This window comes from Thunnus albacares, chromosome 10 (assembly GCF_914725855.1).
Source record: "Thunnus albacares chromosome 10, fThuAlb1.1, whole genome shotgun sequence".
Lineage (NCBI taxonomy): Eukaryota > Metazoa > Chordata > Actinopteri > Scombriformes > Scombridae > Thunnus > Thunnus albacares.
This window is the reverse complement of record NC_058115.1, coordinates 2,832,132-2,976,310: the sequence shown is the minus strand read 5'-3', so window position 1 is coordinate 2,976,310 and position 144,179 is coordinate 2,832,132. Positions and strand designations below refer to the sequence as shown.

The window sequence follows — 144,179 nt, the reverse complement described above, 5'->3', positions numbered from 1 at the left end:
TTTCAGTTCCCATTATGTCCCTAAGACAATCCATAATCACTTCAGCCCTCCAGAAATGCATCACTGCTCAAAACATGTACAGCCACATTCGTGGTGAGTGTTGCGTGCGAGTCAGCCCGCACGCAACAGAGCAGAGCAACCGAGAGCTGCTGCTGCATCTGAAGGTGAAGTCAGAGCTTCTCTGAATAAAGATGAAACCAAATCAGTAATAACTACTGTATGTTAACCCTCCTGTTGTCCTCAGGTCAAATTTGACCCATTTTTAAATGTTTTTATATCACAAATACGGATTTCTCCCATCTAATTTCCTGAAAATCACATGGATGGTTCCATACCACACACTTTGCAAGTAAAAGTAATGATCACTACTTTCATTGAATTTTGGGTGTTTTACTAAAATTTATAGCATCTGTGGACTTTTGTCCTCCCAAGCCAAAATTGACCCGGGAGGACAAAAGTTGCATGGTCGATGGGAAGACAACAGAAGGGTTAAACTAGATTAAATATTCAATAACAAAACGTGTTGATTAACAGAAAGTTATGTTGGTCACTGATGGTACAATAACTTAACACACTTTATTCAAACATGTATGTACGATAGTCTCCTGTCTCATGCCTGCCCGCAAACCACTGCTCTTTTTTTACTGCGATGGAGGAGGACAAATAAAAGTGAATGGTGCAACACAGCTAATAGCTAATACGACAGCTTTCTCCATTTTTGATTCTCAAAGGTCAGCACTGTCAAGACGGCCTTCTATTGGTCAATGGTGCGAATTTGTGAATCAAATTTTACCAAAATTTAACTTGATGTGAAAAATGTGTACAGATTTACTTCTCAGTGACAACACTAACTTGCCTATAGTTTGCAGGCTTTAAAAAGCACTTTATATCAAAATGTGTGTCCAAAAACAACAAACATCAAAACTTAAAAAAGCTGAAGGCAACAGTATGCTAAATGACTGTGTGTTGAACCGATAAAGTGAATGATCCAGTCTGGTAAAATGGCTGCAGACTCAGTCAGCACACTCAGGAAACAAACACACACTGCACTCCATCTGCAGTTTATTGTTTATGGTTCACACTCACACACACTCAATGCCATATGCACACATTTACGTACTATAGTTTATATTCACACGCACACACACATAGATGTCTATCTATCTCTGTCATGCTGTCACAACATCGTCTCTATCTCATGCTCATATTTGCAGACTCTCTGTCTATAAATTACAGGAAGCCTTTTATGCAGTACTGTCTATTGTGCACACTGGCAATTTAATATGAACCACGGCATGTATTATACTGTATAGAAAATAAGTGTATATATCATAAAAAATCCGAAAAAAACAACTAATGTACCAAATTACAACATATAGAATACACACAAACATAGTGAACAAAGGAGAGAAATATATGCAGTGTTTATGGATCTGATATTGTTCAATCGACTTTTATTAAAGATGGGATGGTCTGAAAAGCCACCTTTAATTTGATGCCTAAGATGTATTTTTGATTGATTATAAAAGTGATCAATACTACTGTAGTTATCTAATCAACAATCTAAGTGTGTCAGATTACACACATGCCATGATTAATACATTTTATTGTAGATTTGGTTATTTTCCTTCTGGTTTCTGTGGACAGTTTTAGAATAGTAAACTGTCTCATTATAATGAGAAAATCTTTTCATTATTTATTCTTCGTCATATCGAGAAACTGAGCGAATATTTTTTTTGGCCTGGTGGCAGCACTAGCAGATGTTGTAGAGAAAATACATGAATTACATTGTCAGATATGAACATTTTGCATTTTTGCAGATCCATTCATTTCAAAATATCTCCTCATTATAGTGACAAAAAAGCATCATCATATTTCTTTCATATTTGTATCTGTTGCAGATTAGTAGTATATAAATGTCATTTTTAGGAGAAGGGGTTGCATGTTTGAGTTGACCTGTCATAAACAATTTTCATTCATTCTGGAGTGCTTCTTTGAAATATGTTACACTTGCTAAAATGTTGAACAGTAGAACAAACAGCTTCAATCTAGATATCAGTGTGTTTATCGGCTGTGGAGGCTCGTATCGGTGGGGGCCTGCATTGCAAGCTCAGAGAGCAGGATGGGAGTGTACTTGTGTGTTCATGCATGCGTGAGTGGACTGTCAGTAGTCACAGCAGTGCCAGTACTTCATATTCATGTCTCTCTCTCTCTCTGTCTCTTCGTCCCTCGTTCTTTCTTTCTCCCTGCGTCTCTCTCACCTGTTCATTTGTCGCTGCTTGACAGTTCTCATTATTGCCTTGGCACTAGCTCAGCATGTCCTGCCAAAGCAAGACACTGAAATGGAATTTGAGAAAGAGGGAGTGTGTGGGAGATTGTAAATGAAGAAAGGGAGGAAGATGCTGACAGAGAGAGAGAGAGAGGATGAGAGAGAGAGAGAGAGAGAGAGAGAGAGAGAGAGAGAGAGAGAGAAATGAGAATCGGGAGGAAAAAGGAATCAAACGAGAGAAAAGGGAAAAAGACAAAGAAACAGGCAGCAATGCTCGAGAGCGAGGGATGCTGCAGCATAATTAAAAGTACTTAACTCTTGCCAGAATGACAATGAAGCAGCACAAACAACACTGACAAAGGTATTAACATGGACACGTATACCTCTACACAGACAAACACCCACACTGACAGCACAGACACCAAACCAACACCATTGAGCGATGAGAGGGCCACGATGTACACATTCAAACATGAACACAGCAGCAGCACAGGGCTTTGTACTAACTAAAGGTGACTTCTCAGAAACTGTCAGACATCCAGGTTACAGCCACTGAAGGCACTGACTCTCGTTTTACTTATTTATTTATGATGACATACTTTTCCTGGGATTTTCTCTTGCTGTGCTTAAAGTTTTTGTAGGTGGTGCTGAAGAAAAGAAAAAAAAAGTGCCCCATGGACTTAATAATGACATAAGGTTAAAAAAACATTATACACTGTTATTTTAATTAATACAGCTGTCTACATGGACGCGTAATGGTTCAAGTTTGACTTGCACTATATACATGTAAATGTCTATTTTCCTCCTTTTTATGCGTATATTCTGGCAGGCTATGCCTCCCATTAGTTTATAATATTTTGTCTCCTCTTTTTTGTCAATGAAAATAAAGAGAGATTTTGGTAGTTTTTATTTTTTAAACTACATTTTAGTCTCATCTTTTTTGTCAACAATATTGCATGTGATATAGTCACAGTTAGTGTTTAATGATGTCAGGGCCATCTGGGAAAAAAGGTTGTTGACGAGCATATTTAGTCATAGTTTTGACTATTGAAATTAACAGCAGTAGGCTTTATCTTCTGGGGACCATGAATCTCTGTACAACATTTTCTGCTGATCCATCCAATACTTGCTGAGATATTCCAGTCTGGCACAAAGTGGTGGACCTATTAACATTCATATCATTTAACATGGCAAACTGACCAGTAGTTGATACCTTGCACTGTACCAGTGTGTTGAATGGACAAACCAAACAATGTTGCTGTCCTTTGGATCTGAACATGGAACATGGCAACAGTGACTAAGTATAACAGGGAACAGAAATTATTAAAATAAAAAACACAGAAAATTCCAATAGAGGAGGATGTATGAATGAAAATGTGTTGTGGACTCCAGCGCTAATAGCAGCACTAATAGCAGCGCCAGCAGAGACACAATGACAATGCAAGACAAAAAAAAAAGACTCAAACAAAAGATTTCTATTGTAGCACCACGCTCATACAGCTGGGACCAGACCAAGTATTCACTTTGTGCGTGTGGGTTCGCGGGTGTGTGTGTGTGTGTGTGTGCGTGTATTTGCAAAGTAACACTGAACAAAGCAGAGGCTAGCTGTCAAAGACTGAAAGCTGTCAGTTTCCTCTGTGAGAACACACCATATTCTCACTCTACACACACACACACACACACAAGCACATATACATACACGTATATATATATGGAGTTTGCATTTACAAGGAGCTTAACTGTATTCTCAGGTCTCTCTCTCTATACATACACACACACACACACACACACACACAAAGAGGCTGTATCGATTATGATGAGTCTTTCATCCTTTCAGGTTATTAAATTATTGATCAGAGTCAAAGACTTTTAATGGAATCCAAATGTCATGGTGTGTGCGTGAGTGTGTAAATCTGTAGCTGTGTTTTTTGCGTATGTGTGCATGTATGAGTCTAAGTTTCTGGTGTGTGTGTGTGTTTGTATGTGTGTGTGTGCACAGACAGAGCTGAGAACACAGTTAAGCTCCCTTCTCCATCTCTGTGTTTACACTGCCTTTACTCCATCATCTCTATCTTGACTGATGACGCACACACACACAAAGTCACTTCAGGGGACATTACACTGACTTATTTTCATTTCCTGGAGTCTTATCCTAATCGTAACCATAACCACCACATGCCTAACCCTAACCTTTACCCTAAAATGTAATGATTTACATTAAGGGGACTTGCTTTTTGTCCCATAAGGTAGGTGAGTGCCCACAACATGAGGAATACCTGGTAGACACACACACACACACACACACACACACTTATACATGAGTACACACAGAGCTGTTCGGAAATATGACAGGATTGAACAGCAGGGAAGCTGATCATTAACCCTTTTTTTTCTCCGTTCTTTGTCAATGTTCCTGTCTTTGAGTTTGTCTCTTCTTCTTGCACTCTCTCTCTCTCTCTCTCTCTCACACACACACACACACACACACACACACACTTATTGTCCCTCTGCCTTATCTCTTGCTGAGCTTCTCTTCTTGTTTCGTCTGTTGTCCTGCTGGTTTCCCTATTGGCCAGGCCTCTCACTATCACATCAAAACAACACAGAGATGCGGATGCCAGTTCTCAGGCAGAAAAAATAAATCACATATCAGACCAGTGGACAGAATGTAACAATATGAAAGATGTGGGAACTTTCATCTCATGCGAAACAAAAAAATGGAGACTGTAGGATTCCCCAATTTAAAAAAGGTCTACATAGTAAGAGCATGATCATTAATTCACAGCAGACTTTTCATAATATTTACCATAATTTTCCTCAGGCATCCAACCAAGTTAGTTCAGGTGTAGAGGAGGAAGGGGGCCTCAGGCTATTCTTAGATCAGGCAAGAGGCAAGACGGCTACACGCTGCTTAATTTGCTAGCTGGGTGGACTCACTTTCCTTTGAGGGGGTGAAAACTGAATCAAATGTGCAATGAAAAACTCCAAACACTGCATTTCACTGCATTGGTAATTTTTCATAGGTACAATGCACTTAATTACATTCTCTTTTTGTATTCTGTCAAATTTTGGTTTCAGCCTTCAGGTCTAATTGTATCAATTATATGACAAAATGCATTAGAGGCTCGGCCATTATTGTATGCAACATGTTCACTTTAAAGGTTCCTAATTGCTAGTTATCTAAAGGAACGGTCAGACTTTTTGGAAATATAATTGTTTGTCTATTAGTCAGAAGGGAAGGTTGATATTTAATCTCTCTGCATCGACACTGTAGGTGCTAAATATTGTTAGCAGAGAGACTGGGGAGAGGGGAACTACTAAAGTTCTAAGTACAGACTCCAGAAATTCCAAAGCTATTTTAGATGAATGCTTTATCTTTAGGTTAACAAGATAGTCACCAAATTATCCCATTCCTGGACTCAGTAAATATTATAGTATGATAGTTTTAAAATCTAGCAATCCTGTTAGTACAGGACTGGAGATTCTGTGTGCAATCCATCAAGAGAACTGGATACCGTGTTCCAAGAAACCTGCTCATTCATTCCAATTCAAATTACTCACCAAGTGCATGCCAATATGTCTTTTCACAGCCTTTCTTTGAATAAATTGTCTTGTTGTGCGTTGTCCAAGGGTATTGCTGCCTAAGTAGAACTGTTGGAAATTTTGGAAATGGGTTGGAAACCAGATTTTATGGCAAACTGCCCGTGAGATTTTGATATGAATATGAAGCCTTGTGGTGGAACTAGATGAAAGTTCAGAGTCAAAACATACCTTATGATTCACCCTTTGGGGGTCACGAATGCCCTACTGCATGTAGGGTCAGAAGGTCAACTTAATCATATTCATAGAATTGCAAAGTTGATGGAGCAGCCACTTCCAGATTTTTTACCACAGTGAATCCCAATTCTAATATTTTTCTTTTAATGATATTCTCAACATAGAATTACAGGAGTTTCATGGATAAGTTAATTATGCTATATTATGTTACAACAAGTTTTACTTAAGGTCTGTCAACATTTTGTTAGTCAGTTTGGTATGGCCGATGATTGGTTGGTGGTTTCACAGTTCTCTTGAGCCTCAGCTTCTGATGAAGGATGAAGAAACAGCCAGTCAAAGGCAGGAATCTGAGCTGTACAAATTCAAAGTGCTTCATTGTTGCAGTTGGGAATGAAACAGTGTACCATAGTTGGTGAATTCATCCAAAATTAACCCAGAATCCAGAACTAAATGTTGAATGTTTTTATCAGGTTTCTACAAGTCTTGAGCTTCCCCTAGACATAGTAGCGAACACAACAGAACACTAGACTCTATGTGGTCTTCTCCCTTCGACACATGTGTCGGCGTCTGTGTTTGTCCACCAGTGCCTCTGTCAGAAATAGACTTTTTATCCAGTTTTGGGTCACATTTTTGTCATACACTTTTTGGATTTTGTTTTTAGCTATATCATTTAACTGGATAAAGGATTTTTGTCATTGGACATGGATTTTAAGTTGTTTTCAAGGACTGTTCATAGCAGTGACAACAGCCACTTCTGGTCGTCATCTGTCCACCGAACAGCGTCAGAGAAACACTGATCCGATTGTCTTGGAGAGCAGTAGACCTCTGTGGATAATTCAGCTCCCTGTGAAAAACCTCCTGAACGATGAATACTGAAGGAATCCTAACCAAGAGAAACTGACTGCGGAACACCATCTGTCTAAAAGAAACCATACACCTGTGAGCAGTGTGGGAAGAAAATCAGCTGTATTACACTGTGCCTACTGCCTCCAGCTACTTACTTGGCCAGGCTCATTTTTAGCCTGATGGCTAAACTGACTCAACTACGCCAACTATGCCCTGTGAGGACTATGTGCTACTCAAGAAAGCAAACAAAAAGATTCCTGACCTTAAGGAGGATATTCGACGGCTTTTTGATAAACTGCAGAAGAAAGTCTCTCTTTTGTCCAGCTTTGTGGCTTCTGGGCAGTGCAAATGGATTTCCTCTCTCAGTGCAACCACCAAGGACACAGCTCTGTGGGACCTCCCCACCTGCCCATGGCTTTCCTTCTGCTCAAAATCTAACCATCAGTTGTCCTGATCCAAAGTTGTGGCCTAACCACCTTACCTAAGCCTCTCCAACTGCTACGTAACACTGTCTGACAGCACTGCAGTACACCCAGCTGATGGTCCTGCAGTTCTGACTCATCCTGATCTGAAAATGGCATGGTGTGGAAACAGATCGTGCACTCTCCTGCCATGAGAACTCACAGTTGTCATCTCCTCGTCCCCTCTTCTCCCCAACCACATTAATAGCTGGGGATTCCATAATCAGGAGTGTCTGAGTGATAATTCATGTGGGGACAAATGGTGCAGCTCATCAGCAGTCTGAGTTGACCAAAAATGATTGTAACAACCTTTTTCACTGAAGGTTGTTAAAACCTCCATCTCTATGTATGTCTATGGTGGCACCCCAGAGTACTGTCCCCCTCGCTAGCTCCCCCCAATGGACTCATGTGTCATTAACCCTCTCCCCGGGCTTTCCCCATACAGACCATTACTGGTGACAGGGCCTCCCGTCCACACTGTACATCTAAAGGTGGAAACAAAAACAACCTCACTTATCACTGTGGTGTGTGCATTGGGACCCCCCACCAGCCTCCGCCTGCTCTGTTGCTGTTCTGCTTTCGCCAGTCAAGATGGCTCTGATCAATGCTTGGTCTATTGCAAATAAGTCATTTGTCCTTAATGATTTCTTTTGCAAGGAAAGTATGAACTTTATGTTCCTAACTGAAACATGGTAGCGGAATATGGACTATTCCCATCTAATTGAACTTTGTCCTACAGACTGCTATTTTATCAGCACACCCCGGCTGACAAGTCATGGTGATGGACTTGCTGTAATTTCTAGGAACAAGCTTATGTACAGTCTTACTGCCCTTTTGAATTACAAATGTCTAGAGTCGGTCAGCTAAACCCTATTTATTGTATTTGAATTTACCGTCGAGCAGGCCCAATCGGCTCCTTCTTATCAGATTTCTCAATCTCACTGAGTCCTTCGATTTTATGCAAGATGTATCTGGCTCTACACACATGGGAGGGCACACTCTGGACCTCATTTTTACATATGGAATGGCTATTGAACTTCTTGGCTCTAAGGATATATTTGTCAGTGACCACAAATGTATTTTATTTGATATTTGTTTTAAATTAAAGTCTCAGCCTCCTTTACATATGAGAAGCACCTGTTTCATAATGGGGCTATGGCTGTTAACGTCTCTATGATCTTTGACAGCAATATTATTTTAAAGGATGGCAAGGTGGAGACCTTAGTTCAATGATTTAACAATCACTACTACTCAGTGCTAGATAAAGTAGCTCCTCTCAGACTCAGAAAGATCCCATTCACAAATTCATCCCCATGAATAAATGAAACTATCCAGAGTTTTAGGCGCAAATGTCAGATGACCAAGCACTTGCGGAAAGCCATGAAACTTGAAGTACACAGGTTGCATCTCATAGAACTTATGGGTATCCTCAATGACATGGTGAAGAGAGATCTTCTTATTTCTCTAACCTAATATCTTCCAGCAAGAGAAACCATAAAGTCCTGCTTGATACAGTAAACAATACTGTCTCTCCAGGCACTCCAAATTTACCAATTTTCTCTAACAGTGTAGTAACTTTCTTAAATATTTTATAGATAGGGTTGTAAATGTCAGGGCAAACATCTCACCCTCATCCAGTCCACTCACTAGTGGTTCCTTTAATCCATCCATCTTGGATTCCTTTTGTCCAGTCACTATATACAATATCACAGCCTTGTTAAGAAAAATGAAACCCTCTTCAAACCCACTGCATCTCCTACCAACCTCTCTGTTCTCAAAGGTTTTTAAATTCATTGGCCCCCGCTTAGTTAATATTATAAACTGCTCTCTTTTATCAGGTTGTGTCCCCTGTTGTTTTAAGCAGGCTATTGTTCAACCTTTGTTGAAGAAATCTAACCTGGACCCCTCCCTGTCAGGGAACAACGGGCCTATTTCTAAACTCCCTTTCATCTACAAAATTTTAGAAAAGGTTGTTGAAAAGAATTTGTTCAAACACTGGATTTGCACAGGGAGTATGACAAATCAATCTGGTTTTCGTACAACATCTTCTATCATTTGTACACTGGTGACTACCAGTTATACTTTTCCTTCAAACCTGATGAGCTTGATAGACTGTCTGTATTGAACAACTGTTTAAATGCAATTAGGAACTGGATGGGAAATAATTTCCTGCAGTTAAATGTAGATAAAACTGAAGTCTTGATTACTGCTCTTGATAATCTTCGCTCAGTGATCAGGCAGAACCTTGGGGCTCTACCCTAGACTTCTCGGTCTAGTCTGTGTAATCTTGGTGTGATTTTTGACCAATCCATAAGTTTTGATGCTTATATGAGGACGCTGACTCAATCATGTTTCTCTGCACTGGCTTCCTGTCAATTTTAGAATTCATTTTAAAATCTTGGGGCTCTCAGGTCCTCTCCCCAGGGTCCCTTAGACACATTTTAAGACTCGGGGAGATTGTGCATTCCAGTCGGCAGCACCTAAACTTTGGAATAGTCTCCCAATAAGTTTGAGATCTCTGGACTCTGTGGACTCTTTTAAAAAGCAGTAAAAATCCTGTTCAGACAAGCACTTAGGTAGCATGTGGTATTTTATGTTTTAACTTGTTTTTTATGCCTGTTTTTCCCCTGTGTGTTTAATCTGTTGTTTATCTTTGTTTGATTTATTTTGACTGTGAAGCGCTTTGTGACTGATGTCTGTGAATGTTGCTTTATAAATAAACTTTACTTACTTACTTCATTACTTAAGATTGGTGATTTGATATTTCTTTCTGAAAAGCACTTCAGGAGTCGTAGTTTACTTCAGTCACCTTCAGTTTTCATGTACACAGGTTTGTGACTTGATTTTAATCAAGGAATCAGTTATTTTCTTACATATTGCTCTGAAAAATTAACACTGGTTTATAAATAAAATAAAAGTTGTAATATTTACAAGATAGCAGCACTGTACAGTACAATCTAACAATGTTCATCTTTTACACTGATGATTAAACTAGGAGATTTAAATGTCTGTCCAAGCCTTCATAGTACTCAAACTGTCAGTCATCTAACATCATCTATGCAGAAAATATACCCTGTATTTTACTTTGGAGTTCAGGACACCAACTTTTGCTGCTGCTCCAACTTCACAACTGCGCTGAATGACATGTGTCCTCACCATGCTGGCCCTGATTGGTTGTCAACAGCAGCTCCTCTGATTGAAATGATGTAAATTTTGTGACTGGAGGTGTTCCAGTTCCACTGCTGAAAACAGGCCTGATTGAGAGGATTTCTGTAATTCTGCTGTCAGGTATCCAATCAGGAGCATGTCCAATTGAATTGCTGGAGTTCTCATGAAACTGCTTGGGGGAAAATGGATGAAATATTGAAAATATAAAACCAATCTAACCACTCAAACACAATTCATGCAGACAATGTTTTCATTACATTGATGATATGATATGATATCCAGCGACAGGACATGTATTGACCTTGGCTTAAACAAAGCTGTTAAATTTTGCATGTTAATACAGGTTTGTGGCACGATAGGCTAAGCTGTATGGTTGCAGTGATTCTGGTGCGGATACAAGCCTGATGAAATAAAGTCTGTTGTTGAAGACAAACTGTTGTCATCGTTTATTGTTGCAGCTATCTCCATGGACACTGCTGTCTGTCTGTCTGTCTGTCTGTCTGTCTGTCATGCTTTAGCCAATCCTCCACTCTGCTGCTCTTTTTCATCTCTCTGTCTGTTTGGTGCTTTTTTGTGATGTCAGAGCTTGCCATGCCTCCTAGTGTGTAGGGTTTGATTTTGAGACGGAAAATGATGCAAGTGAAAGCAAGTAAATAAACCGGTTATATACATTATCTGCTCTCTATTTCACTTCCCTCTCTGTCCCCTCTGTTTTGATTGCATACACACACTGGAACAAAGCACGCTGAGACATAAACCGTATGCCTCAGCTTTCCACATAGCATAGTAAAATGAAATACAGAGAGGAGGAGGTGGGAGAGTTTGAAAGATAGAGGCTCTTAGGTGAATTGTTTTTGTTGGATTAATGTTGAGGATAAATAAAGAGAAATCCAAGGTGTCGGTGAGCTGTGATGAGCTCCATCACTCCACCGCCTTAATGAAATCACCCAGCTCTTCATATTTCACTCAGCTACACAATCTGATTAAGACTGCTTCCAAATATGGACACATACACACACTCATATGTGCAAGCAAGCACAACTGTGTTGATGCATACGCACACATTCACACATCAAATATAGAGACATATGGCCTGGAAAGAGGAATGAAGGAGAGGGAGGAGGGACGGAGGAGAGGAACTGAGTGATGGGCTGATCTCTGAGGAAAACACATATGGACCTATCATGCAAACACAACCACCAATCCAGTTCCCTTGTGATGTGTCTACCGTGCCTGCATGATGTTACAACTGTGTGAGAGCGATCACATTACAATAAATATTCCTACTTCTCCCAGAGAAAAGCAGGGTAACTAATTTCAGTTTGAGTGCTACAATTAGTTTAAGTTACTACAAGGAACTTTTAACTGGTTATGAAATAGTCTTATGATGCCTCGGACGCCTCTATATGACCTGCATAATCAAACAAAATCATCAGCGAGAAGAATGGCTATTTCTATATAGTTATTCTCAATGCCTGCCACTAGGTCTGAAATCAGACTAAATGACTTACGGCACATAGAGTGGAAGAGTCTATGTTTACATTACATGTAGCAATGTGGCATGAGAGAGTACAAAGATGTTAGTATGACAAGGGGAGGACATTTCTCTTCGTATGATAATGTTAAAAGTAAAGTTAGGCTTGTTGTTGGTTTCCCGACTCATTTTAAAATGACAAGAGAAAAAGACAGAGAGAGAGTGCGTTTGAGCTGAGAGTACGAGACAGAGGGCAGCGGGGTAGAACAAGCTAGAGAGTGAATGAAGAGAGCGAGTGGTGGTGTAGTGAGAAAAAAGGAGTGAATCTGACAAAATAAAACATTATTTTCTCATTTCACAGCAGTTACACAAATAAATAAAGGACAAATAAACATGCCCACACCTCTATACAACCCTGTAGGAAGGTGCCACATTGCTGGATCTGGTGTGAACGCAGCCTTACATGTGACCTAAGTGTTTGAACGGTACTAAAACAAAGTTTACTTTAACGACTATAAGTAACTTCTTTCTTTCACTCATTCACTTTCAAAACACAAGGCACACCTTGTGTTGCTTTCACATTATGTCTTGATGCCTTTTATGTTTTATGTAAGGCTATTAGAATTGCCTTGTTGTTGAAATTTGCTATACAAATAATATAATATGTATAGAAATGTGCTATACAAATAAACTTGCCTGGCTTGCCTTACCTTGCCAAGATCCTTACGACATGAGGCAGTGGTGCTTATGGGAAATGCAGTCCTCTTTCCTGGAAAAAACTACCGCATTTGTCCACAGGGGCCACTAAAAGTTCTTTGTAGTAACTTTAAGAGTCAAGCAGAAAATAAGTATTTTCTTTTGTTTCTATGATTTCTCAACCTACAGTATTCTCAGATTTTCATCACTTTCTTATGGAGAAACATTGTCTTTCTCTTGTTCATGCAGACAGTGGGTCCCTGGGTACAGACAAATACAAAAATCTAAAAATACACCAACAAAACAAACAAACAAACAAAAAATAGCTTATTACAAGAGTCTACAGTTGCACTAGCATTTACCACTTAGTTTAGCATCTTAGTATGGGAGCTGGTAGTATGGGAGGTTGAGGAGCTCAGACATCCAAAAAGAAACCAGGAGTACAACTGCTCCTTTGCATCAAAAACAGACAGTTAAGATCTGATCAAGATGCGTCCTGGACACCTCCTTGTTGAGGTATTACAAGCAAGTCCAACTGGGGGAGCACCCTGTGGTAGACCTAGAACACGCTGGAGGAATTACACATCCTGAACAGCCTGGGAACATCTTCGGATCTTCCAGGCAGAGCTGAGGACATGGCTGGAGAGAAAGATTTCTGGGCTACCTTGATTAAATTGCTGCCACTGCAACACAGACCTGGATAAGATGCAGGAAATGGATGGGTGGATGAATCTAGTATCAAATCCACTGAATCATTTAGAATCCCTTATTGATGCTGGTAAGGTTTGGCTTTCAGTGTTTGCAAGTAACCAACTTTGCACACCTTATTTGTCGAAAGCTACTTTCTCTAAATGCCGAAGGTCCCAATCTTCAATTGATAAACTTAAAATATTGTATGTTTATGCATACAGGTTTAACTGGGAGATTCTATTGCACCTCTTGAGTTCTTCACTGCATTTATTGTTGAAAATCTTTATTTTGACAATTATTCTGCTTGAGTCTCAATATCACAACTTCAACTGGTTCAGTTTTGTGATTCTTACATGCATGGCACAATGGTCTCATACTTCCCGTCTCAGTCCAGTCATCCTTAAATGTGTGTTTTTCACTGTCAACTTTTCTTTTTCTGTATCAGCTAGTTTTGAACAAGACATTTTACTTTATAACCGGAGTTCCTATATTTCACAACAACCTTACCTTTGGCTACTAGCGGGTGGCTGAATGATGAAAGCTGATGCGATAGTGATGCATCACTCAAAAGTGATCCAGATCAGGTTGCAGTTAAATTTTGTTCCCAGTCCGGATTAAATTGTTATTCAGTCCAGATCTGGCCCAGAGTCCGCCTGTTGAGTATTTATGAAATAGACTGTCTTTACAAGAGAGGACGCAGCACTCATCTATTGGTCTTGTTGGACTGCAAAAACACAAAGAGTGGCCAAGTACAGACACACATTAACTAGACAACAGCTCAAATTCAATTTTGGCTGTTTCTCAAGTTACTTACAGAATTAACTAGCTAATAACTAGCTAATAATGAAAGGTGCTACCTAAACTATTTTAGCGAGGGGAGATAAAAAGGATCCCGTGTTTTGACTGAGCCCTTTGACTGTCCAACAAGAGATGATTTTTATAGTCATTTCAAACAAAGGCTCTGGCCTCGGGGCTCCCTGACTCTTTGGGCCCATGCCTGGTGCCTGGAAGGCCTGTTTGATAATCCATCCTTGCTTGGTGGAAATATTATCAATACTTGGATGAGAAATGGCAGAAAAGGTCAAATCTAGGGTTGTCCTTAACCAAGGATAATCACTCCTGCCAATCGATTGGTCAGAGAGGAGAAAAAGAAAAGTCATTTTTCTGTTCATATTCAATACTGGAGGAACTGCAGGGACTTATGATATTTCTATCGCACATAATTCTACTTGGTTAGGCCAGTCTGTGACTTTTCTTAAATGTTCAGCCTTTTCAATCACAGTTTCAAAGCTACGGTGCGAAAAAAGACAGTATAACAGAAAACAGTTCTGTCTAAGAACGCTGACCAATTAAAAGCCCATGTTATCTGTCTGTCTGAGTCTAACATATCTTACACCTTACTCCTAGATGCCAAACATGTTTTTTTTAAATCAAATGATTTTCAATGCCTTTGTCTCCATTGAATTTATTTCTGAAATGATAATTAATCAACAAGAATATATATATATATATTTTTCTTTTTTCTTTTTACTAATTGAAGTCATTTATTCAAGTAAAAATGTAAACATTCAGTGGTTCCTCCTCCTGCACCTTTTATCTGTATACATGGGATTAACTGAACAGACAAAATAAGCAAAATATGGACATAACCTTGAAAACTTTTCTGTTAATCTACAAATAATCGACAGACTACTCAATTGCTGTTATATTCTGCAGCGGGAGAGTTCAGATTTGTTGACATAAAATGGTATGGGTTACTCACTGGTAATGATATTGATGGAGGTGGCAGCTTGTCTGGGAGAAATGAACAGAAGACATCATCTGTAGTGTGTCCTCAGTGCTGGATTCTCTTCTCATACCTTTACCAATCATAGAACTATTCAACAAACAGAGTGAGAGGTTAAGTGTGTGTTTGAGTTTGGAGAACCTCAATCCACACACATCCTGGAAAATGATGTTAGTGAACTGCAGATGGCATGTTCATGACCTGTTTTGATGTTTGATGTCTTCATAGCAAGGGACCAAAGAGGAAAAGGATGCTTGTAAAACATTCTTGTCCAATTTTATTTGTCTCTTCCTGCATTTTAAATATAGATTTTGTGCGTCTCAATTAGAGGTTTTTTTGTTGTTGTTGCAGCCCCACTTTGTGATTAAGACTGAAAGAGCAGATACATTTTCAAATTAATACCTGCATAATGCAGCTCTAAGATCGAGACAAGTGCTTTCCTGGTGATATTGTTAATTTGTGAGTCTTGGCTGGGCCAGCAAGAAACTCATTACCTGTTTTCAAGTTTAATCCATCCAGTCCAGTCTAGCTGCACTGCAGATTCCACAATGCCATTAAAACAACAATAAAACTCATCAAAGAGCAGGAGAGAGAGTGAGAGAAAGAGAAACAGAGAGACAGAGAGAGAGAGAGAGAGAGAGAGAAGGTGGGGGTGGGGGTGGGGGGGGGTTCCAGGGAGCCAGGGAGAAAGAAATGAAGAGCAAGAAATAGTGGAAGAGAACGGAGCATGAGATTTGAAATACAGTACATAATTTAGACTTAAGCTCAATTTTTTTTAAAAATTGAATTACATTGGCCATCAGTTCCAGTGGCTGTTTTAAAAAGACAATTGGAAAAAAAAATTAGATATTCACATCCTGCAAGCTACCAACATCAAAATTAGTCCCCCAGACTCGAGATGAAGCAGCTGCAGACTGACTGACTGTCCTATCGCAGTCTGCTTAATGAGATGCTGTGGGACAGAATAAGACTCAAGATCCATTTTTTAAGAGTGCTATCTTCTACGAACAGATGAAGCTCTTACCTAAATTCTAGTGATTTCACTTTAAAAAAAGAATCAGGCTCCCTTATTTTAATACACATCTCATCCACAAACCTATTGAGAACCTTCATGGTTACAATCATAAAACATTTTGTCTTATTATTAATTTGTATGATGATGACATTTTTGACTGACTAGTGCTAGCCCCGGCAGGCCAGCTAGCAGGTTAGCGGTTAGCTCACCAGCTCGACTTGCAAATATCACTTTCTGGTGTGACCAGGCCTTAAAACTTACCATAGGTATTGCCTGTGATTGTGAATGTCAATGATATCAAAGGTATCAAATTTAAATTTTAAACAAATGAATAAATAATAATACTTTTGAGATAAAAAAGATTTGAATTTGCAAGAAACATTTGTCAGTGCTATCAAAAATGACCCTTACAACTATTAGCCTTTCCTCATCAGCCGCCACATGGGTTAAGATTTGGTTAAGTTTAAATTAAATTCAATAAACTTTATTTGTCACAGAGGTGGTTTGTTGGGGACACAAACTGCCTCAGGAATAAATGTCTTTCTCCTTCGGACTGTTGAGCATTTAAAGCTCCAAAGACATCTTCAGAGGGAAGCCATTTAAGGGTAGAGTTGAGAAGTGTGAGTCTAGAATAACATTCTTACAGTCAGGGAAAGATTGTGGACATACTTTTAAGAAACCAGTATTAATGGATAGTTGGCAATTTGATCTGTGCACTTTTTACAGACATCCATCCACCTCGACCTCCTCCCTATGCTTTGCCGAAAATGCATATAACCGTCTCTGAAAGAGTTTTACGGGTAACTGTCGGTTGCACATGGTGGCAGAGGAATGACAACCACATTTTGCAAATCTCAACAACACATCTTGAGGACTTCAGCGTCCAGCGAGCTTATTGGTTGATCAAACACCAGTCTCGAGGAAGGCTCTGGAAAAAATATGAACACATTATACTTAAAATCCCTACAACTAAAAGAAACTGCCACACAAAGTCTGAGACGGACCCCTGTGCACTCTCGCTTACATGCAGTCGAAAGAAGCATGTTACAGACTTAGGAGGTATTTTATGGCACTATAGCCAAATTAGACTACATCCACCATTGCTTCTGAAAGACAACAGTCAGTATTCACATGGCCATTAGAGATTGTTTGTCATTGTTTGTTTTGAGTGTTTGAACAAACAGACAGTGATGTACTTTTTCTGGTGAGTACAGCCTCAAATAATCCCCATTCAAAAGGTTTTTATTGGAATCATTAGTACTTTTTGTTTGTAAAAATTTTTTAGCATATTCATGATCTCCTAAGGATAAATCCGTATGAATTTCATGATCCGATGTTTCAATAATTGCCATCGTCAGGCCAGAGTTTCCTCTCGACCAACACTTTGGCCCATGACAAGGGTGCCAGACTTCTTGTTAAATCCCTGTAGATGTTCATGCTCCCTTGAAGACGAACTCTTTGGATTTTGACCCCATGCGCATTCTTCTAGCACCACCTTGTCAACAAATCTAATAAGCAGAGTGCAGTGAAATCTGCATCAGTACATTCATCTACCTATGGGCATGAACTGTTGCTATACTTTTCAAAACTTTTTGTATTTTAAGACTGAGGAAAACCATAAATCATCATCTTGTTCCCTCTGTCCAATACTTTTGTATTATGGGCTGTAATGAAGTTTACATCCTCTAGGGGCTGCTAGTGGGGCTTTAGACTTTAGTCTTGTTTATTTATTATTATTGATATCCTATTATGAACTGTAATGCACTTTGTGGGTATCAGTCAATTCCATTTCATTGCTTTTTGCAGAGTCGGACTGAAGTAGAATTGGGGAAAGATAGACGTGAGAGGTTGGGGGGATGAGTAGGGACGATGGGGGTGTACAGCTCCATTAAGACAACAGTTAAAGTAGTGGTGACTACAGAGCCGAGAGGAGACAGCTCTGACCAAGAGTTATTAGTCAGCAGCACACTAATCAGCACTGAGGACAGGGCCAGGGTCTTTTTGTACTACGCTCCAGTACGCGTGACAACGTGCTTCGTCCCTGTGCCAAAAACACCACTGTAGTTGTTATTGGCCATCACGCCTCTACCTGTGGTGATGGCGTTTTTCCAGCCCGGCTGATGATGATGACTTGTTTCAGCTGCTGTGATAAAGATTCCACCTGCAGTGACGACACCTATGCACAGGATGGAAAGGAAACACACTGAGAGAATTGCATTTCCACCTGACTGGCTCTGGCAGATTCCATCACAATACGTGCTGTGTGCATTTATAGCTCGCATTAATGGGCTTTTCCTTATCCAGATGAGATATTCCGTTACATGGATTACATATTAATAGCAGGTTAAAAACATAACCTTGCAACTTTTCCTTAGTTTCCTCCTCATATCACTTTTCTTTGTTTCTCTCCAGGCTCAAACACAGTGGGCCATCAGCTCTTAATGATGAAAGACAAAACCTACTGCTTTGCACTTCAGCTACTGCTATATTGGTCTGATACTGTAATGAGACTGAACGAGCAGTGTGTGTGTTTGTGTGTGTTGTGTTATCATTGTCTAATGCTTAGACTTAAGGGCTCAGATGAAGATTCAATTACTGTGGCCTGTTGTTCACAGCCCATGGCTACATACACACACACACATGCAATCACGTGCACACAAACTCACACGAAAGCACGGATCTATACACTGTCACAAGATTGCCCACACACACTTCATATAATACCCATAGTTCATTGACTCAATGAAATTTGAATGCCCTCAACACGCAGATAAACAAGCACGCACGCACACACTCACAACACACTCGACAACAAAGTCATTTGAGAACCCTGAAGGAGCAATATCCAAATCTGCCAAAGAGAAAAGAATGATAATTCTATTGAGAGTCAATCTCGGGGCGTTTTGTGATTATGGTTATTTATTTGGAGCCGCGCAGTACAGTCAGCGTCAGAATGAACGCAAATATCGATCTCTTTTAGGATATGAAAACACCTGCAGGCCTCAAATCATTCCTCGCAGTCTCTCTCCACAACACTCATTCATTGGCTCCCCCCTCCTCCACCTCCACCTTAGTTTCACTTGCTCTTTTACCACCTTCTCATCTTCTTTCGAGATGGGTCATATGAGGAAAAAAAGAATATTTGCCACTTTGTTTTAACAGTTGTGTGTGTTGTTTTCCACACTATCACTTTTGGAACTTGTTTTCTCTCCCACAACAGCAACAAAATACAAATACCAGTTAAAAAAAACGAACTATAATGTTTTTTCTTAGTGAATACAGCAGCAGCAAGGCCTAAGGGCAGAGATCTGAGTCTGAGAGGTCTGTCTGTCCAACACTTTGATTCAGATAACTCTGTCCAGCTTGTCATGAAATTTGCAGTAAATATTCACAGTACCCTGAGGAAAATTCCCAATATTCACAAAATGAACACCATCATCAAGCAAATCTTCCCCTTTATCTATGACGTATGTGGAAAACATGAAATGTACATGTGTCCATTTGTTTTCCACTAATAGACAAATGTACAATACATTTTATGTTGATATGTAGATAGTTCTAGGTTCCAGAAGATGAACTCCACTTATTGTGTTGAGGTGCTCTGGCACCACCCTCAAGACATATTTTCCACTTTTTGATGCCATTATTATTTAAAGTTCTACTAATCAATGATTTTATATTCACAATGATTTAAATGTCTACCTGTGATGTGAAAGGAGAGGCTTGTAGCATCAAACCCACACAGAGTTACCACCCAGCTCTATTGGGCGTAGCTTCCAAGGCCTTTTTAGCTCATTGTTGTGGTTTTACAGCACATTTGGTTTGGTTTTTGTCCTCTGTATTTTACATGTTGTGTTTTGTTAGCTGTTTCCATTCCTGGGATCTATTTCACCAAATTTGCAACATGCCAGCTGCAATTTGTAACACAGGATTATGTTCTTCATTTTGACACGCTTGACTAATCAAGACAAATGCCATTCTTACGACGTGCATGACCATACAAGAGCCTGGCAGTACTCACAAATTTATCTGCAAATTGTGAGCAACAATCAGTTATGAAACACAACGCTGCATGTTGTAAGCAGTACTCACACTTTTTTGAATTGATTCATAGGTTGGCAAAATACCCAGTTTTGCTAAGGTACAAAGCTAATAAATCTCAAGTCTCTTATTTCTCCACTCCTGTATTTATTAGTAAAGAGCAATGTGAAAAACATGCAGCAGACTTCTCAGCAGGCAAAGTTAGCAATTTTCTTATGAAAAAGCTGAAACATTTAGCAGCTAAAAGCCAGACATTTTCTCTCAGCAGCCTGGAGACTAAGGCCCAGTCCCAATTCCCTTTCCTTGGCCCTACCACTCGTTTTGGAGTGCCCTCCATTGGTAGTGGTCCCTCAAAACGGAGCCACAAGGGGTAGAGGTTGAAAAACCCTCCAAACTCTGTTTGGAGGATCATATCGATCCCCAAAAGAAACGGGATGCCCTACCCTACACAGGTGCGTGCAAAACGGAGGGGTAGGGCTAAGTGGTAGGGCTAAGGGGGGGAATTTGGACTGAACCTAAAACAAAGCTACAAAGAGAGAGAATATTTGACTTTTTTTGTGTCTGTTGGATGTGTAAATAGGCCACCATTGCTGACACATTTGCTCATAGTGGAGTTCCTCTGCCCTAAGTGTCCACAAAAAATAGTTATTGCCACTTTACCATTATGTCACAATCATGCAGGCAGATTGACAGTGAAATCTCTGCCCATTTTGGTTAGATGTATGACCTTCCCTTTAGTTATAATTCCAAATGATCATGTATGTGCACAAGATAACTAATGACTGAATTGCCATTGAGTCTGCTGTGGATATTCATGCTCCCCAGAGGATGAACCTCATTCATTTTGGTGATCCCATTTCATTTCCTTTAGCACCATCTTTGCACAAATATTTCTACATGCACACAAAATATTGCAATGTAATACCCTGATTGCCATGGAATTTTCTGAGCACAAATATGCTCCCCTGAGGCTGAACCCTCATGAATTTGGTTTATCCAGGATCTGTCTTATAGTGCCAGTCTAACATCACACTTAAAAATGTTGAGCCCCATAGCAGCAAGGCCACAAGAATAGCAAAAACATCAATATGCACAAGAACACTATCCACACCACTGTGATGAGAAGCACCTTGATATTCCATTCTTGACTGTGCAGGGAAACACATACAAATTTAGTTGTGAATGTGGTGCATAAATGGTACATAAATCGGTGGGTGAACTCATAGCCGTGGGAACATGACTTCAGTTGGGGGTGCAGGGGATGCACGGGTGTGGGGGTGCTGACTATTAAACACTCCCCTCCCCCTAAAATGTTTGAGTTTATTAAATACTTGCAGTAATCCCACTACAGCAGAAACAATAAGTGTGTCTCCCCATTCAGAGAGACACTGTGCGCATTTACGCATGAGGCACAGCAGTGTAACTTCATTGATTATTTAAATTTCCCGACCCACCGACAGGATCAGCCAGGATTTAATGTTAATGCTAATGCTAATGTTCTTCTACACATCCTAAAGGTAACACACACAGTCCAGGCTCATACAGCTTTCTGAAAAAATATTTCAGAAGCTAAACGTTTAATTTGGTTTCCTCTGCAGAGTTTACAGTTTTAGTAGTTGGGCTGCCGGAGACTTTTCTAACCGGCATGTGTCAACCGGGTCTGTTAGCCACACGTCTCACACCTGGTTCTCCATTCCACCATCTTTACACACAGGGTCTATTTTTGCTGGAAAAAAAAATATTGCAACAACACAGCCTGTAGACTGCCAGCCACTTGGAGGATGCAGCACCCGCAGCACCCCTGCTTCCCACAGCTAAACCCGCATCAGGCTGACCGGGAGAAAGCGCTGTACCTCCAGGGAGCAAGTGGCCAGGCTGACCTCTCTGTGGGCTGATGAGTCTGGTGCACTCAGTCGATGGAGGAGGTGGCATGTCTTCTTCCTCAACTTTATCAAAACACATTAAAAACTTTGTTTAGCCATTGTTGTAGTGTTAATATTACATTGCCTGAAAAGCCAGCTAGATGGCTGAAGGCAGCTCAGGAAGCTCTGTGTGTCAGAACCAGAGGAACCAATTACATTCCAGAGACTTCCACAGTTTCAACAGTTCTGTTTTAATCAGACAACAAGTTCAACAGACACAACAAGTCAAAAATAAATCAAGTTTGTATTTTTATATTTTTTTATATTTATTGTTACAAAATGTATATTGATCAAACTTGGATGGGTGGGCCAGTGTGTAATGTGGGTGGGCCAGTGCTGGCCAGGCCTATTACTGGCTACAAGCCTGGTTCTATCAGGTTTTTACATCAGTTATTTAGTTCAGTCTCCAATTCACCCCTGTCCAACCCAGTCTGGTCCAGTCCAGCATCAATTCAGTTATGTTCAGTCTTGTTGAGCCTAAAACAACAGAAATCCAAAGAGTCAAAAGAAAAGCAGGGGAATTAAGATCAATAAAGCAATAGCAATAAAGTGAGAGCAATAAAGAGAGACAGAACTGACAAAGAGGACAGGGTGGTGGTGTGTGGAGGAGCAGGAAGATGCTTGATGAACAAAAGTGTCTTTGTACTATACAAGGTCCAGCAGTCAAGTAGACGATGTGTAGTGGACGTGAGTGATAAAATAAAAGCAATCATCAGCATGGAAAGAAGTGTTTATGAATTATTTACAGGTCGGAGGGATTTACAGTATATGCCAGCTGACTTAGCTAAGGACCCGCTTCCTCCCCTCTCCATCTCATTATTTACTCATCCCATCTTCCACTCTGTTTGACCCACACCCCTTGACACACACTCTCCCTGTCCAGTAGATATACGCATATAACATCGCTTTCATCTTTTTATGTTCTCTTTATGCCTTCCCCAATAATTTTTGTCCGTCTCCTCTTCATATCCAACTCATCTTTCATCCATCTGTTTGTCCTGGATTTTTTCCTCTAATCTTTTCCCTCCTCCTGTCTTTCTTCCTTTTTCTCAATCACCTCTCTCTTCTTTTTTTCTTCTGGTTCATCCTTTTTCTTCTGTTTCATCTTTGCTTTTCTCCATTTCTTCCCTACAGTCTTTATTTTTGGTAGCATTAGACAGTTATTCATTAAAAAAGCAGTTTTCCAGAAACTTAAACCACCCATTTAATTAAAATTGCATTGAATGGAGCCTACAGTAGCAGTAGTTCAGACAGGCACAGAAATCTATTGTTTATACTCACATGTTCATCCTCCAATCATGTCCACAGCGTATCTACTGTATATCAATAGGCTTAACATAAACATTTGGCATTCTTTCAGTCTGCATACAATAATGCTGAGCTCTGTATCCTTGCTGCCTGCTTTCAGAAACTTAAAGGAAAGTTCAGGTTAATTCAAACTTTTCCCATAAATGTGGCCATTGCCACAAATTCATTTGTAATACTTACACAGCTGGGATCACTCACATCTGTGGACACTTCTAGATATTCTGAGTCTGGCAGTAAAAAGATGTCCCACTCATTTCCCCGAATCTCTATAACACAGCTGGAGAGAGCAAAGTGACACATTGAGTCACAATGGCCACATTTATGAGAAATACATCAGGTTGAAATGAACCAATGCTTAAAACCTTGACATGTGTGTCCTGATATGCTCTGATATTTTGGGCCATTTTGGGGGAGGCATAACAAGCTGTAAACAACACTGACATGTTATTACCTAATACTGTTATGGCAAACACATTAGCAATCAGTTATCTATTTACAGTAACACTTCATTTTACAGGTCTGCCGATTTCATGGTAATTAGGTGATAATTAGCAAGTAACCTCTATGAAATTTCTTTGAAATTACTCCAAAATTTACCCTCAATTTCATGGTAAGTAGATATGATAAGTAAGTAACTTATTTGAAATTTTGTTGAAATTGTCCCCAAATTACCCCAGCATTTACCTCGAATTTCATGGTAAGTAAGTGAGTTGTTGCAGCTTAATTTCCAAGTAGTTTCTGTCTTAATTTCTACTGAGCAGATCCCTAAGTTGAAGTGAGTTGTTGCAGCTTAATTTCCAAGTAATTTCTGGTTAACTTCTGTGGAACATAGAAATTAAATTTATACAAGGTTTCTGACATGAAAACACAGTGTTGTCGTGTTGTGTTACTTTTACACCTCAAATAACACTCTGATGTCTTTAAATTTTGTAATTTCAAAGAAATTTCAAAGAGGTTACTAGCTAATTATCACCTAATTACCATGAAATTTGAGGTAAATTTTGGGGTAATTTCAAAGAAATTTCAAAGAAGTTACTTACTAATTACCACCTAATTACCATGAAATTTGCAGACCGTAAAATGAAGTGTTACCCAATCTTCACTATCCTTATAGCTCTGTTTTGGTCTCCACCAACTCCAGAGAAAAATATCTGGCTCTTTAGCTGATAAATGCTTCACTATGTTCACTAGCTAGTCTCTAACTGTGTCTGTCTGCTGTTTGGCGCTGAGCAGGTAGTGTACAGTGGGTTTTTAGAGCTTTTTCACTGCCTGCTGCTGCTGGAAATGAGGTTGTTGAGAGCTGAACCAAAACAGTAAAGCTGCAAACTGAAAACTGACTGAAAGCAATAAACTGAAAGATCCTAAAATGCTCCATAGAGCTGAGGGGATGATAATTATCTGTGGATTCACCACTATGAGCGATGCCCTTTCACATTTACACATAGTCATTTGATCCATTGGTAATATTACATTTGAAAAATTGATTAGTGCAGCTTTAATGCATTCATTATGGTGTTCAATGACACCCTCAGATCTGCAAATTTCTCCAAGCTCACCGCTGTTATGTTGAAACCCAGCATGATTCATAGTTGTGTTTCAAAATAGCATTTTTTTTCTATTTGGGGGGCATAGTTGGGTGCCACAACAAAACCAAGTTCTTCTCTAAAATGGACAACTTGCATCCCAGCAAGCAAACAAAGATAATAAAGTGCCAGAGTATGTCGTCTGCTCTAAGCCCCCTGCCACAATGATCCTTTCACACTGCCTCATGATTTAAGACTGGGAGATAACACACCAGATGCTCTCCTGTGGGGAAAAACTCTGCCATGAGAAAGGAATGGCATCAAAGGAATCAGCAAAGTTTGGATTAAATAATGCATTCTGCATGTAACTTTAAATATCTGCAGTATGGTAGTCATTCAGATTCAGAAAAACTTTATTGTCCATCACAATGTATGAGAAGTTAGTCTTTGATGTGACACAAAGTACACATCTTTTATCAAAAGACTAGCAGATATAAAATAAAAACACACACACTTTGTTCACGTGCACTGTAGACCTGTTTACAATGTTAATGGAAGTTGGAATGATGGATTTTTTTACACTGCTTTTTTTAGCCTTGGTTCTTGATATGCCTAATTACTCTTGTTAATTATTTTTGTTACCAGGCAACAAATTAAAGTATGCCCACTGAGTTAGCATTTGAGTGCACAGCCTTCAGACAATTCTTGTATGCTAAATTTGTAAAATAGTTTTCACAGCCTGAGGTACCAGACTTTGTTCACAAATGTGGCTAGTTAAAGGCAAATCTATGCAGTCTAACCAGTGTTGTTCTGACATCTGTCATCTGCTCAACAACAGCCATTTTGCCAGACAAATCTCGATGTGAAGACAACTGAGAGAGGTCAAGAGTTGAAACATTTTCAACACAACTGCTTGCTCAAGATAAATTTAGCTAAAAGCAAAACAAACCTGCTTTCACAAATTAGTGCCAAATCAGTGGCTTATACGTGAGACGTGTCCCATCTGAAATGTTAATATTTAAAAGTGTTGCCAACTGTGCTAAGACATGCCCAGGTTTCTGAGTAGAAACTCTATAATAGCATTTGAATCCACCAAAATAAGACTGGTAACAACAAAAGTAAGAATCTGTTCAAATTACACTGGGACCTGTCAGCACAGAAAGAATTTTTCATTCTCAGGTCACCTTCTAGTCTCATTTGCCATCCAATGCATGTCTGAGCTAACCTTTGAGTTTAAAGATGGCAGTATGCTTCTAACAAAGTGCTTGTTGGATCGTCAAACAGTGTTTGAAATCAGCTCCACTGAGGGTCCAGCCTGAAAGAAACTAGAGAATCCATATATGAAGAACTCATTATTTTTGTCAGATAGATCTAAATTTTTGATTCAGTTTTTTCTTTTGTATTGTGTCCAAAGGAACTGTTGTGTAACTCTAATTGTCAGTCATATTATTAGCGTATACATTAACCTGTATTTTCAATTAAACCGTTTCATTTATATTTGTAGTTACTTCAAAATCATTATACTATGTCCCAGGTACCTTTGTACTAACCTTGTGCCCTTTTTTTTCTTTTTATCTGTCCTATTTCCCCCTTTCTATGGTAGTACTATTTAGAAGTGCTACTGATAGAGCATTATAATGTACCATAAGCACATTGTGAGTGCCTGATAAGGATTATAATGACAATACATAATGGGACTAGTACAGTTAATGATGTGATACCAAATTAAATATAATTTTCTTATCTTCTCCTGATAATTATTTTGCAACAAAAGTCTGCCTGTTTGTAATGGGTCCTTAAGCTGCTGTCATTGCGTCACAGTGCGCTTGAGTAAAAGTACTATTAATTCCTCCTTTGAGAAAGCAGGAGATCTGAGAGGTCCAGCAAGGGTACATGCAGCTGCTGATGTGTGGTTCCCGGTTATATACCAGATGAAAAGAATGAAGAATTACAGTAGCCATTTCTTTTGTTTTACTCCAGGCTAATAAAGCTCAGCACTCCTTACACTTGGAAGAGCTTGTAAGAGCACAGCTTGTTTTAAAGGTTTTTTTTTTTTTTTTAGACAGCTTTGGAGATGTTGGAAGGCATATTTTTCCCCTTTTAACTTAGCTAGGCAAGCTTTGCTAGGCTAATCATGTCTGTTATGAACAGGCTGAGATAAAATTGATGTTTATCTTCTCATCTGACTCTGAGGAAGGCTACATTCAAGGCAAGGCAAGTTTATTTGTATAGGACATTTCAACAACAAGGCAATTCAAAGTGCTTTACATAAATGCATTAAGACAAAGAGCAAAAGAAAGACACTTTTTAGGGAGACCTGTAAAGACACTGTCACAGGAGTCGAGTCTTCTGAAGGTAAATGCATGGACAAGTTTTTCCAAATCCTGCTGAGACATAAGTCCTTTAATCCTATAATAAATAGGGAGACAAAATGGGAGAAGGGCGAGGTGTAAGTTTGCTCCCAGCAGTGAAGAGCTCTTTCATCAACAGGGCCCCCCTTTATAACTTGTATTAAATGCATTTTGGGTGATTGGATTGCAATTGGATAGTGCTTGATCACATGAAATTACAGGTGTAAATGCACCCAAGATGTATTGAGGACGGATTGTGATCTGATCGTCCAAACCACCTCCAGTGGTCGTCAGGGATGCATTGTGACCACATTGAACAGTGTAAATGTGTAAATGCAAGTGTAAATGCAATTACGATGTCAGTTCATATACAACAATTACATGGGCCAAAATACGTAATCGAATGTGACTGTTCCAAACCAGCGAGGTAGCAGCCACTAGCCAGTTAGCAAGCTAAGCTATTTCTTCCCCCACTTCAAAGAGCAAGCAAAAACCCATACAATAGCACAGCTTCATAGATGGCTTCCATCGTTTTGTTTTTGTGCTTTTGGTGACGTTTGGTTGTTAGAGCGGGACAAAGCGATCTGATCGCAAATGGATCTCAATGTGGACACTCAAGACACATATTAAAACCAGGTGTAAATGTAATCAGGTTAAATAATATCTATATACAATCTCGATACAAGACACATTTTAATGTAAGGTGTAAAGGGACTCAGTGTGAATGCAATGTGTCCTGGACCACTTTAAAGGACCGCCTACTCAACTGACGTCCTCTCTATTTTCCAGCAGACTAGGCACGGGAAGTGCATTGCTGCCTCCTGGTCCGTGTACCCTTTGTTGAATGCTGTGTTCAACTTGTCCCAACAATATTTGCTGCAGTGACATTACTGTGCGCATAAAAATGTTTACTGAAACAACAATTACTGAAAGCAGCCTCTAATTTTTGAAGTAAATCATTAAAGAAAACGTACATCAATACAATAAAGAAATCACCTGGGAAGCTTGCCCTGCTAGACATTTTGATATTTAATTTGTCTGATTTGTGTGACCCAGAAATTACTGACTTCTCTGTGTGTTGCACTTGATAGGCTTGCAGCAAATTCACCTACAGTTCAGTGTTAAAGAGGCCTGAAAAACCAGAATCACACCGTGGTTGTATGTCAATGAATTGGTATTTTTTTGAGTATTTTAGTACCAACACCATGGCTGCACAGGAACCATATGCATATTTAATTCAAGACTCATTTGGAACTGGCAAGACGCATGCAGAGATTTCCACCTCACTGCAGCAGATGGGTATCCAGTGATACTCTGAAATAAGAGTTAGAAGATTCTGTGTTCAGCACACCCTTAAGCAAAAAAGACATATTGGACAAAGAACTGGAGAGGGCTGTGATTGGATCAATACATGAGATAAGTTTTCATTTTGGTTTTCACATTTTATATCCTGCCTATCTTTCAAACGTTAGCAAATGGCTATATTTTTCTTAACAGATGGGCCCATCTTATGGCTGTAGGTTCATGAGGAATGCGTGCACGAGAATGTCAAGTTGGATAAATCCTAAGAGTGATTCATCAGCCATACCATGAATTCCGATGCCAGGTAAGTATTATGCTAAGAATTCAGTGAAACAATAAGTATATTGTTATGTAGGCTAATAATAATAATAACAATAACCATGTTGATGTACATCACCTTTAGAAATAGCTTAAATATACTGTATTTAGTGGAACTTAAAGCAACAAGAATATTATAACCAGCCCATGTATTTAGGAATTCCCTTCTTGTAAACACGTTTTGTGAGTATTGTGGGCTAATGTGACAAAGATAGAAGCCTGCATTGATCATAATATTTCAATTTTCTTCAGTGTGCTTGTAATCTAGATCCAGGCCCTTATCATGTTGAATATATGGGCCATAAACTTCATATTGATCAAAATGAGAAGCTTGGGATGTTCAGAGTGACACATGTCTTGGAAGTTGATGGCTATGGCAGCAAAACTGATGCCAATGCCAGTGAAAAAGAACCTTGTGATTTATGAGGAAGTTTAAAGGTGACCAATGTTATCATAATCTTGTCATAATCTTTTCTGTGCTATGCATATTGTCTTTTCATTGAATATAATGCCTTTTTCTTATTGGATCAGTTAAGTTCCGTGCAGCCATATGCACATGTACACATTTTATTCCAAATCTACAGTTGTCAACCATGGGACACGGGACCAACTGAAGGTCAACCAGGGACTTTTAAATGTGCCTGTACATGCAATAGAAACTGTCAAGACACATAAACAACCTTAGCAGGCCACCATACCTCCAAACAACATCAACAAGGGTTAGGTTTTTGTAATACTGAAAAACTGTACAACTAATATAATCAAACATAAAGAAAGAAAGAAAGAAAGAGAGAGAGAAAGAAAGACTCTGACCAATTATTTCTTCTGAAACATAAGGACTGAAAGCATTTTAAATGGGAAATCATTTTCCTTGCATAAGAAACTGCTCTATAATTTACTATTACATTTTCTGCAGTTGTATTTTCATACCATCTGAAAACATGTTTTGTGGTCAACAGAATCTTCGAGTGGTTAACAATCTAGCAAACTACCCATTGAAACAGGCCCTGGTACATCTGTTGGATCAAGAAGTCATCAACATGGAGGAAAATATGACTTAATTTTGTATCTCAAACCTGACATGTCAAGTAAGCCAAATTGGACTAGGCAGAGAGGTGCAATAATGGAATGTGCACAGGATCCCAAGTATGTTAAACTGAATATGTACAACACTTAAGAAGCAATGGTTATTTTTTTACATTCTAGCCACATACAACATAAATGGCATTGCTTTGTCAATTATTCATTACCATGATTCCTTCTCTTAGGCCGTGGGATACTATCATTGAACTCGCAGCAGGTGGCTGTCCAGCTAAAATCTTGGAGGAGCTGCCGCCCAGTGCCTCTGTTATGACAAACATGTATGAGCAAGATCTGGGATCCTTGTTGACTTGGGTGTCAGTTAATGGAACTGACCCCTTTTCATCTGATGAGGATAGATGTCACGCAGAACAGGATTTTGCAGAGAACTACCCTGACATCTCTCTTCTTTTTAATTATGTGGTAAACAATTACTATTCTCCTTTCCAAGATGCCTTGTTGTTCATCATGAGTGTAACCCAATGATATGTCTGAAAAAAGTAACTGATACGCTGAGGTGTTTTTTCCCAATCAGTTGTGTTGTTGAGTAGCTAGGTAAACAGACTGCTATGTGCTCTGCGATAGCAGTCTTAAAAAACCTGTGAACTGTTGCTCTGCAGGTTGGAATTTGGAAACTCATAAACTAGTATTTCAAATCCAGACAGTTTTATGCACAATGTTACCTACTGTTACCTCCATTGATCCGGTAATCTCTAATGTGTTATTCAGAATTATTTTTGATTAACACATTAATCAAAATCAAAATCCATAAATAATTTTAATCTCAGCGACTCCAACTCTCATGCAAAGCCCATACAATAGATAACATCCCAGAAACTGGACAGAGAATTCATTGCACCTACACCAAAATGAAGGTTGTGAATCAGTCAAGTCAATGTTGTGTCTGAGATTCTCTATAAAGTCTTTAACTGGAACAATATGTGACTATTTGTACTGGGGCCTGTATTGTCAAAACATCGTACAGATAAAAGTTACTACTCACTTCAATCAATCAGCATCAATTTAGGAAAACATCCATTCAAATATGCAACCATAATAATGTGCAAAAAATGCAAATCCAGTTTAAGTACCTCAGTCTCCTCTTTTTACTTGCTTGTAACTGCAGGAAGTCTTCTTTCTTCACAGCAAATACTTTCCTTGCATTTTGCTTCCAAAATGCTGATCCTGTGTAGAAGATAGTTGTGCAAATGGTGTAACACGTCTCTGGAGATGGGGTGGTTTCCTTGAAATCAGAAAGTTTCAAGGGGTTCAAGGGTGACATAATGTTGAAACCTTAAGGTCTCAAGAGACCACTGGGCAATTACTCCTTATACAATTGTAGTACCTCTATTCTGAATTAGAAAGGATAGATATCCCTCAGTTACCTAGGCTCTGAGCATTACAGTTGACAAGACTCACAAGGATACATTGCTTTTAAAACAAAACACTTGGCAGGTTTATTGCACAATCTCTGCAACACATTCACAAAAATGTAGAACTCTTTTGTTTTAGGAAAAATAGAAAAACTAAATAAATATTCTTTTGGTTTGTCTTTGGAAAAAATAAAGAGAGTCAATCTATAAAATAAAACACCTCTAAGCATTCCTTTTCTGGAATCCAGTATCTGAAATCCTGCAAATGCAAATGAGTTCAGTCACTCTGCAGAATGGAGTCTGTTTGACTAGAGACAATGGTTTGCATTGAGAAAACCAAATGATGGTAAAAGCTTAAACAATGGCATTTTCACATTTCTTTTCTTGTAATAAGTGATATTCCTTAAATGGTTAATTAGCTTTTATCTTAAACATATGATGAACTGTAGGTTATTCCTTCAACAACATGGAATGAATGCATTATTTTTCTATTAGTACTTCAGTAAAACACATTAAGAACACAGTAACTTAGCTAAATGCTCTGTAGCACACAGAATGAGCCAAATGCAATACGTAAACATTTCACAGTACTCTCACATTACTCCGATTGGTTTTGGTAATAGTATGTGAACTTTACACCTAATATTGTTCACTGATAATATCCCACTCATTGTAGCTAACAAGATGGCAAGCTAATGGGCTTGTTCAGACAAAGGAAACCCACCGGAGTTCTCAGCGGGAAAAAAACACAAAAAAAACCCAACACAGAATCCGGGCTCTCACAATGCAGTACTTGAGTTACTAATAAAAGTCTATCTTATCAACAACTCAAGATAAGAATTGACCAAATATCTTGATCAAGCGGGTAGCTCCAGGTCTGAAAAGTAAAGCCAATGTGGAAGTGTCTTAAATCTACATTCTTTCTAATGGCCATCAGGGGGCGACTCCACTGGCTCCGAAAAGAAGACTGATTGTATAGAGGTCTATGAGAAAATGAGTCTACTTCTCACTTGATTTATTTCCTCAATAAACACTTTCCTGATGAATGTATGGTCTCAATCGCTAGTTTCAAGTGTTCTCCAACACAGCATGATGTTCATTTTGTAAATTGTGGTCCCATTTAATTTAAATTTTACGATAAAACATGGTATGCTTTAGGATGTGGCTATGTTGTGATTGACAAGTCACTACTATGGCAACAACGTTGGTTAGGTAACATCAACATGGCGTAACCCCAGATTCACAGAGTATAGGTGTAGCCGTAGCCATCGGTATTTTAGTGTGTTTTCAGTTCATGAAAGTTAATTGTAACATTTTGGTTGCCTAAAAAAGTCTTGTTCAGCGTTTGGTTGTACTAAAAGACCTTCTAAAGAGTCGGTGTTGAGTTTTTCCAGTAAGTATATTTTGTTTTAATAGTTTTAAGCCTGTTTTTCATTATCAAATTAAGTCTGTTTTTCATTATCAAAGTTAACCATAAACAATAAATGCAACATGCTAACCAAGCTAGCAGCCAGCGTTAGGCTCAGCTCCACCCTCTCATCCAAATATGGTCACTTCTCATCACTTCTGGCTCCAAAAGCCAAGATGTCAATGGTGAAAATGTCAAACTCGAGGCTTCAAAATAACAGTTGCATATGAGGAGTGAAAGGTTTATTTGGTCTCCTTTATTTTTGCCATGGTGGCTCTTGGAATTGTAGAACCTCTTGGAGCAGAACCAGCAGCAGCGCTGAGTGGGTGGTGGAAAGAAAAGCAGATAGGGTTGTGTGCTACTGGCACACTAGATGAGTCCTCCACGCTGATATTCTTGCTGTGCACTTCGTAATGCCCCCTTACTATGAGGTCTAAAGGGCTAAAATCACAGTCAGTCCCAAGAAATAAAGCTACATTGCTTTCATCGTTGATGTAGAGAATGGGGCCATGTACCTTTACAAATATGAACAGTGAGAGAAGGAGTAAACTAAAAAGTTAGAGGTCATAAAATAACATATGGCTGTGCAATTTTACAGAATAAATATGACGTATTTTTAGACAAAACTATAATACCTGGAAGATCCTACCATTTATTTCATTTGTCATATTGTCTCCCTTGAGAGTTAAGTGTTTAGTTCCTCTGAACAAGATAAAACTCTCCATGTTAGTTTGTTAAGGCTAGCAAAACTGAATCAAACTTATGAGACAGTTTTCAAGTCACACAAATCAGACAAATTAAATATAAGAATGAAGTTGGGCCCATGGTCCCTTTTTTTAATTTCCTATTTTTGGTCTGAGCATGAAATTATTTTATTTTTCGGTATCGAACTCATAAATAAAAAGCAAAATAACAAATCATTTTTTCATTTCCCAATTTTGGAACCTCAGTTGAATATGAAAAGAACAAATGATACCAGGATTGTTTTGGTTTAATTTCTATTCCAATTGCTGATTTGAAGACATAAATGGGAAAAGCATGAGGATTTACATTTTTTTAAATTCACACAAAAAATGTAAAAACAAAATAATGCAATGTATATATGTTTATCCTGTTATCAAACAAATTGAATACAGCTTTGGATGGAGGGTACACGGACTGTTCCCACCCATTAAACATGGAAATGGGGTACAAGTTTAGTTACATATAGAGGGGGAAGTGGTCACTCAAGATGCATATGGAGATGTATTGTGATGTCAACTGTGAACTGACGTACTTAGAGCTGTCCTTTTATGATTGTATCATCCAAGATGCATGTTAATGCCAGGTGTAAACCAAGCCTTCATCCAGGCTCTGATGTCTCTCATGATTAAAGCTCTCTTTAGGCGGGGGCTTAAGTGGCTCTCTTTCAAGGTTTCTGCCGTGCTGTGTCATGCCTTCCTCTTGTTTTGATTCCTCTCGTCTCTTGTCCTTGGCAAAGGGAACAGATGGGTGACGCAGGAAGTAAAATAGGTTAGAGATGAACAATTTTACTCCTGACTTGTTAAGGCAAAGTCCATCTGCCTTAAAAAGATGTCTGCAGCCTCAGAAAAAGTTTTGTCAATAAAGTACACTGAATGGATGGTACATACATTTGAGAACCACATGTTCAGTGCCAACAATCTGCTGAATCTCTCAGCTCCTCTTCTGACTGGTGGTAGAGGGCCACTGATACACACCTCACCATTTAAAGAGCTGACTGTGATCAACAGATCAATTAAGTTTCATTTCAGTACTTCAGACTGTTGTCTCACAACATCATTGGTCCTTCTGTGCACTGTGATATTTTTCACAGTTGGATGTGCAGCCATGATAGGCAGGATTCTCTCAGTCATTTCAGAGACCATATCCTTGGGATACTTGGGAGTATTTTGGTGTTTTTACTGCACATGATTCCTACATCTCTTACAGCAAAGTCACCCACAATCAGAGTTTGAAGCCCAGTCGTTTTCCCTGTAGCCTTTTACTTTCTGAGTTACTCTCAGTTCTTACCCTGCTGTGTGAAGATGAGAGGTTATCCAGGTCATCAGACGGATATCCAGGGTCCTACAACAATGTAGCAAATCTGTTCTCCAGTTGCACACTTGGTTGTCGGGGAGGTTTGTTGTTAGTTCTCCCTTTCGCAGCTGTCCACAGCTGTGTCCTACTAAGAACAGAGGTTGAAGGATGATAATGCAGGCCAGCTGGTCGCATCACAAATCTCAGGACACTGGGCTCTGCCTGTTACTCTGAGTTTACTCTTAGGCTTTGCGCCAAGAGAGATTGAGGGAGGACTACCACTTGTACCAGTACACAGCCCTACTGTTTCTTGGTAGCCTTGTTTCAGACAGATATTAGTGTTGCATCAAAAAACGTCACCTCCATATTCATTTTTGAATTGTCTATGTCGGTAAAGCAGAGGTTCCCAGGTAGGGGGCTCCGGAAAAGATTGCAGAATCATCCCAACAAAAATGTTGAACCTGGATAAACACAATTTAACATGATTCGCCTGTCCTGATAGATGACTTTGTAACTTGAACAACATAATTCTGCTGTTTATCTCACAATTACAGAGATGAACAATCAACTGATTGTTGCTATGATAGCTTTCACAAGTTGTAAATTTCTCTCCTGTCTCATAGATTTATAAGCAGCTGTGTAGTGTTTTGTGCATCTAGTAAGCATTCAACTCATGGATGTAATATTCTAGTTGGACTTCCTGGATTATATTTCATTCTTCAGAATCTGTTCCAATGTGCCCACACCAATACAGGCCCTTGCATTTTTAGCCTGGCAAGCAACAAACTGAAATATCTGGACAGCTATCAGATGGATTGGCACAAAATTTTGAACACGCATTCATTGTTCCCAGACTATACTGATTTTGGTGATCACCTGACTTTTACTCCAGCACCACCATGATTTTGAAATTTTTGGTTTTAGGCGAATCATGTAAACAACTATTGGATGGATTGACATGAAATTTCATGAAGAAAGTCCAGTTCTCCACCTGATGAACCATAATGACTTGGTGACTTTTCAGCTAGGGCCACCAGCAGGCTGATACTTGGATGGATTGCAATGAAATTTGGTATAGACATTCATGTTCCCCACAAGATGATAACTTTGCTCATCCCCTGCCTTTTCATTTAGAGCCAAAATTAGGTAAAATGTAAGTTTTGGTTTATGATCACATATCTGCAAAACCAATGGCATCAGCATCAGCTATACTTAACATTTTATATTTATTGCTATTATCAATTGTTGCTTACATGCTTTTAACCATGGTAAACATTATACCTGCTAAACAGTAGCATGTTACTGTAACATTGTCACTGTTAGCAGGAAGACATTAACGTCCGGCTTAAAGCACCACTGTGCCTAAATACAGTCTCATAGAGTCACTAGCGTGGCTGTAGACTCTTGTTTTAACACAGTGCTGTTTTTGAGTTGAACAGAGATTTGTTCCCAAACTGTTGGATTGTTCCTTTAAGGCAGATTCAGCAGCAGGCGAGGATGCAGAGACAAAGCAGAGGAGAGAATGAAACTAATTAAAAGTCTCTGAACCTGATTCCATGGAAGGCGTGCATTTTAAAGTACAAAAGAACCTAAAATGTTCTTAAGGCAAAATAATATGAAACAAATCCAGCGGTGGCACCAACCAATAACTATCGACTGCCGTAACTGCCCACAGAGGGGTCTATTCACCATCATTTCATCCATTCTGAGCAATCACATTATTATTTCTGAGAAAAAGATAAAAGGCATTGGCTGTTTTAAGTCTTCATCCATTGGCATCACAGAAATTAAAGTTGTGTCACAGCTGCATTTTCACTCTGAATTTGCTTCACTTGTTTTAGGGGGAAAATGAAAAAAGATTTTGAGATTGAATACAAGTAGTTCAATCAGAATTTTTTTTTTTTTTTTTGCCATGCAGCTAAGATGTCAGGCACGTAGCCAGTCAGTCAGCCAAACAGTGTTATTAAGTTTTCTGCAATGCTTCAGTTCTTCATAAAACCATAATAAAGGATCTGCTTTATGAATTCTCGTCGGATGCAAAGCCATATCCATATTACAGTTACAATTCAGCTCATTAATTTTTGGGCATTATAATAGTTGCTGCCGGTGTGTGTGTGAGTGAATGTGTGAGTGAATGTGTGTGTGTGTATGTGTGTGTGTGTGTGTGCGCGCGCGTATGTGTGTGTGTCAGTCTATCCAGTTTTCTTTCAGTGTACAGCTTTAGTTCTGTTCATTTATGATCAGCTTGCAGAGACTAGCTTTGTGTTGTTTGCTGTATCAATATGTAATTAGAAGCTAGGAGCCACTGCAGTCTGGACCGGCTGTGTGCGTGTGTGTGTGTGTGTGTGTGTATGTGTGTGTGTGTGTGTGTAATGCCATGAAGTTCCTTTATGTGCCATCATTATACTTATGAGGTACAGACAACAGCCCTGCAGCCACTGTAGTGCGCAAACACACACACATCAGATGAACATTCACGTGCACGCACATGCTCACACACACAGACACACACACAGACGGTTTGCTGGTTAATGGAGCTCTTCTCTTCTTTAATGAGCGTTGTAGTCGTTCTTCTCTTTGCTGTCCCCCTCATTACCTCTCTGTCTTCACTCTCTTCCCGTTCCTCCCCTTCTCTGGCCTTTTGTACCTGCGCCTCCCTTTCTTCTTTTCTTCCCTCTCTTCTTTATTCCATGTCATCTCTCTCTTTCCTCCTTTCCTACTTTGTCTTCATTCTTTCATGTTTGTCCTACCTTTTGCAGCCTTCTTCTTGCCCTCTTGTCTTCCTTTTCTGCCTTCTTCTCTTCTCCTTCTCTCTCTGTACGCCTTATCCTAATTTTTTCACAATCTTCCTTTTCTTCACTCCTTTCCTTCCCTCCTTCTTCTCATCCCTTTCCTCAACAGAGAAGATGTCTTTCACCATATTTCAAACATCACTGCAATTCCAATGGTGTTTAATTCTAAAAATTTAATGGCTCTTTAGCATTTCTTTCTTGACTGACAAAATTCTGTCTCGTGCTCTCATTAAGCTTTCACTATCATTCTCTCCACCAACATAAAGTACTCACAATGATAACTTCAGCAGGCTATGCTCCAGGCAACATTTAGCTTGAGGTAGTTCAGTTTAGCTCTTGTATCTTTGAAAGGACTAATTGACTGGAGCACTCTGATTAATGTACAAGCCTTTATTGTGATAAAACATTAACATTTCAACAGTCTCATTATCAGCGTAGTACACATACTTAGTGTACTGGCAGTATGATTCTGGTTTGATTGGATAATAGATACAGCAGGTGGGTGATCTCATTGGACAGTTGTTCCAAGTTTGGGAATTTACCCACCAATGTCCACTAATCCACTATTAAGGAAAAACAGTGGGGTAATATTTTAAGATGACAGTAAATTAGTGAATTAGAGGAAACATCATTAGTTTGTTGTAGTTTGTTTAAAACACGCATTATCATCTTACTGCTTTTGTTTCTTGCCATGTTGGACTTTTTTTAACAGCAACACTAGGCAGCTACAGTGTGCGGACTTTCTTTTTCCTTTGTACATTGTTTATTTGGTCCAGCACCTCTCTGCTCATGGATGTATAAAGAGAACATGTCTGTGTCTGTTTGACCGAGGGCGGAGTTGAGCTACACACACACAGAGCAGAGAGGCCACAACAGACAGGATGAAGCTCTGCATTCACACAAAATCTGCCAATGCTGCACTTTCCCACAGGGTTGTGTTAGGTGTGGGCGTATTTATTTGTGCTTTAGAATGTAATCACTGAGAAACAATCAGAAAATAAAGTTTTATTTATCTGACTCACAGCTTTGTTCTCACCAACGCCGATCCTTCTCTTCATTCACTCTCTACCACCGCTGCTCTCTCTCTCTCTCTCTCTGATCACTCTGGTGAGCAGCCAGGGAGGAGGGACCAATTTTGCATGTTGTATTTACAAACACTAACTGACAAATCCTGCACAGTATGCCTTTAAGTTCTTCATTAAGGCCAAAAAAGCTCCACTTTATCAGAATTAGAATCATCTTTATTGGCCAAGTATGTTTACACATACAAAGAATTTAACATCAGCTTAGTGGCTCTCAGCATACTTACACAGAATAACAACACAGCAATATTCAGACATACACAAGGAATGACTGAATACAGGTGAAACGGTTCTGTGAACTGTAAACAGGATACAAATAGTGCAAAGAAGTGAAGAGTGCAAGAAGTGATGAGATAAATATTAAATGGTAAAAAAAAAAAAGATGTTACTTTATGTACATATAGTAGGTGGTTATGTACAGTGTACACAGTCTGTTCAGATATACAGTGGTGAGTGAAATGTATTGCACATTTTTGTATTTAGACACAGTGACTTAACTGTTCATAAGTGTGACGGCAAGGGGGCAGAAACTGTTCCAGTGTCTGGTGGTTTGGTGTACAGTGCTCTATAGTGCCTACTAGAGTGAAGTTGGAAGTTGGAACATGTTATGTTCAGGGTGTGAGGGGTCTGCAGTGATTTTCTGCCTGTTTCCTGACTCTGGAAGCGTACAAGTCCTGGATGGTGGGCAGGTTGGCACAGATAAACTTTTCTACAGACAGAATATGACACAGTGTGTTAGTTTACATTTGTTACTTAGCACTTAAAAGATTTGGCTGGCGATTTTCTATATTTTTCTCTTTGTCAACAAATATCAAGTGCGGATCCAAATCCACAGTGAACTGCTCTACTAACAAGTATGGGGGGTATCCTAAGCCTGATTATATCTTATTTCTCTGTGCCGTAGACCTCCACTGTTGTCCAAAAACTATTGAAAATTCAACTGCTGCACAGGGTGACATGTTCCTTCATCCATAAAGACAATGGTTACTGTACCTTTAGAAATGACTCCAAAGAGTAAAAATAGCGGTAAGATAGTAACCCACCACTGCACATGCGCGGTTCTGTTTACAGACTTTCACTAGCTTGTACTACATATCACAACCTCTTGACTTTGTACAGAGGTTCTTTGAGAAATTTATTATGTAGAACAAAGTCAAGAGACTGTGATATGTGTATGTTCAGTGGCAGGTTACTATATTAACACTACTCTTTCTAACCACTGTCTTCATGGACAAAGGAACACCGCTGCGCTGGGTGCAGTAGTTTTTTTTCAATAGTTTTTGGACAACAATAGAGGTCTGTGGCACAGAATAGTAAGATATATCAGGCTTTGGATAAATACACAATAATTGTAAGTAGGATGAGATCATTGTTAGTTTGGATCTGCACATGAGATTTGTTGACAATAAGAAAAATATAGAAAATCACCAGCTTTATCCTTTAATACAAAGTACAGCTGAGGCGAGAGGGAGTGCCATAATTAAAATAATATACAGTATAAGTAAACCAAACACATCCTGTTTTTGATTTATGTTTTTGATTTTTTTTTTAATGTTATAAATAAAAGAAAACAGAGCATGTACAATTATTAACCATATAAGACACAAACCATGCCATAAGTCATCACGCTGTTACTCTGCTGTGTATTTACAGTCTTTTTCACTGTTTGACAGTCAGTTCTGTTTGATTTTCGAGAGCAACCCACCGGGGATCATAATCTAATCATCTCCTCGTTTGTGCCTTCGTTTACATATTAAGAAATGCTTGCCTGTGGTTTCTGAGCCTCTGTGAGGCAAATAAAGACATATCAAGTTTGTGCTATTGTGCTCATAGCAGTAAATGCATCTTCAAACAGACAAAAGAATAGGCTCATTGAATGGATCCACATTGAATACACTGGTCTGAACACAACACACATGTTAGTTTTATATTGACTACACCTGAGGATAAAAGTAATATTGCGGACAGCAGCTGGAATGTATGTGCTGCTTAGTGCTTGCAATGGTTACCATGGCAGTGCACCTGCATCTGTCCATCTTTACTCGACAAATATAGCTGCAAGGCACCAAGCAAAAGCTCCTCAAGCCATGTACACTGCACACATTTACAATTACGACTTGTCGTCCACTTAGCAATTTTGAGATGTAGCCAACTTCCTGTTTGTGTCTGTACTGTCAACTGTTTCATAGCCAAAATGGTTTCACCTGAGTCTGACAGCCAAAATACACCAAGCAGAGACGCAGCGCGATCAACTGAAGCTGACCACGCACAGCTACACGGCCCTCCGACAGGTAAAAACTACATGTCACTGTGTAAAAAACGAGTCTGTTTAAAGATGATTCAAATAAATATACCTCATGGTACCAGAGGCAATGTGATGCAGCAGTGCAACCTTGTGGGTTTTTTAAAAAAATAAATCAATCAAATCAATGTGTATCCACGATCTTGTAGTTAAAACAATATAGTTAATTAATTCAATACCAGTTAATATAGCCTAGGCTTCCAAACTCTGCATAACCAACTGCACTATCACTTGGCAAAACTCAATGGCTGGTACACAACCACATGCAACAAATACAAAGTCTGTGCAGCAAGTACGTACCTACGTGATACGTGCCTGATATATTTCAACTGTGACATAACTGCAGGGATATTCAAATAATTTATTCACCACAATAAGAAACTGAAACATATGCATGCAGTTTCAAATCATGCCTTTCACGAAACATTTCCTGCTCACCTAAAGCTGAGAAACTGTGTCCTGTTGTCTTCATATCACTCCACAAAACATGAATGGGTTTGAATTTTCTGATGTTAAATGGGATGGATGCAAAAGCAAATTATGCCAATTTAATTTGCACAGAGGATCACTGTGGAATTTGGATTATGTGGTAGCATTCTTAATCAAATAAACTAGGGTTTGGATCAATATAATCTAACTGAAGACAAATAGTTTGGAGTATCAAAATCTCAAATGACTTGACAATGATGATTCTGTGAAGGACATGATTTCGTCAACAGCATTGTTAAAGTTTCAATGCAAACATTTTTAGCTATGCTAACTGCAATGATGGTCGACCTTGGTCTTTGGAAATATCTTTTTTATTTTCAGATATCATTGATCATTCGTAGTCAAGGGAAACATTCTATATAGTCTTAATGGTGTATGATAGTATAAATGTAATATTTTGTGTATTTGTATTGTGTATTGTAAATTTCCCCTTTGCCCCCTTTATAAATTTCCCACATTCTTCCAGAATTTTTAACCACCTTCCCGGTTCTATTTCTTCTCTTAGATGAGCAGTTTAATATTGGAGCAATTACAGTTTATAGTATGTTGACACATTTATAAAATTGTGTGGCAACTTAAAATACACAATAAGATTATTATCAATACTGAGGTCTTAAGTTTCATTAGATTTTTATGAATGACTCCTCTTTTGTTTACTTTAGATTCAATTGATTTAAGTAGTTGGGGGACAGGATACAGTTTCCGTGTGGTTTTGGGTGGGTAACTGCTACTTCATTCCCTCCTGAACATATTTGAAGTTGAACTTGCATGACCGTGCGTGGTAGCCCCCGTACCCATTCAGCGTATGAATGTGTGTGAATGGGTGAATGTGATTCGTAGTGTAAAAAGCGCTTTGAGTGGTCGGAAGACTAGAAAGGTGCTATACAAGTACAGTCCATTTACCATTCCTAAATATCTCACGATAAACCCCCTGTACAACTGGGGCAAGAATATCTACAGTATGTATTTCTTGTAATACTCTATGTGAAGTCCGTCATAACCAGGTGATTTCCCGTTTTTTAGAAGTGACACAGCCACTGCCTCAGATACAGATGACTCTAAGCTCTTTACCAGATTGGAGAGAAGCTTAGGCACATTTATTTTGGAGAAAAATAAGCCAAAATCATCTTGAGTAGAACCAGAAGTAACTGTTGATGTATACAGACTCTTATAGTAATCATGTTTAATCCTGTTTATATCTTTTTCTGATGAGGTTAACTTATTCCCCCTTTTAATCGCTACTATCATATCATATATCATATCATAACAGTCATTATATTGACTGAAATTGATCATACTATATTTTCTGGTCTAATCTTGACCTGAATCATGATGGTAAAGGTTTCTTGTGATACATAAAATAAGGCAAAAGTAGGCCAAAGGTAACCGTAATTTAAGCCTGATAGTGGTTCTACAGGGACAGGTAGATTAAGGACTTCTGTTTCTGCAGAGTAATTGTTATCTTGATCAGGCAGAACAATTCAGCAATACGGCTCATTTCCTCTCTTGCCAAATTCACTGACATGCCAGGGCTGAGCAGTTTGAGCGTCCAAAGATGCTTTCTTTTACATATGGTGAAAACTGGATCACATATGTGGGAGAAGAAGCAAAACATTTGTTTTTGGCTGAATTTAAGAATGCCAGCTGAATTAATTGGCTGAAATTGACAATGTTGGACTCATCTTGACGCAACTTTAGGGAAAAAGAGCTTTATTGCTACATGAAAAGTTTTAGGAAAAATGATTGAACATTGTTGAGTGTGGAGAGTTTAGTCTGATGGTGACGATTACTTGAGAGTTTAGACTCCATTCGGCATTATTCTTGATTAATTTCTCTGTATAAAGGTGTAGGTTTCAGCCAAACTTAAAACCAACAAACCTACGTCATCATCAGCCAATTACTTTTTAACTGGCTTTACTAAATTCACATTTATGTTTCAATAAAATATATAATGTTCACAGCACCACTGACACAACATATCATCTGTTCTCTTCTTCTGTAACGTCTTATTTCCTTCTTCTGCACTTTCAAATCATCTTCAGTTACAGTTCCACACACTGTGTACACCAATCTGTCCAGTCTTCCTGCCATTTTGGCTTTTGTAGCTGCTTTCTACTTCCATCCATCTCCATCTTTACACAGATTTCCCACCATCCTGTCTTTCCTTCCTCTGTTTCTCACTTTCCTTACATTTTCTTTTTCTCTTTGAAGCCGCATGTAAAACCACCTCAAAGGTTCAAAAGTTAAATTGATTCACCCATAAAAACATGTAAGTTACAGTGCTTCCATCCTAATCATCCAACACTGATTGCCAAAATGCAGGAAATAAATACAATGCAAGTTAGAAAAAACTTCTGCTATGTCGAAACACACACTGGTTGTTAGTAGCAGTAGCAGCATTACCTAAGCTTGGTTTCTCAGGTTGGTTTGTCCGTCCTTCCAACACTTTGGTCCAGAGTTTCCAATGACTGTCCAGATATTATGATATCTGTCTGGAGATATTCATACATTCAGACATTCATAACAAGCTATAGAGTCACTGTTGATACTTATAATAACCAGAGGATACGACTTTTTAGCACTTGCACAAAACAAACTAAAGTAACAGTTTGGCAGTCCCCAGGTGATGAACAACTTCTGTTTTGTATAGTCCATGAGTTCTGCAGCACACCTCCCTGGACAAAAATGTCAGATTTCCACACAACATACAGTATTGCATCATCAAAAAGGTGTAACGTGTACTGAGTACATTCATGCTCCCAATGGATATACCCTATTGAATTTTCCGACCTCAGTACCTATCCTCTGGAACCCCCCTCAAGACAACTGGAACAATTTGATATTAGTGGACTCACTACTGCTAAGGCTCTGACGGGGTCTGGTGGAGGGTAAAGCATGTAAACTATGTTTATCCACAGTCCACTTCTACAGATTTAAAATAGATTATGCAGATCCTCTGGGGTGTTTGCAGCAGTAAGTATGCTCTTGTTTGTTTTTGTTGCTGTTGATCTTGGGATTTCTCATTTAATTTCCATTTAATCATTTCAGTTCAATTTCAAAAAGAACACATAAAAACAATTTGGTAAGAAAAAAACAATTCAGTGTAGGAAACAGAAAGAATAGAAAAACATTTCTTAAAGGAAATAAAAGACTATTCAAAGAAAATAAAAAGTAAAATCAGGAGCGTCTCTCTGATAAAAGTATGTTTTAAGAAGAGACTTAAAAGAAATCACTGACTCAGCCGACCTGATTTCCTCGGGCAGATCGTTCCAGAGCCTCGGGGCTCTGACTGCAAACACTGTGTCCTCTGTAGTTCTCAGCCGGGCCTCTGGAACAGATAAAAGACCTCTGCCTGAGGATCTCAAAGTACACACCAGCTCGTATAGTACTAAGAGGTCAGAGATAAAGCAGGGAGACAGGCCATGAAGAGCCTTAAAAGAAATCAGTAAGATCTTAAAGTCTATTCTAAAACATACTGGGAGCCAGTGTAAGGAGGCTAAAACAGGAGTGATGTGATCACATCTCCTGGTTCTGGTTAAAAGCCTGGCAGCTGAGTTTTGTACAGTCTGGAGTCGATCAATAGATTCTTGGTTCAGGCAAGTGAAAAGGTGGTTGCAATAATGAAATAAAGGTAAAATTTTCTCTGTGTCTTTAAAAGTTAAATGATCATATTTTTATAATATTTCTAAGATGGGAAAAACATGATCGCACAACCTTTGTGGTGTGCTGCTCAAAACTTAAATTACTATCAAACCAGACACCAAGATTCCTTGCAACTGACCTATACGGTAAGGTAGCACCATCCATGCAATAAATAAAGAAGTGCCATTCTTGTTGTTGTAATGGAATCAGGGTTTACGCTAAATAAATAGATAAAAGATACCTAAAGGACAATACTGTATACTGAATATTGTAATGCCACTTGTTTGTATTTTTAGGTCAGTGTGTAATAAGTGACAAAGTTTCTTGTTGGGAGCCAAATGTTGTCAGTGTTCTGGTACAAGGGATGATCTTGATCTGAGCTGAAGACAGCTGTGTGAACAGATGTGAAAAAGTGAACTCAGTATAGAAAAATGTCTGATTGGCAATTGTAAATAACTGTCAAGTGTTATGTCAAAGCTGTGCATGGACAGATTAACCTGTTTGGGGGCCCTGGTGCAGAAATTGGTAAAAAATACAACACTATAAATGGCAGAGACCAAACCAGTACTCCTATATTGGAATACTGGCCCCAGGTTTTCTGCACTGTAACTTTGTGGTGCTTACATTAAACACAACTTCTTTTTTTTAAATTAAGGCCATATTCAGACTGACATTAGCTCAGCATGAAAAAACACAGCCCTCTCATTTATTTGAATGAGGGCAGTGAGATGATGCAGCGGGGGTGCAAATGCAGGGTTGTCCAGCAATAAATTTGAACCTGGTTAAACTTTTGCTGCAACGCAGCGTGACATCATATCACTGTCATATTTCACTGTCTCACCAGTACCTAAACAACACAGCACCCTGCGCTGTTTTAACATAAGTCTGTTTTCATTCTATAACTAGATTTTGACAAAGGGCCCTTCTACAAGATAAAATAATAATGCAGAACCCACATAAGCTTCCAAGTAAACAAATGACCAATTGACACACAGTGACCACGGGGCCTTTATTGTTGATTCTGTTGCATGTTTCCCACGGGAAAAACAAGATCACATTATTATTATCTAAGAAGCATATGGTGCATACACAGAATTGCATACAGTTACTTCAGTTAAAAAAACACATGGATTGCAACATGTGACTTCCTTTGGATCAACACAGTCATTCATATATGTGTTGAGTCATGAACAGTGGAATCTATTGCTGCTCTGCACACCTGAAATGATTTTCCCTCTGCATTGTGCAGGTAAGGTCTATGTTTATCTGACTACAGCAATATACAAGATTTATACATTTGTTGAGATGGAGTGTGTTTGCCGTGCAGCAGACAGTCATCCAGGAGATGTTATTAAGCTTTCTGCATTGCCTCAGCTTATCGTAAAACAATAATAAAGGACTGACTTTATAGATTACATTCCAGATGCAGACCTCATATCCATATTATATTTGCAGTTCAGTTCCTTGGTTGGCTGGTTGGTTGAATGATTGGCTAGTTGGCTGGTTGGCTGTAATAAGCTGCAGATCAGCAGTATTGAGTTAGTTGAATCTGGTAGAATCTATTAGTTCTGGAGAATTTCAAGTGAATGTGCAAATAGAGCCGACACTATCAGCTGGCTGCACACCTGGAGAGAGAGAAAGAGAGCGGGAGAGAGAGAACAGTGAGAAAGAAGGAGAGAGAGCAGTGAGATGATGCCTAATGTGGTGTGTAATGCTGTTTTTCTGTCTGTGATTGGCTCCATTTAACCCCAAGTAACCCCCCCCCCCCCCCCCCCCCCCCCCCCCCCACCCCGTCCCCTCCTCTGCCAGCCAGCTGGATGACTGAGCTGCTGGCAACCTATAGGCTGTACAGATCGTATATGAGGAAGTGTACTTTTGCTGCTATCTCCACCAGCTTTTGGAGGAAAATTCATCTTTATCTGTCCTGACCCACTCGCTGTTACCTGGCCATGCTGTCTCAGCCACATCTACTGTGAATCAGCACAAACCAAAACTCATCCCCTTGTCACACGGAGGGAGATTTGGATAACAGGAGAGAAGTGGAGGAAGTGGAGAGAGAGAATGAGGAGAGGCCAATACAGAGAGAGAGAGAAATTAAGAAATGCTTCCAAACTAAGATCATCACACAGATCCATCATGTGGAGAAAGTGACTTCTATTCTGATACATTCATACCGTACGGAATATCTCCCAGCATCCACGTCTGATATCATAAACATATCACATCCAGTCTACAAAAAGAAGTGAAATACTAGAGAGAGATTGTTGTGGTGCCACTGCAGATCCATTCTGTAGAGCCACGAGCAAAAAATAAGTGCGATAAGATGTTTTTTTTTTTTTTTTTCCTAAATGTAGGGGAGCCTACACTGTCAGCTGTCGTATTCAGACGGGATTAATATCCAGGGGAATGTGGGTGATTAAACATTAGTCATGCTGAACTGATCATTCATAACCAAATTTTAACCGGTCTCAGAAAAGAGAGGGATTCCATTTCACAATCTATCCAGGATTTGCACACAACCGGAGGGCAGAAAACACATTGGTATAATTTCATGATAGCATTTAGGTACAGCGCTACATGTAGGAAAAACAATAAGATTATTTTTCTGGAAGTACATTTCTATGAGACACTTATTCCTCAGCCTTCCACACATTGATAGACATGTGACAGCTGGTGGTGGCTGCTGTGATGGGCCGCAGTACACAATCTACACACACTACCAAAGCATCAAGTCCTCATACCTAAAAGACAAAACAGGTCATTTGTCAATGCCTTCAAAACTACTCATATGCCTTGAGCTTGATATTTCATTATTGACTTTGCAAACAGTGGATGTACAAAAAATTCTAGAGCTGTATCTCATGGCACTTTAGCAGTGGGGGACATGGTAACCCCTGTCTCTGATCAAAGATGGTCTCTGATGTCAGATTTGAATGTCCTTGTTAGTCCTGCAACCAAGGCAATACATTACCGAAACATATTCATCACCTCTCCTACGGTGTACTTACAAACAGTATCTACTATTTATCGATATCTTTGGAGATTACTAGTGACATGTTAGCCTTCATAGCATCATGCTTGCCAAAGCTAGCTATCATTACTTGCTATATGCTATATCATTCCCAGCTCCAAATTTAATAATGTCACCTGCTAGTAGTGGTCACTTCGGCCACATGCTTGCCACGGCTTCTGATGTTATGACAGTCTCATCCTCTTGATCATTTTTCTTCTTTCTCTACTTTGTGTCTCAGCTCTGGAGGAATAAAATAATGTGCTGAAAGACAAGTTTCTCTCTTCGTATACTGAACATTTTCCACCTTTTGTACAGTTTGCAGCACAACAGCTCCCTTCCACAGTTGTCTGGTACACTGTTTATTTATAATGGTAACCAGTGTCCTCATTTATAGCTGGCAAAAATGTGAAATAAATAAACACTTCTGCTAGAAGTAAATCTGGTATTATTAAAAATGGACAATACTATTTTACAATTGCACTTATGCTTTTTACTGTTATTCAGTTATACTGTTTACAAATAAGTATTACAAGGGCCAATGTGCTTACAAATGACAAACTCAAGGTTTACTTACTAGCCTTTTGACCATATCACACAGTCATCCTTCAGTAAATTCGCTTGGATGCCATGATGTGAGTATGAAACTTAGTCATGTGTATGGTGTATTGTTGTATATTCCATGTACAGGTATGTGACACCTGAGCAAGCTCCATTCGCTGCAGTAGGTCATGAAATGTGTCGAAAGCTCCAGAAAAATTGAACCTTGAGTTTAAAATATTGTATCATAGGTATGTGTTCCCAAGGTCAAGAATGAACCTCCACACTCTAGCACTTTTTTTTTTTAATTATAATGACAGAATTTCTTCTTAATTGCCTGCAAGTCTTCATCAATCACATGACAGAAGCTGGGCACAATACTAACTTCACTGCAAAATAGATATTGGGAGAATGAAATAAAAAGTAAACAAAATGCATGTACTGATAATGTAACCTTCCACAGTTTTACAGAGTTCTTAATCTGCATAATACTTGTAAAACAAAAGTTAAGAAAGACATTTTTTTTTAAAAATCCATAATTTTACAGATCATACCCTGAAGTTATCACAATCCACAAAGTCAGCTGGTGAAGGGTAAAAATGGAAGCCTTCAGACTTTCTGTCTATCATGGCACATGATTGAACACCACTGCTCTGACACTATCATATTAGAACCTTACCACAAGATATAACAGTATAAAACTTACCACAGGGTATTATCTAACTTAATAGCTATCTCAAAACCTTAGCTTGTAAAATCCTACTATTTTCAACTGTTAAAGTAACGAGTCATGAATTTCAGTGAACACACTCTGTAAAATGAATATATGATGTTTTGGGAGATGTGTTTAGGGAGAGCATAATACACACTGTGTTATATTCTCCTTGACAGCAACACGCAGCAGTTTATTTGCACATTGCAAGATGACTTTTTTTAAGAGCTAATATATTTTTCTTTGTCTTCTTCCCTTTCTGTCTCTATTTCTCACACTGTCACTCTGTGTTCTCTCCTTAATTCCCAGCCTCTTCCCCTCTGTCTCACTCTCCCCACCTCCCTCCCTCTTCCGAGTACAGCCCTATAACCAGCAGTGATTTGATTACTCTGCGTGGCTACAGTCTTTCTTTGTTATCAGCCTTCATAAATGTTTAAGGAGCATTAAGGAGACGCAAACAGAGCAGATGGACAGAGGGGATATCTTAATGCTTAAATGACCATTACCCTTCTCCATTTACAGATTAAAAGCTTTACTTTGTTTCCTCCACCTACTACTCATCCTCCCCTCGCTCACCATCATCCCTCTCTCTGCATTTGTCCATCGGGGCTCTGGAGAATCATTTTTGTTTAGGCAGATGATGGCAACGAAGAAAGGATTAGACAGAAGAGGAGGCTGAGAAGGAGGGAAAAAATAGAAAAGTACGAGTGTACAAATAAAAGATTTGTTCATACATGAGTCTGATGTAGTTATTTTATTGAAGGTCAGACCTGAATCTATTGATTCATGCCTGATACAATGCAACAGTACCTGTTGTTTGATGGGAGGCTGCTAACTGATTTGTAAATGATAAATTGAACAAATTCCAGACAAGTATGAATAGCCTGAAGTCTCCTTCCAGTTGGATTTGTCCAGAATGCCAACACAGGAATGTGTCCTGGGGCCATCCTGATCAGATGTCCTAACCACTTCAACTCATTCCTGTCAAAGTGGTTCAGTGGTTCAACTGGTCCTAACTGCATACCTTTCTGACATTAAATGGGAGTGCATCAGACAGTCTTTGGAACCTTTAGAAACCAACAATCTGACAAACATGCCCTGTTTGAGCAGTGATTGGCCAGGTGTGCAAAGGTGTGAAAGTAAGCAAGGTCAGAGCATCTCTCTTAAAGGTGCAGTGTGTAAGATTTAGTGGCATCTAGCAGTGAGGTTGCAGATTGCAACAAACTGAATACTCTCCCTCCCACTCCCCTTCCAGGCATGTAGGAGAACCTACGGTGGCTGCAAAACTCTCTATGTGGCTATAAAGGGCTCATTTGAAGGTGACAAAAACACAACAATTCTTATTTTCGGGTGACCATACACTAATGACAACATACTTATGAATATTGTATTCCATTTCTGCCAAGTCTGTTCCACTAGATGCCACTAAATTCTACACACTGCACCTTTAAGCTCTCTCATTCTTCACTCAGTTATGTCTGTCATTATTAGTATATACAACAGAGTGCAACACCATGAATACCTTCTAGGAGAGATTGCCTTTACCCCTTTTGGTACGATTCACCATGTGGAGACTACTAAGACATGTAAAAACCACAGAATTCTTGAAAAGAGCTCAAGGAGGCAGTGTGATGAAATTAGGGGAAGGCTAGGACAGCAGGCATTTTGTTCCACCTTCCAGTGTGGCCAATCATAAAAGATATAAACACTAAGAAAAGTCTATATAAAGTTATGGTTGAACAATATGTTGAACAATCTTGCTCTTTCTCCCCAACCAATAAGTGACTCCCACTGTTTTCAGGCACAGTACTGTGGCATCAGGCTTGGAGTTGCTCACTCTTATTGCAGCCAGATCACTCTAAATTGTAAATATCCTGGTCCACACTTGAGGTCACACTTTATGCTCATTTCCAGCTCTATATTTTTATTCTGGGACTTCACTAGAGTAGCTTTGTATGATTCACAATTTATCTTATACTGGCCCTTTATGTAGCCCCTCAGTTCAGCCTCTGTGTCTAACAGGCAGTTTTAGCTTCTGTCTCTTTAAGCCGTCCCCTCCTGATGAGCCCAATCTGTTGAGATTGACCAGCTTTCAGAAGCCTGCAAGGGGCAGCTGTATCAGAGTCATGTTAAGTTACCTACGATGAAAACCCAACATTTACTGCTTTACTGTTTCATATTAAAAGCTTTTAAGTGACTGAATATCTGGAGACTTTTACTTTGAAGAATTTACAGGAAATGAAATATGTTCCTCACTGAATTAACAGAGCTTTGTTAGCAGGGCTAAAAACTGGTTGACACAAAAAGATATGGAGATATTTGGAGCTGTTTGTTCAGCAGATCAGTCAGAAGTAATGTAGGGAAGAATAATACCAGCAGAAACAGCTCCAGTGATGATGATGTTTGATGAAGAGCTGCAGATGAGCAGCACACCTCAAACATGTAAACATATTTTAGTTTGCCCTACTCTGTAATGGACTCCAGTCATGGCTCAGTTTGACAACCCCTAAAATAATGGAAAAATGCTATGATATGTGGAGCGGAGCAGTAAACTTGCATGCTGTGTGTGGAGCAGATGACCATATAAAGAAATCTGTCACAAGCTGACGTCAGCTCAGGCTGAAAGTAGAAAAAAATGTTGGAAACCAAGTCTTCAGAGCAGTATGAAGCCATTGCTTTTTGGATCACAGAGATTACTTCTACATACGTTTACCTCATTATTTGATACTATTACTGAAAAAAGGAAAAGCATAAAAGGTCCCCTTTAATGAAGCCAACATGACTACATCTGCAAAAAGTTAGAGTTAGACTCTTGCCATTCCTCAGCTGCGCTCAGAGATTCAGTCTATGAAAACATTAACAGAATTTGTGAAAAGGCCCAGCCTTTATGTAAACCAACACCCCCTGGGAATGTGCTTGAGTAGATAGGACACAGCTCTAACTCAGACTGAATAATTTGGAGAACTTCATATTCTTGTAGTAACCCTACAAGACACCCTAAAAAACATGGTCATCAGCCTTCTCCAAGTTCATGAACCCCTGCAGTATCCTTACAAGAGTGAAAAGGTGGTCCACTGTTCCATGACCAAGACAATATCCATATCACTCCTTCTGATCTTTCAACTGGCTGGATGTTCCTTGCCACCACCTTGTTTTGTCAAATGTTACATATATCAACATAATATAATAGAAGTTGTTTTTAGTTTCAATGTTTAAATTTCAATGTCAACCTTTAAATTAAATCAATGCATTCATTTTCACACACTGATCCAAGTCTGGGTCATGGTGGCTAAAAAAAGGTAGCTCAACCTTTGTCCCCAACCATGTCCACCATTTCCTCCTGAGCTCAGCCACCTGGTGAAGGAAGTTCACTTTGGCTGCATGTATCCACTATCTCATTCTTTCCATCACTACGCAATGACCATACAAATTTTTCAGTACAATCATATAAAGGGTGACGAAGAATAAAACAAAACAGGTGAGTGAAAGAGTGTATTTCAAAGTATACAGTGAGAATGAGCAAGAGATGTGTATGTGAAGGGGAGGTGGGGGTTGATGGTGGTATGAGATCAAAGGGATGGGGGTGGATGTGGCGGTAAAGAGAAGCTGAGGCCTGAATTCAAACAGGGTCATTGGTGAGAGATGAGCCATGGAGGCTGAAAATACTCAGCGCTAATTCTGGAGCTGCTCCTCAGAGACTGAATGGCAGCGCTGGAGGAGACGCAGCACACACAAACACACAGACAGATAACATAGACGTCTAGATTTGTGCACGCACACCTACACACTGACATATAAAGAATCTTGCCTGCACTCATGTACGCGCTCTCTCTCTTTCTGTCACAAACACACAGCAGTTTACTGAGGAGCAGCCGATGGCTTCTGATTTTTGCTGGTGGGGAAGAAACCCGTCTGATTATTTAATAGGCCTCAGAATGGACCTCACAGGGTTCTGTGTGTGTGTGTGTGTGTGTGTGTGTGTGTGAAGTTTTAGATCTGTCTTAGCCTGTCGTTCAAAAGCTGGTTTGGTATTTGGATTTTAAGGTTTAAAGATACCATAAGTTAATAACCCGTGACATATAAATGAATGTTCACTTTCCAGCTCTTCATCACCAATTGCTGCAACAAACCCACTTTATGAAAGCTTTTATATTTTCTCTACCAAACACCTGGGGCTCTATCGTTGTGAATCAATGGCGCATAGCACAAGAGCACAGGGTGTGGCAAGTGATTTGTGGTAATTTTTGTGGCCTGAGGTGCACAGCGTAAGCAAACAGCATGGGATTAGTCAGAATACATTAACAGCTGGTGTAGTGATGACCAACCATATCACCTCTCTTCCTTCCCTTTAAAAGCAGAACCCTATCAGAGCAGAGTGGAGCCATCTGACAAAGTTGGAAACCAGTGTCCTTGTACAAAAGGATGTGCAGAATTGCCACGGCACTTTAAATTAATTATCCTTTGATGAGTTAGAACATTTAGTTACTGTGTAGCTCTAGTCGTAGGAGAACTGTTTCTAAATGTAGCAAAAGAGAATTAATAGAGGATGGGGTCACTATCTCTAGACTCCATGCATTGTGGCATATAATGATGGTGTTCTGTGCATGAAACACTATTCACACTATTGACACACGTCGATGAATGATCCTCAGTCCAACTGAAATTAAATTACATATTCTTTTACCTTTTCCACTACAATATATAGATTTGCTCTATAACTAAATATTCTGTGCTCTCCGCACACAAAAGAGAGAAGTTTATATTTTATGTTTGTTTCATGATGGCATTCCCTACATTTGCATTAACCAGTTCAGTTTACATTGGTTCGTAATGTAGATAGAAAAATGTTTTGCTATAACTAATCAAATAGAAGTATACCACAATGTGAAAATTCTCCATTACAAGTAAAAGTTCTCCATTAAAATTATACCTTAGTAAAAGCACATCAGCAAAATGTGCTTAAAGTATCAAGTAAAAGTAAAAGTAAAAAGTAAAAGTAAAAGTACTCAATATACAAGCAGAGTGTGTTTCAATGTGTGTGTGTGTATATACATACATATATATATATATATATATATATATATATATATTTAGACAGTTTATCTCCAATCAACCTTCCTGAACTGAACAATTGCTTCATCTAAACCATCAACCTGTCTCTTGGACCCAATCCCAACTAGGCTGCTTAAGGAAGTATTATCCTTAAGCTTACTTGTGGTTCATAGAGTCTCTTTCAAAAGTAGAATGGGAGGCAGAGCCTTCAGCTATCAGGCTCCTCTCCTGTGGAACCATCTTCCACTTTAAGTCCAGGAGGCAGACACCCTCTCATTGTTTAAGAGTAGGCTTAAAACTTTCCTTTTTGATAAAGCTTATGGTTAGGGCTGACCAGGCTCGCCTTGGACCAGCCCCTAGTGATACTGCTATAAGCCTAGACTGCCGGGGGACTGCCCATAATGCACTGAGCCCCTCTCTCCTCCTCCTCCTCTCCATCTGTACACATTTATGTACCATTAATGTATGTTACTAATTTATGTTACTATGTTACTGAGATTTTGTGCTTTCTCTTCTCACAGGTTCCTATGGATCATGGTCATGAACCAACTGGTTATGGATTGCGAATTTCTGTGGGTCATGGTTGCAGACCCCGTGCTGCCATGGTCCTGCTTGACACCTATGCTTGCTATTATAATTATTAGTCATATTTATCATTATTATTGTTTTTAGTGTTGTTGCTGTGCATCTCTTTGTCTCTCTCCCCCCTCTCCCCCTTCTTCTTTCTCTCTCAACCCAACCTGTCGAGGCAGATGGCCACCCACCTAGAGCCCAGTTCTGCTCAGGGTTTCTTCTCGTTAAAGGGGAGTTTCCTCTTGCCGCCGTCACCAAGTGCTTGCTCATGGGGGAATGTTGCGTCTCTGTCAAATAAAGAGTACAGTCTAGACCTGCTCTATGTGAAAAGTGCCCTGTGATAACTTCTGTTATTTGGCGCTATATAAATAAAATTGAATTGAATTGAATTGATGCATGTTATAAGTGGTCATGGTGGTGCTAATTGTGACTCATGAGTAGTTTAATGTATAACAATGCTTCATATATAATAAAATAAATAAATAATACTTCATAGTGCAGCACTTGAGTAAATGCACTGCTGTAGGCTACTGCCACTGGGTGACAGTGACACTAACCAATGACCAGACAGCAGCCTGAGACACAAAAAGAGGCCTTGAACTATGAGCAATCGTGTTAGCGTTCTCGCTAATGCCCTTTTTTTATCAGCAAGCATGGAGAAATTTCATGTGTTGCATCGGCTTGCTGAGAAGCTATCCACTTCATCCACCTAGGAAAAGTGAGACTAAAAGTTTGAGGGCTAAATAGCTAATGTGTTAGTATGCTGCAGCACACTGAACAGCCTAAAACATACCTGCTAATGTTAAAATCTGTCAGTCTCAATGCTGAATGTTGTGGTCCTTATACCTCAACACCACTGGTAGCAAATTGCTGTCTGTCCTTGGCTTACAAGCTACAATTAAAAGTGCAAGTTACTTTCTGTCTCGTTGCTCAACTAACGATCAAACCTGTGCGCTCCTACTAAGAGCCCTGAAGCCCAAAGGAGCTCTTTTGATGTGTTGCCAAAGACTCACTGAAAAAATATCAACAATACATTTTACATCACTCTAAAATGAGTTTCAGCTGCAAAAAAAGAAAAAAAGGTGGATATGTACAAATTGCCATTTGAGATTAATTACAAGTTCAGCAACCAAACATTACAATACAATGGAAAAAACATAATTTAAAAACCAAAAGAAACTAAATGAGAGGCTGTATATACTTGGGTTATATATACACAAACGGATACTTCTAAATTTCTAAATTTGAATTAGAATCAGATTTAAGGGAGCCTGTGTAACATTTGCTGTGGAGAGAGGCAATTACTGGATAATGGTAGGTGTTAAAGCTGAGTAGAACAGTGGTATAAGTAGAGAGTGGTCATACCAGACCAAGTAATGCTGCAGCAACAAAACCCATCAGTGTAAAGGTGTTTTATCACATGCAAATTCAGCTTTTCATTTTTACACAGAAGACCATTTCATTTCTTCCTTCAAAAGTTATATAGTCTGGCTTCAAAGGGGACATATTATGCTTTCTGTAATTTATGTACTGTTATGATGTGGGATATCTATGCTAAACATGGTCAGAGTTCCAAAACTTGAGGTTATTGTACATAGAAAATGCTCCCTGCAAGTAATAAGCCAGGGCTTCAACCTGCTATATCAACTTTCTACCTTACTGTCACACATGCCCATAAACGGCCATCTATTCCATAGCCTTTGTTGCTGAGGTTTTTCCACGTGGTGTTTGTGTTGTCCACTCTCATATTTTGGATCACATTTTGGCTTGAACATATACAGATGTATTTGAGAAGTTGTCATTTTGAGTAAAGAACGAGAAAAATAAGTGAAATCTTACTACCACCGCTTGTTTACGTACCTGCCAAAAGTGAGCTTCAAGGGGCTAATCAATCAGAAGAGAGTGGGCTCACTGGGAAGGGGGTCCTTAAAGAGATAGGAGGTAAATGGCCTGTTTCAGACAGAGGGGCTGCGTAAAGGGTCAGTATGAGTTAAATGAGGAGTTTTTTCAACTTTGTGTCCCCTTTAAAGACTGAAGGTAGTTTAGGGATAAACAGGTGAATATGGTCCTTGCAAGTACAGCAAGAGATTTCCACATTTCTGCCAGTGTTTGCATGTGGTTGTGGGCTTGTTTTCCTTTGTGCCAACATCAAATGACTTTTCAGATATCAGTGTGTTTTCATCAGTCCCACACTGACAGGCTCTATTAAAAACACCCTTGGACTCATTCTCATCACAGTTTGACAGGAGTAATTCCCATGGCAAGGAGGATGGTGAGATGGCGAGCAGACAGGAGTTAACACATATCTATTTCAATGTATATTCATTGAGCTTGTTATATTTACTACTTCAATCCAATTTTAACATGCAGGTTTTTAGCCAGTAAATTGGAGCTATAGGAGAAGTAATTCAAAGAATTTGATCTAACCTGCAAGAACAGCTAAGAAGTTTCTTAGTTTTGTCTGGAGCAGACTTTTTTGAGTTGAATGCAGGAATGAGGGTATTGTTACTGAGGCTTGGATCTTGCTGTATCAGGCCATTTGTGTGGGCTGCAATCTGTCCAGTGCCTAAAACTACTGCCTGAAGGAAAATCAATCTGCCTGTAAAGTCGATTCAAATTACAGCGATCCCTGCATGTAGTACGTGTGCATCATTATGTATGTGCATGCTTATTACTGTGGCCATATGTTCGTGCAAACGCCCTCCCCTGCGAGTCTGAATATCACTCTGCCGTTTGGAGACTTGATCAATGCAGACTTTTGCAGATGCATAGAAATATTTACTAGTCGTTGTCCATCTGTATGCACCACGTGGAGCCTAACATGTTCAAAGCAACAGTCAGTGTGGCTGTCAATCTCATTATCCCACAGGTGTTATATATTGCTCTTTTTTTCTGAATACCTTGTATCTCCAAATTGTTGGCTTTTTAAGGAAACAAAAAAACCCAGCCATATTATGTTTTCATGCTATCTGATTTATGAGACTGAGAGGTCAGAGCGGTTTCTCCAACATCTCACTCTTCAGCTCATTAAAATCACCACAATTTGGAGATACTAGCTTTTCACATGGAAACTAGTGATTAAGTACATTGTGTTACATATGCTGTTGTAAACAAAAGTGAATATGGAATAATAACTATTAGTGAAAAACACTCAATCAAAATGAAAACCAGAGTTCACTAAAAGTTCAGTTAAACCTGCATTCATTTATTTATTGGCTACACAGTAACAAGCTGTAAACAGAAAATTGACATATTATCACTTTATAAATTTGATATATTGAAATATGTAAGGTGGCAATTTACACATTCAGCAAACACAGAACATCAGTACTTTTGGATCCCAGTATTCACTCTCTCCTACCTTTGTTTTTGCTCTCCACCAACTCCTTAAGGGAAATATCTGTCTCTTTAGCGGGTAAATGCTCCACTATGTTCACCAGCTAGTCTCTAACTGTGTCTGTCTGCTGGTTGGTGCTGGCCAGGTAGTGTACAGTGGGTTTCTCAGAGCTTTTTCACTGAAAACAGCTGCCTGCTGCTGCTGCTGCTGCTGAAAAAACAAGGTTGCCCTAAAGCCAAAACATTGAGCTGAAAGACACTAAAACGCTCCGTAAAGCTGAGGGGAACAGCAGAAATTACTGTTAATGTATCTTGCATTTGTTTAAAAAACTACTTACACTGTGCACAGCGGGAAATCAGATCACCGTTGCAATTATTATTGATTGACTTCTTAATTAAAACAACATGAGTTTATTTGCTTGAACAGATAAAGAAGCTGCTCAAGGTGTCTTTGCTGTACAATAGCGATATTCTGCATTTGCTACCACAGGTGTAGCAAAATCAAACAGGACTGAAATCTTAAGGATTACAACTTGAAGAAATAAAGTTTCTTAAAGTCTGTTTTATCTGTAATACAAAGATTACCCATATTCCTGATATGGTTGCATCTCCAGCTCCCTCTGTAATTAAATATATATCATTAAATGAGATATAAAGATAAGAATTATGAAGAACAATTCACTACAGTGGACACCATGTATGAAAAAGTTGTCTACCCAGACAACTACATGCAAGATCAGTGACCAGACTCCGTTTGGTCAATTAAACCTTTACAACAAATGAACAAACCCCGGACACAATCTTGTATTATGTGCACCTGTGTGATTGTTACAGCTGAATAAACAAACAGAATGAGCCTTAGAAACTGCTACATATGGCTACAGTTACAGCAGACATACACCCAAACATTCAAGAAGTACTTATTATACAAAAAAAAGAAAAACTAAACTAAAGTGAAATCAAACTAAACTAAAACTGTTGTTTCAGCTCTGTACTCCAGCATATGAAGTTAATGTAGTGATTCTCAGTTTTAAATTGAGGGTGTTTACAACCACATCACTTTAAAATGTAGGAATTATAGCCCATTTTATACATAGCCCTCCAAATTTAGTTGATATAATGTAGTTGGACAAATTAAGATAAACTTTAGGTAATCATTTTGGGGGTTTTTTTGGTGTGAAATTGTTGCAGTCAGTGAATGATGACTATGATCCACAGATGGTGGGACACTCCCAGACTGCAGTCATCATGACTTGCCTCAGGCACTATTTTACCTTCAGTCTGGTCTTCTGATGGTGACTGCCCATCAAGAACATTTCACTGTTTCACCATAAAACCTCTTTGGCCAGACAGAAAAGTAAATATGCACTGTTGAATCTATAATAAGTCATTAGAGAACAGACACACTGGAAGTCAAGGTAAGGAAATGTCAGCTTGTACATTTATTTTATTATTCACAGGTGAACACAGCAGAGGCATGGAGTGTTTCATATCCCCTCGGGGGGCACATTCAGCAGGGCAAAATGTCAACGAATGATCAGAAATAGAAATATTTCATGCGGGGCCACATATATGCCCCCCGGAGATACATAGTTTTTCACCAACACAGTTTAAAACCAATCAACGACCGATCTCTATCGACTGGAGTCAATGCTTACCTCTATTTATTTATTTTTTCACTTGTGTGTGCAGGAAAGCCCGGTTGGAGTTACAAAGTTTCACCAAGTCCAACAGGCAAAAAGCACAGGACAGAACCTGGAGACTGGAGGAGCGTTAGGATGGATCACACACTAAAATGGAAGAGAGCAGGGAAAGCCCTGCGGTGATGTGCCTCCCTCACTCTGCACGCACTGTACACTTGACATGCTTTAGACAGGAAGCAGGGGGGTGGGGGGTAGGGAGGAGGGAGGTGGGGGGGGGGGGGGGGGGGTTCAGCCTCGGTCAGTGTTCTTTAAATGGAGGAGTACATTTATCTCCACCTGCTTGTCTCTCAGCCCCAAGCTTTAGTTTGGAATTACCCAAAGGAAAGGTTTACATTTGACAGAATGAAAGAGAAGGTGAGATGCGTCCATTTTCACACAGAGGGATGAAAGAGCAGAGCAGAGTTCCCTTCAAGTGACAGCTCAATCCGCGCGGCTGTCTTCCCTTTGGAGAGACAACTTTTCATCGAGTCAGACTGTGCAGCCGCTCGCTCATGAAAGTCAGTCTCATTTTCGAGTCCGTGACTGTGTGTGTGTGTGTGTGTTTGTGTGTGTGTGTTTGTGTGTGTGTGCGCATGTTCGAGTCACATCGCCTCGATCTCCATGGCGATGATGTCCCATTCAGCCAGGCACCTGCCAGGATAGGAGCAGGGCGGGAGGGTAGGAGCTGGGGGTGGGGGGGTGGGGGGGTGGGGTGAGGTGGGGAGGGGGGCTTGTTCAGTCCGTCAGTCAGTCAAGCAGGTAAGAAAAGCATCAAAATGGCCGCCGCGCCCTCGCCAGGTGTTGGTGTATTGAAAAGAATCAGACATCCGAAAGATCATTCAGCTCCATTTACCTTTTGAGATCACCCAGGGTGCAGAAACCTGGGTGAGACCTGGGTAACCATGGCAACGATTGTGATGGGCTTGTGCATCTGTGTGTCTGCTGGAAAAACATTCAGCTAAAGACAAAAACACTTTGCAGAAGCGCTTGTCTAAAGAAAAATCAATTCATGTTCAATGCGGGGAAGTGGTTCTCAAAGAGAGTCCAGAAAGTCCGTGAGAGGATAGCTGGGGGTCCTCAAGGAAACTCCGGGAGGTCCCAACCAATTCATTCACTACACATTTGACAGAAATGCATCCCAGTCAGAGAATGTACAAGAACGAAATGGTTATACAACTGAATCATAAAGCAACAGCATAAATATCCTCACACAGGTCTGGGAATTGAGTAAAATTATACAAAACAAAGCTAATTAACTGTCAAATGAGAAGACATTTAACGAAGTCCCCTTACTACACACATTATGACACAGTTCAACACATAAAAAGACTGCAGCATCAAACTCAACACTACTGCATTTGAATGGAAATGAGAGGATTTGTGCTTGTATCAAGTGGACATTATCATATCAGAGGTACACTTGCTGGTTAGAGGTCCACTCTGACACAACTACTTAGCATGTTTTCATCCTTTCAAGCCATATGTCTGACCAAATAGAACCACAAAAACCTGCCTCATCCTGCCTAAATGAGCTGATAACCATTTCAAGCGAGACTGCGTCACATTTGAAAGAAGATTTAAAACATTCTTCCACTTAAAAATGAAAGCTTGAATTCAGAAGAAGTATAACGCACCCTTACTGGATTCAACACACGATAGAGTTTTTTCTGGTATGACCAGCAGCTGATTGTGAGTCAGTTGGCTGACTTTGTGACATGTTTCTACTTGTTTTCCTGTTACACTATGTGTTGGCATTTATCATTATCCCATAAATATCTCTTGTGGCCACAGTGGCATAGTCTTGACTATTGTATTCTGGAGTCTTTGGATGCCCTATCATAGTGTAAATTCTGTTTCAGAGATGTCTTGACAAGAAAACACAGCGGGAAAAACAATGAATAATTGTTATAATCTGGTGTGATGATTTTGCAATTTTATCATAAAAATTGTCAAATTCAAGCCCATATAAGCAAACACTTACAGATTCGCGAACCCTTCGTCTGACATCTTACCCACTGTCATGTAAGAAGTTTGTTATCAGTTTAATTTGTGTGCAGAGAACAGAGATAGTCTATGTCCAGGAGTGTTTAGCCTAGCTTAGCACAAACACTGAAAGGAGCTGGAAACTTCAAGCCTTCATTAAACTCCACAGCTGTTTTATTAATGTGTGATATTTTGTTCATGTGACAACTTTTTAATTGGTCCAACACCTCCAATGGTGTTACATTCTAGGTGAGCATAGAACGGCATTAGTAGCTTAGCATTTTATTGTTTAGAGCATTAAACTGGCGTGTGGGTTTTTCAAACAACAAGATATCTGTAAATTAGACAATTTCAGAGTTGTATGAATGTGTTGTTTTCCTCTGCTTTTGATAGTCAAGCTAGCTGTTCTATTTACCCATATAGTACAGTATTTCCTCTCTGTGTCTCTGTGCTAAGCTAGGCTACACACAACAACGGATGCACAAACATGATATCGATATCTTGCCATTTGTCTCAGGATAAGATGGCAAGCAAGTATAAGTACAAATTTTAAACTATAAAAACAACTTTGACTCAGAAATATAGAGATAAACTCTTTAAAAGGGTCAGTTCACCCAAATAAAAAAACACATTTTCTCACTTACCATGGTACCATTGTGTTAGGGCCATTGTTAGCAAAAAATATTTGACATTTGGAGAATAAAGTTGTAAAATTTTGAGAAAAAAGTTATAATATAATGAAAAAGCTGACATTTTCGCATAGGTTTTGAGATAGGGTAACGGTTTTCATAGGGATTGGTAAAAAAAAAAAAAAAAAAGTCCTATTGAAGAAGGGCATTATAGTTAAATGTCATTTTTCAATGATACAAACAAAATTCCATTTATTGGGTTAGGGTGGAGGCAGAGATCTCAGAGACAGATATCCCAAAACCTACTAGTGATAAGTGAGAAAACATGGTTTTTTGTAATTTAGGTGAACTCAGTCGAAGCCAAGTGCTTTACAGGAAGTCCCCCCTCACAGCCTCCTTCATCGTGTGTACAGTGACGTTCAGCACATTCAGTTATTTTGTGATGTCTTGTAATTAACTTTTTAGTTGCATCAGCTCTTCCTGACATGACTCGCCTCTGTGCTTCTCTGATAGATTTCTCACTGAATGAAAGTGTTCATCAGTGCAAAATGGCAGGAAGAAGCCTGAAAGGAAAGTGCACCACACTATTTCTAAAAAAGCATCTACATTTTTTAGAGGGGACTTTTCCTTTAATTTTTCTTGAACCCAGTGTAATAGACTGAAAGCAGGGATCCAAGAAGCAGAGAGAGTCAAGGGCAAGAGCTGCAGGGATTTCAGTTTAGTGACTGTGACTGTGTGTTTGTGCATCTTTGTTTATCTGCGTGCATGACTGAGAAATGGTGCAGAATGAGAGTGTGTGTGTGTGTGTGTGTGTGTGTGTGTGTGTGTGTGTGTGTTTGTGAATTAGAAATCGAAAAAGAAGGATAGAGCCTGTGTGTCTCTATGTGTGTGACTGTGTGTGTATGTGTGTGTCTTTGAGCGCCGATGCGTCAGGACCTACAGAGTGTGAAATGGAGCAGGGAGGTTCAGGCTTCAGCCGCGACACTGCAAAACACACACACACACACACACACACACACACACATCTCTCTCCTTCTCTATCTCTTGCTCTCTCACCCCCACATCCCCCCACTCCTCTTCGCTTCTCTCTACCTTCATTTTCCTCTCCTTTCCTGTTTTTCCCACTTCCATTTTCATCCCCTTCCTGCTCTTCCCTCCCTTTTCCCCTCTCTTTCCATCTTTCCCACTTCCTCTATATCTCTCCGTCGCTGCTTTATTCCGCTGCTTTATCTCTCTGGATAAAGCTATCCCTGCTGTGGAGTTTGTTTTTCCCCCCTGCTCTGCCTTTATCTTCCGTTTGGATGCCGTGTATGTGCAGAAGCATGGAGAGAGAGACATAGACGGAGAGGAAAAGGAGAGAGACAGCATCCCCATGTCAGGCCAATGATGGATTAGAATACTAAAATACTAGAGAGAGAGAGAGAAAGCAGACACAGTAGATGCTCAAATCTGACATGGTGTGTGTGAGTGTGTGCGTGTGTGCACTTACGTGCGTCTAAATCTACTGCACGGTAATAGAACAAAAAAAGAGTGGTTCTTTCCAAGCACACACACAAGCACACATCCTCTTTCTCTTTTCCTCTCTCACCCTGGAGGCTTTCTTTCTCTATCTCTCTCTTTCTCTGAGTTGATTTAACGCATGGCTTCTCCGCTTGTTTATTTCAGTACATATTAATGTAAATCACCGGTGTCCACTCCCTCCTCTCTCTCTCTTTCTGTCTCTGTCCATCCCTCTTGTCGTCCTGCCACCGGGTGTCGGCCCCAACGACAAATAGCCGTGGCAACAATTAAAATGAACAACAGGGCCCAGTAAAAGGCCACTGCTCCAGCCCCCGTCGGCCACGTCAATCAGACGTCCGCCTTCCCCTGCTGATCTCAATTAACCCTCACTATTGGGTGGTAGGAGGTGGGGGTGTGGGGGTTTCTGACCTGGCTATCTAATTCTATGTAATGCGGGGGAGAATGAAGGGAAGGATTCCCAGTTCAGAGGAAACTGCTCATCGTCTTTTGAGGTAATTTATTCAACACTATGCTCATTTTTGTCAAAATTTAGAAGAGTGTTGTTATTGGAAAAGCTCAGTAAACACATTCCAATATAATCCCAGACTACTGCCCTTTAGCAAGGCATTGATATCAACCTGAAAAGCAGCTCAGTTAGAAGTTCATGTGGAATGAATTATTATGTAAATGTAGAATATACAGCTTAACCTTTGACTGCTGACCAAGCTCAGCACAGCAGGGAGTGCCCCTATGGTAACATAGACTCAGACCCTACAGGTGGAGGCTGGGTGGAGGTGGGAGGTTGAAAAGCTATCAACAGCAGCGGCATAGCTTCCAGGTGAACGGTGTGGCAGAAGGCATGCAGTGAAGAGTGAGCACAGCGCTGACAGCTTAAGTCCAGCACCGTGATCAAAAGGGTGCACTGGATTTATGCTGCAGTCGGAGGAGTATGTCATGTGAGTGTCAGGGTAAACTCAAGTTGACTGCCTGAACTAGCTTCACTTCATTTGTTTCAGGAAGGTGGAGCGTTAATCATTCTCCTTGTGAACTCCTGATTTCAAAGCCAGTATGGGAACTTGAGGTGGCAACTTTCTCGTCACATTTTGTCTATTCTAGTTATGTCTTAAAATCCTAAAAAGCAGGCCAACAAAATCAGGCATTGGTTATCTTTTCAACTGTGTCAAATACAAGCCAACTTGTTTCCATCACTTTCTGGAATCTTTTCATGTCTGAAGCCCTGGCCACACCAGAAAGTGGCACAGAAAAGTTCATCCAGGCATTCATGCAAAATAAGTGGTACTTGAAGCTTGTTGACATAGTGACTACTCACACAGCTAGAACTGCTATAGCTAGCAAGCTAATTGCTAGCCAGCTGGAAAATGCCAGCACAAGGTCAGTCACAGTAAGTGTCCAAGCTAGCTAGCTTGTTAACTGAAAAATTGTCAAGTTAGCAAGCTAGCTAGCTATATTGAGAAGTTTATATTTGAGTGTATGGTGCTACACAGCTAATAGGCTAAAGTATGTTAGCCTCCTGTATGTTGGACTGTCTCATTCTCCATTCCCTTGAAGGTCAGAACTGTCAAGTCTCCATGTCAAAATTCATCAAAGTTTAACTTGATGCAAAAGATTGGCACAGATTTATTTGGTGGACTTTATTCTTTTGAAATGAACTGATGTCCCTTCAGGCTTTCATTCTATCTGTGTATATATTATAGATAGATATAGATACGTAACTCATGCATAAATGCATCAATGCAGACCTGGCAGTTTTGTCCATACAGCATGTTCACAAAAATGGTTAAATTAGGGCAATATTTTCAACTTGTACCAATCTCTGCCCTTTCCAAGTTAAAATAACCCTATTCAGACTCACTGGTGTGAGCCCACTTCAAATAAAATGATCAGACAGAGCTTACACTCAGGCTCTGTACAGCCTCCAACAAGCTCCACCAATTCCAAACCCAGCAAACGATTTTGAACAATTTTTCTCAAGTGAGCCATCTTTAACCATGTACTTACTTGTACCATGTACAACTTACTAGTTGTACTAGTATATCAACCGCTCAAAGTTACCTTCAAATCGTACCTTCTATACTAAAACTAAAACTAAAAATAATTTTTATTTCTGTAAAACAATTTACTAATTATGATTGTTAATGATCTCATCAAACAATTAACAGCTTTTCATCCACTGATTTAAAACGTTTAACATTACTGAAAAAAGGTTGAAAAGGAAGCAAGAGAAACTACACTGGAAACACATTGTATCATAAATAAAAACCCTTACAGAATTCTTTCTAGTAAAAGGATAAGGCTGGTGTTATTCTATTATTTATCTCATAGTCAACAAATCCCATGAGAAGACCAAAAATCCAAATGCATGCTGATGACACTGTATTGTATGTACATGGTAGCACAAAAACACAAGTTACTGTCTCACAAAATCAATGGTCAATATAACAACATGGGTCAATCGCTGTTGTCACCAAGACAAATTACTCTACTGTAGAACCAGATGTTTTTGTGTTGCGAGAAAAGTTCCAAGTTGTAAAATAATTTAAATACCTTGGAATTCTGATAGAGTCCAACCTCAAGTTCAGGCCCCAGGTAAAAAAATCTAGCCAATTTCAGATTCATAAGAAACTACATGTCCACTGAGGCAGCCAAGATGTACATGCACTCAGTGATTTTCTCTCAAATGATTTACTGTTTGACGAGCTGGTCACAGGCTAACCACACTACATTGAAACCACTACAGTCTTTGTATAAACAGACACTAGACAAAAAAACAAATCAGTTCCACCGTTGTGCAATTCTAAAAAAAAGCTGGGAAAATCTGAATAAGCATGTAAACGTATGTCTCATCTACAAAATCATAGATAGTATGGCCCTCCACTCCACTCAGAGATTTTGTAAGCACAAGAGCAAACTCATATTGGATCATAAGAGGAGTTACAAGAGGGGAACTGCATTATTCCACTTAGGAGAAGTGCTTTTAGTCAGTCTGCCTTTTCTGTCAGAGCCTCAGAGAGTGAAACTCTATTCCAACATACATCAGAGAACTCAACACATACCGGTCATTTAGTTCTCATTTAAAATGTTGGGTCATTGATAGTCAAATCTGTCAGCACTAAAAACCACTTCCTTTCTGCTGCTGCCACCTTGTTAATGTCAGTCTGTCTGTGAACTTGTCTCTTGTTTCTCTAACTACTGTACTTGCATGTGTTGTTTGTTGTGGTTTGTGTTTCTTGTGTATCTCTCTCAGTGTTTCACATGTACTGTATGTGTTGCTTGCTTCATGTCCTATATGCCTCTGTACTGCCTGCATGCTTCAACTCATATTTGCTTAGCGCTGCTTAATGTTGTCCTGTTGCTTGATTCATGTACTATGTACTTCTTTGGCTACTGCCTGCTTGCTTCAATGTTGTCACATCATTTTAGCTATATTAACATCCATGTTAACATTCTCTAATGAAACATGTCAATTTTATCAATGTTTTGTCATGAGTTGCTGCTTGCACCCTGTTTCAATAATTGTGTTTTTATCTTTACCTTTTTTTTGTTCCATTTGTTTGTTTTTTAATTTTTACTTTTAGGGAGCATGTTGTAACATCTGGCTAGGCTAGGCCTTTTGGCTAATTCTGGCATATTTACAGCAATGTTCATTAAGGTGCACTGTCCCTGTCAAGTAAATAAATAAATAAATACAAAAATAAATACAAAAGATTTGCCGGGGAATCCACATTTGGTGCTCTGGTGAGTATTTCTGGCAGCAGGATGGTGTGTGTGTGTGATTGAGTCAAAATAAACTACAGTGTGTGTTCATGGTAATGAAGGAACATGTCACCCAGTGCAACAGTGTGGCTCTTTAATGTGTTTTTAATAGTTTTTGGACAACAATGGAGCTGTATGGCACAGAAGAATAAGATATATCAGGGTTTGATACACACACAAAACGTGTTGATAGGATAAATTCATTTGTGGTGTGGATCTTCTTCTGGAATTTGTTGACATATGAAAAATATAGAATTTCACCTTATCATTCAAACATTTCACCAACTTGAATCTGACACCAATTACTGAAATAGGATGTTTTTAAGGTGCACATGGTGTGTATATACCCTCTACAAATCTGCCATGAACTGGTTCCCTGTAAAACGTAATGAAAACACTTCATGGAGAAATTTGTAGTTATTACATTCAATGAATGTTTCATTGTAATCAGTATCATCTGTTAGATTACAGTGCTTGATTGCTGTTTATGCTCTTAGTTAATACTTTGGCAAACTCATGCTCACAGAACAGCAGTGTTTACTGTTCAGTCTGCTGAATGTTTAAAGAAGTATCTGAGGTGAGCTGACAGAGCTTCATTCTGTCTCTAATCGCTGTTTCACTGATTGACAGACGCTTTGTCTGAGGGGTGTGTTCAGACAGAAAGGCCTTTGAGATTGTGTGTGTGTGTGTGTGCGTGTGTGTGCATTTCTCAGCAGTTGTGCGCAACAGCAGTGCCTGAGGAAAAAGAAAGAGAGGTTAAAGTACACGGCAGACCTGTCACCTCTCCCTCCATCTCTCTCTTCGTTCCTTCATTCCCTTTGTAGTTTGTGTTCTTAGTGGCTTCACAAAGCAAACATCCTCTTTCTCCTTTACTTCTCCTTCTCCTTTTTGCTCTCCATTTCCTTTTCTCCTTTTTCTCAGCTTTTCATTTTCTCTTTCATTCCTCTTTTCTCTCCTTCCTCTGCTCCTCCTCCTCTCTCCTTTCCTCTTTCTTTCTGCATCTACCCTTGCTGTCTTTTCTTTCCTTAGCTCCTTTAATTCTTCCCACTTCCTCTTTGCTCCCTTCCATCTTTTTCTTTCCTCTTTTTTCTCCATGTTTACTCTTATTCTTTTTTTCTGCTCTTTCTTTCTCTCCTACACCCTTCCCCATTCCTCCTCTCCTTCTTATCCTTGCTGCTTTTTCAATGTCTATTTCCTTCTTTCTTCCCCAACTTCTGTCTTTCTGTATCTAATTCCCCCTCTATTCCCCCTTTCTTCTCTCCTCCTCTCTTCTCCTCTCCTTACCTTCCTCCTCTTTTCACCTCCTCCTCTCTCTCCACTCCTCTTTTCTCCTCTCCTTACCTCCTTCTTCCTCTCTGCTTGTCTCTTCTCGCTTGATGTCCTCCCATTCCCTCTGTCTCTTTCTCTCCCTTCTCTGTTTCTCATTCCTTCTTTCTTTCCCTCCTCTGTCTCCTTGCCCTCCACCATCACTGGCGCCCCTGCAGATGGAAGTTAATTTTACATGTTCTCCAGAAATAGGAAAGGAACAAGGAAAAAAAAAATTAGTGTCAGCAAAAGATTTATAAGACATAGAAAATCAAGAGCCGGCGATTCTCTCTGCTATGTTTGTGCTCCAGGGTCCTTTCTGTTCTCGCTATAGCACACTATTTCTATCACTGCCTGATACCCCCCCCAAACACACACACACACACACTCACACACTCACACACATGCACACACCTTCCCCCAGGAGCCTGTCAGATGATAAAGAGATGTTGTCAGGGACTGATTATCAGCCTCCAACTAAAAACAAGTAAAACATCAAACGCACAAAGACCACACAGGGACTTGGCCTTATTTTTTTTCTTAATTTGTCCTCCATACATCTCTCCCTCGCTCTCTCTCTCTCCCACTCGTTCTCTAACTCTTTTCATTTTGTCTCTGTGTCGGTGTCAGAAGTAGCGTGTGTTTTTCGCCTGCTGGGGAGCTATTTGATTTGTTCTGCCGTTTTAGAGCTCATATTGTTTCTAGTGTGTTGTTTTTATTATGACGGCTTTATTCATATCGGTGCCTGTGGCAGCTTGGGTCTCGGCCCTGAGTCACCGGGGAGGGCGATAGGGACAGGGATAGAGCAATAAAGCAAGAAAGAGCTGCATCGGCTCAATACGTGGCAGGCAGTATGTGTGCAAATGTATGTGTGTGCGTGTGGAAATCTGCACCGTATGTGTGGCTGTGCTGACACGGGTGGGAACGATGAAACGATGTAAGGCTCAAATTATAACAAAAAGCTTTACCCAATTTTCTTTGCAATCTCTCTGCCCGATCCCTGCATGTGCGCACACAAACACACACATCACACACTTGGCACTTGATGTTCATTAAACAATGAGAGACAAGTGTGTAATTTGTCATTTCAGCGTGGCTATAGAATAGGGGCGGCGGCAGGGACAGGCGGATCGCTCCATTCATCACCGTGATAAAGTTTGACTGATGCATCATACATCAAACACCCTTTCCCCCTTCAGTCATTGTTAGGATGACCCATGGACAGGTAAGTCGTAACCAGTGGCACAAATCATCATCCGTCAATAAGTTAAAAGAAACACGGACACACAAGAAGGTCCAACTGCAGCTGTGGTGGTGGAGCACATCTGTATAAGGTGTTCACACAGGACTCCCACTCATATCCTTTCTTTGAGTGTCTCCTGACTCATTAGCTGCTTTGACAACATGTAGGCTAGCTATATGGTAAAATGTACTGTTCATTTTTGGACGGACATATTTTTGCTGTTTGGGGATGGTCAGTGTTTTCACTCTGGTCCTTTACCTTTAAAAGTATTTGTTGCACTTTGGCAACATAAAATGTACCAACCATTTCAGATTTCTTCTATGTTGTAAAATTTCAGTGAGCCAAATGAAGAGCCTGGAGCATTGAGCCAAGCTGTACGGCTAGCAATTTAATTACATTGCCAGCATAGCGGAAAAAAAGGTAGCTAGTCAGCATGGGAATGTTCATTATTCTAAGTGAAAAATATTTGTTACATAAAAGCAGCCAATTGTCAGGTGATGAATATATTGAAATTGAAATAAAAGATTCCAGCAGTAAACAACATAGTAGTTTGTGTTTGTTTGCATGCTAATATTTTAGCACGATAACATATGCTATGGTAAAGTGATTAGTTCACAGCATGCTCAGAATGGGAAGAACAGGAAAACGTCCTGTTGTTATGACTTGCGAGCACTTTCTCCAAGACCTCCACAGCTGGCCTTATAGGACGCCAGATGAATTGAAATGTAGCCTAAATTAGCTACGATTGTTATGCTACATATTTGTAGCAGCTAGTTGTCAAGATAAACCAGACAAACTGTGTAAGCTGTAACTCCTTTTTAAATAGTTCCATCATCATTTCATAGTGTTATATGGTATTTTACTCATATGTTTGCCTCTAGGGAGATATTGTAGCTGTCAGAAATTGATAAGATTCTGCTCATAATTACAACTAGCAGGCTAACATGAACAGTTTCTCCAATCCATGCCAGTATGTTACTGTGCTAACACACCTTGGCCTGCTAATATTTATATGCTAACAACCGTGCAAACCACTCAAACCAAGACATTGCTCCTGACCTATGACAGGAACAACTACATTATGCTCATTGGTCGATGGCAGTATGTGAACACTAATGCGACTGGCGCTCCTGTACTCCTGACAGAGACGCACCACTGCAGCTGCAGTCAGATGTTGAACAAAGTGCCATTTTCAAATAAAGAGGGAAGGACGGAAGCAAGGGCAGGAGTGGGTAATCAAGGGGTTGCTACTGACAAAAGGTGAAGTCCGTTTCTTCACTATGTTTCTTATAATTTTACAGCAGTCAGTCCAGGATTGTTGGCAGGTCCAATGTGTGTGTGCATCTCTGTGTGTGTGTGTCTTCTCTGTATCCTCTGTTCTACCCCCAGCTGAGGCAGGCAGATAGAAGCAGGAGCAGCAGAAGTATGGGTTTAGGAGGGCGAGTGGTGAGGGATGCAGCCCCTCCAGCCACAGAGGAGCCCAGGTTAGAGATGGTGGCCCTCTCCGAGTACTGCGGGATGACGTCAAACTGGCCACCTTCATCAGCCTCCTCCTCCGTTTGTGTAATTTCCTCCTCTTCCTCGGTCTCCTCCACCTGACAGGGAGGAGACAGTGTGAACAAAATCAGCCGGGGCATTTCTCAGCTTTTCATTCAGGATATTTTCACATTTTACAATGCTAAAAAAGAGCAGACACAAGCAGGAGATAACGCTCACCTCAATTTTTAGATGTGAAATCAAATAAAACTCAGGTGGAGCAACCAATCTAAAATCCACTTCTTTAAATTAAACCTCAACTTCCAAAGACACAGCATCGAGGGACTAAACAAACAAGCCCAGATTCAACTGATTCAACCCAACCAATCCACACTACACAGAAGAGATGTGGATGGTGTACAGCCAATTTCCAGGGCCGTAGTAGTAGAAGTATTTGTACAGCCCTATGAATTTATTAATGAAATTTATTAGCCCCCCTGACATGCCCCATCTCCTGATTAAAAAAAATCACTTGCATCATCAACAATGATTTTAAAGAGGCTAAATTACAACAAATGACTTCACACTTTTAATCTGTTTGTTTGGGGGCAGACATTTAGTTATCTTGCACTTCAAGTCAGGTCTGATATTTTCCTACAGTTGACTAGGACAGGCTGAAAATGAGATGGTGATCTCAGTTGTGCTTTTCCCAAGTCCCTGAATGTAGGCATCCAGGCCAGTATCCCGAGGAATTATCATATTGCATTATGTCCATATCAGAGTAGCACATGGTTTGATTGTTAACATTCATGGCCAGAGCAGGACGGTCAGTCACAGACACTAGCACCAAGGATCCAATTATAGCAAATGGTTAGACAGTTAGATTTGGTGGATAATGTTCTGCTCTTTGTGGAAGCTCTCAAACAGTGATGAGGATTGTTATGGGAGAACTGGTCATATACATGAATATTAGTTAGAATCTTAGTTAAATCAACAACAGTAAGAAATACAGCTACTGAGGAGGAGGTTGGGGTGGTGGAAGGAGCTGCAGCAGCAAACAACACAGGCAGAATATCAGAAGATAAACAGTGAGAGGTGTTAGGTTATAATGATTGGACATTCCTAACCAGCTGGTAGCCAAACATTCAGCAAATGAGACACTGATGGTAACGCATGAATAAAGCAGCTCATGACATTAACTAATGCAAGCGTGACTTTAGCGCTCTGCCTGAAACAACACGATGCTCTAGCATCTTTTTTTTTTTGCTTTTTTTAAAAAAAAAAACAAAAAAACAACATAATCACAATCTTTTCCTAATCTTAACCATACATAAGTTGCCATGCTTAAATGCTGTAGAAAGAAATATTTTTTTAAATAATTAAAAATGCAAATTTCGAACCAAATTGAGATTTTAAAAACATTTTTAGCAGACTTTCATCTGTCAGAGGCATGCAAACTAATTGCTAAACTAAACTAATTGTTCCCGCTTGAACAAATCATGTGTGTTATAACATACAAGTGAGTGATTATACTTTTCTATTTATATGTCAATTGGATGTGTTCTGTTTTGCAATGAAACATGATGAGTTCATGTGTGAAAACTCTGATCTAGAGGAGTCTATTAAAAACTTATGTTATGTTATGGGTGTTAAAAGTGTTAGGTATGCCCAGCTGTCCATCCTCAGTAATATGCACCAACATCTGGAGAAGCCCAAGGCCCATGCTACGTTATTGTGTGCAGCTTGTTTCTCTACTGATAATAACATGCCACCAATCATTTCACTGAAATACTGCTCCTGATGCCTGCTTGTTTTAAGGAGTTTAATTTTTTGACGGGCGTTTTTTTGACTCATTTGTAGCTTTCCATCACCCAGTCTGACAGTTACAGAGGTTGTAAACAAGACAGTTACATTGGTTAAATTTGAGCTAGAAAAGCATTGTTGTATCCCCTTCAGGGTGCAGAACTGTATCATGGTCGTGTTTTTCCCACTTTTGTGAAATGATGTGATAACAATTATGTCATTTATGTTAAAATAGATTCTACGGATTTGTTTGAAAAACAGTTAAAGTGGAACATTCAAAATATTAAGCATGACCAGCGGAGAGAACACCTTCTGTCTCAGCTTAAACTTTTCTCCAGTCTGCACAGCTATTCTTAGTCACTATCTTTTATTGAGAGTCTTGTGACCTTTCCTTTGATCTGCTGGTTTTATAACTCATTGGTGAGGGACAGAAAGAGCCTGAAGAACATTGTTAATATTTCTTTGAAGATAATTGGAGTGAAACAGACAGACTTTGGTTCTTTTTAGGACCAGCACATGTCCAGGGAAGTTATACATACTCTATACTCATGTTTAATGCTGTTGTTCTTATGAGTAAATAAAGTTGTTTAGTATTGTATTCTTTTTTAGATCCAATTTCCACCTGGTATTAACATGCCATCTGTATCCGAATATCTTATCTGGATAAGAAAACACATATTACTTCAAGTGTAACTGCATGCAGAATGCACTGCATCTGACAGTGATCGGATCAGCCAGACCACATCTGGAGGCGGTCTGGCCAGGTGTGAATGACCCATTCTTAAGAAAAGAAATCCACTCAACATGTTGAAGCAGAGCTGGCACTAGTACTAGCAAGGACATACAATACCATATGTCCATTAATTATCAAAACGTTCCTATGTTGTTTCCAGTTTGACTTGAATGATCCTAATTACTTTTTTAAACTCAAAATAATGTAATTTTCTTATGCTTTTTGGCTGGCTGTTTTGAAGTCACTTAAACTTTTAGTTATGTAAAAACGAAAATGCATATCCCTGTAAATGACAAAATGAAGAGGCGGGTATCCATAATGACATCAAAACCTCAGGTCACTACATATTTGATTGCATTCCTTGTGGGAATGTAACATTTGAAACAAAGAGCAGTCTGTGCTTCTAAATGTTGAGCTGTGAACATCAGGTGACTTTTTTTTTTCTCCCGTTGCCAGAGCGAAGACTCAGCTTTTCGAAGTGAAACCTTTCAAATTCTGGAAAAATCACTTTAGAGAAACAAGTGAAAGCTCCTCGTAGAGACAAGACAAGCAGCTGAATGACGGACGGATGAGAGGATGATGTGGAGAAGGTATGGGTGGAGGGGGGAGGGGAAGCATACAGTGAAGGCTTGAGGATCCAAGATTGGATGAACTTAGAACAGAAAAAAAGAATGAGTAAAAGAAGAGACGGGAGGATGGAGAGACTAAGGAAAGGACAGAAGGAAGAAAAGGGGGGAAAGAGGGGATTTGGGGAAAGAGGAGAAAGAGGGGGGAGACATATGGGCATGAATAAATTCATACTAATGAAGCCTGACTGATGCACTGCTTCCAACCAACACCTCATCTAATCCGCTCACTGGGAGAGAGACACAGACGGACACAGAGAGGGAGAGAGAGCGAGCAGGCGGAGGAGGGCAACCGAGGAAGAGAGAGAGTTGGAATCCCCTCTTGTCTGGCGGCCCAGATTATCTCTGGCAGTGAGGCATGCTGGGAGCCAGAGAGCCGCAGCCATGGCAGATTGTGGTCTGGCCAAGGTTACAGTAGCCAGGACCACGATTGGATTGGACCACATTTAATGGTCAGTGTGGGACAAGGGCAGCCAGGAGCTGTGGCGTTCTCAAAACATATGTGTTTGTAGCACATTTCTGCATCTCTGTGTGTTACTGTCTAGACTAAAACTAGAGGGGAAAGGAGATAGACTGAAGGGACATAACAGAAAGAACTTGAGTCTCTGCTGAGTTCTGAGTTCAGTCAGAGGCTGAAATGAACACAAACACCCAGACACACTCCCTCAGACACGGTTAGTCCATCCATTGCTAGCTAGCGTGCAGCTAATGTACAATTTGTATTCTGGCTGTTTGGGGCAAATAAACAAACAGTCCAGCAATCAAACTCGCGTGTGTAACACAACATGAAAATTTGCTTCATGTTCTGTCTGAAGACACAGTTAGGTGATTATTTTCCAAAATTTCTGTTTTCCTCATCCACATTTGTTTGGCAGCACTGTACAACAGATACAACAGCTGCTCTACTGTTATATTTCTGACAAAGCAGCTGCTCAGAGTGTTTGCTGTAGTATTAAACTGCACTTGCAGTTACCGCTAGTGACCACAAGTGTTGCCAAATCAACCAGGACTGAAATCTTAATTTCCAGCTCCATATTTTTATTCTAGGACTCCACTAGAGTAGCTCTGCATGATTCACAGTTTATCTTATACTGGCCCTTTATGCAACCCCCAGTTCAGCCTCTGTCTCTAACAGGCAATCTTAGCTCCTGTCTAATTAAGACCCCCCTCCCAATGCGCCCACTCTGTTCTGATTGGCCAGCTTTCCAGAAGCCTGCTAAGGGGCAACCATATCAGAATTGTGTCAAGTTACCACCGATGCAAACCAAGCAATAACCTCTGGGTCTGAAAAAAGAAGCCAATGCAGAAGTGCCAAAAACTGCAGTTCCCCAAATGGCCACTTGAGGCTGGCTCCAAAAGCAAGTCAATCCCCATAGATCCCCATGTTAAAATACCCAACTTTGTAGTAGAAATAAGACTGGTACAAAAAACAGTCTTGTCTTTATAGCTCATTTCTCCTTTCCTGACAACTGTACAGGTAATCTTTTTTATAACTCACCCATTTAAATTTTATTAAGTCATAAAGTTATGCATAATTAAGGATGTGGCCACTTTTGAGTGACAGGTCGCTAGCCGCTAGGTGGCTTGTTTCAGCAACCAGGATTCATTCGGCCCGCCTCAGCTCCACCTCTTTGCCCATTGTGGATTAGCTGGGAGTTAGGCGGAGTCAGGCACTGCCAAGATGGCGACAGCTGGAGCTGCCCACTTTGAACTTCAAAACCGCTCTTCAGAAACCAATGGGTGATGTCACGATGGCTACATCCATATTTTTTACAGTCTATGATGCAAACCCAACATTTCCTGCTCTGCTGCTTCATATTAAAAGCTTTTAAATGACTGAATAACTGAAGACTTTTACCGTGAAGAATTTACAGGAAATTAAATTTGTTCCTCACCAAATTAGCAGAACTAAATTATCGACAATAAAAACCGGTCAACACAACAACATATGTAGATATTTGAAGTTCTTTGTTCAATGGATCCATTAGAAATAACGAAGGGAGGAATAGTACAAGCAGAAACAGCCACAGTGATGATGATGTTTGATGAGGAGCTGCAGACAACCAGCACACCTCCACCAGGTAAACTACTTATTTTACTTTGCCCTGCTGTGTTATGGAAAAACACTCATAGTGTGCCAGCTCAACTCCAGTCATAGCTTGGTATAACTACCCCCAAAACAATAGAAAAATGCCATAATGTTAGTGGAGTGGAGCAGTGAATTGATACACTGTGCGTGGAGTAGATGACCATATAAAGAATTCTGTCACGAGCGCTTGTCGACTCGGGCTGAAAGTAGAAAAAACCGTTGGAAATTGAGAGCAGTCTGAAGCCGGTGCTTTTTGCCCATAGGATTACTTCTACATACACTTACCTCATTATTTGACACTTTGGCCACGTTTAATATGAACATCTGACATTGTAACATTATATATATGACTGAAAATCAGGAAAAGCATAATATGTCCCCTTTAAGGATTCAAACTTTAAAGAGTTCTTGTCAGTGTACGTTACATGTTTATATAAAATAAATGAAAGAATCTCATACAATATATTGTTATCAGATATTTGTGAATATCATTATTGTTTCGGCCTAAAAAATCCAGTATTTGTTAGGCTGTGAGCCTGAATTATACATCTCTTCACCAGCAGTGAACAAACATATCAATGAACAAAAACAGCCATGAAGAAACATCAGCTTGGAGTTGGGCAACCTTGCCATATAAATCATAAATCACATTGCAAACAGTTTTTCTGCTTTTTTCTGCTCCATTTAGCTACACGTTGAAAAATCGAATCATATCTTTAAATAATGTTTCTAATTTTTTAAATCAGATCAATAAATCAGATATAAGTTGTTGAGTTGTAGATAACTCAACCTGTATTCATGAAGTCTCTCCTATCATTGTGACTTCAGGACTTGTTGGATTACACTGTTAATCTTTTGAGGGCTAGCCAAAGTTCTCAGAGAACTCTTGCTCAAGAGCAACTCCTTTGATCTTCAAATCAAATGCTGACTCTATTGTGTTCAGCAGTTGAGAGGTATGACCTTCTATGACAACCGTCACTGATAGGCTTTCTGATGAACCAAAAACATAACTGGATGCATAAATGATACAAGTTAAATGGATTGTAAACTCAACTTTCTGTTCAGGGGTGAAGTCTGAATATGTTGGTTTCTACCCTGAACCTTTGACTATAAAATTCAGACACATTCATGCTGTGAGGAAAAGCTGTGCTCTGTCACTGTGCCGTCAGTCTCCTCCGACACACACACACACACACACACACACACACAAAAAAGAAAAAAAGTCAGGAAGCAGCGTCCTCTAGTACTAATAAAGTTAAAAGAATAATCTAAATTTCCTGAATAATGATTATAATGATTCCATAATAATATACGTGGATTTAACCAGGTCACTGCAGGTCATGTGGACATGTTCTCTGACTACCTGCAAAACCTAGTATCTCTGAGTGACTTCATTTCTTGAGTGAATGTAAACGTACTCATATTTATCTACATATTACTATCTTCTGAACGTTAGCGTTCATTTGGAGATATTTTTCTGGCCATCTGACAAGTACAGGTTCAATAAAGTCAACAGTAAATTCAACAGTAAAGTTACTGGCTGTCTAACTAAAACAATGAGCTGAAAGGCACCAAAAGGCTTCATAGTGAGGGGAGTCAGGTCGTAATTCTCTATTGACACGTCATTACCATGACACGATCAATATCATTTAAATTGATTAGTGCAGCTTTAGAGTGAGACTGTGTAATGTTTCATAGAACAGATAGCACATTCTTCCTCTTACACATTAAAAGTTTAATTCATAAGCAGTATAACACAGCCTTTAATTTTCTTCTGCTCCAATCTTCCTTGGTCTGGAATCACCTTATTGTGGGTAATGTTAGCTAATGTTAGCAAACTTTAGGTAGGTATTGTATGATGACATACTTTGCTGCTCAGCAGGGATAATAAGAGTAACACTGTTGTTGTGTATAAAGTATACTCTAAGAATATTTAAAACTTTCATCTTTCAACTATAATTCCATCTGAAACGATTCTTCTACTGTACTTGGCTTGAAAAAAATCAGATTTAATATGCGAATAAACATATAAACCCCCGTCTGAACATTTTCCTTCATGTACAAGGTAATATTTTCCTTTTCATTGTGAAGTTGGTAAAGCACTGGTCAGAGAGATGATGGTGTGGTGCCGGTGGCAAAGGTTAAGTATGACATCATGGCAAATATCTAAAGACTACATCAAATCACTAACTCAGTGCTGTCAGGAACCAAAGAGAAAGATGATGTGAGTTTGTAAAAATAAAACTGAAGGGAAAGAGTAAAATAAATTTTTTTAAAAAAGTAAAAGTAAAAAAGATAAAAAAGCCCCAGCAGTGGAGATAAAACAAATACAATAAATAAACAATACACAGTGACAGTGACGAGATGAGCTCCAACCCAAGATCATAGGAAAGGTCTTGGGATAAAATTCTGAAAGGTAATCTAAAATGTGCAGGCGACACGCGTGATGAGCTGAAGTGTACTTACGATGTTGTTGTGTTCAGGCAGGTGGTTGTTGCTCAGCAGCTCATCCTCCTGAACCAGCGGGGAGGGTCTAGGAGCAGGAGGGGGGGTTATGTCGGCAGGCAGGGAAGCAGGGCTCCCCATCCAACTGATAGAGTTACCTGCATGAAGACACAACCCCGTCACTGACTCTGTGTGTGTGTGTGTGTGTTTGTGTGCATTCAGCTGGCCTGTGTGCTGCGACGCTGCATCTGAGTGGGTGTGAACCTACATATCTATTTGGCAGCTTTATTGTTTGAGCTGTCGGCAGCTTGATAAATCACCAAGCTTTATGGGAAGTGCATTGACGCGTCGATCCAGGCTTTAGTGTTTGGACATACAGGCTCAGTGTGTATCGACAGTCTTATTGACAGCTGCTGTGATTGAGTGACAGCTGAAGGGTTTTACCCTCCGGCTCTTCTCTTCACACCTTTCGCGCTCTGCCGAAGCCTCGTGCTGTAGATACAAACTGTAAGACTCTCATGAATGCTAAGGCTGTAGGATGTACTGTAGCTGACGTATAAAGAGATAGAGTTCAGATCATGCTGTGAACATCACTGCAGGAGTCAGCCACCCAGGCAGATTCAACAGACATTCTGTCGAAGTAATTTTTTTTTCATTTATTCCCTTTGAATTGTTCCCCACAGTACCTTTGATGGTGACACATTAATTCTGTTTTTATACTTCTGCTCCTATGATGCTTTATTTAAAACAAGGTTTATTAAAAACAATATGGATAGAAATATTTTTGTAACTAGTCAGTATCTTTTAAATGAGTGGAATGATTAATAATTCCCAAAATTCCCCAAAATTCTAAATTCTCATAATAATATATGTGGATGTGTGGGACAGTAACACATGCCATTACAACAGTGCAGGGTTTCATAAAAATGCCTACTATTTATTTTAGACACTTAAATATATGTATAAGTATACAAAATATTTGAAGCACAAAATTAACTTAAGCTTTGTCCTTAGGAAATTTCTCTAAATAAATAAGATCCTTACATGCAGTGAGGTAATAAAGGAATCATTTAAACTCTACTTGGCACTGCACACATGCCCTCAGCAGCAAAGATGGGGGAAACATTTCAAAAGTATAGTTCAACATTTTAGGAATACAGTTGTTTGCTTTCTTTCTGAGACTGAGATAAGTAGCTTGTTACAATCTCATGTCTGTGTGTTCAGTACTGAGCTGGAGTCAAGACGTGGTTAGCCTAGATTAGCATAAACTATTTTTTTTTTGAGACATAATTATTTATCCATCTACTCATCCAGCACAGCAGTGTCTCTGGTAGTAACAGTCAGTGAGCACAGGTTTTGGTTTTGGTCTCTGTACAGACACATGTACGCTGCCATTTTGGCCTGGTCTCTCTCACAAAAGAGATAACATACCTCAAGAGACTTCCTGGTTAAATAAAGGATAAATGAAGTCAGATTTATAAAACTGGCAACCTCACAGTGACAACAAGGTTGTGCATCCAGCTGTTCACCAACAAATAGTTCCAAATGGATCTTTTTTCCATTTCAGTTTGTGTGATTAAACAAAATAGATTAAAAAAGCATCAGTGTGCTTTAGAGGTGTTGGTAGGTGTAATATTGAACAGAGTCAGGCTAGCTGTTTCCCCCTGCTTCCAGTCTTCATGCTAAGCTAGGCTAACCACATCCTGACTCCAGCTCCTTATTGAACATACAGGCATGAGATTGTTATTGATCTTCTCATTTTACTCTCTCAAAGAAAGCAAGTTGATTATTTTCTAAATTATTGAACTCAAGTATTTTGTAAAGGCAGATTCAATAGCAACCCATCTATGTGTTGTATAAGGCTGGATTACACTTTCCAATTTATTTACTTTGCATTAACCGCATTTTGAAGGGCAGATTCATCTACCAACACAAGTTTCACCTCCTCAGTTTAGTTTGGCTGATTTTTTGTCTGATTTTCACCAGACATTTTAACAACCTCACTATAAAAAGAACATTGACAATAGCAGCATCAGAATAACCTGCTAGGTTGCCCTGAGGCAAAGATGAGATTAGAGCCCCCAGTGATATGTCTTTCTTCTCTGTAGATTAGTATCCATAAGTATCCATCAAGTGCAGTCATTTACACATGGCACATTATTTAAACTTTTCTACTATACTACGTGGCTCTGGATTTTCCATGTATGTTTTTGTGGTAATTTGATTAAAAGCAGATTTATTTGGGAAATACATCTTTTTTTTTTTTTTTTTTTTTTTTGATCATGTGCTATAGTGACGCATATTCCCAAACAAATGTGCAGTTAATAAAATGATCACAATCAAACTGAAACACTGTGGACCAAGGGTTTTGGGGGTTCCTGGAGGTCTGGGGTCCTGGGGGCAGTTGCCTGCTTTACCCAGTTGGTAATCTAGCCTTGACAATTGACTGAAATCAGGATTTGATTAGCCTCTGCAAGAACAGTTACCATCATAATTTCACTGTATTCCAGCTGAACTGTAGGAAAAATGTTAGTTTTCCACCAAAACCAACCAGCAAAAATGACAAATAAATTTTTGCATGGAATCTGATTGTCATATCTGATCTGTCATATTGCAATCAAGGCAGATTAAGTTTTGATAGACAATAAATATATTTGTGACTTGTTCAGTGTCTCTGCAGAGACCAGTATATAAAACATGAGTATGGAGTGTAGACTCACGCAGACAGGTGTTGTGGGTGAACATGCGCTGCAGTCTCAGACAGTCCTGCCACTGGTTGCCGCTGCCTTCACAGTTGCACCACAGCGACACGTCTGCAGAGCTATTACTGATGTAGTTGGGCGTCATGATGGTACCTACATGTCAAGAGGGTCAAAATTCATATACAAAAAGTTTAGTTAAGGAGCCACATGTTTCATTTATCACAATATTTCAGAGACATAAACATGATTGCCAGAAACAAACACTGTCATGGGCCAACAAAACTCTCTACTGGCTTCTACACTGCATTTTACTTTGAGCAGTTTGGCAGGAAATCAGATAAATTGCTTTATGGCCCAAAACAGAAAGAGGGTACTGTTCTTTTACTTCAAACTAAGCTGAAACATAGCCTGTAGAAAAAAATGATGTAGGGGAGCTTCTTAGGGGAGCTGAAGGGACTGGAGTTGAGCTTTTTCTGCTCAGTGTCATCTTGGCAATTTTTAAAGCCAGAGAGCCCAAATTGCGGCAATAAGTTGAAGCCTGGATGAAGATGAGGTAGCAAACACCATGATTGAGTGCAACACACACTCTCCTCCAAAAAGTCTTTAAATAAAACAGTTCATTTTGGGAAATGCACTGATTCACTTTTTTTTTCCTCGAGTGAGATGAGAAAATAAATTGTTTTTGCATTAAGTTGGAAGCTAGAAATGGGCTTCCAAACAGAGGCTTGCTGCCGCCAGTTTTTGTCATGGTGGCAGCAATACGCTGCAACATATCACTTTATCTTTCTAGTTGATGTGGGCTTCATCCTGTCTTTGTGTCTTTTTCTCCTTTTAACAAATTTATTAAAATCATAACAACATATCAATGTATAATGTTATAACAATAAAATGTTGTTTTAATGAGATATGATGATTTTGTTAACTTAGAACTGTCCATTTACCACAGCATACCATAGCTTTTTTGATTGATGGATGTATTTTTCTACCTTACGGGCCATCCCAGTTTCCTAGAAATTACATTTATATAATATCATTCTGTTTTCCCAATTAAGTTGTGTCTTAACACATAACTGCTGCCTGGATTATGTTCACAGGCAGGATTTTCTAGTGTAGGAAGTTAAGGTTTAAGATTAGTGAAAGATTGTCGTTATGGTTACATGTTAATACAGTAAACACATCATGTCTCAATCACTGTGGAAATCTGTAATAATCCAAAAACACGATCTTTCCAAAAAATTTTAAGTGTCTAAACAGAACCATAAAAAAGTCGAATAATGCTTTAGTTACTATGACTGGATATTTGCCTGAATACATTGTCAGTGCACACTTTACTGATACATGTAGCAAAACATTTTGAGAATTGTCAGATATGTTCATTAACAATGTTTCTTCATTATGTTGATAAACTTTCTTGGAATAGGAAATAGCAAGGGGCTACAGAAGCCTTGGCCAGCCCTGAGTTTAGGATACAATACAGTTTTAAAGCCTATATCTCATACAGATACATGAGCTGTCAACATCTTCTAATGATCAATGATGATGATGAGGAACTCCTGAAGAATGCAAAACACAAAAAACTGCTATCAATATGTTTTCTTCAGGAAAACAAGGCACCGCGTTCACATCGTTTGGTTATCTCTGGCAGACTACTCTGTTATAAATATGTGGATTATGCGGGTTGTGCCTTTAAGAAGGCTATAAGCCTTATAGAAAAGTCATCTATCATTGTCAGAGCGAGCAGATAGCCGCTCAACGCGTCTCGATCCACATCTCTTGTCAGCTGTCATGCGTCTTCAGTTTCTATCTTGCTGCTTCTTCTCCTCCATCTGATCACCCTGTTCATACACTTCTCCACCCATTACTCTCCCACTCCAGCCATCTATCCTTAAACCCATCCATTCACTGTATTCCACACTTTTATTTTGACATTTGTACATTATAGTTCTGTTTTAGAGAGTCTTCGAATAAGACATATATTTAACATGCTGCCAGGTCTATCATGTAGTTGTTACTCATGATGACAATTTAAGCTATAACCATAACTTCTTTGTCTTTCCTTTTCATATCAGTCCCTCTCTTCATGCCAGCCAGCATGCATGTGCTGATTAGTACGGTGAAGACCAGCTCATATATGGAAGTATATTACTGACAAAAGTGAATTAAAAACAAAGTGCCCAAAACCAGCTTTAATCAGTCTAATCTGATAATTAATCAATCTAAATAAACAACAACAACAATTGCCCTCTTTAAGAAAACAACATTTTTTTATAATGTTGAGCAGATGGATGGAGAGTGAAGAAGTGCATCTGGAAAGTTTCAGGACATTTTGATACCACTTTTCCATCCAACAGTATTCAATTCTTTCACAATTGAAGTAAAAGTTCTCATGAAAAAGGTTGTTTTTGAAAAACCCCAATTCAAAATCCTGTTTTTGATAACTTCTAAGTTAATAATTTTATTTAACTCTTTTATTTTTTAAGAAATCAAGTTTTTGTATTATTACCCTCAACTTAGAACAAGTGTGTCAAATAAGACCCTTATGCATTCCCTTTGGAAATCTATAGGAACTTTTCATCTGTATCAGTTATTTCTGTCAGGTATACAGTGGACCATACCTCAACTGTCAGCATCACCCATCAGCCACATTTTACACAGTGAGACAATTATATATTTGGTATGTGTAAGTATTATCTTGATTTTTTACCTGAGAAAAGATAGCTCTAAATTAATTTACATAACATTTCCAAATATACTATCATGTGAATGAGTATCTGCTATTATAATAACATATTTGATAAGATAAGCTACTAAGCTACCAAGTTAGTTTTCTACAAGTCAGTTTAAGTAGGGTATAGTGTAGGGTATAAGTACATGTAGGGTATAGGTATGTCTATCAAACTGCAGATATTATAGTTAGAGTTACTACCCCACCCTCGTACCTATGAGTCCAGCGTAGGCTCGGAGGCAGAGGCCTGCTGAGTCTCTCAGACAGCCGCTGGCCGTCAGAGGAGATGGCTGGCAGTTTTGAAGGAAATCAGCTAGTCTGGACCTGGCAACAACAGAAACAACAACTCAACATCAAACACAAGAAGTGGGAAGGAAATTTGGGTGGAAATGTATGTTGGGGTGTGTTTGCGTGTTTTTTTTAAAGTACTGACACATTTTAGAACTTTCACATTTTGCCTTTTTCTATGTCCTTTCATGACTTTTTGTTATATCTGCTTTCAATTCACTGTTCCTACAGCTTCTCTCTCCTAATATATTAAAGGTGCAGTGTGTAGAATTTAGTGGCATCTAGCAGAACAGACTTGGCAGAAATGGAATATAATATTCATAAGCATGTTTTAATTAGTGTATAATCACCTGAAGTTAAACATTGTGGGACATTCAAATGAATAATCATTACCTTTTTTGTTACCTCATCATAATAATTTTCACCATCTTAAAGACCGTTCCGACAGTAAGGAACAGGGAGACACAGAGTCCAAGGTAGAAGAAGTTATCAGATTAGATATTGCACCATCCAATTCTATTTAACTCTCCTCTGGCAGAGTGTAAACAGCTTCATAAATAGCATGGTTTACTGCTAGTTGTGAGATAGGAGCCAATGATACAAATAGCCTACATCGCTTTAATGCTTTAACAGTTAGTGACCTAGCTAGTTAGCTTGTGAGCAAGCTCCCTTGGAGAACTATTGTGGCTAGTTAGCACAAGCAGTTTCCCAGCTAACTATCATGTTACTGGTTAGCTTGCCAGCTACAGTACGTCGTCAGCTAGCCCTACAAACAGCCAGTACGTTACAAAGTTTACAGCACCTATTATGTGAAGACACACAGATGAATTTTGTTGAGGCACTTTATGTTGTGACCACAGCTTCACCATAATAAAAATTTAGCAAACAAAGCACCACCCTTTACATTTACAGTGACTAATTTTAACACATCTTTGCTTATATACATTTTATAGCCCCTGGTAGCACCAAAATCTTAAAATTCTCTCATTTATTTACAGAAATGTTGAAACATTGAGTTTAAATCAATGGTGAGCTGTGAGGAAATTGGTGGATTTGGGGCACTGATATAATGTACCTCAATTTTTTATTTATAAAATATATTTTCAGACACATATGAATGCAATGTTACATAATACTGCTATCAATTCCATAATAAAACAATACAAAATGGCCCCATATATGGTGCCATTTTGTAGCATTTTAAAATTTTATGATAACAGACAATATCAGCCCCATATATTGTCTGGGTGTCATGTCTAACCTGCAGAGGTCATCCCGGCGGCAGAAGCTCTGCTGGTGGAGGCAGTTGGGTTGCAGGCCGTCCATTTCCTGGTAGGAGCAGGAGGGCACAATGGTTTTCCTCCTCCTCTCACCACACAGGGTGTTAGTGCAGGGGCAGAACAGGACACCCAAACTGTACTCCTCAGGCACCCGCTCCAGGAAGCGCCTCAGGGCTCGGTGACACTTGTGCTGGTTGCATCGGTTGGTTAGAGGCACCCGCTTGGTGCAGGCCAGGACATACTCTGATCGCAGGGAGCCACACTTCTCATACAAGCCACAGTCCTGAGCTGCTTTCAGGCATTGGTTCTCACCATCCAGTTGCATGAAAGATGAGGCTGAGGGGGTGAGGAGAAGTTCAATTAACAAACGCAAAACCCCTGTGTGAGCAGAAAGTTGTGAAGGGGGACGTGGAAGTCCCAAGCTTCATATAATAATTGCTCAAAAATTGCCTCTTATAGCTTTTAGTTTAAAAAAAGGTCACTTTGTCCTGAGGGTGGTAGTACAGGAAATCTCAAAGTCTCAAAGCATCCTCTGGGGTGCATGAATGTGCACAGTACAGGTGGAAATAACAAATCACTTTACTGATTCAAACAGTTTTGTTTAATTCAGTACAAAGAATCGCACTCTGTCTATGTAGTTCATAGACAGAGTGCATTCATTTTAGTTCGTTAGGCGATCATGTGACCATTTAAATACACTCAATATGTAAATCAGTAAGTGAACGCATCACTGTTCCAACCCCAACATTCACATCATTCAGATTCTTCAGTTAAGAAGAACATTTAGTCTGTTGCTGAAAATTGGTCAATTCAAAACTAGAACTAAAACTGGCTGCTACACGAAAGGTTAGGAAATCAAAAAAAAAAAAAAATAGAATTTCTCTCTGGTGTCCCTGAATACATACATATGTATACATACATAAAACGAAAATCCATTGTTTGTCTAGATGACTATTCATGATAGAAGTATTGGTGTGGCTATGGTTCTGGAGGAAAAATCTAGGAGTCGTACAAATATTTAGGAATCATCCACGGGGTCTTAACATTACTGCAATCTGGCTAGCAGTTGTCAATATTTACTCTGAACCAAAGTGTTGGATGGATGGACAAACCAACTGAAAGACTGACAACCCAATTCCTTGGCCCCAAAGGACCGCAGGCCAAAAACGTGGCAGCTCTGTGGTCTACAGAGACTATGGAGAAGACAAATGAAAAGAGCCTCTGTCACTAATAACTAAATCTGTATTGACTGATACATATTGACTAATGGTGTGTTCAGACCAAATGCAAAGCAAATTTTTTGCATGGCACGATTACCTACAAAGTCAATGTAAAGATGCAAGTAGACAGAAATATGCGCCAGCATGAGTGGAAAATGTTTCAACTTGTGATTTTAGCTCCACCATACTGGTCCCACTGCTAGTATGATGAGCATAAAGTGCCCTTAAATTGGGATGAGTACTTCCCAATTAGAAAGTACTTTATTAATGTTAATGTGTGATAATAATACAATTCAAAGCTTGCATAAGTAATGTCATTCATTTTAGATTTTTTTTAATCAGACAGTGGATATACATGATGTGTTATTGCAGTTATCTGGTTAATTCAAATGCAGCACAGCTCAGAGCCATGGGTGCTTGAAAGAAGGTCAGCTGATCAGTTAGCCTGTCCACAAAGAAAACAAGCCCACTGGAGCTCACAGTACAAATCAATTTGAGTTATTTTGAGGTGAGTCGTTTTTCCCTGCTGCACCGCTACACCAGATCTTAGGATTCCCCTACCTGCCAAATCCCACTTTAACCCCTGGTCTGAAAACACCATAAAATTTCTGAGGCTTAGTGATTTATTGAGCGGCATGAACTTGTATGACAGGTATATCAGAGCTATGAAGCTGTCTGCCATTAAATAGTTCATGGTGATAGACACTGATTTCATCAACCGAATCATAACAAAGACTGTTTGAGTGACTCTGTGTGTTGGTATGTGTGTATTGTGTTTTACCTGCCACTAAGGAGGCCATACGAGTATCCATTAGTGAGTCGTCATAGGGAGATATTTCCAGCTCATCCTCCCCTAGAGAAAAGGAACACACAAACAACGGGTTGGAAGGAACAAACAATGAGGGAAAGAAAGCAAACAAAAATTGGAAAATACCAGTGAAACTAAATGTGACCTCCTTCAAATGCAGTATAAGGATTCATCAATATAATAATGGAATGAGGCCGTGAAATTATCTGAAAAATGAATTAAAAGTATTAAGATTTTTACAGTTGAAAGAAATGATTTGAAGATGCAGTGTTTATTAAGACCATGTCCAAACTTCTACATCCAGGTCTTTTTTGAGAATTTCTTTGGGCAAAATAATCCAAAACAGGTAAATCTCTTCTCCAGATAGAAAAGAGTGGGGCCTGGGATTGAACCTTGGGGCACACCACAAAAACTATTTACTTTCTCTGTACATAACTTCCTCAGGGAAACAACAAAGTCTTGGCCCAGTGAAAGATTTTAAAACAGTTGAGAAATGTGCCAGAGAGCCAAAGCCACAATAACTTTATTGAACACATCAATGGTCACAAAGTACCAGAATGGACCATTTTCCACCAATATTAACCAAATTCATTAAAACAAAAGTCTTTGCAGATTATCATTGTAATTATTATAATGGCAATTGCCATTGTTATAATTTTGTACATATTTTGTCACTAAACATGCACAGTCTGAACTATACAGAACTGATCTCCTCACCCATTAACCCGTCTACTTGTGTATTTATATATTTTCTATTTATCAATTTATTTACTTATTATTCATTTAAATATGTATCTGCTCAGCTGTGTATTTATCTCCTACTCTTTCTACTACTTTCTCTTTATTATCCATTTCACCTTCATTCCTTCCTCCCTTTTTTAACCACAGAACCTACAGAATAACCCTCTAAAGGACAGGTAACCTTTGACCGGGCCCTTGCAGCCCTGGAGGACTCTGGGTGGGAGATCCAGAGTTCCCCAGGCTCAGGGTCTCTAACCCCCTAACCCATCATCCTTAAACCCCTAACCTTAACCCCTTACTAGAAAACTCCTTAGTCCCAAAAGAACATGTTTCCCTTCTTTCTTTCAATTCTTGTAATAGTTTTCTACATATTTTCAACTGTTATTATTATTAATATCTTTGGCTTATTTAACCTTTTCTTTATCTGTAACTTCTCCATCTTCCCTTACACAAATACACACACAGAAACGTGTACAGAATCATGATTGTCCAAAGACACACACACTCAAACATACTACTACATTCATATGCAGTGCAAACAGAATATCTAATCTTAACAGTGCCCCCTGAAAACTTACCAAAATGTAAATAGCTTCTTCTTTTTTTTCTTTCATTCTTTCTTTCTTTCTTTCTTTCTTTCTTTCTTTCTTTCTTTCTCATTCACCTGCATGGGCAGTGAACACTGCTGAATGTTTTGTCTTCTCTGTTTAATGGATTATATTTAAAATACAATTTTAAAAAGGAAAAGAACATTTAATGATTTTTTTTGGTTTTGGATCAGCATTCCTGCCAAGTTTGATCCCAGTTTGCAACATTTTCCTTTAAAATGACAAGGCGATCCTGGTTGGTTGTTGGGTTGTTGGGGTGGGTTGTTGGGTTTCTATGGAAGATGGTAATTAGGTCATCAGAGGAAGAGGATATAAGATAAGCAGTATTCTCGGTAAAACAATCTGCAAGGGTTCTAGCATCTAGCATCAAGTTAAGATAACACTTTATAGAGGTGCAGAGGGAGGAAGAATTCTTAGGAAGCAATGACACACAGGAGAGTAAATAAAATAATCAGGGACAGTGATATAGAAAAGAGATATGACAGTGGTGGAAACTCCAGTGAATAGAAGATCAGTGTGACCATGAGTCATCTGCATTATCATGTACAGTATGTTCAAATCATAACTCTTTGATAACAGATCTAACATCATTAAACTATCCTCACCAGCATGTTGCTCTGTGTGCATAACAAATGATTCTGTGTTATAATCTATTCTATCTCGAAATGAAGTTGTTCCATGTATTTTCTGACAGTTCACTGTGTCAAATTGATATTTACTTCACAAAGCTAATTAGGATAACAAAGGCCTCCCGCCTGCATCCCCTGCAGTGCAGAGAGGTCCCTGAAGTAAAACCACCCCTTTGCACATCCAAATATTTCAGCTTCCTTACTTGCCTCTGCATAAGTTTTGATTTATACTTCAGCATCAGATTAACCTTGTGATTGCACCACAGCAACACCAGACAGATGTATCGTACATGATCAGGTTTTATTGTGCTTTAATTATATTCCCCACGGTAATTGTGTTTACATTTTTTTATTCACTTTCTGATCTCAAGTGACAGTGGGAAGGTTCATCTTGTCTCATTACCGAATACAATACTACCGCTGTGCAATCGTCGTATTTATGTTCTTTCATTCTTTGTGGTAGAGCACCAGTCACAGCAAGCAGAGGGTGTGCAGTTTTTTTTTCCTCTTTCAGCCAGTAATCTGCATGCCAAGTCTCCAGCAGTTCTGAGATCAGTCACCCTGCAGCACCTCACATCTGATAAGAGCCACTCTACTTGCTCAGGTAGGCTATGTAATGAATCTTAATAGTAGTAATCTTAATGTAGTTAATCAGTTCATCGGTTAACAACTGAGAATATTTTTTTACCAGTTACGCATGTTGATCTATAGGTTAACTTGCATACTAGGGTTGGGTACTGATCTTGTTACTTCACGTTATTCACGTTAGATCATTCGGTGCCAAATTTCAGTACTTTCCAGGACTGAGAGTGCAGCCCCGAAATAAGTTTTAGAAACGCACATTTACCAACCGAAGCATCTCACACAGAGGCTCCGACACTAGCAGCTAGCATGTCTAGCATCATTAGCATAGCTGTGCCGTGCTGTTTGTAGCCCATAGACTGTATAAAAATAAGGTGTGGCTGTGGTGTCTCTGGTTTAACAGCACCGTGCTGGGCAGGTGACAGGTATGATTACAGTGCTTGTGTGCTCTGAAAGACATCACAGCGTGGCTATAAAGTCATACAGCTGACGGACTGTTAGCCTAGCAGGCTAATCCTATGGTCTATCTGTAATAACAACAGAGATATTAATTTGTTATTAGTCCACCACCCAGTTAGTGTGCCACATGATGACCGATGTGCTGCCAATCTGTGTGGTAGAGGGTGAGGGATTGAAAGAGCTAGTTCGGTATCTCAAGCCCGACTACATTATGCCATCGAGAGCTACTGTGACTAAATGTATTGAAAACATTTTGAGGTGAAGAAGGATGAGCTAAAAGTCAAGCTAACCAGGGCAGACGACTAGCTCTGACCCCTGATTGCTGGACAGCTCTCACAAACAAAAGTCACATCGCAACTTTTCTTTAAAATTAACCAGTTAGCTACCAGTCAATGGGTGTCGGCCTACGAAAGCAGAATTAACCAAAACTGACTAATTTAAATGTGTGTAACATTAGTGATAGTGGACAGTTTTATTATAGTAAAGCACTGTATTTTAGCTTTGAAGCCTGTTTGGTATGTGTGTGTGTGTGGATGGTAATTATTCAAACCTTGCTCAGCACCAACATACAACAGCAAGTCTAAAATAACTGTAGTACAGGGTTAGAAGAGGGCCCTGAATTTTTGCACTGCACAAGACTGGAAGCAGGAAAAAAACAGCTAACTAGCTCTGTCCAAAGTTCAAAAATACACCTGCCAACACCAGTGAAGCTGACTATTACCATGCTGTATCTGGTTTACTTAATCCATACACAAACAGAAATGTAAAACCTACAATTTTTGGCTTTAGAGCAAGCATTTCTGTGCTAGAACAATGTTTTGCTAATCTACACCAGTGGTTCTCAAAGTTAGGCTTCCTTGAGGGGGTTCCGGGGGTTCCCCAGCAAAAAGGACAATCTTCAATTCTTCAATTTTCACTATAATTCCATCCATAAGTAACATAGTGACAGAATGTATGACTATTTTAGTCATGGCTTTCAAACACTTTCTGTAATAAAACATCTAAAAGCAAAAATCTGATCAGATACAGAACCTGGGACAAAATCTTATCAAATGGGGGTGTGTGGTCTACTTTGTGTCAGTTTAGGGGTCCTTGATGTGAAAAGGTTTGAGAACCACTGATCTTGCCTAATCACCTCTTGCCTTTAGCTTTGTGCTTGACCCACAGATATGAGAATGGTTTCAGTCTTTTATGTACCTCTAGAAGAGAAAGTGAATAAGCGTGTTTCACAATATGTTGAACTATTCATTTCACCTTTATTGAAGTTATGGAGAAAGCCCTTCAGACTGATGTCATTTCCTGTCCTGATGCTTCAATTTTTGATTTCATTTTTGTTATTCTTAAAATTTTCTGTTGTTTTTTTCCTTTTTATAACCTGAATAAATATAATAACCCACATATTTGCACTGAGGTTTTTATATCCGTGCAACATAACTATATTTACAAAAAAAAACACAATTGCTCTGTCATTTACAGTAAATCCCATCAACATGGACAAAATGAGGGATGAGAATGCTATTACAATACACCCAGAGTCACCATGAGCTCATGTTATTGGAGGCAGCTTTTGTCCAGTTTTGAAACCCATTAGCAGAGTCTTGATTGACTAGAGGACGAGCCGTTTGTTCCTGCAAATTATTTAAACACACTCCAAAGTACAAACTCAATCAAGAATGTAATGGCATGTAAAGTGTTTATGTATGTAAATCCTATTCCAGGCTATATATTTATGGTAATGACATGCTAGAGCAGCCTAGCAGCGTTAGAAACTGAAGAGTGTGTAATTACACTAATGCTCCGCTGACTAATAGGCCACAGGGGAGGAGGAGTCCGCTGGCTAGTGTTAGCTCACTTACTGATGCACACATCACACCAGCACTCTGGATATGCTTCTGTTACTGTGTGTGTGTGTGTGTGTGTGTGTGTGTGTGTGTGTGTGTGTGTGTGTGTGTGTGAATCTCAGGGTGAGGTCTATTTGACTGGACTTCACTTCCATACGAGGCAGGTTTAGGGTTAGGAAACAAGTTCAAAGTTAAAATTGAAATTAGAAACGGGTGTTTGGGTAAAAATGTTTTTGGATTTAGGGAATGAAGGCAGAATTATTTAAGCATGAAAGCAAGAAAGATTCAGCACAATGTTTCTATCTGAAACCAGTGTGAGACGTGATGAAGTTGGTAAATAAATAGATATTGTGATTATGAGTAAATGCCTGTATGTGTAAAGGGCAACCACCCCGACGACGTAAGATGTGTCTTAAAACACCTGCATGTAGGGTCTTGTCAATGCTACACCTATTTTATTACATTTGCTCATCTCTACTCTGTCTATTTATTTTGTCCGTAAGGTGCGTCAGGTGTGCAAATGCGGCACCACAAACTTTTAATATCATCAACAGCTTTAAAGGACAAGACTGGCAGCATTCTCTATTTTTATTGACATCAAATCCCATGAAAAGACCCAAACTAACAATTAATGTATCCTACTAACCAGTAATGTGATCGACCTAAATCACAATGTGAAAATCAGTTATTTTGCATTGTTCACATTAAGCCTCCCTGCTGCATTTTGTATTCACCTGCGTTCACCACCCCCAGAGCTGTGACTGACCTGGCAGCAGGCGAACCCTCCAGTATATGCGTAGACACTGCTCCTCTTTGCGGAAGCCGCGCTGGCACTTGCATGCCAACAGAGAGGGGTGTTTGGCTAGCAGAGCATCCTGTCTCTCCAGGCACTCTGCCGCCGCCTGCTCCCCCAGCGGTGACACCGCTGCATCGGCTGCACACAGCTCCAAGCCCCGGTACAACGCCTCGCACTGGGGGTCGGCAGAGCACACCCGATGAGCTTCAACGCAGTCAGTGGGGGAGGGAGGGTAGGGGAAGTTGGTTGCTGAGGATGGCAATGCACCTAAGAGAGGACAAAAGAGAAGGAGGGAGATGTGTTGGAAGGGGAAAAACAGAAGAATGGAGAAGGAAAGGAGGAGGTGTGAAGATCAGATACATCACATTACTGTGGTATGAACAAAAGGTTGGTGGAACCCAGCAGTTCTTCATAACATCATGCTCACACATAGAACCTGCATGCTATTAAAAGACCCATTTATAATAATATTCACTCACAGTTTCTTGTAAATAAATATCAACACTGGCACCAACCAGGCAATACTTCAGACAAACAGTCAAGAACGTGCAACACAAAATCCTCTCATTATGATAGTATGACAGTATCTGGAATAATCATTTTCTTTTTCCTTCCTTTCTTTTTTTCACTTTTTTAATCATTAAGCAACCCAGTGTAACTTGCTGAACATCAGCCACTGTGTGACGTATGGCAGGGCTTTATGGATCTACTTCATGAACATCCAGAGATGAGAAAAGACAAAGAGATACAGAATAATAACAGAAATAACTGGAAAAACGCACTCCACACATATGCGGTTGCTGCTAGCATGCTAGCTAGGTAAAGCTAATGTTTGGATACTTGGAGCAAATAAACACAACATATAAAATTTGTGCGAGTACCGTGAGGCACATATTCACTTCACAGTCAAGCAAACTCAGTAATATCAGTTACACAGCAATATCCATCCAAAGTTAGCTAACATCAGCAAACATTAGCCACCATAAACCGATTACAATATTTATTTTCCTAGGATGGTGAAGTCATGACCCATCCTACTCCGCATCTGATTGGCTTACCCTGATATTCTTACCCTAACCCTAACCAATCCCGCTCCTCATGCCTAAACCTAACCAACCCAACCAACAAAGGCAACCAGTACTAGCCAATCAGAAGCAGAGTTGGCCAGGTCATGACTTCACCATTCTAGGAAAAATAGTCATACTGGACCAGGCTAGAGTATTACATTCAGCAAGATTGTTTTTTATTTCTTAATTCTCAAAATAATGAACGTGCTATTTCTTCCTTTACGACAGCCTTGATTGAATTGTAATATTTTGAGTCAAAGAGATGATCATTATAGGCACCTTAATATCACCAAAATACTCATCAAAATATATTTCAATTATCATTTCATAAAACAATGCAGACAGCAGCTTTACACAGCTGCAGATTGTAATCACAGTTACTGGGGGTGGAACACTGGAGCAGGCTGATGTCCATCTTTTACACCATGTTTCATATACTAACTCTAACCAAGGCTGATCTGAAACCACTCCCTACCTACAATACAGTCTACAGTATGAACTGTCCATTTTATGTGTAGTAGTGTCCATGGTACAATAGCACAACACAATACTCTGCATTTTGTAAACATTACAGATGTGTGACTCCACACCTCCACACAGGACAACGATTTATAAGTGTCTGAATTCTCGATTTACTGCTTATGATAGAGCAACTACTAATATACAGAGAGTAGTGAATGAGTGATTTCAGACACTATAAATCAGGTAAAGTTATTCTAAAATATCAGCATGGTAACTTGATTTCTTCAATAACCATCATGGTGTCTTCATATTTCAGAGAATCCACCAAACAAATGAATCAAACGATTTCATATTACAAGAAAAGTATCTCGTGATGATCTTGTAATTATACGGAAAAGGAAAGATGCTTACGATAGCGGTTATAATGATGGTTATGAAGGCTCAGGTGGCTGTGATGGAACTATGTGATTTAGTTTGCTTTTATTTCCTCCTTGCTTGAGACACTGTTAATGTTACTGAGTAATGCGGATGCTATTATTAGTAGTGCGTCAAGACTGTGAAGGCATGTAAAGTCTTTGGGTCTGTTCAGGTGGAAAACACTCTGACGTGCTTGAAGTGGCTCTGTTCGTTTAGGAGTAGCTAACAGTACGGATGCTTCACCGATACAAAGTCATGCATCTGAAATACATCTCAGCTGGCGACATGTTTGGTAACAGCTATCAAAATAAAGCATGCAATAAAGTATGATGAAAACATCTGCAGAGTAAATATATCTGAAGCTCAGGTCTGGACAGGATTCATAACTGAGAATATTCTGAGAATATAAATCATAATTATGAGAAACAGAATTTGTCATTTTCTCTTGTTTTTTGTCTCTTTGAATCCAGTGTGTTTCTGTATGCGTGTGTGTGTGTGTGTGTGTGTGTGTGTGTGTGTGTATGTGTGTGTGTGTGTGTGTGTGTGTGTGTGTGTGTGTGTGTGTGTGTGTGTGCGCGTGCACGTGTGCGTGTGTATAAGCTTATGCAGCATGACTTTATATTTTATTCTTACTTTTCTCTCCAGGCTTGCATGTGATGCTGATGAAACAGATTTTCTCATTTTAACCTTCAGAGTGAAATTATAGAAGAACATGTAGTGTCTGACTGAGCTGAATTCACAGTTCAATCTCATTATGTCGCTCACTTTAACATAATATCTACTATTTCTGAGGTGATGAGCACTAACTGATTGAATGCAAATTCAAATTATGCAATTAGTATCAAAAGAATGTGTGGCACACACAGAGGTCATCTGAAAGAAAACAAGGTCACTTAAAGTAGTTGAAAAAGCTCTTGACAGGTGCTGTTAGAAGAGTGTTTTTACATTTTTGCTTGAAGTATTTGGTTAATGAAATGATTTATTCCAATTCCCTGCTTTCCAGATAATATAAGCATATCTTCATCTTACATTTTTTTATTCTATATAATTTATATAATGATTTTATTAGGGTTAGAACATTGTGAGATTACACAGCAGGTAAGTTTCATTATGCATGAAACTTCACTGAAGGCCTGATTTTCGAAGGTTTTTTGCACCTGACAAACATTCTGCCCCAGAAACAAGCGAAGTATTTAAAAACAGACGTCACTTCTGAATGACTCACTTGTCACTGAGAGACATGTGCAAAAATAAACCCAAACTTACATATACACCAGAAGTTTGATGTGCAGGGAGTCTTGTTTTCAAGCTGATATACTGAAGCTCAAAGGGAAGGCTCTCATTTCTACAGCGTCACTGTATCAGTGACTATTGTATTGTGATGATGAGTCATAAAGACTGGGAACAGCATTTCAGAAATTTTGTTTTCATACTGACTCATTACAAATAAAACAAGCATAAAGTCATATGGACTGACAGGTAACTCGCTCATTGGACGGTTTTGGTGACATCATGAGGATCTGCATCATCGGCGCTGCATGGACTCACATAGGGGAAATTGAATTGAGCGACTGACAGCGAATCATGCTGCAATTTCCTGAAACTAATGTGTTTATTTATATTCTCTGGTGTCACAAAGAGCTCACCAAGATATAATTGATAATGAGTATTATAAGTCAAGCCCAGCAGCTGGACCTCATATGTCATGAATGAGGAGGAACAGACACAAGCAGGATGGACAAAGTTGAATTATAGCTTTACATAGATGAAGTGATTAGTAGATGGAGTGTTAACATTTAGTTTTATACATCATCAGCACAGTTTTGATCAAAGCAGCTTTTCAAGTATTCTCCGCCATTTTTTTTGTTGTTTTTTTTTCACCAGAGTTTGAGTGACAGCTTTCACACCAGCCTAAACCAACTGAACTAAACAAGGCAAATGTATCAAAATTCATTTGAACCGCACTAAGGTGTGAAAGCACCCCTACAGGTTAGAAATGACTGGGGACCGCACTTCACGCCAACAAACACAAACACAAGTTGCTTCTAACTTTCAATGAGCAACATCCTACTCTCACTCTCCTTTCTTTTCTTTTTTGTAGCAACCTACAGTAGATCTTCAGCCAAAGACGCACACAGCCAGCTGAGCTAGTTCTCCTTTATTTATTTATTTATTTATGTGTTACAGACGGACGATTGGATGGTGGAACCCAAAAGTTTCTTCAAGAGGAACTGTTGTTTTCTGAAGTGTGGCTGCTTCAATTTGCAGTAGCAAAAGGAGAGGCTCCCCTGGTAAAAAAATCCAATAGCTGATACGCACAGGGGAAGTGCAGAGAAGTTGTGTGAGGACAGCAGAAATGTCATACGTTGAGGAGAAATAGGGGAACAGAAAGATAGATGGAAAAAGGGAGAGGTGGGAGAGCGAGAGAGATCGAGGCAGAGACGGAGAGCGAGCGTACCAATGTGAACCTTGATGGGTTGGACACGCGCACAGTATGAGGCGCAATCAGCATGCACCGCCGAAAAATGATGTTCTTAGAATCACACCAAGATGCGCACATATGCACACACACACACACACACACACACACTAGTGAAAAACAACACATAGACACGCGCGCATGGCTGCCCTGAGAAGGACCCTTTTATGTGTGTGTCCTGCTGGGAGGGAGACTGGGAGGCACAGAACCCATCATTATTACCAGAACACAATACTGCACAACCACAGGGGAGGGGGCGGAGGGGGCAAAGCAATCTGTCTAAGACACACACATACACACACACACACACACGTGCGCATAGACTTTCACACACACACACATCGCGGTGTCAGAATAAAGTGGCTGAGAGAGCATAAACAGCTTAACATTCAGTGCCGGATCAGTAGACAGTATGTAAATTGAATACTGAGTGTGCTGATGAAAGACTAACCACATACATAAAACATTGTTGGTTGAACAAACAGCCTTTGTGGAGCGCTGCATCCCCACACTCCGTCACAACTCACTTTGTCCGCACATCAGACTAACCGCTCAACCCAAACTGGCCTGATTCTGACCGCCTGTCTGGCCGGAGGGTCTCCTCTCTGATGCCATTTATCACATTATCAAACACTTACAAAAACAAATGCACACAAAACACTACATATCCCTTTAAAGCCACTATCCTCTGATGTTAGCGGCTCCCTATGGGGTCATGTCATGCTCAGGTCACACATACAGTATAATGTCTTCCAGGAAAATTTGCAGCACACAGCAGCAGCAGCAGAGAGACATTAGTTCGGGTATCTTTCCTCAGTATTTCCTGAGCCGAGCTCAAGGCGGTATATATTCTTATTTATATCTGTCTCGTCAAATCTAGTGCAGATTTGCCAAAATGTAAACAAATACAGACTAAAAGATTATATATATATATATATATATATATATAATACTTCAAACCAAATGTATTTACATCCAGGACCTCTCCTATTAAATACTCAAACTCATTTTTTATCATAGGCACTTAATATATTTCCATCTAGACCTCCTTCCATTAGAGCATCCACACTTTAAACAAAAATCACACAATATCACCCACTGAGTTATTCTGAATATTTTCACACACATTTTCACAAATAGTTATGTGATATTTAGTGTTTAATGAGCAGATAAGCTCATACATATAAATGGAGCATAAATTGTTTTTTAGAATACAATCTAACACTGAAAATTAGACACTCTAACCAACTTTAGCAAGTTGACTCCTGCTATAACTCTGAATACATTTCATATTTAATAACACAAACAGGTAGTAGTTTTTGTGTTGTACCCGTAGTGTAGCATCATCTCAGTGAGAGATCATCATCTCAACCTTTGAAACTTTTTGTTTGGGGTTGAAGATGTTTTACCGTTCAGATAGCTGGCAAAAATGTGTTTCACTTCACAGTACAAGTCAAATGAATTGTTGTATTTTGATTGGGTGTATTTAGCATTTTCATAAACTCACAAACACACAGCAGTCAGTGGTTTCAATGAGAAAACTTCTGGAACAATAAAAATAGAATAAAAGTACACGTTTTCAAGTAGAGAGGACAAGAGAAACTGGGTTACAGAGCAATCTATCACACTGCCATTCATTCATGGCTTTCAAATGAGAAACTTCTTTTTCCTCAATAGATCGTGAATACTTTGATATTTATTTTCCTATATTGTGACACTATCAAAACAGCTTTATTCCACGCTACACGGACAAGCGGATCCAGCAAATTCAGACCAGAAGCAGGAAAAGAGGAGAGTACTTGGGCACTGTGTCAGTGCTCCAGACAGCCTAATACCACATCAAACACTGTGCTGTCCACTGGCCTTTACTGAGCTTCTGTTGGAATAAACAGAAGAAGGTAGAAGAAATGTAAGAGGACACATCTACACTTTCACTGCAAAACTGCAAAAAAAAAACCCTCAGTAGTGACCTCTTACCAGTAAAGGTGTTGCCCAGTCAAGAGGATCATTAGTTGAATGTGGATCACATAGATTATTTTGAAGCTGTGACTACATTTTCAGGATGTAGCAGATGCTCTTGTCCAAAGAAAGTTATATAAATACATAAATATATCAACACCATAGCTACAACTGATAAACAACGCCACGGGGTAAGTTGCAGCTTATGTATTTTTGCATTCAATACTAGATTTGTTATAACTCTGTCTTTAAGTACTTTATTTGGCATAGACACCATTAAACAAACACTTCACAGTTCTGGTGTTGGTCCACAGCTTCTTATTCAACACCAGTCTGATAACACATCAAATTCAGCCTCAATTGCAATCAACAAAATATACCAAAATTAGACAGCCAAATGCCAAAAAAAACCCCAATATGTTTACATTTAACTGACAAAGACCATGTGACGTATGACTCATGTCTGTCAGAAGAGGAGGAGGAAGGTGTTGGACTTGGTGTGTTGGACTTCATAATAATAGTAAACATGATCATGACATCATGATCTTTCCATAATCTTTACCAAATAGTTTGCAGGGATTAAAGCAAAAAAAAAATCTTTTGACTGAAAATTTTTTCAAGTGGCATTACTTGATGCTAAACAAATAACACAATATGTAAAATTATGAGATTTCAGCAGCACTCCACACAGAACCATTGCTGCAGCCATCAAGTACTCTGGACCAGAGGTGTTTTAAGGGAAGTCGATGCTTTTGAGCAACTTTTCTATTTTTTTTTCAGTTTTCTTTTTTATCATTTCAATGCCATTTTCTGTCTATGAAATGAGACTGATTCTTTTTTGTTTTGCAAAGCTTTTCTCAGTTTTTACTTTTAAATAATCAGGCATCTACATAACTTTTCAGTACATATGTTTCTATTTTTCATATTAATTAATAATTATTACACACAAAAGATTAAGGGAAGACAACGCACCTGAAATAGTTATATTTGTTGTGACTTACATGCGTACATACGTTCTGATTACATGAGTTTGCCTAATTTGCATAATTCCATGATAAAAATAAAGGTTATAATACAAATATATTATATGTGGGTTTATATTAATAAGTTTAATTGTGATAGAAGAACAAAATGTATTTTGTCTCTATTCAACTGTGGTGCCTTCAAACACATCCACCTACACCCATGTTTAGGTTATGAAAAGTGGGCCAACTAGCACAGAGAAAACAGATGATAGAAAGTAGGGATGTTTATGGGTTAATTGCTGTCAATAATTCAACTGAGTAAAAATATATTAACCAATAATGCAGAAGACGAGGGATGTGCAGTGTAACTGTCAGAAAATGTTCATCAGATTTGCTGTAGGATGCAGTTGTGCCACCAGGTAGAGCCTCTTACTTTATACGCTGTGTCACGCTGTAAACAATCCCATTGGCTGATGAGTGTGACAATTTGCAAAAACAACATCTGGTTGGATGCAGCTCTCACTGTTTTCGTACACAATTCGTACACATTCTTTTTATAATTGTGATTTTTAAGTGTCAGATCAGGTAAAATTGCATATATGGGTCATTTTGGAAGGCCATTACAAGCAATATACATTGTCACTTTTGTTTACAAAAGATTTGCTGCTTAGGGTAGAAACCTATCTTGTTTTCAACTTTGTTTTTAATTTGCTTCCGTATAGAAAACAACAGTAAAGACATTGTTGGTGTGAGGCATGTTGCTACAGGGTACAGGTGAAGAACATCAAATCTTAGTCAGGCTTCTTTGAAGGTTTATTGATGCCAAGTCAATACATAACACTTCATGTCCTTGTATTTGTGGCCAGATGAACTATGGAAAATCCATCAGAGCAACAATGTCAAGCTGCTGATTTTTTTTATCTGAGAAGGTCTCAGGTTTGTGGGATATGGTGTTTGTTTAAGACCACCAGAAACAGAAATATTAAAGATCCCCTCCAGACATGTTTTAAGATGTATATAAAATTACTTTGAATAATAATTTCTCACACGGTTTTTCCACAAAAAAAATCAATTATCATGTTGAAATTCTTAAAATCACCTTCTTTTCCTTAATTAAAAATTCCAGAATCTATAAATATGCAAATACGATTAATTTCATTACTTCACCATGAAGTCTGTCATAAAGTCATTCTCAGTGTTTGTGCACTGGAGGTTTCAAGATTCCACATCACACTTGTGTAAGTTGCATACTTGCCCATGATTGGCTCCAAACTAGTGATGATGTCACAAATCATGAGTGTAGGTACACACCTTCAACTGAGATTTCAGGTGAGCACAGAGAAACTTTCCTCCTTCAGCAGATGAATGCAAACATCAGCAAACATCCAACTGAAGGAACAAGAAGAAAAACACATTTTTGAGTGGATTGGGACTTTAAATGAACAATATTAGAATGTTTGAAAAGAATGACCATCCTTATCTGGACATATGGAGTGAACCACGCAACATACTGTTGAGTATGGTCTTGTTCCAAAGCTGGATTTCAGTCAGTAGCTAGGTTTTCACCTAAATAGTAAAAATCAGCCAATAAAAATTCAAATTAATGTGCTTTTCCACCCACTGACGTTTCACAAATATTATCAGTTGGGTTGTTGAGACAAACAGCTTGTGGAGCTAATTTTCCAGTCACACTGATGTTTTCATCTCTTCAGTAGATGCAAATGTTTAAGTCACATGCTTCATGATTTATTCCTTAAGTCCATTTCCATTACATACAAAATGTGAATAAAAACACATGGATGGAAATGCACATAATGTGATTTTGAATGAGGAGTTCAGGTTTCACTTGACTCTATAATCTTCTCCTCCATCTCAATACAGAGTAATGCTGTTGTCTTGTATTATAGCTGCTATGAATGTTGTATGTACTTGACTGGCCAACAGAGTGAACTATGCCGACATGTGGCAGAACCAATTTTTTTGATGCACTACTCTGTCTTTTTGGCTGAAGCACTTTTCAACAGCCCCCCACCAAAATAAGTCTCATTGAAATGAATTAGGTGGCCCTTGTTCTCTGCTGCCTTGCTATTGTAGATGTGAGCCTGAGGACTATTTCTCAAGAGGTGTTCCCAAAGGAAGTCCAAGCCACAGTGTGCAAGTTGCCAAGTAAGGAGGGCCAGGCTGACTACAAAGAGGGCCAAGCATGAAAGTGAAATTGTTTAGCTAAACCTAACTTTGGCAGTAAGCCATTTTCCTCCCAGACTCCAAAATGTTCAGAGAAAGCTTTTCACTAATTTATCTTCACAGAAAAGAACAAGAAGTACATGTTGATAAATAAATGTACGTGCCTCCGTTTAGGTAGAATTTCCAAAAAAGCCCGTTTGTCATCACAGCTACAGTAGATGGCAGAAGGGAAGATTAAACTTTTGTTGCCACATTGTGTCTGCAGGCGGCAGGCAGCACTCTCCATCAGTGCTGGTGGAGTTTATCATTGTTTTCCTATATTGAAAACAATGAACAGTATGCCATCTGCTGCACACCAGCACTGTGGTGTATACACAGAAGAGTCTGGAGCGCTGCTTCGAGGAAGACATCCATTCAGACTGAGCACGTTTGTTTAACAGTGACTCAATCCAGCAATCACGGGTCACGTTTCTTGCCAAGTGTTCCAGCAAAAACGTCATGTATGCCTGACAATTTCTTGGCCAGGTGCCTGACAACCCTTACAGTGACAAGACTCCAGGAAGTCACGCCCCCCACCCCTTATAAAACCACAATTTGTCTTTCTTATACTTAAACAAACAAGGTATAACATGTTAATTAGTGAGCTTTAAAGTTGCTGGTAGCTGGATTTTGTTACCTTTGATCAGAACCAGGCTAGCTGTTCCTCCAGTCTAAACTAATATAAGCTACCTGTCTGCTGGCTGCACCTTCACATTTACCCTACAAACATGAGAGTGGTCTCAATCTTCTCATCTAACACTCCCCTAGAAAGCAAAGAAGCGTATTTTCCAAAACATTGAATTATACTTTTAATATCAGAAATCTGTATGTGTTCAGACTGAACTTGTGGCACATTTTAGAGGCAGCACCACTGCATGAAGTCAACGTAAAAAAAAGCTGTACTGTGACCCTTATTCAATCAAAACAAAGGCATGGGTTGCAAATGTTTGAGCTTGGATCAAAATCTGGGCTTATGCAGGGACTTATGACTAATTAATACATATACAGAGACAAGAGGGGAAGGGAGATAAATTGGAGGAAAAGATCAGAGAAAACTGGCATTCCTGCTGAGTTTCAAAATCAGAGGCTGAGCTGTCACATGAACACGTGTGTATGTACAGTATGTGTATGTGCTTTGCTAGCTAGCTTACAGCTGACATCTGTACAGTTGGTACGTTGGCTGTTGAAATAGAGAAAATAAAGAAATAAAATGGAACTAGTTGACATGAAGTCACACTGTTCGGACACATCTGTGCAAATTGCAAAGTTTTTGGCATGTTTTAAGACCAGTCAGAGGTTGTGTTAGCTCAACCTCTGTCACTAAATGTCACTAAAATACATGGTAATATTCATACACCATCTTGTTTTTAACTGTAGTGCCCTCTTTTGGTCAGTGTAATCCTGAAAATAGGGTTTAATATAGTTTCCCCATGTTTCATTATAATTCTATTAGATCTCTGACACAGCCTATAGTGTGTGAAGGACAGTTGAACAAATATAACTGTACATATAAACAAATCAATCAGTGTGATACGGAGGTCAATACGACATCACCTGAGGCCACTTCAGGCAACAGTTGAAACACCAGCTCATCATCTAATAATGATGCACTTCAACATCAATAAATCATTACCGCATTCATTCTGAGGTGGTAATATAATTACCATAAACAAACCACACCAACTCCTCCTGGCCTTTACAGAGTGTTTACACTGTGTGCCACAGGGTTGGTTTTAATGTGAAAGCTGCAGGATTAATTTACAGCACAAAGCATGACTGCACCTAATCCACAATGTTATTCCATTTCTGTTATTACCTGGTGAGAATATACTGTATACTGGCTGTTATCATGTGCAGTTATCAGCTCTTATCCCTCTCTCTGTACAAATATCTCCCTCTTATACTTGGCACAGAAAGACTTGGAACTAGCTGTGGTGAAGAATCAGGTGAAAAGTGTTTCTCTGGGTGAAAGTATTCCCAGCACTGTGATGAGAAATGGAAGTGATGCGTTTCACATTGCGGGTTTGTTTGGAAGAAAAAAAAGGAATAAGTGGTTGGTTAAAATGAGAAGTGATGCCAACCACAGTTGAATGAACAGACAAAGACAGCCATCCAGAAAAAAACAAACTTCAATTGAGCATCCAATAACAAAACCCGGGGAAAAGATGCCACAGGAGTGACCAGTGTCTCTGACAGCAATGACTGTTTAGCATCAAAGAGACAAAATGAAGATATAACCTCAAGAATTCTCAACTTCAGTGCCAGTGTCAGATGGGTGGAGTCCACATTTTGGGGAATAAGATAAACAATAAGTAAACAGGAAGCCACTTTGATTATTCATCTCCACTTCACTGTGAAGCTGAAATAGAGCTTTGGTATCTAAACATGCTAAGTCAAATGTAACTGGACTTGCATATTTCTTGAAGACGTTTCACTTCTCATAAAAAAAAACTTCAGATGGCTTCAAGAATGCACAGCAATTCTAGTTGTCTTAGACATTACTATGTTATAAAGTCACTGCCTGCACAAATGTTGGGAAAAACTTAACTGAAACAAATACAATTCATCCACAAACTAGTGTAGAAACCAACAATTTTCTGTTCTTTAGAAATGTCGTATTAAAAAATATTTAGCAATTCAAACTACAGACTACTCCATTACTATACACTATCACATATACACTATTGTGTGCCCAGTTGCCCCATCAATAAACTGAACATTTTTTTAACAACACAATCCCAACTCAAGTTCCTCCTCCTACAGCTGCTACAAGCATTTTCTGGGGCTATGAACCATTTTTTGACCATATCATATTGTCCTCATCAGGAGTTGGAGTTGATGATGAGCAAAATCTGAAACTAAACGATTGTTTAGTAAAAGTAACAACTCCATTTTAAGAATGAACTTTCATGCTAAGGCGTCTTGTTTATATCTTTGCTAATGCAAAATGGAGGAAACTAGCAAGCCACAGTCATGACACCATCTTGTTGAATGTGCAAAGCATTTTGCTTTCAACATCATAGATGCAAAAATCCTGGATAAAGGTTTTTGCTGCCACTTAAAAATGCAACTTGTTAATTTCAACAAATTACATGATAGTTTGACAGAGCACTGCATCTGGAAAAGTAACTTTCATTGATGTGAAGAGATGGTTTCCCATCATGGCTGACAGCTGGAGCTTGTGGAAACTGAAACAGAGTGTTGCCAGCCTGTGATTAGAGGACATCTCAGGATCACAGCATGGACTTTGGCTCTATGTTCTGTGCTTCCTTAGTAAAAGCTTAGGTTGAGAGCCAATAATTGGGAGTCTGACCTTTTAACAGAGCAAAAACTTCATATTGGTAAAATTAGTTCTGCAGTACCAGGGTAGGTCAACCAATCCAATCATTTTAAAAAAGCAGTGGGAGTAAGAGCATGTGGAGCAGTTTGCAGAAAATGACCGATATGAGCTGAGCTTTGGTTCCCCCCTCTGTTACTTTATGCCCGCAACCCACTGCTCTTCCCTCGCCTAAATTAACCAGAATAATTCACACAAAAGTCAGTGTGTCACCTGCAAATTTCTAATCACATTTCACAGACAATCAGAGACTGAACCACTAAGCCTCTACATTCTCATTTCCCTTGCTTCCTTGTTTATGAAAAACCGAGGTAATAGTGGAGGCATAATTAGTATAATTATGATCAAAGAGCACAATAATGGATACTGTCTGAATGGTTGCGAAGGTCTCAGACAGTGATAAATGCCTCCCATTTTTCTTTACATTTTGCAAAAGAACTCCTGCTGTGTCGTTGCGTATTACAGTAAAGGAGCTTCTGCCTCCATTCCCTGTGTTTTGGCAAAGACTCTCATCAGCCTGTGGTTTTTCACAAATTACATTTGATAATGACAAGAAAAGGGCTCTTGCACAGTCAGTCAGCCAGCTGAGGCAAGTTCGAACTGCAGGATAGCTGTTGGTGGGGGTCATGATATCATTCTTTAAGACAGTCACTGCCACTAGTGTTAAGTCTTCCACTAACGAAAGAAACAGATGAAAATTCCCAAGCTGTATTGGTTGCATATCATGCCTCGCAAGATTAGACCATCTGACAGGGCATGTTGGAAATTTACAACCTGGCATCTTCAGGATCCACAACACAGACCACGAATGAGAAGCTGGTTGACAGTGATGACAGTTGAGACCCATCATTGGCCAAAGGGAGCCCTGTTTACAGTAAGATCAGGGACACCCAACACCCAATGAGTTTTATGTCAGCTCCCTCTGGAGCCACAAAAGGCTTAATACATATGCAGCAGTACTCTTGTAATGTGGCATTTTTAGGTGGAAAAAAATGGTGGGGCAACAACTACTTTGGACAGAGGCATGACCAAAAAATTACATCATCATCGCTTCATATCCCCCCTGAAATGATATTTTTGACTCTTCTACAGCATAACTACAGGGCACTACAGGACTAGATAAAATATGCTAATGTGACTGTTAATACAAAAGCTGTTTGCAGGCTGAAGGATAGCAATAGGAGGAGAAGGGAGTGGCATTTTTTAGGGAACACATGTTTTAATTAAATGCAGGAAGGAGAGCAGAAGATGACTGTAGGAAGAGGGGGGACAGGGGTAGACACCCACATGAGTAAAGGCAAATAAGTATCTCACTATTCACAGGATTAAACAGTTCAGCAGCAGTGAGTTCTGCACCAAGCCTTTGATTCACCATAAAATCCAACCACGACCATTAGAAAAGAAAGAATCACATTACAAATACATACCACGCTTTAACAGCAAGATAAACTATAATTCTTTCACTCACCACTTCAAAGCTCGCTTGAAGAGAAACAAGGCACGGCAGTTCTTCCTCTGGACAAACTTTTCAATGACTCTGGTGTTAAAAACCTGCAGCTGCCATTTGTATGTGCAGTCACTATGGGAAACGTTAGCTACGTTTGCTTGGTTGAGCAAGCCCAACTTTACTGCACTGTCTAGAAGACTCCCGCTGCTTTCATGTTTGGTAATCCTTTTGGAAAGATGCTTGAGATCCTTAAAACCTGCTCTTGACCAGGTGCCGTCTACTCAGAAAACACACACAGGAAGCAAAAAAGCGCCTCCTTTGACAAGCTAGCAGTTAGCCATTTTTTCCGGGAGAACCATTCCACATGAAATCTGCAGTTATTTTTGCCTGCGGTTTGGTTTATAACAATGTCCCTTGGCTGGTGCGCATTATTTGTCTGTGATTTCCAAAAGTTTTACAAATCACTGTTAAACAATAATGATGTTTTATGATGTGACAACGCTGTGGTTTAGGTCTGGTAGGTTCAGGGAAAGATCATGGTTTGGGTTAAAATGATCACTTTATTAAGGTTAGAGAAACATGGTGTGGCTTAAAGTTACTATTTCCTTAAAGTTACCTTTGTCGTCACGGCTACAATAACAATGGGGTTAAGGTTAAGGTTTTTTTAATTTTTTTTAATGTCCTGACTTGCGGTTGGAAACAGGAATAAAATCAGTTCATGCCTCCATCCACCCCTCCTCCTCTGAATGAGTAAATCTGTGCACATATATATATTTATATACGTCATCTGCTCCCAGTTACAATTACTCTGACCGCTAGATCCCATCTGTCACTCAAACATGATTATATGTCGTTTTTTGGGCAACTAACATTACGATCTACTGTGTCGTTTATCTTGGGAGGACAGTCTCTACTACTCTAATCTTCTACTACTTAGACTAACACTGCTGGCCAGAGTGCCATAATACTTGCTTCAAATATTCAGAGTCTCCAGAGGATGAATCCTAAAGATTTGGTGACCCCCCTGATCTTTCTTCTAATGCCACTATCAGGCCCAAGTTTACTCTTGTATAACTGAAACATCTAAAGCAGATTGCCATGAAATATGCCATCTACAGGTCAAAATAAAAACGTTTTATATTCAGTAATTAATGACAGAGATTGTCATGAAATTTGCTGATCATCAAGAGAATAAATGCATTTGATTTGAATGACCCCATGGCCTTCATTCTGCGCCGCCTTTATAGCCCCGCTACTGGTATGGCTATAGGAACAGAAAAATGCCAGTGTGTTGTTCATTCCATTTAACAGTAATTATGGGGTGTAATGAATATTGCAGCCCCAAGCAGAGCTTTAAACCTTAAGTCTTCTCCACATAACAACAAATACATCTTTAATCTAGATTTGGTTTTTAGCTTTATTTGGGTTGGAAGTGTTTACTCCCCACTTTGGCCCCAGCCCTAAAATGTGCATCTGGCATGAAAAGAATGAAAATGTGTGTAAATATTGTTCTTGAAAAGAAAGAGAAAGAGAGCGCAGTGTGTTGTAAAATTATTTTAGTTAATTCAAAAAATGTTTTTGTAAGTTTTAGCAATCTTCATGACGCATATATATATTTTTTTACTTATGTTTTCTCAGCTTTTCATTATTTTATATTAACAGCTCTGTTATTTAGCACTAATTTCCTGACTTAGTGACACTGATCTTGTGCTGCAATGTGTTTTTTAAAATTATAATTACATTTCATGATTATGCCAAAACTCTCCATATAAAGAGTAAAGAATGTGTTTCTATACGTTTTAATGTTTGAAGAGTCTTGTCCCAACCTAAAGTAAACTAAATGTCTGGCAGGGGTCCTCCTGCCAACAGGGAGGGCGGTCTGTCGGAAAGACTAACTGGGGATTGAGGGTCCAGCCACAGATCTGAAGCCAGTTTCTGACACATCTGTCATCATGATAGCAGATGGGCCTGAGGTCAGGCCTGGGATCAACCCAGGCTCTGACCACAGAGAGCAGTGGTACCTTCAGGGACCGCTGAATCGTGTCCGACACTGAGTTTGGGTGAGGACACACCAATACACACACACACGCAGTACTCAATCTAAGGCTTGTTCACACATTAACACACATACTCACACACAGCCAAGGAAGCAGAAGCCAACACACCATCTGCCGCCCCTGTGTTTGAGTTCCAAATCCCAGTTATCAACAAAACACACAGAAGACCTCCAAACTACCCCGTTGGATACACCATTCCCTTTGAGAAGAACGCTATCACACACACACACAAACACATGCATGCACACGCCACACACACACACCTCTGCATTCAGATCAGATGAAACCAGGTGGATGGAGGCCAGGTGAGTTTCTCATTTTTCATTAAATATGACAGAAGAAGGAAGATGGATTTCCTCACTTCTTTTACCAAGTTCATTCACCTCACACACTTCTAATCCTCTTCATCTCTCCCTCTCACTCCCTCTCTCTGACCCGGGATGATGGCCTCTCCTATTCCAAGCAGCTTTTTTACACTTATCATCAAAGCAGGTTTATGATGCTCATTTCTCTGGCCTCATTGCTCTTCATAGACGTCATCGTCTGTCACCGGAGATCAATACAGATGAGACTCTCTCTCTCTCTCTCTCTCTCTCTCTCTCTCTCTCTCTCTCTCTCTCTCTCTCTCTTTCTCTGCCTACCTACTGGAAGGACTCCTGTTGTTCAAAGCACACACCCCTGCAGTGCCGTTGAATCAGCAGTAATGGGTGTGTTAGCACGGTGAGACAGGCACACAACCATCCTATACTTTGAAACACCTGACACCTGTGTGTTTGTGTTTGTGTGTGTGTGTGTGTGTGTGTGTTTTTTATATGCTATAAGAGGAGGCTGTGTGTGTTTAGATGAGGTAATGTCTAAGGATAGACCATTGCATCACACCACTATATAATCTGCCTATAGCTTCCATTTTATTTAAAGGGGCACTCCACAGATTTTACACCTAAAGGTCAGTTTACTCAGCATGAGGAGTGCAACTCAACCTGTGAAAACAGTTGTATAATGTCCTCTGTGGCTCTGGAGGAGATTTTGTCTAGGCTAAGAAAGTAGCCAAGATGATGAAGATGAAGGATTTGTAGACACAGTATTTTTAAAGAAATAGTTTAACATCTTGGGAAACACGCTGTCTGACCAAGAGTGAGATGAGAGAATAGACACCACGCTCTGGTCTGTCCATTAAATATATGGCTACAGCATTCTTCCTGGAGTCTCCGCTGGTTGCCTGGACACTGCTCCCAGCCAAGAAATAGTCCAGCACATAACCCCAGGTAAATGGTCAATTGTTGTTTCTTCACTTTGTTTTTTTGAACAGATTAAACAAATGAAATATAACATGTTAGTTAGCTTTAGAGGTGTTGGTAGGTGTGTTTTTTTTTACCTTCAGACTTAGCCAGATTAGCTGTTTCCCTGTTTTCAGTTGTTGTGCTGAGCTTCATATTCAGACCAAAATGTTGAATTATTGCTTTAACAAAAAGTTTGCGTTATAAACTGAAAGTTTGGTGTTTGAAAGATGTGAGCATTTACCAGGCAGGAAGAGTCTAATGAAAAGATGATGTGGGAAATTTAGGATCCAGTATTTTTGGAGCCTGGCCCATACTAGTATCTAAAAGTCAGGATATCTCAGCCTCTGCTTCTTCAATTTTGACTATTCCTTTTTTAATCTGCCATTGGCAAGTCCCTCAACTTTATGGAAGTGTAACACTAAATTGCTTGAGAGCACCTTTAAATGGATCTGGTACACTATTATGAGTGTTATTATATTATGATTATTATTGTCACAAAGTGATTTAAGAGCACTGCTTACATGCAAGTCACAAACGGTTACACCAACATGTATCACAAATGATTGTTGTTTGCAAATTGCCATTAATTTGCTGTAGTGCTTCAGGGCCTCTGCATGCTCCTGCATGGGTTTCATATGGCATCAAGAATATATCTCATGTTACAATTGCAGCTTACATGTTGCAGATTTGGTGCACCAGCTCCCTGGTTTTCAAAAGAGAAATGTAGTGTCCTGTAGTATAAATGTTTTTAAGGTCTTTCTTCCCTGTCAAGCAAAGAATTCTGTGACAAATACTGATAGCATTTTTTTTTTTCTCACCAAGAAATTAGTCAAGTTGAAGCATCCCAAAGTTTCCAGAAACATCAAGTATGTCAGGCTGAATTTTGAGCAAATGTGTATAAAATGATGAACAAGACATCAAGAATGTTATATTTCCATATTTCCATTTGGTGGACTGGTTTGAATATTTCACTCAATATAGGCATCATATAGCTGCAGTGAGGAGCTGGACAAGCTGATATACAATATATTTATATGATACGGTCAGACAGTGTGGGATAAGGTCTTTTTAATAACCATAAAGCTACTTCAGGGGAAACAAGATGTTTCTAAGAGAAGGTAAATATTCCCTGTGGGCAGCTTCACTCCCAAAGTATCGGTATCAGTATAGGTCTTCAAAAACCCACAAGTGGCGTCTATGCAAAATGAGCCCTGTCACGCACCCTCCCACCCCCAAAAATACACACAAACATGCACACCTGCCTCCGCACCGATAAGACGTCAACCACCGCCGTTCCAAATGTGTTTGCACACCGGCGTCGGTTGACTGCACTTCCTCATTGAACGACTTGAACAATTTATTCTGACGCGCCGCTGAATCCGAGGGGGAATTTAGATTGAGATTGAAAAAAAAGGAAAATCAGACACGACCTGAAAGCCTTGTGGGAGAGAAAGAGGGGGAGGGGAGGGGACCGGGTAAACCTGAGGCAGAGAGACAGCGAGATATATGAGCCTGTCACTCAACATTATAGTGTCACTACAAGCTGGACAATCATTAACACGGCTAATGAACACAGCGGGGCCATGCTGCTGTGCAGACCACGCTCACATAAAGCCACTGTGGGGGAATTTCATTAGACCTGCAGCAGCACTGATATAATTCAATGATTCCTATCCAGGGGTACTGTACTTATACCCCAGGGGGTTCTTCTACAGTTTCCAGGGGGTACCTGGAAAGACTGTGGAAGAGCTCAAATACCTTGAAAAGTAATATAGAAATAATGATTTTATTATAGACAGTATATCCACATATGTGTGTTTAGGAAGAAAATAAATACACAAATATGATTTCAAATTGTGGTGATGCTGATCTTAAATATATTTATTCTCATGATATTGTATGCTGTGGTTGTCTGACTGCACAACGTAAACTTCTACCAACCTGAATAATACTTTAAAAACAAGTGTTGCCATTGAAAGTTCATGAAAACTAGGAAAAAGCCAACGAAAAGCAAAAAGCTGGATAAAAGGTTGAAGTCCAGTGTCTGAACTAACGCAAAATGGACCGCATCTACAAAATAAAATAAAATTTTAAAAAAGACCATGCATAAACATGAGCAATTCCAGGATCACCGTGTCCTGTAAACCAAGAATCATCCTGAGCCACTGTAGTGTAACACTATCACACAATTCCATAAAGCTGTCCCATTTAACAGGAGGGGGGAGGGGCAGCTGTGAGAATGATCTGATAGGACTGAGGGTTCACCAAACAAAAAGGTTGGGAGTCACTGATATAATCTACAGTAGATACCACCAACGTAATTATTACAACACAATAACTGTGATTCTTTTTTTTCTTAATAACACACATGTACAAAAAATGTATTGTAAGAAAATGAAAGATTCAAATGCTTTTTACATATCCTACCTTAATGATTTAACAGTATCTATGGACGCACGTCAATTACAAAAAAAAAAAAAACAATTAAGTCAAGTCCACAGCTGAGCGGTAAAGGACAGGTTCTGCATACAAATCAACTAAAACTAAAACTGAAGCATCATCTTGTTAGACTCCACCTCCTAAATAACGTCAGGTGACTTGCAGGTGCGCTGTGAGCTTTCGGCTTTTTTTTTTGGCATCACATCAGACTTGAACTGAGAAAAACATGCTAATAGCCAGACATGGGCGTGTCCCGTTAGTCATAAATTGTTGGTGTGTGTGTGCACTCTCACATTCTCAAGTGCTCAGAATCTGGTGAGAGATAAAAATTAGTTTCATTCTTTTGTCATTACTAAACTTCCGTATATACCTACAATGAGTTTGTGTTGACCAATTTACTGCTTTTATCTTAAATTCCTGGAAGATTGCATAAACTCTTTACTGTAGGTGATAAAAACTTGGCCTACTAACCTCCTCAATTATTAACCACAAAATGGTTGTTGCAGGCTTGACCATAGCTGAATGGTACTGTAAACAACCCTTTAAAAAAGTTCTCTAACAGTACGTCTATGGTGCTGGAAAAAAAAGGCTTTTTTCTCTCAGTTTTTTCATTTACAAGCTTTTAGCGGCCAGACACAGACTCCCAAACTCCATACAAAACACACGCAAAGAGATAAAGAGAGGTCCTACAATAAACATGACAAGTTAATCCTCAGGACAACATACATCATCCAACAGCAAGTTCATTGATTGCAAAATGATCGTCAAGAAGCCGCTTTGGTGAGAATACAAGCGCACAAGTACAGCTCTGCAAATGCAACAAGAAAGGTTCAATTTTTCATTTGGTTTAAGATTTCAACCAAATCAAGCACAGTGTCTTATGTGTGAATCACACACTAATTCAGGAAATAATTTGTAGAATTGAGGTGGAGTTTCAAACCATCAAGAATCATATTCAGTGTTGTTTGTATCAATAAAGACGGACTTTAAGGGTTCTCCCAACATCCAAAGATAGTCACGACTCTTGTCAGGATGGATAATCATTAAAAAACAATCTATACAATGAGGAAAAAAAGGCATTTTAAAATAAAAGAAGGTCTAGAGTGGTTTTACTGCATATAGAACATCTGCTGTAAAGTTGTGTAAAGACAGAAAAAAGAAAAGGCGTCTCTTTGGAGATCTGTGAAGGTATATGAAGGGGACAAATATCCCCTAAAAACATGAATGCTTTAATTGTCTCTTAATAAATCATGCCTGATGTGTCTGCTGAATTTCATGTCTGAATCTTCCCTTGGTCTGCAAGAGACAGGGGAACAAATACACCTGAAATAAAGTGGTTCAGCACAATCATTATCAGAGCAGATGGAGGAGCAACATTCAGGGTTTCATTTTGGACGACGGCGGATCACATTTTTTGTTTGATAGTTTTTTTAAGGATATGCTGCATTCACATTCCTCTTAATCGACATGGAACATTTAATGTGATTTTAAGGTTTACAATGAAGACATTCTGTCATTCATGTGCACTCATTTTGTCATTTATTATGATTTATTTGCTCCTCAATAATGAACTTTTTTTTGGTTTTTCTTTCTCTTTCTCTGATTTTTTTATGTGCAAATGTGCCAAAATATGGCATTTAGAAATCACAATATTAAAAAAGAACACTGATTTTAAAACAGACTTACTTTAAAACATCTTTTGTATGAAACTGTATTTTATTATAACAAATCATTAGATTCTTTACGCTTCATAACTCCATATAGAGCCACAACCTCACAAATAAATAAAGAATTCTTGCTGTTCTGCTGGGACTCAAACAATAAAATATGTAGCCTATATATATATATATATATATATATATATATATATATATATATATATAAGCACTGAATAGCACCAGTGTCTTTATGGAGCTTTTGACACATATCCGTCAGCTCAATCATCATATTTAAAGTTTCAGTCCAGGGCTTGGAGCTGGAAGGGCGTAGCCTAGTGGCGTTTTAGACGATATATATTGTTTTGCTTTAACTAAAAGCACAACCAACAGCTGTTATTATTGTGAAACAAAAAAATCCTACTTGAGGATTAAGGCAGCTTTATGAGACATTTTTTTTTACTCTGCTGAAAAGTTGAGAGGAAAAAATGCACACCTCCTCACATCCCTGTGGCTCCAGGACCGTGAAACTGACCAAACGAACAAAAGACCTGCACCTCAGAGTAATGGAGGTAATAATAAAAGAAGGCAGAAATATCTCGCTTTACTTTGGGGGTGAAATGTGTGGCTACAAATGAAGCACCTCCCGCTCTCCATCCTCATCTCCATTTAAGTTGCGAGCCAAAGAGCATCCAGACAAAAGAGTGTGGTATAACAGTTTCACAAAAGATTCAACCTTTCAGTTTTATTCTAAAAAAATCAAATAATTGGACCTACCTGAGAAGAAAAGAACAAGCACAATCCAGAGGAAAATCATGTTTGCCGTGTTCAGGACAGAGGGGGGAAACCGGGATGTGGGACGGGACTTGGTGCGTTCTCGGCTGGTCCAGCAGCACCGCTGTGCGCCCCGCAGACTGACACCCAGCCTGCCGCTACATTCACCGCACCGACACTCTCCGTCCAGTCCGTCCGTCTTTTGTTCTCTGTCTGCGACGGTAAAGTCCCCCTCAAGTTTCAAATCCCCAGACGGAAGGAAGGAGAAGCCTCGGAGGAATGTGTCGGAGCAAATTACGCGCCGGAGAGGCAACCTCTGTGAGTGTGTGTGAGAGTGTGTGTGTGTGTGTGTGTGTTTGTGCCAAGGCTCCAGCTTCACACCGCGCTGCTTGGAGAAATCAACTACTGGATGGAGGAAATGTCAAGCGTCAAGCGGCTGCAGCTCTGTCCGCGGACACTCATCTCGACGCGGCTCCGCTGGTGAAGGGGTCCCGGTACATTCTGCGATCATGATGCTGACAGGCAGAGGAGGCTGGGGTTATTAACTGGTGATATCCCTCCTCCTACTCTTCCTCCTCCTCCTTCTCAGATCATCATCATCATCATCACCATCATCATCATCATCACCATCATCATCATCACCTTTAGGGATAGTATACCAAGGGAAGAAAATAGACTGTGTATTGAGGTCTTTATAACTGAGTAGATATTGTAAGTTGAATTTTTAGTTAATTCACATTCCTGTTACCCCAAAAAGACACTGCCTTTGAAGCATTTGAAGTCATTACAAGAGCCCTTTGAAATCTGCACCCTATGCCAACAGGTTTATTAATTTTAAAAAAAAATCCAGTATTTGTATTGATAGTAATTGTATTTTGTTGTAACTTAATATAAGTTACCCAAAGATTAAATTGATTCTCTTCAAGCATGACTTCCACCCCGGCTACAGTCTATTGAAATATCATATTTAATGGTTTGAACACTTTATAGAATGCTTCAACTCCCAGTAAAAATCAATGAGGTCTCTTACAGATAAGCGATGCAGTGAAAAGTACTGTACCAGAGTTCTTTATGCATCTTTTTAAAATTCCATGAAGAAGAGCTTTTGTGTCTTCAAATTTCCTGAACAGAAAGATTATGCAGCCTACAGACATCTGTAGACTTGATGCAACGTTTTAGAAAGTCTCTAAAATAATATTGTGTTCATAAAATTGTGGTCATTAGTCACTCCCTAATGTTTTAACAGCAACTTATACAGTTGTGTTGATTCAATAGATGAGTGTTATCTTAATGTATTGTAATGTAATAAAGTCAGTTATGATTGTTTTTATTATCTAATATACCAACACTTGTTAGTCATTACTATTATATGGATACAGTATGTGTATGGTAAAAAAAAAAAAAAAAGTGTGTTCATAGTTACAAACCCACAGAGAATCATCACCAACTCTGCAGTTCCCGTCAGCTCCACCAAGCATTTTAGCCTCTTTCAGCTCATTGTTTTGGTTTTCAGTCTCTCTGCTCTCATCAACCTGGTTTCCAGCAGCAGCAGGCAGCTGTTTCAGAGAAAATGCTCTGATAAACCCACTGTACACTACCTGCTCAGCACCAAACAGCAGACACACACAGTTAGAGACTAGCTGGTGAACACAGTGGAGCATTTAGCAGCTAAAGAGCAAGAAGGTCTTTCTCAGTCTGTGTTCTCGTGTGCACTTGTGTTCTTGTGAAACATCATCAGTCACAGCCCAACTACTGTTCCTATTCAAAGTCCACATCTAGCCAAGTACAGTCCAAATGACAGGAGGTGTTCTTGCTCCGCCCATTTCATCCAGGATACATCGGGAGCTGACAGAAATGCATTCTAAGTATCCAAAGTATCCCAGAATGCATTTCACACCAACTGGCAGCAATGGCAGAGATTTTGATGCAGGCTCAAAGCTGTTATAATGTTCATCGTAGGACTGTTATTATGTCACGTTATTAAGTTTGATATTTTTTGAGGTGAGAAAGTAACCATTTAGATTTCCATTATGTAAGTTTACCCAAATAATGCCTGTTTGGAAATTCACTCTGACATTTCCAGAGATGGGAGGAGCCGCTAGCCCCTGGCATGACTGGCCAGTCAACCTCTGTCAACATCCTGTGGAGAACAGTCTGATCTCTTTGGTAATTTATCGCTTGGCCCTGTTGTCTCCATACTGATATATGATATAATTCATTTGAAAGATACATTTTGGTCTCAGAGATGAAATCTAATACTTGTTGCTGCTACATGAGTTTGTCTGAAGATAAAGTGAAGCTTCATGTTTTAATTGGACAGAACAACAGCGCTCCCTCTGTAGACTTTGGGCTCCTTATATGTACAAATATCATCACATTTAAATATAAATGAGCACATATAAATGTATTAAAATGAACAGATCGGTCCATGTTAAATTTTGTTTTTCTTAATACATACATAATATATCAGATTTTTATTATAGCTTGATTACAGATTGAATAACATTACTGACTGCATCTGATGGTCAGGTAGGTTATTTTTCTTCTGAAAGAGTCAGGAAGTCAGTGGACTTTTGAGTTGAGTTGATTTTGTCACAGTGCAGTAAGGTACAGTTGAGTTGAAGTGTAATCACCACAGCTTCATCTAAGAGCAATAATTTCCAAAATGACCACCAGCACACTTATTAGAGGAGCTGAATTTAGAGATTGGGACCATAATGACTTATTGAAAATAATGACTGATTTAGTATTTCTAGAGAGAAGTTGAGGCTTTTTGAATGGGAGTCAGTTGGAGCATCTCGTGGCCATCTGTGGTACACCGGAGACCGCTTATATTGATCACGTCTGTCTGGATCAAATTGATCACTATAAGCAGATGATTTTTTTCTTTTTCTTTATCTCTCATGCAGATTACCATCTATTTGTATATTTATCACATGAATATAAAGTAATAAAATGGGCAACTTACTGAATTTTATTGACTGTTTCAAAATACAGAACAGCTGTTTAAAACACTTGTTTTGCTGCTGCATCTCATTGGCTCATGGCTGAACACTGTAAGCAGACTACGTGATTACTATAACTTAGTTATCTAAACAGCATTTGTACAGGAATGATTCTGTCCTGAGCTTTTTGATCCATATAAGCGGTTGATCACTGTAACCGTGAACACTATGAGTGGTTTCCACTATATTGCACTTTAAGGTACTTCCACACAGGCTTCAGCCTCAAGCTGTGGTAGTCAGGGCTTGATCACAACACAATCAAAGCACTTTTGGCCTGTTTCACTTTATCTTGCAACATAATGTTCTAAGCTGTAATAATTAATTATTGAGCAGATGTGATTTAGTTTAGTTTATTCAACAGATGCTTCCCCCATTTTTTCAGTGAGTGCAGAGAAATATTATAAATTCCCAAAGGAATATCATAGTAATATAGGCTAAATATAAATGCAGTTATATGAGAACTGTTATAGTGATTGTAAAGGCCTCGGGCAACAATAGTGTGAGGTGGAACCTATAAAGGGAAGCAACTTTGGGAGTATTATGCAATAATACAATAATGGGCCACTTTCCCCACATGTAGCCTCAGACTTATTTTGTCTCTTTAAAGCAGTGGATTACAAAGTGGGGTCATTTAGAGGGCCGCAGGGGCTCCACCTGTTAAACCACTGTAGCATCACTTTCATTTCATTTGCACGTAAGACCACAACAGAATAATAATGGAATGAAACTCTCGCTGCCTGTAGTAATGAAAATGTTTCTACATGAATCTTTGTAAACTCATTCATGTGCCTGTCTCTTGTGATATTCCTGACTTTTAAAAACCTATATGTTCTGCTCCAGACTCCAGAAAAATAATTTAAATAAAGGAATATCTTTCATTCTTTTAAATAATTAAAGTTCTTTGCATTCTGTAAACATTCAAAGGCACATAACTGAATTTGTTGACATCTGTTCTAAATTAATTGCGGGATCCTGATCTCAAGGGAAATATATACTTGCAGTTTGTGAAGTTTTTGTTCAGCATTTTTGGATAAATGCTTATTTTCTGCATTGCTGAGAGTGAGATTAGATGATTAGTCTATCAGCTTAAAGAGTGAGAGTAGGTGGAAACAGATAGCTGGGTTCTGTCCAAAGTGAAAAATACACTTACCTCCACCTCTAAAGCTCACAGTTTAACAGGTTTGATCTCTTTTGTTAAATTCATACACAAACAGAAAAAACAGTTATTTGTCGTTTTAGGGTTACATGATGTAACTGTTCCTTGACTAACAACAGTTTATTGGTCTACTCAACACTTCAGTGGAGCAGCTCCAGCTATGGTGTGAGCTGCTGGATACAGTCAGTAAGTACAAGTTGTGGTGTTGGTCTTTGTACAGACACAATGGTACCAAAGCTGACAACCTCACTGAGACCAGCTATTGTTCACCAAGAAATAGTCCCGTTATGTAAGTCCCCCTAAATCCACAAAATATTGCTTTTATGTTCATGTATGGATTAAACTAGCGACAGCATACATATAAGGAAACACTTATTGAACATCACTAAGTGTGTATTCATACTGAATGCATCAGAAAAATGTTTGACTGTCAATGTATCTAATTTTTTCCCCCTACAATATTGTTTTAACATGTTATAGTTATGTTTAGACAACTAAAAAAAACTTGATTATGGTCAGGGAAAAAAAAACTTGATGGTGACACGACACAGATGTGTTTTTTTTCCAACCAAAACCAGTCTTTTGCTAACCAAAGTGTTTTTGTAGCCTAAACCCAGTTTAAAACAAACATAGTAGTTTAAACATAGTAACAATTAACATCAGAAAAATGATAATTTATTAATATAAAATGACCCTTACCCTAACCAACCTCAACTTTAACCCATGTTTTAAAACTAACATTATTAGCTAACCTTTACACATAAAAAACATTTTGTGAGATTTTGTTGCTCAAAGCACTTGTTATTTATAGTGTGCTTATTGCACAAGTGTAGATGGCGCATGGATTTGTTGCAGAGCAGGTGTGGAGCACAGTGCTGTGGTGGCGCTGCTCCTCATGCACAGTGCTGTGGTGTGGGCCGTTAGGTGCACCGCTCAACTGGATGATTGTATAAATGGAGGAGAGAGGAGCTGGAGGAGACACTTTAATGGCTGGCCAACCATAAATAGCGGTTAGAGAGAAGCCCGCAGCAAGCACACACACATACATACATGCACATCGACACACTCTAGCATCGCATGTGCTTGTATTTTCTCACATGCAGTTCCTGTAATTAAGTAAGCAAGTAATTTTATATACATAGCACCTTTCAAGAGCAGAGAAATAAAGCATAAACATACATATAGACATAAAAAACAGTAAAAACAGAAATAAATAAAAAAAACAAAAAAATGCACAAAGGCAAGTCTAAACAAATGGGGAGCTGCTTTTGAAAGATCTTAAATCCACAGATCTTAAATGCAAAGCTAGAAAGTTCCAAAATTTAGGAACCACAACCCCAAAAGCACAGTCTCCTCTGGTTTTAAGCCTAGATTGAGGAAAAACCAGCAAACCCGGAGGACCTTAAACCTGCTGGTGACATAGATGATGGGGAGCCAGTGAAGAGCAATCAGAATTGGTGTCACATGAGACCTGTTGGAGGACCTGGTCAAGAGTGTAGCAGCAGCATTTTGAATCACTTGTAAACAATCCATAATTAGTGATGGAAGCAGCCGAGACCCATTTTTTATGGCCGAGCGTCTGCAAAACGCTAATGCCACAGTGTGTCACATTTTAGTCTAAGTACAAACTGGAGAATTCGAATTTTTAACCAAACTATCTGGTTTGTTTTACACAGAATCAGCTCTATACAGAGGGAGGGCAGAGAAACAATGACAGGCAGGATGCTTCTATTCATGTCTTAACAGCTTTTCCAGCGTCAGTTACAAATCGTAAACTGCAATCAGTGAGTCCATTTTAATGATTATATGCACATACACACACACAGACATACTCATGCACACACACAGAGAAGTGTTACAACCTTGTCCCATCAAGCAAATTACATGCCTCTCTGTTCACCCCCAGAGGTCATTCAACCTCATGGCCTGTTGGGCAACAAGCTGTTCAGCTAATCAGCGGAGAGCCTCCTCTCTCCAGGGAGAGACATATGGTGAACAACACTGTGACATCACATCAAATAACAACCACTGTGACATCACAATAGAGGCTTTGCAGTTACAGCATACATTTCTTTGTGACCACATCTGGCTCCACCATGGAGGTCTACTGCCAAATTGGCTGTAAGGTCCACAGATACACTGGAACTAGCAAGCTGGAGAAAATATGTGCTGATGATGGTGTAGATAAGAAATGTTATAGGTGATGGCAATGATGTCATGTTACACAAAACATAAGAAACAGCTGCCAAACCCTCTAAAAAGATCTTTCCTCATGTTTTGACACCCATTATCAATTTGGTTCTGTGGCCTCATGACTGTATTGTACAGTATGTCACATGTAGGGATGTCAGAGGCCAATATGTTGTTGGCTGATAAGTAAGAAAATTAAATGGAAAGGAATTTCAGGTTATTGTTATCAGCCCTTATGACTTTGGTCCAGACTGAAATATTTCAGCAACTATTAGATGGACATTCATGGTTCCAAGAGGATAGATCCTAAGGATTTCATGATTCCATGACTTTATCTCAAGTGCCACCAGCAGGTTGACATATTTGCTTTTTTAGTCAAATATCTTGACAGCTATGAGATGGAATGTTGTGACATTTTGCACAAACAAGTCCTACACATTTTTTTTAAATTCTGCTGTCTTACATTTTGTTTTTTTTCATAAAAATAAGTTTAAAATATCACTAGTCTATCAGTTATAAACAAAGGCACTGTTCAAGCAAACTATTATACTATTAGTATAGAAAGTGTATAAAAGTGTTACTGAGTATAAAACATATTTGAAAGTTAGTTTTTGAAGATGTTTTTCAGCCTCAGTGATTGTTGCACTCACTCAATTCACAACAAAGCTGTTAATCCCTCTTGTTGACATTATTTAATATACTCAGCATTTCTTGCAGCCCCCCAAAAAACAAACTGTAACTGTAATTTTTGGCTATTCATCCTCTTTGTTCATTCTTTTGGTTTTGATCTTGTCTATGTAAAACAGAAAAAGAGTGTGTGAGACAGGTCCAAGATTAAAATGGTGAAATGTCTTAAGACAGAAAGTGGCAGGGTGAATTTTGTTTTTAACTTCTATTGCATATGTAAAAGTGACAATATAGATATGTTTCTAAATTAATCATTTAATTTCAGCTTTAGTTTCCTGTCACACAGTGAACTGTGTTGACCTTAGCTCAAGTCTCTAATGCAATCCAGTCAGTCCAATCAGTAGATGTGCCAGGGTTATCTCATGCTAATGGCCTTTGTTATTCAATGTTCTCTTTAAAACAGCAGATACTCACAGTGTAACAAAGCAACCACTGACACAAACATACAATCATCTGCAATCATTGTAATGTAATCATTTTAATTAATTTGTCCATATTTATAAATTCTGATGATGTTTGCTATTCTCAACAAATAACTAGCAGTTATATTTAGCCCACTAGCACACCAATGGCTTGTGAAGAAAAAAAAAAACATTTCAGTGACTTATCATGTCTTTCATCAAAATTGTTCAAATAAATCAATCAATCAATCAACACTGTTGAAACAGCTCAAACCATTGTAATCTGGAACATATATTTTATATCATATTAAGCCATGTTGTTACCCTATTTGTACCCCATTACTTCCACGAAACAAGCGTCCAGTTTGACTTTCTAGCGAATACGCAGTTGGCGTGCTTGTAGTGCATACAGTACTTCTGGGCTGCACGCGGACTCTGGTGTGGACTAAATAACTGGACAAAGACCATCTGAAAAGGGGGATCTCGGTCCCTTCCAAGTGGACTCTGGTGAGGTTTGTTTGTGGTCTGAAAACAGACAGACCAACCACAGGATTCTGCAATAGTAGATTATGTGATTTTTGCATGAACTCCAAAACTATTAAATCCATCTACTGATTGTGAACTGTTCAAGAAGCAATCTTATAATTGGCCATCTGCATCTGCAGATCATTTGGTAATAATAGGAGCATGTATGAATGTCAGCACGTGAGTGCAGGGATTTTCTCTGATCAATCAGATAGTAAAAAGCAGTAACTCCGATGTGCTCTGCTTGTATTCTTCTCCCAACATAGTTCATTAAGTCGTAATGAAGAAGTAATGATTTGCCACCAGGATGTAAGCCAACCTATAAACACTGACAGAGCCTCCCCTAAGGAACGTCCCACCTAAATACCTGGCTCACTCTGCTGGAGCTGCCCAAGGTGCCACACTGCTTCCTCTTCAGTTCAAGGGTACCCAGCTGATGATCAGCTGATGGGTGCATCTTTCCTCCATGTCAAACAGATCTAGATTGGGACCAGATGTGGTCTGAACGAGCTGACAGCGCTTATGGTTGATGAGCCATTAAATCAATAAGTAAAGGAACATCTGAAGTGGTTGGATACGTATGTGTAGGCTAGCTGCCCTCAAAAATTCCTCCCAGTGATTAGGCCTTGGTTGTTTTCAGAAATGTCTGCCTCACCTGGAACCGATTGACACCAGCATGCACAGAGTGTTGAGAGTTGGAAGCATGGAGTAATCCGCAGTGGATTGCATCATTTTATAGATTTTTTATGTTTTATCTGTGTTAACTTTTAGTGGCAAAATCAGTAATGTTTAACTTAGTCTTTTACTTTTAGTACTTTATCATTCTACACTGTAAAAATAAATGGTTAAACATTTTCTAACTGGCTTGTGATCTGTGACTGTGACTTAAAATACAGGTAAAAAGGCAGGTTTTCACCTGTGACATGAACAAAGTAATAATGATCCCCTTTAAGACACAATAAGAAACATCTCCATTATGGTTTCTTCTGGCTTGTGGAAGCCCTATACACAGCAGCTGAGCAGCAAAAGACATTCTGGACTTTGACAGTCAACAGTCAACAGGATGTTGGGCAGGCTTAGTTTTGAGCAAAGAAAATGGAAAATGATGATGCAGTTGTGGTCTGCAATTTCATTAGTAAAATGCAGAGGTCCCAACATGTAATAAAAGTTCATCAAAACCCCTGAAATGAATATAATTTGAGAGATTTGATTGTTCGAATGTGTCTGACTTTTACAGCTGTACCCTCAATTTGACCTGTATACACGTTAACTATATAGTAATCTGGCTGACCATCCAATCAATCATTGTTCATCTCTCAGGCTATTGATTGAACTGATTGACCATTATATTACTGAAGCTTTGCTACATGTGTTTCATCACAGGATACAGTCTAATTAGACGTGTGTGGCTTGAACTGCCTGCTGAATGGAAACCACAGTCCATGTACAGTATGACTAAATTCATCCAATTTTCACTTGATAAACAAGCAAATACGACTTGGATGGGAGGAGAGCGATTCCTTGGGTCGGATCCAGGATATGGCAGCTTGTTTCTGGGAGTAAATCCCTGGATTGCTATTGGAGTGAATGCAACTCAATGAGCCTGATTGGGAAACATCAAAGTAAAAATTCTCCACATCTACAGTATGAGGAACATCAGCTGGGTCACTGAATGACATGTTATGTAACTAATGCGCTAATATTCAGTTATTTCATGTGGTTCATCTATAAAACATGCTGTCCTCTCAAAACTTCTAAAGAAATGTAAATTCCCAACAGGAATCTCCCTCTACTGTGTCATTGCTTCATGGCGTCTTGTTTTCTGTCCCCTGTCAAGCCTTTTGTTTGATGATTCTGATCAAATGATTGGAGCTTCTGGTAGAGAGATTCAGCCTAATGAAATTATTAACATCATGTACACTGTGTTGTTTTTATTTATTTCATACTCATTTGGTATGCTTTTTTCTCTAAAATGGGAGTCCATGTCAGGCCATAGAAAACAAGGGTGAAGTTTTATCAAGATTAGCACTTTGATGGGGTTCAGTTGAATACATGCAGGTGGACCATTTTGGTTCAGCAGTGCCACCAGCAGTCCAAACTTTACCTTCATATCTGTGATAAAATTTTCTGAGCTCCATGCTAACTTGCCTTATCCCAAGGCCTTCAGTGAATGGAACTAATGCTCCATTAAAAGCTAGTAAGTGATTGTTGATTTTAGAATATTTCATCACACGTTTTGCCAAAGTGAATCTCCTTGGGAATCTCCAGGTATAAGTTCAACCCTCATATATAAGCCTGTCACTCTAAACCCTTGCATGTATCTGTATGTTTGTTGGTTCTCAGAGTCCTTGGGTCAAGACAAGTTCACTGAATGAAAGCAGTGTTCCAGTTCAGTGACTGCATCCTTAAAAAGATACAATACACCAATGCTTTTCCTTTGGAGGGCTGAAGAATAGTTGGTTGAACCTGCCCAAACTTCCCAAATAAGACATTCTACAGTAGAGTATTCAGCATACTCCCAAACTCCTGCCTCCACCTCAAAGAGACCAAAACCAATTGTGCATCTGGGCAGTCATCATCAAACAATTGAGCTGGAATTTTTCATGTTTCCACTGCCAGGAAGTTGTCCTCAATTTTCCAACAGAAGCGGTAAATATCGGTGGTCAACTTGGGCAAGTTCTACGATACATGATACATCCATGAGTTGAGTACAAGTTGTGACATTTCACTTAAACACTTAATGGACATTTGCCAAAATCCTTGTAGAGTTCCAGGTTAATAGTGAAATGACAACTACCTGGTAAATACATACGACATGACATGATATTTTTGGGATTTGTGCATAAATTGCATCACCAAGGCAGATCACTTAGCAAGTGATCAGCAGGCACTGGGATACTGAGGGCAACAAAGGATACATGTGGTGTGACCTCCAAATCAAGACCAAAGACAGTCAAATTCACCTGTCACTACATAATATTATTCAGTTGTGAAATGTGGACTTTCAGCCATTTTTAGTAATTTTAAACAAATGTTTTGTAAAACCAAGGCAACAAAGGCAATGGAAACACAGATAACACAGTTATTTTTTATGTTATCAATTAAATTGTGTATATATGTTTTTAGGCTATATGTTTAAGTGGGGGCCCTTTTGACAAGAAATTATTTTTAAAAAATTTTCATATTTCAGACAGTGTGAATATGAAGTGATGAAGTTGACCTCAGTTGATGATAGATGATACTGATTTGGCCAAACTTTGCCCTGTTAGTTTAATTCTAACTGCAACCTGTTTATGGGTTTGAATGTTGCAGAGACCACATGTTTTTTGTGGTCTCTTATGCAGACAACAGGAACTATTATTCAGATCACAATTCAAAGCCAAAAGTGAGCAGGATATTTTCAGCTGCCAGCATGTACTCTGAATACATTAATTACAATAATTGGCTTGCGCTTGACTCACAATGAAAAAGTTACTTATTGTGGTGAATAAATACTTTGAACATTCCCACTGCTCTGTCACCTCAGGTCAGTTAATCCAGACCATTTTGGCAAAATTGACATCAAAGACACAAACAAGTAGTGGGCCATGTCCCAGAATTGCTCAGTGGGTAGACTAGTTCTAATTGTACCTGTGTGAAGTGTATTCGGCTTGGCACATTGTTGCTTAGCCCCTGGAGCATCTGCTTGCAGCCGTTTTATCTTTATTCTGTATCTGAATCATTCGCACTGTTTGACACATTTTCATTCGTCTTTTGCTTTTCTCTCATATTGGTTTGGCTTACAGGGGATTGTAGGTTGTAGATTTTGTTGCAACAGTAAAATTATAACATCCAAACCAGAACTATTGAGTTCCAGCCTCTAGACCACTGTTCTGACATATTCTACTGATGTTGACTCATTGCAGCTTTCAAGAATAAAGTCAGTATTTTGAGAAAATGTTTAGGACAGATGTTTAAGACAATAATATTATACAAATATACTGTATACTCTAGAATAAGGTTTATATATTTTGGGATTCAGCTCAAGGCAAAGACCGGTGATGCCATAACAAGAGTATTTAAACACAACAACAGTAATTATCTTATTATTATATTCTTATTTATTTTATATTATATTTTTTCACACATTGCAGTTGTCCCTAACTAGCTTGTCCAAATCCTTGTGTTGTTGGTTGCTTCATGACCCTCTACTGCATGATGTCTCCCATCAACTTTAACTGGATATGAATGCCAACAAAGGCTGCAGTCAACTGTGAAATCATCAACTTTCCAACACCAAATTCAGAATGCTAGTGCTCTCAAAATCTCAAATCTCTACTGGATGGATTGGCACAAAATTTGGTACAGATATTCATGGTCACAGTGTATTAAGGTACAGGTATCCATTGACTTTTCATCTAACAGCAACATGAGTGTGACATTTACATAATGTATGTGTGCATGTATGTAAATGTATACATGTATACATGTATTTGTACACACACACACACACACACTCTACTGACATTTCCCACATTATTTACATAAATGGGGCATACAGTAAGTTATATCATCAGTTCGTGCATGTAGTTCCAGGGTAACAGTTGCATGTTATTTTCAAATTGTAAAAACAAAACCAAAAGCAGCAAAACCAAAATGAAACTGAGTTGTGGGCTGCATGTTTTTATATGAGAGAAATTTTAAATTTAGTCAACATGAAAGCAGCATTTATTCTTTGAGGGAGATCATGTGGGTGCATGGACACTGGTTGGCTTCTGTGTGTGTATATGGTTGTATCCAGGTAATGCTGGCATAAAATGAATGAACAAATCCAAATTGCAGATTCTTTTGTATCAGGTCTGCACTGGTACCTACTGCCTCTGGGAAGTAACCATATACTGACACTCTAAAATCCGACACTAACAAAAGCCGTCACTTTCTCCCACATACTCTGTTTTATATGTCACCAGGCGAACTGCCAGAGATACAAATAGAAGCATTACAACCTTAAACTGTGTAGTCCCTCTTTGACAACATTTAGCTGCTTTAAGCAAGTGCAGGTAGTGACTGACTGACATGTTTGTCCCCCGGGAATTACCATAGCTGTATGCGCTTGCCATGCTGCTGAGACTATTCAGTACTAAAAACCTGTAAACTCGACTTGACTGCTGATACTGATACTGATCAGCAGTATCAGATACTGATACAGCTCTTGTACAGACTTGCTGCCCTCGACACATCCCGTACTGCGTTCTGCTGCTCATACACTGAAGAATACCGAACACGGCCAGCGGCTCGGGGGCTCCCCAGATTTGTTCATGTACAAGAATCAGACAGCATTTGTTAGCTTGTTAGCCTGTAGACAGTAGACTCTGCTTGTTAGCCTGTTAGCTTGTTAGCCTGTGGACAGTAGACTCAGTGCTTGCTAGCCTGTTAGCTTGTTAGCCTGTGGACACTTTGCTGCTTGCAGACAGTTTGGTTGATATGATAGACTACTTAAGTACCTGCTAATAACTGTTTTGCATTTTGATTGAAATGTTATTTGCTCCAGGTCATTTCTTATTTTGTCAGGATACAACATACAGTTGAATTTTCAGCATTATAGTGGCCTGAGATGTGCTCAACACCCAGTACTGGAAAACAAACACTCAAACTTCGCAGCTCTATATCCAGGTTTGCTGTCAATAAATGGAATAATAAATAATAATAATGATACAAGGAAGCTACAAATTCACTTCACTCATAATTCACTATAAAGTTCTACTGCAAAGGAATAGCCACCTAACATGGCTTATGATAACATTAACATGTTGGTGACAGTAGAGTGTTGTGTAATGGCTACTCGCCCATGAAATTATTCCTTGTTTCTTTCTTTTGGCATTTCTTCCTTTAGAACATCCAAATGCAGCACAACAGTCTGGTATTCTCTACAGCAGAGAGCAGCCAGAGGACCAGACCAGCAGCAAGTTCAGTGAGTTGTAATCAGCCGGTCATACTGTGGAATTTATGTGTTTAAAAGACCAAAAATTGCCATTACTAAGGTGAAGTTCAGTTCAGATGACCTATGCTTAAGGTGGGCGGCTGTGGTACAGGAGGTAGAGCGGGTCATCCACTAATTGGAAGATCAGTGGTTTGATTCCCAGCTCCTCCGGTCCACATGCCAATGTGTCCTGGGGCAAGATACTTAACCCCAAATTGTTCCTGATGGCTGTGCCATAAGTGTGTGAATGATTACATTTTTTCTCTGATGGGCAGGTTGGGACCTTGCATGGTAGCCCCTGCACCCATTCAGCGCATGAATGTGTGTGAATGGGTGAATGTGATTCGTACCGTAAAAGCGCTTTGAGTGGTCGGAAGACTAGAAAGGCGCTATACAAGCACAGTCCATTTACCATTTACCATTTATATTCGGAGGTGGCGGGTTTGGTGGCCAATTAGATCCTAACTTGCAAAAAGTGGACTTAGTGGACTGTGCTGCAGGAGACCACTGTTCACTTTCTGTTTCCAACTGCAAGTGGGACTGTTTTTCAAAAAACATAACTAATGATTGTCATGGTATTTACTGTTGCCATGACAACAAAGGTTGCCTAACTTTAAGGAAGTAGTAACCTTAACCCACACAACATTTCAAGTGATCATTTTAACACAAACCCCTAAACCTAACCAGACCTTAACCACAGCCTTGTCACACCATAAAACATCATCATTTTTTAAACAGTGATTTGTAACAGTTTTGGAAAGAACAGACAAATTATGTTATCCTGCCGATGGAAGCGCCATATTAGAAAACACTCCTATGGGTCATTCTGGAGTGCATGGTACAAACAACCTGTGCTCCCAAGTCCCAACTGACAGAAAAAAACATGGTGCAGGCACAAAATATATTCCAACTGAAATACATTAGTCTGAAAGTCCTGCTGAGAGTCATGAAAGAAATGGAAAATTTGTGTCCATGTACACAAATCTATAAATTTCATGACTATTTCAAAAACTGCTGTGAGACTGGGTTGGCTAAAATCAGCTACAAACTGCATAGAGCTACAGAGTTTGTGAATATGATCTTACTCTACCTTTCTCATTATACAGTCATTGTTACTAGTGTCAAAATACTGCGTTTTGATCTTTACCAGCAATGGATTTGACCCAGTGTTGGACATGCTGGACAATGGTGACCTTGCCATCTCCGTAGCTGCTGGTTTTTGTTTCTTGGAATGGGTTTGTTTCACGGTGAAACTCCACTCAACCTGTCTACTGTATGAGCTGGCTTCAACACATCAACTGCATTCTATCACTGCTGTTGGAGTGAAAAAGGAGAAATAATCAGAGAGGAGCGAGAGGAGGGGTTGCAGATCCACGCAAGCATGAAATAACCAGATATTGTTACCAAATCTCACAAACAATTTCACATGAAATTTTTCCCACTCAACCTCTTCCTGTCTCTCATATCTACACCTCACATTTTCTCTCGTACCCTTTGTCTCTACCCATCCATCTCTTGTTCCTGTGCTAACCTCTACCCACCTTTTTCTCCCTCTCTCTCTCCTTCCTCCCTTCTCCTCTGAATGTCTCTCTCGCCCCTCCAGGTTGCCCTCCGCCTCCTCCCGTCTTCCTCTCGTTACCATTTTATAGGCTTGTTAGTTCCACTTGAAATGCCAAATGACAAACAATCTAAACCCAGTGAGCCGCTACCTTGCTGCCCTCACAGAGCTGCAGAGTCTAAACAAACAGGATATGAGCTGAAACACTCACATAGTCCGCCCCCGCCTGCCCACCATAAATCCTCATATAGGATTTAGACACTTAAACACACACATGAGCTGTGTAACGACAAACACAAAATCATTTTTCACCTCTGCATTCTGAGTGTGAAGAGGACGTGAAATACTGTTGCTGAAGTTGTATTCTACCTTTCATGTTCAAGTTTGATTGATTCCTGATTGCTGAATTATGTTTGAAATATTTGTAGCGATATATTTTATAGTTACTTATTATGCTGAGATTCAGTGGAGAGTTTTAGTGTCCCATGCTGTTTTAGAGGCTTTTCCATCCATACAAAAATTACATTCTGTGCAATATAGAATTGTCAATTGTCGAATCTTACATATCACCACAAAATGTGAGCTATCAGCTGCTTAATAATCATAGTCATCTTAAACAGTTGTCAAAAACAGTCCTCCTTCTGTGCAAAAATGTATTTAAAAGTTTATGTGACGCTAATATGAAGCTTCAGCGTCCAAATGAGTCAAATCAAGTAGATATCTTTCAACGTTACAGTCTTTTTAGTGCCAAAGTCCCTCTTTTTGTTACTATACTTCCAGCAGCTCAACATATGATGCTAAAAAGACTGTAATAGTGGTAGATATCCACTTGATATGACTAATGCAGACTGCTAGAGCCTCATATAAGCTTGAGATAAACTTTTAAATACATTTTTGCATAAAATAACTGTGTAGACTAGGGCTGAGTCGAATACTCGAATGAAACAAGTATCCAGTATGGATAAGGTACTTTTTATGAACACAAGTATCATCCGAGTAAAATGTGTTAATATTTGTACTCATGATGAAGGAAAATCCTCACTGGGTAGCTGTGTCCACATCGTTCTGCGATAGGCCAGCCATACACAGAGTCTATACAAAATTGACTGCTGCTGCGCCACACAACACAATCTTGCCATCGTCACAGCAACTCTGTCTACAGGGATTAACAGCTCGCAACTCTCACTGCCTCTACACCTGTCCTATCTCGGTTTGTAAAATATCTAAAGTCAGGCAAGTTACTTGGAGAACTTGGCTCGTACCAGACACGGTGCTTTTGACAGGAAAACAGTTGCAAGGCTGAATGCATATTTCCATGTTGGATCACCAACATGGGCTGTTTGCATAAATCACCCAGGTTCACACCATCAGTTCATTTAAAAAAAACAAAAAACAAACAGAGTAACAATCTAGGCTGCAAATAAATAACTCAAGCTCAATTTTGTCCTGTGTACCTATACTATAGCTACTTTACTTATTTGAAAATTTATTTGAAAATGCTTTGGTAGACCTGATGCCAATGTCAGACTGAAGTTATGTACCAAGATTTATGATGATTGGACAAATGCTTAATGAGTTATAGTCAATATTGTATTTGACCACACACATTATTTGCTAAACATACTTGTGCAAGTTCATTATTATTTTTATTTTCAATATATATATATATGTTTTTTTTTAAATGTGGCTGGTCATGCACTTTTTCTCACTATAACCACAATTCTGAGGCTGTTCTGTAAATAGTTTTCTAATAAACAATAAATATATAATAAGCAATAAATGTGGTTCTGATAAAACCATTTCCATTTCAGGCTTAAAATACCAACTCCCAGTTAAGCCCTACCCATTTCCAGTGTAAGCCCAGACCTCTCCACGCACAGATATGGATACAGTAATTTAGTTGTTTGAACAGATACAGATACAGATAATGGTGTACTTGCTCACCCCTAATGTGGACACACTGTGGATTTTGTTCCCCGTCACTTACATTGAAAGCACATTTGAAGAGGATCTTTTACTAACCAGTATGAACAGGAGGAATGATTACAGTGAGGAAAACCTCTTTCACTGTTCATATGGACACCTGACTGTTGTTTTAAGACAAACTTTAAAAATTGTGAACCTAAGGCTTAGTCACACAATATGTCCAAAATGTTTTGTTCTCTTATCTAAAAATTTCAGTTCAACTTTAAGATACACTACAGTGTGCTGCTAATTTGAAGGTCTTTTCAGTTAAAAATGGTATGAACAATTTACAATTTACCCACCTCAAACATCTGAGTGAAGATGCTGCCATCATATATTGTGGAGGCACATTCAAATGAGCAATGTTAGAGAAACAAAGGATTTTCTTTCTGTTTGTTTGTTTGGGAAAGGCAAATTTTGATTAAACATAATTTACAAATATAGCTGCAAATGGCAATTCGCATGTTCAAACCTTTTTGCGCTTAACAGAAGGAAGCAGCTCAGTGGTTGAAAATTAAAGGCATAAGCAAAAACGATTGGGTTTCACGCTTCACAAAGGTGAGCAAAGTCACTTCAGCTAGTTTAATTCTGTTTAAAAGAGTGAGAACAATTACACACTTGTTTCATCATCAGAATGCCTGCAGCATTTCAATAATTGTGCACTCAAAGTTCCACCATTCGTCCACACTTCAGCAGATTTGAACGAAACCTGGTGTGTATGTTCAGTAGGAAGCACAGGATGTCTCCAGTGAGTTTAATCAGGATTGCTCACAAGCATTTGAGTTATGAGCAAATACGTGATAGGTCACGCCCACTTGCACTGATCAATATCGCGCTTCAGATTTTGGTTGATACTTGCCCCCAGAGCAAGCACACCAATTTTAGTGAAATTCTGTCCGCCTGTTATGGGTCAGGCTCAAAATGCTTTGGTAGACCTGATGCCAATTTTAGACTGAAGTTATGTACCAAGATTTATGATGATTGGACAAATGGTTAATGAGTTATGGCCAATATTCTCTTAGTCCCATCTGTTGCAAAGATAATTTGGTTGATGTCAGTCATGTTTTTTGATAAATGTTTCTCATTTATAATAGAAATGTGTATCTCAGTTGGAGAAGGAGGTTGTGCCTCAACAATGGAATTATCAGCAGAGTGCTGAACCCAAAATCCAGTAGGCATGTTCCAAAAATACAATTTTAAGATGTGCTACCTTTTTATATATGTGTATCTCAGTTTCACAAGGCTGTATACCCAGTTTGGTGTTGATTGAGTCAAAATCCAAAAAGTAGATGTCATATTGCTGTTTTTCACATTAGGCAAATTAGCAAAAAATCCATCACGGTGGGCTTTTATGGTCCGGAGGCTTTTCTGTAGAGCACATTGAGCTGGTCTTGTGTTTAAAAATTCAAATCAATCGGACTTATGGTGTGAGGGGCGTGGCCTTTCCAAAAAAGAATTTTTGGGGCTTAATTATAGCACCACCATCTGGCCGATTGGGCTAATATTTCTTGGGAAGCACATGTACATCATTTCCAGTTATTGGGCCAAGTTTCATGGTTTTCACTCGTTCCAACTCACGGCAATTTAAGCCGTGGCAGAATAAAATGAATAATCATCATCATCATCAACATCATCATCATCATCATAATCATAAAACATGAGTAATAATAATAATGATGATGATGATAATAATAATAATAAACCACAAACATAGAAGGGTTCTACCCCTTTGGGGTTTGAACCCTAATTAATAACATTGACACTCCACTAAGAGTTGATAGAAATTGGTATAAATGTCATGGAGGGACTATGGAATTAATATGATTCTGCTAAATTTTTCCTCTGAGAGATGATTACATGTTTCTTACATCATAATGTAATTCATTTCTATAACACTGTTCAACTTGCAATTTATTCTCTATGTACTTGTTCACTTTTAATGTCATGTTGTCATATTTCATTTGTGTATGTTAGTGTTTAACTTCTATAGGTTGTATATTGGTTATATATCGGTTGATAAGTTTATTTTTGTTTGATGAGTGCAATATAGAATCATAGAGAAAAAATATTTTTAATCAAAGTGTCCAGGCATCAGTTAGGCATGGTATGAAAATGTTTGATGGGGATTATTGTAAAAATGTGATGAAACAAAAAAATCATAAGCACACATGTAAACCACAAAAAACATGTGACAACCCGCCTCAGACAAATAGAGTACTTCTTTATCAAACATCTGCTGCTCCTGTGTTTTGTTGTTGGCTCTAGGCCTTGCTGAGTGACTGTTCCATGCTACTATCAGAGCCATCACCACCCTGTGTGTGTGCCTGCCAGTGAGTGTGTGTTGGAAGTGTGTGTTTGTTTTCTGTGGTAGAGGGGAGGTGCAGGGTGAACAAACATGTCCTTTTGAGTCAGTGGCTGCAGAGCTAATATTGACCAGCGCGCTCGGCGACATGCAGCAGGTCAAATTAAGCACAGTAGCGACAGTCGCAGAGCACAAAGAGCCAATGACACGCCTTATCACCTGGATGAATTAGCCTCCGTCTGTCAGACTGATCACCAACACAACACAAAGTGAGAGGGAGGGAGAGACAGGGATGAACACAAGCTTCTCACATACCAATTGCAAGTGGCACGGCCAAAAAGGTGTAAATACTGGCAAAATGGTGTAAATACTGACAATCTAAAGCTAATCCCCTGTGACTCATTTTATGACCAAGGGCTTGGCTTGAGAAATGAGACTACTAATCAAGTTTTAACTCCTCTTGACTTCTTGACTCTTGATTTCTTGGGTTAATCCACATGAATGTGAGAAACTTGTACCAAAACTGAACTCTGTTAGAATCTGGGTCCAACAAACCAATCCAGATATTTCAATTCTAATAGAAACCTGGTTGTCTGATAAAATTAAGGATGATGCTATTGCACTTGACGGTTACAATACATATAGGGTGGACTGAACAACTCTCACAACTCTCTGTGTTGCACTCTGTGTCTCTGCCAAAAGAATTTGAATTCCTAGCATAAAATGTCTCTCTAAATGCTAATAATAATATGGTGGTAATCAGGGCCTATCGCCCCATGTCTGCTCATCAAAGGGCCTTAGATAAATTGGTAAATCTTATATCTGAGTATGAGGCTTCTGAAGTTTTGCTCATGGGTGACCTTAACCTTGACTGGTTATCTTCTATCTCTGAGGGGCTAAAAAAAAAAATCATTGTATTGAATTAAATTTAACTCTGCTCATTTCTTCACCTACTCAGCCAGACACCAGAAATCCAGAAAAGTCGACCCTGATATAATCCTAACCACATAACCACATAAATTCACAGCCAGTGGTGTGTTTGCCTGAGACTGAAGTGATCATTGTCCAATTTTCTGCATTAGAGATTCAAGACAAAAAAAATCCATCACATATTATTATAAAGAGAGACTTTAAACGTTTTGCTGAACAGGCTTTTCTTCGTAATTTATTTCTCAGTGATATCACAAGGTTATGTGCTATTCCTGACCCTGAATTAGCCCTAAGCCATTTCACAGATGTTTTAGCTCCTTGGCAAATAAACATGCCCCCTTTAAGAAATACAGGGTAAAAATAGATCAAATCCTTGGTTCACACCTGTATTCTCAGATGCTAAGGTTAAGGGATGTAGCATGGGCAAAATTGCAAGGCTCAAAGTCCTCTATAGAGCGGCAGATCCTTAGACAGTTGAGAAACAAATGTGTCAGGGCAATTTGAAATGAAAAACATGTTATTTTGTTGATACCCTGTCCGATTGTAGTGGTAATCCAGCAAAATGGAAAACAATGAAGTCACTAAAGCATGGTCATGTTTACTCCCTACCCAAGTATGTTTCTCTAGATTCTGTCATTGTCTCAGAGAAAGAACAAATCTGTGACATTTTTAATAGTCATTTCATTTATTCTGGTCATCTGTTTGAAAATCCAAATCTATCTACAATTGCCTCAGTCAACGATGGGCACAGCTGTAATAGAAATAGCCCTTTTTGGGAAAGATTTAGACAGTTCTCTGTTAAGGAGGTATTTGATGCCCTGGCCTCAATTCACCCAAAAAAGGCTACTGGAGCAGACTTCTTGAATTCAAGACTCTTACCTATTATAGCTTCTACTTCTAATTGAACTCTTATATCCAGAGGATTTCCACACTTTATTCCTAAAGTGTGGAAAGCAGCACATTTACTGCCGCTGATTAAAGACACTAGCGATCCAAATAACTGCCGCCCAAACTCTAAACTGTCACGTTTAGCCAAAATCCTAGAAAAGCTCATCAATAATCAAATGCATCTGTCTGAGTATTGCATTTTAAACCCCCAGTCTGTTTTAAGACATATCACTTTGACATATCTCTTTGACAGCAGCATGTTAGCTAGTAAATGATATCATCTGTTTTCTGGATGAGGAGTGTTGTATTGCCCCGTTCATTGATTCTTTTGGATAGACAAATGCATGCAACTGGTTTCACAGTTCAATCAATCTGACTTCCTTGAAGTTACAAAAGGGGTCCCACAGGGTTCAATACTAGGTCCTATCCTGTTTACATTGTATATAAATGACCTGGGCTCATTGTTTAGGAAGAGCTCTATTTATTCTTATGTTGATGACACAGTAATTTGCTCTTCACCAGATCCCAAAGAAAAATCCAGTTTTACAATAACTGGGGCTCAAATTAAAAACCCATGTTATAAAGGACTTGGGTATCTGGTTAGATGTAAAATTATCTTTTAAAACTCATGTTGAGGAACTTACTAAAAAGCTTAAATTTAAATTAGGTTTCTTTTTCAGAAATAAACAGTGCCTCTCTTTTAGCAGTAGGTTGCAGATTGTGCAGACAAGATTTTTATCAGTGCGTGACTATGCAGATGTAATTTACATGCATGCTGCTGCTCATACCCTCAAACTCCTTGATGCTGGCTGTTTATCACAGTTCTCTTAGATTTATTACAGGCGACAGTTTTAGAACCCATCATTGTATCCTGTATGAGAAAGTGGGATGGACATCACTTACCAATCAAAAGGAACAATGCTGTCTCTTTTTATTTATAAAGCCATCCTAAATAAGTTGCCATTTTATTTATCATCACTTTTAAGACTTAGAAATATGGGATACCGTATCCATTCACAAGAATGCATTACCTTGCATTCTCAAAAACTGCATTCACCTACTACGCTCCTCATAGGTAGAATAAGTTTCAGGACTCCCTTAAGTTAGAAAATATTTTAACCCAAGATCATTTTAAGATTATGTTGTATGATGTTTTATGTGATGAATGCTCCTGTTTTTCTTAATGTGTCTGTTTTATCCCTGTGTAATTGTACTTATATAACTGTCTTTGTCTTTGTATTCTTTTTGTATTTTATAAGTCATTTGTCTTGTGTTTGTGTTGTATTTATGTTTGGTATAAGATTGTTGGTTTTACACTTTTACACATTTATTATGACTTGTTTTGGTTGTGAATTTGAATGGCACCATTGGAAATTAAAGCATTGCTTTCAATTGGTTTCCACTGAGTAAATAAATGTTATCTATCTATCTATCTATCTATCTATCTATTCATCCATCCATCCATCCATCCATGCTGCAGCTGTGCAGGTTGTATATTTGGATCTTTAGCATATGTTGTATTTTGAAGGAGACTTATTTCCCTTTTAAGGTGTTTATTCTTCTCCGACACCCCATGTACAGATAAGAAGACCTAGAAAAAGAGATTAGCATGTCGTATGGTAGCTAACTACCATACAGGAACCAAGCACTCACTGCTGGGCTTTTTTTATATTCTTTTTTAGTCTTTTTTTAGTGTTTTTTCTTTTTTTTTCCAGTAGGTTTTCTCTGGATGTCTGAGATCGAGAACTGATTAGGTTACCGATTCAATGAACATTGAGATACAAATTATTCCTGTAACACAATTCCAAGGCAGCTCACAATAATGTGACACTGACAACATATCTGCCTGGAGCTGCATATACAATGCCACATACACTGTGAAACAAGAATCTCTTAAAATAGCCTACGATTAATCAATCCATAATTATTCCTGAAAACATACCATACATTAATGCATTCATTCACACATTAATTTGAAATATCTGAAACATCCCTTCATTACCGTTGTTATTATTACAAGTTTTAAAAAGATAAAAACTAAAAAAAAAAAAAAAACTAAAGCCCTTAAAAACATTATTTTACACATTAAGCAAATTAGCATGTTAAGTAAGTCATGTCATGCACCCCTTATGCTCTACCTACTTTGTTAATTCAAGACTTTTGGAAATAAGGTTTCTAAGGGGATTGGGTTTAACCTTTTTAAATTAAATAGTGCAGCACCCATTCAAAACCTGCCTGTTCAGAATGGGCCACTTGCTTATTATTCCTCAAGAACTGCATATGTATATATCAATTGAAAAACATATCAATTAAAACAATAAGGAATAAATAAATTAAATGGTTTAATTCCAGACAGAAACCTCACCAGTGAGACTAAACTGAGGTTGAACCATAGAAGCAGTTTAGGGCCTTCCACTGGTTGAATCTGCTGTCAATCCATTGTGTCTGTGCTCCTATTAGCTAGTTTTACTGCCTCCACCTCTCTTTTTTCTCCTGTGTGTGCTTTTTTTCTCCTGTGTGCACTTGTTCTACTCTCTTGGACAGTTTAACTGAGCAGGGCACGTACCTTTGTCATGGTCAGATGGAGTAATAAGTTCAGTAATGCACTCTTGGATTTTGTGAAGATCCTGCCTTGATTAGAGATGTGCATCTCCATCACTGAGGCCGATGTGAACCACATCTCAATGTGTAGCCAACAATCCGATACATCAAAGATACATATGAAGCAACTACCAACGCAATATGATATGATTCAACCTTATTGCGATAAGTGCAATTCAACACAATTTGATCCAAAACAATGCTATTCAATGCAAAACAACGCAATTCGACACAATGCAAAAGAATGATGCCATGCAATTCAATATGATATGGTAAATCATAAGGTATGGTAAATCATAAATTAACTAAAAAAGTGCTATTTTTACTTTACATGTTTGTTTCTCTAGTACTGCAACTCAGTAAGCATCTCATTTATGCTGTTTCTTTTTGACCTCTAAAGAAACACTCGGGTCTTTCATAAACAGGCGTTTTCAAAAGACGTCCAGAACAATAATTCTAGAGCACGAGTTCCACCTGGAACGTTTTGGCAGCGAACTTAGCTCAAGTATGCCAGCGCGCTTGAGAAACAGTTTAGAGAGGAGGAATCAATCTGAATATCAAATTATTGGTCACAAATTTTAGTCACATTTTTAAGTAACAAAGGCATAGAGCCACTACTTATAATTATATATATAAATAAATCTGATTTTACCCACGCAAAGATGTTAGTAACGATGCATCACGAGTTCATCCCAAATTGTATCCGGTGCACACTTTTTTAATTGGGGCAGTTGCATCATAAACTTGAAAAAAAAATTGAGAAAATTGTTGAGTCTTTTGTTCTTGGATTCATAGCTCTCCAGCCATCAACAAACCCAACTCCTCCAACATATGTTTTACTGCTATGGAATTATGGTATCTTTAGCTTCCCTTGCCAATATGGATGTCCTTAAAAGTGGGATTATTCTAATTTGGAGCACTGATATTCATTATAGTCAGATCAAACACACCTATTGTCTTTATGACTGCTATATATCTGCCCTGTTTATCCTTTACTTCATTCTGTCCCGCAAAGCTGATGGACTGACTGATAAATGCTTCTGCTATTTGGACAAAATGCACAGAACACCTGCTCAGCTCATTCTCTTCTTAATTTCTTGTGTTCAGCATTACTCAAGTGGGTTTCCTGTAATAACACTGTCGAGCAATTCAACTGACGTAAAATCTTTTTTTGTTTTTTATGGGGTGTTTAATTCCTTGAACACTGTAGCTAACAACACCTAAACTTGACATGAAGTATTATTTTCATTACGTTCTTACTTTTACCCACCTCATGTTTACCTTCTCTCCTCTTCCCCTATTTCCTTTCTCTGATTAAAATAATTGACCACTTTCAGATTTACAACACACCAGTGTGTGGACTTAACAGACATGTCAAGGATGTAAGAACCCTTAACAAACAAATTTAGATGAACAGAGTAAACACATTTGACTCCTAAAAACCCAGCTGGTTGCAAAACTATATTGAAACCATGAATAAAATTCACTTTTATTGTACCCAGTCCCTGTTGTATCACAGGTAGAGAGTAGTGACCTCTCACTCAATCTGGGGGGGGGGGGGGGGGGGGGGGGGCATGCTGTAAGTGCCATCCAAACCACAAACCAAAGAAAAAAATTATTTGCGTCTGATAGGGTTTTTCCACAAAAATTACCACATTATAATCACAGGTTACCTACCCTAGCCACATCAAAACCCCAGAACATGAACTTGGTTGACGCTTACTCTCCCTGATGAATCTTTGTTTGAAATTGTGGGGGATTGGAAATCAATCATGTTATGCATACACTTAATCATACATCATTAAAGCATTTTACACTGGATCAAATAGCCTGTCAAGTTGTCAAGTTAGCTAGTAACTAGAGCTAGCTTACCAGCTAGCTAAAATAAACCTTCATAGTTGTGACTAGTGTAGATATTTACATCTTGAACCCTTTCTCACTTTTGCTCCTCGGGACTGAGCTTGCTACTTGTACTAGCTGATGTACATCGCTGATGGTAATCTTTGGTAGATCTTGGAGGCATCTTGTGTGAAACATAGCCATCTTCTTATCTTCTCTCTTGTATCTCAGGAACGGAAGTGTACAAGCACACATTCAAGAAACCAGGAATAGAAAGACATCATCCTGTGCAACTAGCAAATTTCAACCCTGTCTCCTAGGAATTACATTCATACTATGTTTATACAACTAAACTGTTTTCTCAGTGACATTACGTTAGCAAACCTCATCACTGCCTGGATTACGTACAGAGGCACTGTTTTTTCTAATGAATGAAGCGCTACAAATGTTACTGGTTTCATTTGTCTGCTTTACCATCACGTTACAACGGTGCTGCTGTGGCCGTAAAAGGGGGGGCTGTGCTAGATAACTGTAGATGCTAGGTGGCAGCAGAGTACTTGAATTCTGCTGACAGGATTGTAGGATAATCCCCCCTCGGACCACAATGTAGTTACAATGGCAGAGTGATGCCATTGCAACTACATTGTGATAACTCCACTGGAGATAACTTGAAGATCCACTGGAAGAAAAACAACTGCAGAAGAAACTGACTGACTGCAGTGAGCTATCTTTCTTGTAGTTTAGCTCCACACATGTTGTAGTTGTGTGTGTTTTCATTACGTTAATTTGCAAATGCTCCTGTTACATATTAGAAGTTATTATGGGTTCATTAAGAACATTTTGTGTACACATTTAGCAGTGTTGTAGTACTCGAGTCCAGGACTCAGACTCAAATCCGTCTCGAGTCCTGATTTTCAGGGCTCGTGTCTCGACTTGGACTTAAGTACTGATAACTCAGACTCGGACTCAAGCATGGACTTCATTCAGACTCAGAAGTTGAAGACAAGGACTCAAACTTGTTAATTGATAAAGAAGTAATATATATCCAATTTTTTGCAGGTCACCTTTTCCACATATAGCCACACTCACATCACACACACAGCAGCAGCTGCGGCACAGACAATGTAATGTAGCCACACACACACAACATGCACATTGCGTACATAGTGCACAGAAAGCCACATCCACACACACACACACACACACAACATGCAGTCACACACACGCACAAAGACACTACAGCTGTACACACGTTGTTGCTGTGGAAGTT

The 144,179-nt window shown here is 39.2% G+C and overlaps 1 protein-coding gene and 1 long non-coding RNA gene across 2 annotated transcripts; one reads left to right on the top strand and one right to left on the bottom strand.

Annotated features, from left to right (window-relative positions):
• Positions 1-28,243: 28,243 nt before the first annotated feature.
• Positions 28,244-30,515, top strand: LOC122991012. Its single transcript, XR_006405510.1, has 3 exons — positions 28,244-28,933; positions 29,907-30,093; positions 30,216-30,515. It is a non-coding gene; the product is annotated as an uncharacterized LOC122991012 (long non-coding RNA).
• A 37,543-nt stretch (positions 30,516-68,058) lies between these two features.
• On the bottom strand, positions 68,059-117,710 carry gfra3 (GDNF family receptor alpha 3). The gene is made up of 9 exons (XM_044362802.1): positions 116,907-117,710; positions 94,313-94,609; positions 88,660-88,731; positions 86,640-86,994; positions 85,305-85,414; positions 82,384-82,518; positions 79,685-79,821; positions 69,285-72,086; positions 68,059-68,678 (listed from the first exon to the last, which is right to left on the bottom strand). The coding sequence occupies exons 1-8, from the start codon at positions 116,944-116,946 to the stop codon at positions 71,871-71,873; spliced, it is 1,362 nt and encodes a 453-aa protein (XP_044218737.1). The 5' UTR covers positions 116,947-117,710; the 3' UTR covers positions 68,059-68,678; positions 69,285-71,870.
• Positions 117,711-144,179: the final 26,469 nt, after the last annotated feature.

Excerpts from the sequence above, each read along its gene's own strand:
- gfra3 (XM_044362802.1), bottom strand. The coding sequence starts at position 116,946 with ATGATTTTCCTCTGGATTGTGCTTGTTCTTTTCTTCTCAG. Across the intron at positions 86,995-88,659 it reads TATGGCCTCCTTAGTGGCAG|CCTCATCTTTCATGCAACTG; the intron begins GTAAAACACAAT and ends TCACCCCCTCAG. Across the intron at positions 85,415-86,639 it reads CGCCGGGATGACCTCTGCAG|GTCCAGACTAGCTGATTTCC; the intron begins GTTAGACATGAC and ends TGTTGTTGCCAG.